Here is a 121,896-nt window from a genome sequence, read left to right on the forward strand (position 1 = left end):
GGAAAATCGAAAAAACTGTAGATTTTTTAATCCGATTTTTCCTCTTTTCCGGCAAACTGGGGGTAAGGGATCAGAAAAAAACACATGTTTGGAATAAGCTGGACCAAGTGCATGTACCAAAACATTAAACAAAATTTTTTTTTTTGGAAAATTTGGAAAAAATTTTCCAAGGGGGTACCCTTGGATTTTTATCAAATTTAGTTAATCGGCTATATTGGCGTCAATTTTGGTCCGAGAGTCAAGCGAAAACACATTTCCTACATAAAATTGGCCGCTCGTTCTTCTGTCATACTCAGAATTTTCCTACATCGAACGGTTTGTGAGAAACATTTCCACTTGGATGTATGTATTCGCTGAAAATTTCGAAAAAATTAAAAGTGTATATTTTATTTGAAATTTGAATTATTTCGATTAAGGGTGACTTGCTGATTAAAAAAATCCATACATGTGGCTAAAAATTATGCACCGTTTTGCCGGAAAATCGAAAAAACTGTAGATTTTTTAATCCGATTTTTCCTCTTTTCCGGCAAACTGGGGGTAAGGGATCAGAAAAAAACACATGTTTGGAATAAGCTGGACCAAGTGCATGTACCAAAACATTAAACAAAATTTTTTTTTTTGGAAAATTTGGAAAAAATTTTCCAAGGGGGTACCCTTGGATTTTTATCAAATTTAGTTAATCGGCTATATTGGCGTCAATTTTGGTCCGAGAGTCAAGCGAAAACACATTTCCTACATAAAATTGGCCGCTCGTTCTTCTGCCATACTCAGAATTTTCCTACATCTAACGGTTTGTGAGAAACATTTCCACTTGGATGTCTGTATTTGCTGAAAATTTCGTGAAAATTCAAAGTAAATATTTTTTTTGAAATTTGAATTATTTTGATTAAGGGTGACTTGCTGTTTAAAAATATATTAACATGTGGCTAGAAATTATGAACCGTTTTGCAGAAAAATCGAAAAAACTGTAGATTTTTTAATCCGATTTTTCCTCTTTTCCGGCAAACTGGGGGTAAGGGATCAGAAAAAACCACATGTTTGGAATAAGCTGGACCAAGTGCATGTACCAAAACATTAAACAAAATTTTTTTTTTTGAAAAATTTGGAAAAAATTTTCCAAGGGGGTACCCTTGGATTTTTATCAAATTTAGTTAATCGGCTATATTGGCGTCAATTTTTGTCCGAGAGTCAAGCGAAAACACATTTCCTACATAAAATTGGCCGCTCGTTCTTCTACCATACTCAGAATTTTCCTATATCTAACGGTTCGTGAGAAAAATTTCCACTTGGATGTATGTATTCGCTGAAAATTTCGAAAAAATTAAAAGTGTATATTTTGTTTAAAATTTGAATTATGTCGATTAAGGGTGACTTGCTGATTAAAAAAATCCATACAAGTGGCAAAAAATTATGCACCGTTTTGCCGGAAAATCGAAAAAACTGTAGACCATTGGATTTTTATCAAATTTCGTTAATCGGCTATATTGGCGTCAATTTTGGTCCGAGAGTCAAGCGAAAACACATTTCCTACATAAAATTGGCCGCTCGTTCTTCTGCCATACTCAGAATTTTCCTACATCTAACGGTTTGTGAGAAACATTTCCACTTGGATGTATGTATTCGCTGAAAATTTCGAAAAAATTAAAAGTGTATATTTTATTTGAAATTTGAATTATTTCGATTAAGGGTGACTTGCTGATTAAAAAAATCCATACATGTGGCTAAAAATTATGCACCGTTTTGCCGGAAAATCGAAAAAACTGTAGATTTTTTAATCCGATTTTTCCTCTTTTCCGGCAAACTGGGGGTAAGGGATCAGAAAAAAACACATGTTTGGAATAAGCTGGACCAAGCGCATGTACCAAAACATTAAACAAAATTTTTTTTTTTGGAAAATTTGGAAAAATTTTTCCAAGGGGGTACCCTTGGATTTTTATCAAATTTAGTTAATCGGCTATATTGGCGTCAATTTTGGTCCGAGAGTCAAGCGAAAACACATTTCCTACATAAAATTGGCCGCTCGTTCTTCTGCCATACTCAGAATTTTCCTACATCTAACGGTTCGTGAGAAAAATTTCCACTTGGATGTATGTATTCGCTGAAAATTTCGAAAAAATTAAAAGTGTATATTTTGTTTAAAATTTGAATTATTTCGATTAAGGGTGACTTGCTGATTAAAAAAATCCATACAAGTGGCAAAAAATTATGCACCGTTTTGCCGGAAAATCGAAAAAACTGTAGACCATTGGATTTTTATCAAATTTCGTTAATCGGCTATATTGGCGTCAATTTTGGTCCGAGAGTCAAGCGAAAACACATTTCCTACATAAAATTGGCCGCTCGTTCTTCTGCCATACTCAGAATTTTCCTACATCTAACGGTTTGTGAGAAACATTTCCACTTGGATGTATGTATTCGCTGAAAATTTCGAAAAAATTAAAAATGTATATTTTATTTGAAATTTGAATTATTTCGATTAAGGGTGACTTGCTGATTAAAAAAATCCATACATGTGGCTAAAAATTATGCACCGTTTTGCCGAAAAATCGAAAAAACTGTAGATTTTTTAATCCGATTTTTCCTCTTTTCCGGCAAACTGGGGGTAAGGGATCAGAAAAAACCACATGTTTGGAATAAGCTGGACCAAGTGCATGTACCAAAACATTAAACAAAATTTTTTTTTTGAAAAATTTGGAAAAAATTTTCCAAGGGGTACCCTTGGATTTTTATCAAATTTAGTTAATCGGCTATATTGGCGTCAATTTTGGTCCGAGAGTCAAGCGAAAACACATTTCCTACATAAAATTGGCCGCTCGTTCTTCTGCCGTACTCAATATTTTCCTACATCTAACGGTTCGTGAGAAAAATTTCCACTTGGATGTATGTATTCGCTGAAAATTTCGAAAAAATTAAAAGTGTATATTTTGTTTGAAATTTGAGTTATTTCGATTAAGGGTGACTTGCTGATTTAAAAAATCCATACATGTGGCTAAAAATTATGCACCGTTTTGCCGGAAAATCGAAAAAACTGTAGACCATTGGATTTTTATCAAATTTCGTTAATCGGCTATATTGGCGTCAATTTTGGTCCGAGAGTCAAGCGAAAACACATTTCCTACATAAAATTGGCCGCTCGTTCTTCTGCCATACTCAGAATTTTCCTACATCTAACGGTTTGTGAGAAACATTTCCACTTGGATGTATGTATTCGCTGAAAATTTCGAAAAAATTAAAAGTGTATATTTTGTTTGAAATTTGAATTATTTCGATTAAGGGTGACTTGCTGATTAAAAAAATCCATACATGTGGCTAAAAATTATGCACCGTTTTGCCGGAAAATCGAAAAAACTGTAGACCATTGGATTTTTATCAAATTTCGTTAATCGGCTATATTGGCGTCAATTTTGGTCCGAGAGTCAAGCGAAAACACATTTCCTACATAAAATTGGCCGCTCGTTCTTCTGCCATACTCAGAATTTTCCTACATCTAACGGTTTGTGAGAAACATTTCCACTTGGATGTATGTATTCGCTGAAAATTTCGAAAAAATTAAAAGTGTATATTTTGTTTGAAATTTGAATTATTTCGATTAAGGGTGACTTGCTGATTAAAAAAATCCATACATGTGGCTAAAAATTATGCACCGTTTTGCCGGAAAATCGAAAAAACTGTAGACCATTGGATTTTTATCAAATTTCGTTAATCGGCTATATTGGCGTCAATTTTGGTCCGAGAGTCAAGCGAAAACACATTTCCTACATAAAATTGGCCGCTCGTTCTTCTGCCATACTCAGAATTTTCCTACATCTAACGGTTTGTGAGAAACATTTCCACTTGGATGTATGTATTCGCTGAAAATTTCGAAAAAATTAAAAGTGTATATTTTATTTGAAATTTGAATTATTTCGATTAAGGGTGACTTGCTGATTAAAAAAATCCATACATGTGGCTAAAAATTATGCACCGTTTTGCCGGAAAATCGAAAAAACTGTAGATTTTTTAATCCGAGTTTTCCTCTTTTCCGGCAAACTGGGGGTAAGGGATCAGAAAAAAACACATGTTTGGAATAAGCTGGACCAAGTGAATGTATCAAAACATTAAACAAATTTTTTTTTTTTGGAAAATTTGGAAAAATTTTTCCAAGGGGGTACCCTTGGATTTTTATCAAATTTAGTTAATCGGCTATATTGGCGTCAATTTTGGTCCGAGAGTCAAGCGAAAACACATTTCCTACATAAAATTGGCCGCTCGTTCTTCTGTCATACTCAGAATTTTCCTACATCTAACGGTTTGTGAGAAACATTTCCACTTGGATGTATGTATTCGCTGAAAATTTCGAAAAAATTAAAAGTGTATATTTTATTTGAAATTTGAATTATTTCGATTAAGGGTGACTTGCTGATTAAAAAAATCCATACATGTGGCTAAAAATTATGCACCGTTTTGCCGGAAAATCGAAAAAACTGTAGATTTTTTAATCCGATTTTTCCTCTTTTCCGGCAAACTGGGGGTAAGGGATCAGAAAAAAACACATGTTTGGAATAAGCTGGACCAAGTGCATGTACCAAAACATTAAACAAAATTTTTTTTTTTGGAAAATTTGGAAAAAATTTTCCAAGGGGGTAGGATTAATATACGCCATATGACAAGCTCGAAACTAGCAAGAAGCGTTGAAAACTCCTATGGCTGGATATAATATTGGTACCTACATGGTAATCAAAACACAGCGCAACACGCGTTGCATATATATACAGGAGAAGATTTGTTAAAAACTGAAATATATAAATCTGGGGAATTCTGTTCAAAATCTGGCAATTTTTAAAACACAATTTTTTGGACCTGGCAACGCTGCCTGGGATATTACCCAATAAGTAAGAAGAAGAATAATTATGAGGTTATGCTACTGTCAATTTATTTACTTTTTTCTAGATTTGAAGAAATCTTGGAGATCTTTTTTTAACTGAGAGTCTACAATGAATTTAGATTCTATACCAAGAGACCTGAGAGGTCTGAGAGCTTGTTTAGTATGCTCTCTTATAAAAGTAAGCTTTGGATCGTCTGTTTTTTATTTTTATTAAATCTCATTTTTGTGTTTGTAGAATTTTGACCAATTCGAGAAGGAAGGATGCGACAATTGTGAAGAATTCTTGAGAATGAAAAACAGCCACGATAATGTTTATGATTGTACTAGCAATAATTTTGATGGGTAAGTTGATCAGACAATTTTTTTTATGAAGATAATTGGCGATTAACCAAAAAGTGCTATACTTCTAAAAAGTATGATAAAAATGTTGTAATTAATATTATTGCTGTTATGAGTTAAAGTAGATACCATATAACATGGTTAACAAACTTGGTGCATAGTTAATTATCCTTTGTTTTTAGAATGATCTCTGTGATGTGCCCAGATGATAGCTGGGTGGCTAAATGGCAAAGAATTAGTGAGTATTTCAACACTACAATTTTAAATTTACACTAATCTTTTTAATTAATTATAAATGGTTTGTAGGTCTTTTAAGCAGAGGTGTCTATGCCATTTCTGTATCTGGTACCTTACCGAAGAGTATAATAAAGGATTTGAAAAGCAGAGGCATTACTTATAAGAGTAGAGATACAAGTCAAAGATAAGGGACACAATTACTTTAGAATGCAGTTTCAGCAAATACAAAATTAAAAAATATATGATTTTATTGACTGTATTTACAAATTATTTAGTTTTATTTTTAAAACTTGTGATAATTGTCATTTTATATTTCATTTCATTCAAATGGTGTAATTTATTTTTAATACATAATATCCAGTATTTCATTTAAATTGTATTTTGAATTGATAATTTATAAGCAGATAAAATAAAACAGGTTTTATTTTATCTGCTTATAAACACTTTGAAACACTTCAGAAAACCGAATTCGATAATGAATGCAACCAGAAAAATTCTTATGCACCAAAGTAAAACCACAGTGAAGACTTACCAGATAAATAAAAGAGAGAACCGCTTATGAAACTAAAATATATAGAGAGAAAAAAATCAGAAGATTCTATAAGCTAATACCAATCTAAAGAACAATAATTATCAACAGAAAATAAAGAAGTATTTAAGCAATGGCTAGAGCCCAGTGATCCAGGACCCAGATACAAGATACTTTTATAACATCAATAAAGACATGAGCTTTGTTTATAAATTTCACGGATAGGATCCATGTGTTATGGTAAAGTAAGAAAAGTGATTAAACAAAAACCCAAGCATGTTTCTTGACAGGAAAAATCATAGAGAGAAGATATATGGGTAATAATTCTTCGTTGAACTTAAAATGTAGGTAAAAATTTCTCTAATATTTAGATATTAAATCTAAAGTAATTGCAAAGTATATAGAGAATTTCCTAAACAAAAATTGTATATAATAATTATTTATTCTCAATATTTAAATGTCACCAAACCAAAAAATTTAAAATATTTAAATAAAAGTCACCAAAATATTTAAATTTCTTTTTATGTGTTAGTTTTTATCAATTGTCTAATATAATGTCCACAGCAAGTCCATCATACTTACCTTCCCGGTTGATTAAGTTCATCTAAGATACAGCTAAGAAAGACAGAATGATAAGAACATTCAGAGAGACGAAAAGTCACATATAAAGGATTGCCGTAGAAATAGAAGACTGCATTTTTGCTAAGTAATAGTAACAGAATATGTTGGCATTGGCAAAAAACAATAATTATCACTCAACAACACTCAGTTGAGTGGAAGTAAAATATCCATGCTTGTTTGTTAGTGGCCTAATGTCGCTGTTTAACTCAATTTTGTTGTACTTATAGGCAAATGTTAACATTTATGGTTAGGGACAAAATCAAAAGTTTTTCAAATTTGGTTATTTTGTGTGATTTAGCTTATTAAAGCCAAATGCAAATAATATTTTATTCTAATATTTATGAAATATAATTCATAAATGAGATATCCTGATATACAACCTGGTAGAAAACCAGATATATCAAAGAGGATTTCATTAATTGAAGACGTTAATACAGACAGCAATACTTATATGTACCGGAATTTGCTTTATTCTGAGTTGCTTCTAACCAGTTTTTTATATTTTGAAGACAACTTGACGAATAATATTTATTATCTTATATTTTAAACTGGCTGAGATAAAGAATTTTTTGATAACTAGAGAAAGAGCGGGCAAGATGGCATACCTACTTAGTTTATTTTCCATGCATCTGAAACATAGAGATAAATCATTCCTTTTGATTTATAATGATGAATTATTAATCAATACTTTATTGAATTGTATGCTTGTCTTCCCTTTCACGGCATTGTGGAGGCAAATATTTAACAACACAATTGAAGAGCAAGTGTGGATTTTACTGCATTACTAATAAGCTGATAATTTAAAAATCACTGTGTGGTCCACAGAATTTTTTCGATCTCAAAGAATGTATGAAATTCTATACTTGCTACTCATATAAAAAACAATAAGTGGGTACATTTATTTTCCAGGGTAAAAAAGATGCTACATGAAGACAAAAACGACAAAAATAAAAGTTTTATAATAGAGATATATCCATTGAGATATTGTAAAAATATTTTTTAAGGCTTCGGCCATTAGTCATTCAGCCAGGCAGTTATCTTCATCTTTAAGTGCCATCATCATACCTACTCTATTTTTCGAATGTTTTTTAAGAGTGGTTCATCTAGCAGTAATCATACCATTTTCTTAGATAGGGGAGACGGAGGTTAGTTGTTACACGGGGCAGGTTGTTATATTTAATTTTAATCAACTTAACGAGATGGCAGCACCTTTAACTCGACGTAGCCACTACATCTTAACGAACTTTAGTTAGCGTGCTTGAAGGTTGATCTGCACCCGCCAAAAGAGAAACTCTAAATTCAAAAAATTTGAGAAAGTATATGTGATGACTAGAAGTATTCTGACAACTTTTAAGTTGTCAAAAAAACTACTTTTTTACAAGTATAAAGCGGGAAAACCAAACATAGGATTTTGTTAATTTTTTTACGACATCAAGATATAATTATAAGAAACACATGAATTTTTTGAAAATTTTTGAATTTGCAGTTTTGTCCCAATAGGAAAAAATAATATATTTCGGCTTACAATAACAACATATCGATCGTTCGGAAGAAAAGGGTTACAACTCGGAAAAACTACTTTTGCAGAAGAGTTTTAAGATTTTTTTCGGAGTTTTTTTTTATTACCTGATCATTAATTAATAAAACTTTGTGATTTTTATTTAAATAAGTAGGCTAAGTTGGGTTTAATTAAATGACATAATTGTGATTTTTCTAACTGTTTATTTATTGTTATAAAAAAATAATAAAGAAAACCTAAACCACCACCAATATTTGTTTACGGTGTAAGCGACTTCCCAGAAATGAGGAAAAAATTTGCAGAAATAGCTGAAGCTGAACAATACGAAACCAGGACTATGGCAAATAATACAGTCAAAATAATTTGTAGCGATCCAGAAATATACAGAAAACATTGTTTAAATAGGACTAGTTAGCCAACGCAATGTATAAATTTGTTTGATTCTAATTGAGACAGTCACTAGATGTCACCACTCTTTCTGTCAATAGATTTTAATATACCATTGTTTGTTTGATATACATTATACTAGATGGTGCTATGTGAAAAAGTTAAGGACTAAACTAAACGTCCATTTTTGATCCACTGAATTAAATTCACCAGCGTTGCAATATTTCACTGACATAGTAGCAACAGGTTTACTTACAAATGTTACAAAAAACAGACCTTGAATCACTTAAGATATTCATTTAAAATAGAGTTATTACTATCAACTAGTAAATATCGTGTCAACTAAAATTGTACATAAACGTACTGTGGCTTCTAAATCTTCCTATATCTAAATAAGTTTAAAGAATTTAAATATTTTATTTTATTTGGAAGTGTATTACAAAAATTTGGTCCGAGGTAAGTAAAACATTTTAATTATATGTGTTTAAAACATAAAAAAACATTGTATGAGAAAACAAATTAGGTATTTAGAAATAAATTTTACCGGATACTACATACATTCGATAATATTTGAAAAAAGTGATTTTAAATTAAAATAATGTTACTTCCATAATATATAAATGGTTTTTTACAGATGGCCGGAAATATTCGTTGTTATTACAAATGTGGTTTATCACCATACAATATTCATGGATTAAGAATGTTCAGATTTCCGACAAAAATCTTTCGGCTTGTCAAAGATGGATATTACACTCTGGTAAGTAAATAGAAACTTTTTTTATATTCTTTTATTTTACACCGTTTCCGTTACGTAATTAACTTGAAAAAATGTTTAATTTTTTTTTTCATTCATCATTTTTTATTATCGCCAGGGTGCACGCGTCATATTCGAGATGCATTAATTTGAATTTTACGTTTTCGTTGGTATTATATGATATAATAAACTTCGGAAAAACAAATTAGTGAATAAATATCAAGTTAATAAACATAAACAAAGTATTAGGTATTTAAATATGTATTTCTTTGGCTATTTTTAGTTATTGTATTGAAAAGTAGAAATAAGTTCATCTTTATCGGAGAACTAATTTATACAAAGGTCCATCTGGGAAAAAATTATTGGTTTCACGTAAAAATTTTATACAGATATTTGAAGGTTCTAAAAGATATATGAGGGTTAGTTAATAATAAATCTGTGAAGACATACAGGTGATTTTGGCTATAAATGTTTTTTATCCAGTTAGAGAAAAATAGTTAAAATAAAAATTGTAGATTCAAAAAGTTCTTCCATTTGTGAGTTTCTAAATTAAAATATATAAAGAATTCACCAAAATAGTTGCAAAAAACCCTTGATTTTGCAGAAATTTATAAATTTTAATAACTTTGTTTTTGCATAATGGTATGTAATGTAACTAATAAAAATAGTAAGGATTTGTTTATCGTAGAAAGCGATTATGTAAACAACTTTTTGTTGACCTATCCCAGTTTAAAAAAAAATTATGTTTTACGTGCCACAGAAGCCAAGATATTGCAAATTCATTTTGCAAATTGCATATTGCATATTGCAAATCGCGCTTCATTTTGAAAAAGTTCAAATCTAAAAAAAAAACCGAGCTCAAATGGTTCTCCATTCTACTTTTCCGAAGCGGAATTTTACGAATACCATCATTTTAACGGGTTATAAATTTTTACTTCTTTACCGCATATACCATTATGTAAGTTGGAACGCACAATTCAGATCTTCATTTAGGGTCCCTTCAATTTTCAGCTCTTACTGTTAATAGACAATGGAAGTATGATTTTAAGAATAAAATTCTTTGGTTTTAAATATAAAATGCTCTCTTGCCTAGTAATGGTCATAGAAGATTCTGGTTTTTTTAGAAAGTGTGTTTTTCACCAGTTTTTCATAAGCCTCTAAATAAGTTTGTGGCATAAACGATATCAACGTTATTATAAATGTTTATAAACAGATTAAATAACCTATAAACTATTTGCTCTGATTGATATTTAGCGCACTTTAATAACTTATTAATTTCCATAATTTCAAGGAGCTATGTTACATGTCCTTGCCCAAAAAAGAGTTATTATAATTTATAAATAACTGCAAAAATAAGGTTTTTTTTGCAACTATTTCGGTTAATAGTTTCATGTATTTTAATTTGGATACTCTCAAAAATTACAAAGCTTTTTATGATCTACAACTCTAAAAAAGCTGAAAAAATCTTAAACAGGTATTTAAAGTCTCTAAAAGGTATATGAGGGGTAGCTGATGACAATTATGTGAAGACTTCAGCTAATTTTGCTTTGCTTTTTTATTAAACAATCATAAAAAGTGAAAAAAGTTTATGCGCATAAAACGTTTCTTATTCATGTTAGAGATATATGGTTAAAATAAAAGTTATAGATCATAAAATGTTCTCTAATACTGATATTTTTATAATTAAAATACATAAAGAATTGACCGAGATAATTTAAAAACCCTTATTTTTAAAGTAAAATTTATAAATGTTAATATAAATATAAATAATATAAATATAAATAACTTTCTTTTCTGCATAACGATATGTAATAACTATTTAAAATTATGGCAGTTAATGAGTTTTTAAAGTGTGCTAAATATCATACAGAACGACCATACAGTTTATGAGTTATTCAATTTGTTTATCCAGGAGACCGATTATTTAAACAACTGTACTTGTCCAAACAGTCACTCTAGGGTTATTTTGTAAATAGATATCGATTTTTATGGCTTCGTTTTAAATTATTAAAAAAAAACATCAAGATTATATTAAATTTGTTTTTAAAAATCAGTTTGAAGAATAACAAATTTTTAGCATATAAAAATTTCTAATAACTTTGACTTTTTTATGTCATACACTTGTATGTAGGCTCAATATAAAGCTAATAAAAAAAAACATTTAAAAAAAAACCAAAACCTTCTATGGCCCAGAGGAAATCAAATAGCATTTTTTTTCTTATTTAAGAAATTGCCAATATTTTCATTGTTTATTAACATTAAGAGCTGAAAATTGAACACATTGTAAAATAATATCTAAAATTTTATAATTCGATTTATAAATGGCATACACAGTGAAGAAGTAAATTAGTTTTGAAACATTAAAATAATGGTACTCGTAAAATATCGCAACAGAAAAATGCAAGGGAGATCTGTCCGCTGCAATTTCTCAGCTTGTTTCTTGTTATTGGTTATGGAAATTTCTTAAAGTTCGTTTTTTTTTTTAAAAGTGCTTTTACACCAGCTTTTCATTGAGCCTACGTACAGCCGTATGACATGAAAAATATCAAAAGTAGTATAAATGTTTAGAAGCTAAAAAGCACTTTTTCAAACTGTTTTTTTTTTTAATAAAATGTTGAAGTTTATAAATAAAGCTTCAAATAATCGATTCAAAAAACGTCAAATAACTGTCAAATAACACCCTTTTTAAAGTTCCTCACGGATTTTAAAGATTTAAACAGTGTTAAACAGATAAAGTAATATTGTTCTGAAGCTATTTTCTTGTGGCATTTTAAATTAATTACTATTTAACTGGGAATAAGCCACAATTAAAGGTTAAAATACGGTTATTGACGTTTCAATTTCCACTTCGGAAATCGTTCTCAAAATATTTTGAGAACGATTTCCGAAGTGGAAATTGAAACGTCAATAAACGTATTTTAACCTTTAATTGTGGCTTATTCCCAGTTAAATAGTAATTAAGATAAAGTAATTCATCGACGAGTTAACAATACGAAGCGAAGTTCTTTAATCACAATGTGATAAGAAAACAAGTATCAAATTTGGTTTTATATTTCAATAGTCGAATTTAATTGCGGCTATATTGGTGTAATTAAAGAAAACCAGTGAAAATCCCAAGAAATAGGTGAGATCCTTTTTTTCTTTCTTTCCAGTTTGGAAGAGGGTCCATTAGGTACTCACATTTAGGTATTGAGTTACGGTCTGGGTAACCAGGACTACACATCATGAACAGCAATTAAATATTTACATTTACACAAAACAACTTCAACTCCAACCCAAAATCATATGTCGTTGACGCAGTCTCTAGACCTCTTTCCCGTTCGTTTTCTAAAAGGGAACAAGTTATTGTCATGCACTCCATTTTGAATACTGTTTTATTTAAATATATTAAAGAAATTGGTAAAATAGTTTATCCAAAAAATATTACTTTTACATCTCGCATTTCGAATAATCGAATCTGCATTTTCCTCACTTCTACCGACATCGTTGATCAACTAATACACCGAACGTCATAATTAATTCCACCGTCATCTTTATCTGCAGGCTTCTTTCTGCGACCAAAAGAATCCTTATTTCAAATGTATCTCCTTTCATCCCGCATTCCTAATCGAGCAGTCCCTAAAAAATACGGAACATCAGATGATCAATAGGCATATATCATGAGTTTTCCTAGGGTAACATTTGAAATAGCTGACAAGGTGAACTTCGAAGTGCAATCTTCTCTGTTAATTAACCATGAAAATACATCCTTTAAAATATTTTTATTCTCTGACAGACTATAGTGTTTTCTTTGTAAGCTTACGGGTCGTACCGTGGAGTCTGATTGCAAAGTCTCCAGTTGACCAGATCAGACACTCATTGCAGCTAATGCTCCTCCCTCTTCTTCATTTTCAGCTGACTCTAAGGAGTCCTTAATCCTGAATCCTTAACTTCATCAAAAGAATTTCTATCTTCGGAAATTGAGTCCATCTCCGTTAACTGCATACCCATCCTGGCTGCCATTATGGATTTATCCATCTCTCGTCGTACTAATTCAAAGCCCATGTTGGCAGTAGGACAAAAAAGGGGACACTTCAATGACAGTTCTCATGATACTCCTACCATCTATCTTCATCCGGTATTCTTGCTCTATTAAGTTCTTTTCCTCCTTCGACATTTTCAATGCCACCGAAACCAGCCAAAAAATGTCCAAATCTAATCTTTGATTGGATTACTCGATGAAACCTTATTATATTTCCGCTATAGAAATGATTTACAAAGATACTCCGACTAATTTTACACTCAATTCCATGCAACTTATTACATTTCTTGAGAACTCTTTTGTATGTATCACCCCACTACAAGAAGCTTAAAAATCCTCCAACATAGATGGTATTCAAAAGGACTTATTGCAGCTCTACATAGGTACAAGGAAAAGATCACTAAAAAACCGTATCACTAGAATCTTAAAAAAGTTAAAAGAACAGCATATCTCCGACTTACAAGAGTATATATAAGTGCATCCTCTGATAAATCTTCTGATGTCAAATCTAATCACAGCATACATGATGAATAGAATTTCTCTCTTTCTCTCGCATTTATTCATTTTTTCTGCTCTCTGTATATTTTTACTTCATCTTTTGCCAAATTTAGACACGATATTTAATTAAGTAAGAAAACTTTATGTACATCAAATACTAGCCCAAGTCCAGTTTGGAAAAAAAATTGTTAACAAAAAATAACCTTAAAATATCCAATCTCTTTTTTAATCGAAAGGTTATCCTTGACAATTAAGAGACAGCCAAGATTCTGGCAGAAAATTTAAAATAAAAGTTTTGCAACAAATCTGGACCTAACTATATATACTCTTTTCTTCCTTCGCCCTTTCATTATTCATCCTCAGTTTCACAACAAGATACCAATCATCCGAACTCTCTTATAAACTATTTCGAACTAAAAGCTGCACTCAAATCCTATAAAAACACAAAAATTAGGGTTTTCTAGAATTATCTTGAAAAATTTCTCGAAAATTCCTTAGGCACCAACGAACCTCTAAATGAAGCCAGTAAATTTACCACTGACATACCGCTGACAATCGTTAATGAAAGATCTTGCCCTAATCTATACTAAGATAAAAGAAAAATCATTACAAAAAAAAATTTTGTTAAAATCCTTTATAAAAGGTACATAAATTAAAAAACCCAAACGGGCTATGTCATGAAGACAAATTGTTTTCGGAATCCATATTCCATCATCAGTGTCTAGGTGTACATTTTTTGAGCCACTAAATATCTGGATAAAAACCCGATAAAAGTTATATGTTACAATTTAGTTTACATTATTTAGTTTTATATATTAGGATGTTAAAGTTACCAGTGGATATGATAACTCCACTCTCATTTATAAAAAAAACTGTTTCACAAATCCAAGGCAATAAAACTAACCTTCATCCTATGAATTTAGTCATCCTTTATTCCTATATCCTAACTGTTTCTCCTATCATCTTCTTCAACAACACAGTTATCTCTGACAGTCAATTCATTTCTGACACACTCGCTAATGGGATTGAAGACAGATTCAATAAAAGTAATATAGCTTTTACTCCCAGTTCTTTACGCGCTCAATCTTTCTCCACCATCTCGTCAACTCCACACGATGTCAAGTTTATGAACGGCTTGTTTACCCTAAATAAACTAAAATTTACCTTGTTTTCATTTACAAAATCTGCTGATGATCCCGATGATATCCCTTATATATTTTTAAAAAATCTCTCTAATACATCTCTCTCCAAACTTCTCGAAATTTATAACCTTATCTAGAACACACAAAAATTCCCAGATGTTTTACGCAATTCTATAATCATTCCAATTAAAAAACCTGACCAGCCCTCTATAACTCCAATATCTTTCGTCTGATTTCTCTTACTTGTATTACCTGCAAACTTCTTGAAACAATGATCAATGAAATACTCACGTGGTTCGTTAAACAGTATAATATTATTCCCGATGCTCAATCCGGCTTCCGACGTAATCGGTCTACTATTGATAACTTTTTTATTTTTCAAACACACATTTCTTAAGCAATCTATAATCAACAAGATGTCGTAGCAACTATATTTAACGTTGAAGGGGCATTTTATTCAATCTCCAGAAAAGCAATCATTGACAAAAACTCCCACTATAATTTAAATGGTAATATTTTCTCATTTGTAAAAAAATATCTAATTGAAAGAATCTTTAAAGGGTAAACTTTTTCGATCTCTTCCTCAAAATTAAGGTGTCCCTTTAGAATCTGCATTAAGTTTAACTTTATTCATTCTTGCCATCAACGAAATTTGCCTCCCATCAAATATGTTCAATACGCTGATGACCTAATCATTTACTGCCATCTTAAATATGTCCCATCCTCATATAAACTTATACAAAGTGTAGTAAATCTACTTCAAGATAGATTTAACAAACTAGGATTATCACTCTCTGAGAGCAAAACCAAATTAATAAAATTTTCCATAGGGATTTTCACTCCCTTACCCCAAATTTTATTTAACAATTCTCTACTTTCTGGTGTTAATTATTGTAAAATTCTCGGTTTTATGTTTGACTCCAGATTAAATTGAAAAAATCGAATATCAATTGTTTTAAAAGGTTGAACATTTTTAAACCCTCAGTCATCTTCAATGGGGTGCCAATAAAACTACTTCTAGGTCTGAGCGCTTTTCGCTTTAGTCCTATTGAGAGTGTATACCGTGAATCTAATGAACTTTCTCCTACCCTAAGACGATAATCACTTCTACTTTCGTATGCAAATCGTATCTGCAAATCCATGTAATCTTGTTTATTCCCTAATTGCCACAATGCCGTCTTCTTCCACTAACAATAACCAACACCTTATCATAAAACCTATACCTCAATTAATTTGTCCACTACTTAAAAATATTGACCTTTTTCTGACTAGTTTATTTCCTCTACCTTTACTTCCCCTCTGGGCTAAAGATATCCCTTCAATATATACCTCACTCACTATTTTTAACAAACTTGAATCTTCTAACCTTCTTATAAAGAAAGCATTTTTAGAATTTAATTCTCTATACAGATGCTTCTAAAACTACCACTGGTATTGGTTGTGCAGTAACCACTAAACATGAACTTGTAAGATCATCTCGGTTACCCTTAATATGCAACGTTTGCACAGGTGAACTATATAGTATTGTGTTGGCTTTTAAATGCATCTCACATCAAAACAGACATATTGCCATTTGTTCAGATTATCTTTCATATATCCATTTAGTCAATACAATTTTCACTGAGCACCTATTAGTTCAAAACATTCATGACATATACCAAAATCTCTCTGCTTACGATGTAACAGTCTCTCTCATATGGCTGCCTTCTCACACCGGAATTACTGGTAATAAAACAGCAGATCATTTTGCCAGGAGAAGAAGCTACCAACCATGGGGTGACTGAAGTCACTCCAATTCAACTAGCTAACGAATCTCGAAATTCGTTTTTAAAAAGTCGGTAGAGGATACTTGACAAAACTTAGAGCAAAAGAGCAAAACAACTTTTCATAAACTTCAATATTTTATTGGTCATCTCTCCCTAGACTTCATAACTAGAAGAGAAGCATCGACTATTACAACTACGAATCAACCATACCAAACTTACCAACTGCAAACAATTCACCAACCTGTATAAAGCACTGGATTTGAAACCTACTCTAAGGAACTAGAGAATTGTCTACCTCTTCCTCAACTGTAAATTGTATATGTTGATTATGATACTTGAAAATGTTGACTATTTCAATAATTTTGTGTTTAGGAAGTGCCAAAACTAAATCATCTACATATCTTTAAAAAAAGGAATGAAAAAAGTGCAATTGTTGATACAATCACTGATAACATCATCCTTGATATAGCTACTTAGAATGGGTGAAAGACTAGATCCCATACCCATACCCATACTACCAAAAAAATTAAAAATATGTTGGCATAACTGCCAAGTTATTTATATTTTGAATACAGAACTTAAATTGTTTTTTCACTTTATTGTGCAGAAAATTGCCTTTTTTTTCAGTTGTGTTAATAATAATATTGTTGTAGGTAATGCTGCATTGGAAAGTCTGGAGCTACCCGATTTAAAAAAAAAAATTTCTATGCAGTAAGCATTTTGACCAAAACTATCTAAATGCAAACCAAAAAAATATAGTGAGGTAGAAGAGGAAGGTTTGTTAACGACACCACGCGTTTTTCATACGTTTTCGATAGCAAAACAACCATCCACGGTGCCAATAGTGTTTCGCACTACATACATTGCTTATTTTAGTTCATGAAAACAATGTTACAATCAATTTTTATCACTAATTGTATCTCTATCACTTTGTAATTTAAAATTATTTCATTAATAAACAGCTCATTCATTTAAACTTCTCATTCATATAAACAGAAATACAAAACTGGTGTTTATATTATAAAATACATAAATAAATAAAATAAAGGATACTATTTATTAAAGTGTTGTTAATTATTATTCCTTTTATCCCAACACATAGATTAATTTGTCCCTAAATATGTGTTGCCTCTTGTTGTGGCATATCGATGTGTTTTTTTTATATTTACTATATTTTCAAACGTCATTTTAAAGATTAAAAGATTGAAAATTTAATTTTCTCAAAACATACATAAAACCATTGTTTAAAAAGATTTTATTTTTTAAACAATGATAAAACTTAAATCTTGACTAAAAAATAAACCTCCGCATGAGTGTTCTAAGACGATAGCAATCGAGTGTATTTCAATTAAATATTTAATCCTTTTCTAGCAAATCATATAACCAAAATAAATATCTGATAAACTAATAAAAATTAAAAAAAGTCAGCATTTACCTACTTTATTTAAATAGATTACTAACCGATTTAGATTTAGCAAGTCTCAAAGTATAAAAACAATTTGAAATATTCTCTCGAAATAGTCAAGTTATCTTTCACTAGACGCATACAACGATAATAACAATAAGCATTTTATTAAAGTCTTATATTTTCTTCACAATCTGGCATCCGTGTACAGGTTTGCCTTAGTCATGAGACAGGTAAAAATATACTCGAATAGAATCCTGCCGAGAATTAAGTTTCTGTTAATAGTTTTTTAAATTTATGACTAGAGGCCGCCATATGACGGCAGAGTAAAAGTCAAACGTTTGTTCCATAAGGATTGTCTAACTAGTCCTATTTAAACAATGCAGAAAATTATCAAGATATATGAGAGAGAACAACATTATTCATCACACATATCAACCAAAGGAAGAAAGGGCCTATAGAGTCTATCAAAGAAGAACTGACAAAACTGGGTCACAAGGTAAGAAACATCATTAATGCTAAACATAAGATTACAAAAGAGCCGGTAAATATGTTCTTTGTTGACCTTGAACCATCTGACAATAACCAAGATATTTATAAAATTCAGAAATTACAACACCGCAATATACAAATAAAAAACTGGAGAAAAAAAGCACGAAACAGATCGGAATGGAGAAGAATCCTAGAACAGGCCAAGACCCAAAAAGGGTTGTCGAGCCAGTGATGATGATGATGATGAATATACAAATTGAACCACCCATAAAAAACAAAAATATCATCCAATGTATGAGATGTCAATTATATGGCCATTCAAAAACATATTGCAATAGACCATATGTCTGTGTGAAATGTGGAGGACAGCACAGTACAAACAGCTGTAAAAAGAACAAGAACATACCAGCTACATGTGCTTTATGTGGAGGAGATCACCCAGCTAACTATAAAGCATGCGAATATTATCGTAATTTAAATAGAAATAAAAATATAGCACAAACTACATATTATAATCATCACCAAAATATGTCGCAAGCACGTAACAGAAACTTTATACCCAATACAGTAAGACCAAATGTAAGCTATGCTAATGCAGCGAGTAATAGACAACCTCCTGCTGCTCCTTCAGATAACCAAGATTCAAATACTATTCTTATGAAGTTTTTAGAAGAATTCAAAGCCATGTTTAATCAAATCGTGCAACAAAACAGCATGGTAATAAACATGCTAAGTAAACTCGTATGCAAATAAAATTCTTTCTACGAATAGCTGAATGGAACGCCAATGGCCTGCTGAATCATAAGGACGAGGTGATAATATTTCTACAACAAAATTTTATAGATACGAGGCGTGTTTTTTAAGTAAGTACCGTTTGGGAATTAAAAAAAGACGTGCAAAGATATGGCAATAATTTTATTTTTACATGAAAGCCTGTACCTTAATCTACTTTTCTACATAATTTCCGTGAATATTGAGGGACTTGTCATAACGTGGCACCAGATAAAATTCTGCCGCCTGACTTGTTAACCACTGCATCACAAATGTTTTGACTTCGTTATCGTCTTGAAGACGCTGACCGCCCAGGTGTTTCTTCAAGTGCTGGAACAAATGGTAGTCAGGGCTGTATGGAGGATGATCTAGAGTTTCCCATTTAAATGATTTGATGAGATCTTTGGTCTGATTAGCCACATGTGGACGAGCATTGTCATGCAGCAAAACGATACCCTTACTCAACTTGCCACGTCTTTTGTTCTGGATTGCACGACGCAGATTTTTCAATGTCTCACAATAAGACGCTGCATTGATTGTCTCATTACGAGGCAGAAACTCCACTAGCAATACTTCTTTTCTGTCCCAAAAAACTGTGCACATGATTTTTCGGGCAGAAATTGTTTGCTTAAACTTCACTCTTTTGGGTGATGATGAATGTCGCCATTCCATGGATTGTTGTTTCGATTCTGGTGTGACGTAGGCCACCCACGTTTCGTCACCAGTAACAATTTGGTCTAAAAAATCTTCACCTTCACTGCGGTACCGCTCAAGGAAAGTCAATGCACTGCCTAAACGTTAAGTTTTGTACAAATCCGTCAACATTTTTGGAACCCAACGTGAACACAATTTCCGGTAATTCAAGTTCTCGGTAACAATGCGATACAAAACACTACGAGAATAATGAGGAAAGCTGTCGGACAATGATGAAATTGTAAAGCGTCTGTTTTCTCTCACCTTTTCGTCCACTTTCTGCACCAAATTTTCATTAACGACCGAAGGACGCCCATTCCGTTCTTCATCATGCACATTTGTGCGGCCATCTTTAAATGCTCTCACCCATTTCCTTACCATTCCATCACTCATAATGTTTTGTCCGTAAACTTCAACGATCTCACGATGAATATCGATTGGTTTTACGCCTTTAGCACTAAGAAATAGTATAACAGCCCGTACTTCACAATCAGCGTGACTCACGATTGTTGGAGGCATCTTAAACACTGGAGTAAACAAGTAGGTATACAATGAAGAATCAGCTGTAATGGCGTCAGTGCGTAGACAAGAGATGTAGGTAACCAGCGCTCATGCGCGGAACGCCGACCGTAGCGCTGCGGCGGCGGAATCGCAAAACGGTACTTACTTAAAAAACATGCCTCGTATATTATTAATAAGTGAAACACATTTTACAGACAAATCGTATTTTAAAATACCTCATTATCTAACGTACCATACTAACCACCTAGACAAGACAGCCCATGGAGGTACAGCAATCTTGATCAAACAATCAATTAAACATTTCATGATGAAAAGTTATACAACAGACTGTATCTAAGCTACAGTAATTGTGCTCATTACCTTACGAAATAACAATAGCAGCAGTATATTGCCCTCCAAAGCACAATATTAAAAAAAAACGATTTCGGATCCTTCTTCAATACTCTAGGTCCAAAATTTATCGCAGCTGGTGACTTTAATCGTAAACACACTTACTGGGGATCAAGATTAATAACAACAAAGGGGAGAAAGCTCTATAGCTTAATGCAAGAAAATAAATATATATCAACAGGAACAACAACGTACTGGCCAACGGACCCCAAAAAAAGACCAGACCTCTTAGATTTTTGCATCATAAAAGGAATATCTAACACCTTTATGGACATAGTTCCAAGTTAGGATCTATCTTCAGATCATTCACCAATTATTGCAACAATTAGCACATGCGTTATTAACAAACAACCTACTCCAAAACTGCATGGACCTAGAACAGATTGGAACCTTTACCGAAAAATACTAGATGAACACATTAAACTAAATGTAAGACTAAGAAGCCCTTCAGAAATAGAAGCAGCTACAAACAACCTTATAACTTTATTGCAAAACGCTGTAAAAGAAGCGACACCGAACGATGCAGATAAAAATAAAATCGAGAATAGAATAAATATTCCACTAGAAATTAAAAAGCTCATTGCTGAAAAAAGTAGAGCAAGAGCTAAATGGCAACAAAGTCGGAACCCAGCTGATAAAACGTTTTACAATCGCTTTACCAATAAATTAAAAACACAACTAAAAATTGCAAGAGAAGAGTCAGTCAAAAAATATGTAACACAACTTAATAGATACGACCATTCAATATGGAAATCAATCAAATCGTCCTTAAAACCTCAAGCAATATCCCCACCAGTAAGAAAAACCACAGACACACAGAACCAATGGGCAAGAAGCGATAAAGAAAAATCAGAATTATTTGCTGAACATTTAGCAACAGTATTTCAACCACACAACAATGAAAAAGATCAAGAAATTATTAATTATTTAAACTCAGAACAACCATCAGTAAATCCAATAAAATTAACAACACCCAAAGAACTTAAAGAAGAAATCTTAAGACTAAATATCAAAAAGTCACCAGGAATTGACCTAATAACACCAAAAATGCTAAAAGAATTACCAAAAAAGGGTTTAGTAATCCTTACATATATATTTAACGCAATATTAAGATGTAATTATTGGCCTAACAATCTAAAAATTGCAGAAATACTTTTATTCCCAAAATCAGGAAAGGATCCAAGTGAAGTCTCATCCTATCGACCTATCAGTCTGTTATCAACAATCTCCAAATTACTAGAAAAACTTTTAATAAAAAGAATAGATCCAGACTTTACAGGCGCAGATTGGATACCAAATTATCAGTTTGGATTTCGACGAGAACACTCAACTATCCAGCAATGCCACCGAATAACCCATAAAATAAATTCCGCATTAGAAGAAAAGGAATATTGCCCAATGGTATCACTAGATGTACGTCAAGCTTTTGATAAGGTTTGGCATAAAGGACTTCTTTATAAAATTAAACAAATATTACCACCATTCTTTCGAATACTTACATCATACTTGGAAAACCGACAGTTTAGAACAAAAGTAAATGGAGAAGTATCCAAAACGCATATCCACAGGACGCGTATCCACAGGGCAGCGTCCTGGGACCTTTATTATATATATATTATATATGCCTGATCTACCAACATCACATAACGTAACAATTGGCACATTTGCAGATGACACAGTAGCACTTACAAGTCACAAACACATTAACATAGCTACACAACAACTCCAAGACTATTTGTATGAGCTTGAAAACTGGCTAAAACAATGGAAAATAAAAATAAATGAAAACAAGTCAACCCACGTAACTTTTACTTTACGACGAGAAACACCACCACCAATATATATCAACAATGAGGAAATAGCCAGGACTAAAACAACCAAATACCTAGGGCTACACCTGGACTAAACCCTGTGTTGGAAAGAACACATCACCAAAAAAAGGAAACAAATACAACTAAGACAAAAAGAAATCAATTGGTTAATTGGAAACAACTCCAAGCTGTCAATAAATAATAAAATTCTAATTTATAAAACAGTTATCAAACCAATATGGACATATTGCATAGGGCTATGGGGCTGTAGTAGTAAATCTAATATTGCTATTATGGAAAGATGCCAATCAAAAATCTTAAGAGCAATTGTTGATGCACCCTGGTACGTAACCAACCAAAGAATCTATGAGGATCTCAATATCTCAACAGTGAAAGAAGTATAGCAGCAAAAGAAATTATAATACATTCAAAAAGTGAACACACACTCCAATCCATTAATTTCCGCAATACCTCAACATCGAGTTATCAGAAGACTAAAGCGACGTTGGCCAACAGACCAGTAACATGAACCCGTGATTCTCTCAATGGAGGGGACCACATCACGCCAGAACCAAGGGACAGGACCTAAACTCATCACATTAACTTATAGAATACATTGTTTTATTCTGATTGTTAATTTATTAGTTATAATAAAAAAAAATAAAACATATTTTCTATTGATCGTCTGGTTCTTATAGAGTGGCCAATATGTTCAATCACAAATTAGTCAATTAATTTGTAATCTCACATTAATCTTAAATACATTCGAAGTCGTCCAATCTGAATACACATATTCAAGTAAAAAATTTTGAATAGAAGTAGAAAATAAGTGGTCCATGTCCCTTCTCTCTATGTTAAGCACTCTTGGGCCGAATGGTGGATTATGTCATTTAGTATACAGAAAACCGATTTGTGAAAATCATTTACACGCTTTATCGCACCGCCCTCTATCCCAAAACAATTATCATTACCTAACTCCATACATCATGCCATTTATATTTTTGAACCAGACAACCTTAAAGACTATTTCCATCGTCCAGAGACCATTTCTTCTAATTGTTACTCTAAATAAAAAAACTAGGTGTTGTGTCAAGTGTTCATTTTACAAGGACCGATTCAATCCGTGACCGACTCTGAAAACGATCGAATCATTTCAATCGTTCGTTCGTTTGAATACTTTTCGTTGTCGTTTAAAACAAATAACAAGTAACCGATTAATTGAGCTGAATCGACTGAAAACCTGTAGTATTGCTTACTGTATTTCATACGTGTAGTCACCTTCATTGTCCTTCATACGTTTATGTTTATGCGAGTAGGGCTTAGATAGTGAATAATTGTTAGTGTTTTGATTGTTATTGTAACTTGTGTATTTAATTTTGGTGTTAGTATATATTTGGTTTTATCAGGTACATATGTATGTTTTATTTTTAAATCATAATCTTTAATATGTCTATTAGTCCATTTGATGATATAATCTTGTTATTTTCTATTTTAACTTTTTGTTTTTCTTCCTTGAGTATTGGTATTTATTTATATAAATTATTGGATATCATGTTAATTTTTATCACCCAAATATATATTTCTTAACATTTAAGTTGTACAGATACTTAACAAATATTCGAAAAGCTAGATTTGTTTTTAGGTTCTTAGTGTAACTCAGAAATAATTATAAATTTATATGGAAATATGTGCTGCATCCAAATATAAATATTTATTGACATTTTGCACAATTTAATTTTGCGATATTTTATGATTTTAACTAAGTAATAACTATTAACATACAAGCGAAAGCAATATTTTCCCGATAAAATATTTTCCAACTACAATACTCCCGGTCTGCAGCTAAGTCGCTGCCTTGCACGCAATTCGATATTGTAGTATTTTAATTTTTTAATCATTCAAACGAACGCAATCATTCAGCCGCCTGGCATATATCGGTCTTCGTCGCAAGTGAGGAACGAAAGTAATGGAAGTATTCTCTGTGGGATTTTGTTTTGGTTCAATCTCGATCGGCGCCGTCGGCGGTCGATCAATAGATTTTTGTCACCGTACGATTAGATCGTTATGAACTAGCGGGATTCGGTCGTTCAATATTTTGAAGTGATTGAATCAAAACGAACGAATCAATCGCGATTGATATCGTCCAAAAAAGTCTAAAGATGATTAGTTAACATAATAAATATGCTAATGGGAAAGTAAACCTATTTGGAAGAAAGCATTTAGTGTTTCAGTTATGATTTTTGGAACTCTTGCGATATCTTAATAAAACATTCATAAGGCTCTAAGCAGGCGACTTAAATTCTAACAGCTACATATTTTTAGTAACCTACATTTAATTGCAGTAAATTTGTTTTAAATTATCTAGGCAACTTCTTTCTCGGCTCCTCTGGGAGCCTTATAGCTATAGCCTTATCGTTGGTGAGTAGAGTAGAGTATTTATTAAACTACATAACAGATACAAATATTGTTTGTAGCAAGTCAAAAAAAAATATGTAGTATATAAAAAAGGAATATACAACGCAACTTAAATATATACAAACAAGAACACATATTAAACAGAAAAACATTTATGGCAAAGTTACGGTAAGCAGTTGAGTGGATGTTCTGCAATGAGTAATATATTCTTCTGAACAGTAAAAACAATGTGTTAGAAGATAATTTTTTATAACTTTATCGAAACTATTACAGCTTAGCTGTTTTATACTTTTTGGTAAAATATTGTAATAGTTACAATTAAGACTATTATTTTCTGAAAGACTTAATCTACAGCGATTTGTTCGTAGGTCGTGACAGTTTCGCGTATTGTGAACATGGACATCAGACTGCTTTATTAAATTGGCACGTTTTCTGTGAATTCCAGTTAGAACTTGAAATATCAACAGAGTAGGTAGCGGCATAATTTTGAATTTGATAAAGAAAGGTATGCAGTGTTTTAGATAACTAACCCCTGTTAAAATCCTGACAGCTTTCTTTTGCATTCTAAAAATTTGAAGTGCATTTGTTGAATTGCCCTATATAATTAAACCATAGTTTAGATGAGAGTGGAATAAGGAACAATATGTCATTTTTAATGTTTCAAAGTTGACAACCCTAGCTAGTCGGCGAATAACAAATAATGAACTTTATAGCTTTTTCTTAAGTTGTGAGATATGAGCCGACCAGTTGAGTCGATTATCTATGGTTATTCCCAATAATTTAACAGTCTGTTAACTAGATCATTGTGTAAATTACTTGCAGATATAACAAAATTTTGCGTTTTATCAGAGTTAAGTTTTAGTTTTGTTTGCAGCAAACATGCAAACGTAAGGGCGCTCAAGAGAGCCCCGACTCATCAGCCGAAAGGCTGGAGGTGAGACTCTTGACCCTACTGCTAAACATTAAGTTACCGTGGCGAGGACATGAAAGATACTGGGTATAACAGTATCACAAACAGTGACTTTGGGTAACAGGGCGAAAGCCTATTGTATATAGCTTTACCCTATTGTATACGTAAATGTACACAAAACAACAAAAAAGAAACCAAGAGAAAAAAGGACTAGGGAACACTCGACTCAGACTCTATCAATAGAGAGGAGGGAAGAACCAGTAACTACTGTCTCAGACTCATCGGCTTCAACGCTCAAGGAGATGAAACTAATTGACTCGGGCATTAGCAAAATTGACCTTAAGATAAAAATGCTTTCGGGGGTTCAGAGGAGGAAGCTGACCAAGAAGAGACTTAGAAGGATGAAAATCCTCACAAGAAGGCCAATACTGTCACAAAGTGACAAGAAAGAAGCCAAGGAGCGTAAACTAATCTCGAAAGGGGTGAACTACAGCGAAGGGCATCAGAATTGCGGTAGTGCACAAACACCCCAATCCTATATTGAGCCAAGAACAGACAGATTTGGTAAAGCAAACTGCTGGAAGTACTTTATGTTGACCCTTCGGGTAGCGCCAGCGTTCTTCAATTTGAAAGATCATCATTTAAAGCATTAGTGCTATCATTGACCTGCGCAAATGAGGTCATAAACCAAGCAGGAAAATCCCTATGGACTTTGTAGTAGGGCCTAAGGGTAGTTCAGAATAACCTCCCAACACAGCAAGGCAGTCCTTGTAACGCTTGAGAAGACGTTTGGCAATTGATCTAATGAACTCCCTCGAACCTGCGTGATTCCACCAGAAAGGGGATAGAAATACTGCCGCTAATTAATTAATTTGTGGGCTCGATATATCTTTCTTCGAACGATCCAGCAGCGATACCGACCAATGAAGTGGAGCAGCTGATGAGCCACTGAAGGAAAACAGGAATGCATCTGCTCATCGGCTGCGACGCCAGCGTATAACGAATACAAACGAACAAACAAAAGGGGCGAATCAATAATGCAATTTATGATGACCAAATAGTTTGGACATATTAAATGTAGACAAAAATTCGACTTTTATAACTAAAAATAGAAAGGGAGTAATATACATTACAATATCCTCAAATTTCCTGAGCAATTTTATATCACAATGTTATGTGTCTGAGGAGAAGAGCTGCTCAGACCATAGACACATAAGATACATCTTAGAGGGGACAAAAGTCACTTATTGGAACCCACGTTCAACTAACTGGGACGCTTATAAAGAATTCTAGACCAGCAACTGTAGAGGGCAAGGAGAACGATAAATGACGCCACCAATGTAGAAATGGCAATGATCTAAATGACGCTGTCATTACAGCATTCTAAGAAACCGGCCCCCTAACGAAGAGGAGTTCAATCAGGGATACGCCATGGTAGAGTCAAGTAACCGGGGAATGGGGAAAATACAATTCGCTATTGAAAACAAAGTATTTGACCTCTGGCGGAATAAATTTAAACTACTAAAAGTGGTATAAACAAACTAGACAGCTGTTGATTTGAATAGAATTATATTTTTTTATTAAATTTCAGCATTATGACTACGTTAAAGTATTTTAAATCAAATCGATATTGTTCTGTTCTTCAATGTAATTCAAGATCGACAAAAGATATTTCCCTATTTCTCTTTCCTAAACTGGAAAACTTGAAAAAAAAAATGGTCTAATGCTTTAAAGATCGGAAAGAAGGTAACACCTTAAATTATGTACGTTTGCAGTCTACATTTTTTTAGCAGTGACTTAATTTTGCCAGGTTAGTAATTACATAATAACATATTTTTATTGATAATCTCCCAAAATACATGTTTATAAAACAAACAAATACTTTGATTAATTTGATTCTAATGTCAAACATCTTGCAGATGTAGATTAGATTATGTGAGGTCGTTAAGGCCATGCGGCCTCACCGCACTTCGACCTATAGAGATCTTTTGTGCATACCTTAATCTAGTCAAACTCTAGAATGCCAATACTTCTGATGAAGTTGATTAGCTTCCTAGGTGACTTGTTTCCTATGTCAGAGGACGCCAGACTGACCTCTCCTAGGAATTTTAGTCGTTTGTAGAACAGTGCTACGCAGTTGCATAGTATATGTTCTGCCGTTTCTTTTTCATTGTGACAGAAACGACAGTTCTCACTATCTGATTTGCCTATCTTCTTGAGATGATATCTCAGAGGGCAGTGACCAGTGAGAAGGCCAGTGACCATTTTGATATCTTTTTTACCCTTTTCGAGAAGGCGGTTTGTTGCAGTAGGCGACACTTTTATGAGTCTTTTTGCTTGCCTTTGTCCTGGTGTGTTAGACCAATATGATCTTAGTGGATTGAGTTCCCAGGTAAGGAGTTCCTCTCTGATGTGGCTTTTCGATAGTCCACAGAAGGGTTCCGGACCCTGGAATGGGGTATTAGCACCTTCTTTTACGAGGCTGTCAGCTTCCTTATTTCCTGCAATTCCCTTGTGATCTGGCACCCACATCACAGTTACATTGTTGCGTTCCGCCAGCTTCTTGAGAGATTGTTTACAGTCCCAAACCAACTTTGACTCACATGTAAATGACTTTAGAGCCTTTAAGGAGGCTTGGCTGTCTGATAAAATAAAGACTTGCCCTACGGGTGTCTCGGTTGAGACATTCTTGGGCACTTATGTCTATAGCATGTATTTCTGCCTGGAAGATAGTTGGGGCGTTTCCAAGAGATTTAGATAGCCTGAAATTATGTTTCCAGTAACTCCCACTCCTGCCCTTTCATCTATCTTAGATCTATCCGTATACCATACGAGTGAACCTTCTTCCACTTTTGGTTCAATTTCTTCACCCATTTGGTGGTTTTTTATGACAACTTCAAAGGGTGTTTCAAAGTCGAATTTGACTGGCATAGAATCTGTCGGCATGTCCTTAGAATCCAATGGAATTTTTTCTAAGATTTTCAGGTGGCCAACTAGAACACCAGGTTTCATTATTTGTGTCCGTCGCAGTTTTAAGGCGGTAGTTACTGCCTCTCTCCTTATGCAGAACTGCAAGGAGAAGAGCAATAACCCTGCTATGACACAAATTAGGATGGACAGAATCCAAATAAAAAATATACAGAGGTATGTACTTACATCACAATATTTTAAACTGTATTGTAACATTTTTTACATTGTTGTAGGAAGAAAATGTTGGAAAATTCTAGTAGAAATATGATGGTTGTTGTTGCTGCAATCGTAAATTTAACAAACCTAATTTTAAATGAAGATAAATTCATTCATTCTTGTCAAATATTTTTTATTGTTTACTTTAATTTTTGTTAATGTATTAAACTTTCAAGAAATAAACATGTTTATACAGGAATATATTTAAAAATAAGTAACTAAATCTCAACTTTGTATTTTGATAGTAAATTATTGTACCTGAATTCCAGTATATATTTTTGTCCAGATTTATCTGAAATTAAACCATTTGGTTGTCTGGTTAAATGATTGTATTGGTCACTATATTTTGTAAATAAAAGATTTATTTTGCTTTAATAATCTATTTTTTATTAATAAAACTAAACCTAACAATGAACAAGAACAAAGAATTGTATTAATAAAATACCTTGTAAATGCGATTTAGATAAAACATGAAGATCATTAAATGTTAGAATAAGTGAACATCAAACTTATAATTTTAAAAATAGAGAATTTGATAGATCTCAAATAAGCAAACACGCTTGGAACAATGAACATAGAGTTCAATGGAAAGATTCAAGTATAGTCATGAAAGAAGCAGATAGTAAAAAAGAAAAATCAAGGAAGCCGCTCTAATTATGCTTAATGAGACCAATTCTGTTGCAAATTCATCCGCAGAGTGTAGTAGGAAGTGGTTACAATATTAAAAGAGGAAATCAATAAAAAGAAAATACCACTATCATTAAATCAATAACATATTGAGAATACATAATTTATTTTCTTAAATAACAGAAATACAAATATCATGTTGGGATAGTATCATCAGGTTTTTTCCTCATGATTTATTATGAAATCTTTTAAAGACAAATCATGTGCTATGATCTTTTCTGACAGGTGATCTCAAGTTAAGGTTGATTTCATGTAATCAAATGAACTATCTTACAATAAAGTCAAGTTCAAGTTACTTATTTATGTTAATATACAATAAAGTACTTACATGTCAAAAAATAGTATAAAATAAAAATTAACTTATTAAAAACATAAGGCATAATATAAAATAATGCATATATTAGTTAAGACAAACATTACACAGAACATTGTACTCTGGGTTCCCAGGTATACACAAAATAGGATTAATCAATACACAAGCCAGTTCCAAACATTAAAGTTAAAATTTAAGAATTCATCACTTGAAAACTGCTTCCCCTTCAACCAATGGTCTCTTTGCTTCACGCAAACTCTATACTCAAAGATATCATTAGGCTAATTTCCATTTTTAAATGATAAAAATAACTCGTCTTAAACAAAACTAAACATGCAAAAGCAGTAAACATTAGACTGTTATGTTTGTTTATACCATTTATATCGGCCATGACACTGCAATTGACCTGCCCTCTACATTCAGTTTCAATCGCGAATACAGCTACAAGAGAGACACATGTACGTAGCACTGTGAGGAAATTAAAAGCACTCATGCTTGTGCTGAACTTCAAAAGGTGTTCTCAAAGGAAGAAAACACAACCAATTAACTCGCTCCTAAATTATAAGAGCGAGTATATTAATACAGGAAGAGACACGGCTGAAGAGCTCTTTAGAGTGCACTGCCCTGAATCACAAATAGTTCATTCACATATTTACTGGGAATCAGCAGGCAAGGAGGCTTTGCAGAGGTCATCCAGAACTAACTAAAAGATTGTAAACTATGAAAATGTAGCAAGGGCAATAAACTCATGCGAGCCTATATCACCAGTAATGGGTAGTATATATATCCAGTGTTATTACAAAAATGACCGGAATTTCTGTACAGCAGAATATGCAATGTACTAAGAAGTTGTAGTGTAGCCTTCGGGTACATTCTTCAAGCATGGAGAGAGATTAGATTAACTTGCATTCCTAAATCGGGGTCAAAAGGACGGGAAAAGTCAAAGTCTCTAAGACCTATAAGTCTTATGTCATTCCCACAGAAGACAGTACATATGTCTTCATATTTACGTTTTAATGCTCGACACATATATTAGGGATGAAACATTGGTATACACTTCAATACATCAAGAACAAAATTCCTATAAAGCAGGGAATTCAACCGATACAGCAGTCCACAAACTCCACTAGAAAAAGTGGACAACACAATTGAAAATAAAGAGGTGATTCTGGGAGCTTTTTTGGATATAAAGGGGGCTTTCGACAACATTTGGATAATATCCATAACTAATGCCCTGAGACGTAAAGGAGTCAAAAATATTTGTTTGAACTGGATAAAATCTATGCTCAGGAATAGAATGGTAAATACCATTATCCTTGGAGAGACCGTGTTGTCCCGGGTCGACAGAGGATGTCCACAGGGGGATTTCTGTCCCCACTGTTGTGGAATTTGGTGATGGATGAATTAATAGAAAGTTTAAAGGCAAATGGTCGTAAAACAATTGAATATGCGGATGGTTTGGTAATCATCTCGCGCAAAGAAAGTACGATATGGTAGTCAGAGATCGCATGAACAAGGTCCTAGAACTAGTGCGACAATGGATTTATCGAGAGGGACCCTTCTACAGAGTAAAAAAATTCTAGACTGGGTGTAGGAAACAAAATTGGACAGCAAACACAATAAGCTTCAGCTTCAGCTAGGGGAGATCTTTTGGATCAAACGGGCCCAGGAAAAAACATGGATAGGGATATTAAACATAATACGTAATATTTACTTAATACATTATATTACAGGAAAAATTAAAAAATAGTAAGTTAAAGTGAATCCTGTTGCCAAACAATCAGCTCAGCAAGTAAAATCAATATGTAAAAAACTTTTAATCATCTAAACCTAGCTGATTTAATATTAACCTTACATTAATAAAAAAAGATAAAATTACATTTAGAAATTAATACTTTCTAATGCCTGAATTAAAACGAGAATCAGGATAGCTGTTGATTGTTGGTGGAGGGGGGCACACAGGTCCTCCCATATTTCCAAATGGTCTCGATGGAGCGATTTGAGAAGACCACCTAAAATAGATCACATTTTGTTATAATTTCGTGAAAAGTAATTTAACTTTGAGATAAATAGTTTAAAGAAAATACACGTATTTAGGCAATTACAAATATAAAACAACTAGTAAATAAATTGTTAAAATTTCAAGCTTATATCTGTGGTTGGAGAAAAAGGGTCAATGTAATTTTTTTGCTGTTTTGAGTACACCAGTGCATTAGACTTCGTTCGATGCACACTTTCATATGCTAAAATGGCCAATATAAAATTCAACCAAAAAGCCGTGATATTAATGTAATGGTGGCCAATGTCATAATAAAATAATTCACATAATTTTCGGTTAGAAGGGCTAAACTTGACATTGGCCCTTTTATCGATTACTGGCATTATTATTTAGTGGGCCAATGTATACATTGGCCCTTCTAGCTTCAACTGACACAGATGTGACATCAGCAACATTGGCGGTAATTTTAAGCAATGAGATTGCATTGCCGATTTTCAGGTTGTTTTATGACATGCCTGTAATGAGTGTAATGTGACTGATGTTAATTTTTCGCGATAAGATTAAAATTAAACAATTGTTTCTAACCTTGTATCGTTTTCTTATAGAATCAGTATCAGTGCGAAATATTACTGACAGAAAATACAGATTCTAGGAATCTAGAACCGTTCGAAGATAGTGATGATGAATATGTAGACATATGACGAGTACGAAGTCGATCAGTTTGAAGGTAGTGACAACATAACTGTGGTAGATAGTACTCCACAATTGAAGGATCCTGCTAAAAGTCAATTAAATATATGATACAGACGAAGAACAAAACAAGACAAAGACGAAGTTAACAGGAAACGAAAGCACGATCCTCCCAGTTCGAGACGGAACGTAAGAAAATCGATAAAATCAGGTATAAATCGGTTTTCGGAAATAAAACAATCCCAGCTAAGCAAGTAAAGATACGCGATAAGCGCGACAAATTCTTTTCACATAGTTTTATTAGTCATCTAGCTCTGGACAACACGAGTTGATAGCAAATTCTATAGAAGAGGGAAAGAAGTTTACGATTGAGACATAATGAAGGCAACCAAAGCAGACGAAATTTTACTAGAAAGTTTGTGGTCAGAAAGTTAAAGTATGTCAAATCATGTTTTCTTAATACATTTGATATAAGTTTGTAAAAAAACGAGAGTAATTGTTAAGCAGAAACGATATAGCTGAGGCCACGTATGTCCGGATGATAGGCTAGGAAAGCATGGAAATCAGCATAAACTTCCATAAAATGGTAAACTCTCGATATGAGTGCACAGGAATATATTTCCGGCTAACCAAAGTCACTACTCCCGCTACCATGCGCAAAAAAAGCACTTGACGTCTGATCTATCGATAGCTAAAATGTACCGCCTTTATGTGAATAATTATTGTAGAAATATTCAACCAAATTTTTTCTACAGAAAAATATTAACCTATCCTTCCATATAATGATATCACTCAAATAAAAAGAAAAAGAACATTTACATTTAGCTGAGTGTACCTACGAGTCGAAACGAAGAGATAAAAAAGAATGACAGAATAATCCAGGTTATCCTTCGACTTGCAAAAATACTTGCCCACCACAGAAGTGAATTGAGTTTTTATAAACGTCAACTGTGATAGTTTAACCTTACCGTTTACCAAACCATAGGCAAAATCATCTTCTTTACCTATGCTATCCACACCACCTTATAGAAGAAAACACCAAAATACATACAGTGATTCTTGTGGAAGACAAAACCGCAATATATTTTGTTTACAATGTTGCTGCAAACTGTTTTCGAATTAAATTCCAAAGATAACAAATTTACTATAAACCACAAATTTCTTGAAGCTGGTCATACGCATATGGGAGAAGACAGTAGCAGATGAAACAATATTAAAAAAAAACAGACTACTACTGCTGAGTTGCCTCGTGATTGGACACGTTTGGTATCTAGAAAACCGGCTATAAAAAAGTACAGAATTGGAACAAAAGAAATTTTTAAACTTTAAATCATATTGTAATACTTATTATGTTCATCGTAAAAAGAACACTTTAAATGAACCAGTTCATTGGTTGCAAATTAAATGGATGCAGTATTCAACAGAGACTCAAACTATTTTATACAAATATTCATTTGAGGGTCAGTTTAGTTTGATATATCTAAAAGTCACACGAAAAGACGACAGTATAATTTTCCCTCGCTTCTAGCACAACGAATTAATTCCTTTGAGTAAAGAAAAACTAACAGACTTACAGGCACTTTATCAGTAATACATATCGCACATACTACAACCATTTCCTTGAACAGATAACTGCAAATGACAATATGCGGGAACTGTACGGTGTCCGAAAGTCGTTATAACGTACATGAATGTCGTGTTAATGTTAGGTGCTTCACAGGATGGTTCTCAGTGCTGCAGAAAATTTTTTTATCGTGGGGTATTATTTTCGGTAATACGGAGAAGATCGAGAAAACTGTTTCAAGCTTAAAATCAGTTGCCGCATGTAGGCTTAGGTTTATGAAACAGCCTTCTAGTAACAAGCGTTATGATAGCAGTTGTTGACAATTTTCGTAGAACGGGAAATGTGCTTTACCAATATAAAGGTCACGTGGATCGCCCAGTGACAGTCACAACAAATACGAATCACGGGCGTGTTCTAGTTAAGTGCTGAAGTCGTTGAAACGAATCCTCAGAAGAATATCATTAAAACTGAATGTCAGTGATCGATCGCTCCGTCGAATGTTCAAGAATATTGGTGGATATACATACAAAATACAGACCGGACAGCGTCTGAGTGTAGCTGATAAGCGTGTAAGAGTCGAATACTGCGCACGTGACTTGGCTATGGATTATGAGAACGCGTCGTTCTTATCGATTATTTGGTTTTCTGAAGAAAGCCATACTTATTTAAACGGATCCATTAACAACCAGTGTTTACGCCTCTATCTAATTCAAGTTTATTTTATGCATTTTTACAATCCGGCAACATAGTAGCGTAGGAAGATATATTATGCCATATGTGAAGATAAGGTGAGTCTCTAAAAGCACCCCAAGACGACAGCACTCAAATACGAGATTTCAAGGCCGGCGGACCACAGCCAGCGGAACAATACTTATTAGCGTTTATATTCATGTTTTGTTAATTCAAATAAAGTCAGTTTTTCAAACGGGGTTTGATTATTTACCAGCGGCACACGTGAAGTGCATATCAAGTCAATCCAACCAGACACCACAATTTCTTGGATTCGAACGCTCCGACATAATAGTCGAGCACCTCCTTCACAGTAACCATGTTACCATTTGGTTTCCTGTATAGGCACATGGCAGGGACCGCATTTATTGAAGCAAATAATGGAACGCCATTAACTGTTAATCAGGAGCGCTACAGAGAGCATATTATCACGCCATTTCTACATGATCTTCAGCGATTTTGTGGTGTCAGGAACCTACCACTTAATCAACAATGGTTTCAGCAGGACGGGGAAACCTATTGCACAGCCAGTGAGTCGCTGCGAATGCTGCGCAATCATTTTGGGGATCGATTGATTTCGCGTGGCAGTGATTTTCCATACCAATCTCACTCACCAGACCTAATGCCACTTGATGCGTACATATTAGGAATGCTGAAGGAGGCTGTTTTTCAGTCTCGTTTGCCTTTTGAGGCCTCGTTCACAGACAGGATTGAGAACCTTCGTGAACGCTACGAAAAATGTTTGAAATTGGGGCACCTTGAACATCTGTTTTATCGGAAACGTCGTCGTGAATAATGTTTGCAAGGCTATATAATGTAATCCAAATATATAAATATTCAGTAGATTATTTTGTCGCATACTGTACTTTCCAGACAAAGCTCTGGCGGGAAAAAGTGATTTTTCAGAATAACGGAAGTTACTTGAAAGAGAGAACCCTTATTTAATAATAATAATCTTAGTATTTATGTACCTTTTAGAACCATTTTATCTTCCTATTATTAATTTTAATTTCTGTTAGCTTTGTCTACAATTAACTATGTGCCTAATTATTATAGTTCGATATCAAATTAAAGCCACTATGTTTATTATTGTTATAGTTTTAACGGCCAATGTCATAAAAACAAATACAAATAAAAAATGTATGCAACGGGCCAATGTCATTTTTTCAAAATTTTTAAATGCAGAAAAAAAAATAAAACAAAAATGATTTATTCTGTTCAAATGTATTATCCTCTGGTCCAAATTTGGTAAGTTACGCCTGCACTGCATTGAAACTGTACCTACAAGTATTTGTAGCAAAAACTTCAACTGCAGTTTTATCAAATGTAAAGATTTTGACATTAGCCTTTCAGCACCAAGCCACAGATATATAAGCAATTTAGAACACCTACCTTGGAAAATCATTTGGTCTCCAAGGTTCTTTCTCGAAGAATTTTGGTATAGTGTTTGATCCAATAGGTTTGTGAGGATTATTTGCCCAAGGTACAGGTCCAGCTCGGCCTTCAATGTTTCTTTGGCCCACATCTAAAAATCATGTAACTTATATAACATCTAAATTTAGGCACCCTAAAGTAAAAAATAAAAGCAAACTAAAGATGGAATTCTATTAATTCAAGTTAAAACAGCAAATTTCTTAAAAAAATAGGATAAAAGGAGTGCTTTTGTTACCATCAGAAACGTAAGGTGGATTAAAAACAAATAATAAAATAGCCAGGCGGTATATGACTCATACCATATAAATATATCTCAGTACTACGTAATCATGTAAATCTATGTAAAAGATAACACACTGATTTCAGCAATTAGAGTAATAACTACATAGTTATTTTGCTCACATTAATAGGCCGTTAAAACATATGATTAACACTGTTTTAAAATGTAGAGTGAGCCTGGATAAAAAGGGTAAAACAAGGGATAATTTATATCGGTTCAAGTTGCACTGGCGGAATATACAATGAGATCAAGGAGTAAAAAAAAAACAAAAACACTAAATACAAAAAATATTCTTGCTCACCTCTAGATGGTCCAGATGGCATATCTAATTTTATGTTACCTGGTCTTCTCTCCTCTCTTCCAGATCTGAAATGTGGGCTACGCTCCCTGCCTGTATCTCTGTTGGGGACTTCAAACCGCGCCTCTTTTGATCTGGGATGCCCAACAGCTCTAGCATCTCTGCTTTCATATGAATCAGCAACCTGTCTACCCATTATAGTAGAACGTCCAATATCATACTCCCGACGTTTTTCAGGATAAAGTGAATCTCGTTTTGGCACAGAGTATTTTACACTTTTTGGATAAAGTTCCTTTGAACGACTACCGAAGTTTTGTGGACTGGTTTCTCTGGGTTTTAGGCTGCAAGAAAAACATTGTGATAAATTACCAAATATAAAAGAATTTAGATTCAGACAAAAGTTTGATTAAAAATAGTCTATTGGAGTGGCAGGGATGTGTATTAGGAGCAAAGTTGCCTGTAGCGCAAGATGTCTCATCAAATTTGCAAATATCAAATTGTGCGGAAAACTCAATCATATTACATTTCCCTTTTAAAAAATCTGTTTTTTGTTCTCCTCGAACGTAAATGTAATCGGAATTCAGGCAGCAGTCGAATAACGTCGGGTCGGCATATACGTCATCTCGTTTAGAAGTTTAAAAATCCACAATGACATAGCGTGGACGTACAACAAATGAATTTTTCTTTACACTCCATATCTCACGTCGAGATCCCGCCATCAAAGAAGGTAGTACATTAAGCTCCCATTTAGGGAAAGGTATAGTTATCGGTTAGTTCGGTTATTCGGTTAGTTAGAAATCTCCTTGGACGAAATTTACAAGGCTCTAAAAAAGATGAAGAATAACAAAGCTCCGGGGGAGGACGGTGTCGTCACGGAAGCGATAAAGATAGGAGGCTCAGTACTGATAACCAAAATTCAAAAGCTCTTTAATCTATGTCTATGGAATCAAAATATCCCAACAAAGTGGAATAATTCAATAACTGTACTCTTACACAAGAAGGGAGATATAGCAGACCTGGAAAGATACAGACCAATCAGTCTCCTTAACCATCTTTATAAATTATACACCCGAATAATAACGAACAGATTAGAGACAAAGCTGGATTTTTACCAACCTCGGGAACAAGCCGGTTTCCGCCCTAATTACGGCACAAATGATCACCTGCAGTGCCTAAAAACCCTGATAGAAAAAACTAACGAATATAACCGTCCCTTGGCACTGATATTTGTAGACTTTAAAAAGGCGTTTGATACAGTGGAATTACCGTCCATCTTAAGAGCACTACAAGATTGCAGGGTCGACCACAGATATTGTAATATAGTTAAAAATATATATGAAAATGCCACAACAACCATAAGTCTACATTCAGCAACTAATAAGATAAAGATAAAAAGGGGAGTCAGGCAAGGTGATACCATGTCACCAAAGCTGTTCATTACCGTTCTTGAGTATGCATTTAAAAGACTAACATGGCAACAGAAAGGAATATCCATCGATGGAGAAAGATTAAACCATCTACGTTTTGCGGACGATATCGTGCTTCTGTCAGATAATCTGGGAGAGATCAAAGACATGCTCCAAGAACTGAATTACATACTACAAGAAACTGGGCTGGAGATAAATTTCGAGAAAACCAAAATGATGACCAATATGGTTCCCAGCGAAGAGATACAGATCAATAACAACAAGGTAGAATTAATCGATAAATACACATACTTGGGTCATGAAATCAGAATAACCAGAGACAACCAAACCTGCGAGCTAAATAGACGAATCACGTTGGGATGGGCGGCATATGGAAGGATGAGAGACATTTTTAAAACAAATACTCCAATTCACCTGAAAACGAAGGCATTTAACCAATGCATCCTACCAGTCTTGACCTACGGAGCAGAGACCCTAACTTTAACGAAAGCTACTGCCGAAAAACTGAGGGTAACACAAAGGCGAATGGAGAGATCAATGCTGGGTCTGACCTTGAAAGATCGCGTGAGAAATGAGGAGATACGCCGACGAACTGGCGTTGACGATATTATACTGCGAATCAATAAACAAAAGTGGAGGTGGGCTGGACATGTTGCTAGAATGGAAGACGGAAGATGGACGAAGAGATTATTGGAGTGGAGACCAAGAGCCGACAAGCGAAGTCGAGGCAGACCACCCACCCGATGGACCGACGACCTAAGGAGAATAAAAACAAACTGGATTGCAGCAACTAGAGATAGAGAGAACTGGAGACGTTTGGAGGAGGCCTATATCCAACAATGGATGTGAAAACGGGGCTGGATGGTGATGATGATAGTTATCGGTGTATTATTCTTAACCAGAGTCATTAATTAAATTTTCACATAATCATTCACATGGCAACAGATGATACTGTTGTTGTAGCATTCGGTAATCCCACTGAAATACAGTCTATGATTACGTGCTCGAACAAATCGAAACACTTGACGGCCATAGGTTAATTTATTGTAATCGTTGAAAATGTTAAAAATATGCTTTATCGGAATCAGTAAACTAAAGCTGTCTCCCGATAAATTATTTTGATAGTTTTATCCTGCAGTATTAAGAAGATTGGAATCTTCAGGAGTATAACAGAACAAACTGCGAAGAATGCTAACTACGCCCTATTTCCATGTCGTGTCAACTTTGAATATAATTATGTAGATGCATCAAACAAGAAGGCTCTAGCATTCGGTGCAAGACAAACGATTTCATTATCCACTTTCTTTATGCTTCCTTTAATTTCCAACAGTGCTTCGTGTATCACAAAAAATGCATCTGACCGACTTATAAACTCGACAACGTCGCTATTACTAAATGACTTGAAATAAGGTTTATATATTCAGCTAAACTGAAATGGAAATGGGCTGGACATAACGAACATCTTACGGATGGATGGCCGATGGAATAAAGAAATCGGGAATTGGCGGCCATATGAAGCCAAAAAACCACGAGGAAAACCGCAAATGCGATGGAGCGACGATATTAAAAGAGGGCCAATGTGGAAACGTCTTACAAACAACAGAGATGAATGGCGAGAATTAGGAGAGGCTTATATTAGAAATTCGGAAATTTCTAATATAGAAATATAGAATAGAGAAAAGGGCTTAAAAAAATACCGTTGTGAAGTAAAGCTAAAAACATTTCATTTGCTAAGCTTGGAAATGAAGAATGAGAAACGTGTGAGGGTTTTAAACTAAACAGGCATTCCGAAGAACTTTCAGGAAGATTGCAAAAACTGTACATGGAAAACATGTAAATGCTGCAGATGAGTCTAGGCAACTTTACCAAAATCAAAGCTCGAACCCTGAAAAAAACCAGTATACGTTTCTGCAGACTTGCATAAGATAGTTAATAATAATGTTGCCACGTTTGGAAACCTTAAAAAAGTCTTGTTTACGCAGAGGTTAACAACATACGATGAAAGTTGTGTTTCATTAAGAAGTCAAAGTACGTCATAACCGTTTCCTGTTGTATGACATGAGGAGGAGGATCTTGTTAGTACTTCTTATGCTTTCTTAAAATTTCATACAGATGCTAAGAAAATAGTTATCTGGTTTGACAGTTTTTTCAGTCAAAATAAAAACTGATGTTTGTATAGTTTTCTGTAAGGAGATTTCAAAAAAGAAACGTGACAACTTATTGAAGCAACTTAATACAGTTATTTTAGAAAACAGAAAAAGCTTTTGGATTAATTTACATCTGCGTGATGAGTGAGAAACGAAAGATAAAAAATATATAACAAAAACAACTTGTTTAAAACTACTTTGCCGTTTAAAAAAATATTTGTGTATTTACACAATTTTATACAATATTTACAATTGAAAAATGCATGTAAATAAAATAAACTTGCTATATTGATACGAAAACAATCTTGATAAAAGTTTGAAATCTGTAGGAAGTGAAAATATTAATTATCGTCTACAAACATCCACTCTATACTACATATTATACAGTGTTTAAAATATCCCCACTAATGAAAGAAAATAGTTTGACATCGTTAGGAACTGAATACATTAATTATTATCGTCTACGAACATCCACTCTATACTGCATATTATACAGTGTTTAACATAACCCCACTAATAAAAGAAACTAGCTTACTGGATTAATTAATTGTATTATTATTACACTTAAATACTATTCATGGTTTAATTACATACCTTGGAGGTGGAGGCGGCTCATTGAAATGTCTATCATATGCTGGTCTCTTTCTTTCGAATTCTTCCCTACGAAAAGGTGCAGATCTTTTACTAACTCTTCTGTCCATATCCTTTTCGAACATATTTGTCATTTCATACTCCATTTTTTTTTGCTTCTCCCAATGTAAGCTTTCGCGTTCAATCTTTGCCAATGCTACCTTTTCACGCGCAATTCGCTCCTTTTCAATTTCCAGTTTTTTCTTTTCTCTGTCGAGTCTACGAGCTTCTATTTGTTGTCTTCTTTCAACTTCTCTATTACGCGAAGCCTCTTCTCGCCGACGTCTAATTTCGTCACGAAGTATTCTTTCTTTTTCGCGTAATCTTTGTCTGTCACGTTCTTCCTAAAATTACAAACGCGTTTAAAATTAAATAGAATCCTAAAGCGCAAGAAGAATGGGGTCAATTTAAGGATTTCTCTTAATTATTATTGACTACTAAAAAAAACGAAATACGCCGTTAAAAATATTGAGAAATAAAGAAAAGGAGTTTTATTTCCAAATAACAGACCGCATACCTGATATTTCACTACAGTGCTTTTTTATATAGGGTATATAAGGTACTCAATACTTGCGTTTAAACATGTTTCATAGCACAGTAATATCTTTTATAGCACACCAAATATCTGTTATCTGTCTAACATTAACATGCTGAGTTTTATGTGATCAATTCAAACCTGGTATGAAAATCCTTAGAAATTCTATACAAGCTAGCATGTAGATTTTGTAAAGCGAATCAAATACCGTTTAACAGCCCTAAGAATATATCGTACCTCACACTAAATATCTTATGCTTCCTGAAATGTGTCAGGAGAGTAGCAAGCAAAGAATACAATAGATCTAAGAAGTAACTGGCTTTACATTTATCACTAAAAATAACGTCAAATGCCAAAAGGGGATATTGAAAATGAAAAAATTATCAATTCATAGTATAAATACTTAATAATTTTCTTATAAAGTCAAAATCGTAATTCATAATATATTTTTTAATTTCAGAACCACATAATCATACTTACACGAATTTTATCGAAAGTTAAAACATCCCGCTCGTGGCGAACTCTGGAATGCGAACGAATTGTAGGCTTATCCCTCGAATTTTTTCTGCCTCTGGATCTCTATGAAATAAACGATAATACACTTGAAATAATTATTGTCTTAAAATATAAATATACTCAGTGACTCATTATAAGTGTTATATCCAGAAGTCTTTATTTCTTGAACTTAATTTTTTGGCAATATGGTACATTTAGATCAAGAATGAAACGATAACGTTGGCAATAATTTTTATTAACATGTAATAAAAAAAAATTGTTTGGCGACCCCGTCGCTGAATAAACTCCTGTACACGTCTAGGCATTGACAAAATGAGATGATCGATGTCTGCTTGTGGCACCTCTTTCGAAGCAAATTAATCTTCATGGATTCCAGAGTCTGTTGAGAGTGATGCAAAGTGGACAGTCTCCTTTCTATCATATCCCACACATGTTCGATAGAATTTAAAACCGGTGAACGGGGTGGCCACGGCAAAACATTAACGCCAGCTTCTTCGAGAAAGTTAGTTCGACAAGCAATAGGGGGGGGGGGCGTATTGCTGGAAAAAGGACATCGAATAAACACAAAGTGTTCATCGACTACCATAGGCAAATAGGCAATAGGGATATGGCAAATCATTACTCCAACTGTCCTGAATACATGCCTCTTAACAGCAAACCCGATATCTGATCGCTCTCCACGGCAGCGCCTTACCATCCTACGACCAATATGAATTCCTAAACAAAATAACTATTCATCGCTGAATGCTAGAGGTAATGGATTTTAAGAAGAGCTGTGAGTCATACCGACGCAGTACACAAGTTTACGTGTTTCAAACGTTCTACTAACTATCCTAATAATTACGGCTCTTCAAGTACATTCTTAGATTGTCCTCCGTTCAGATAGCCTCGACTCTGAAATTTTTAATAGGGCAGTAAATTGTGTTTCCTTTTAAGTAGTTTTATCATAGTTTGTAGTTATTGATCATATGTAATTTTTAATTTAGTTTAGTGCAGACTTTTAAAGATTTACACACTACTTACATTTACTACACTAAATGATTTTGTGTTATTACTGTACCAAAAGCACAAGGGATTAAACAAAAATCTTTCAATCGCGTTTTTCTCAAAACTCGCTATAGTGGAGATACGGGGTTCTTTCTTAATAGGGCTTTCTTAATATATATATATATATATATATATATATATATATATATATATATATATATATATATATATATATATATATATATATATATATGTTATATTTTAATAATCATCTAATTTGTAACCAGTTTTCACTTCTGTCGGCACTCCCCCAGTGCCAATTTTTTTTTCACCGTATTATTTATTATTTTTTTCAATCAAAATAATAAAACACCTATATTTCAACAAATTCGAAATAGTTCAATAGAAACTCTATTAATCTAATCTATTAAAATAACTTTTTATTGCCAATTATAAATTAATTGTGGCCTGATTGCTAACGTTCTTACTGGGAATATTTAAAAACACTCTCATTGTAACGTAATGCGCGAACTCGTCTAAGTTTTGCGCTGAGGAATAATAACTAAAAATTTCTTTACCAGCCGGTCTTCATAAATCGGTCACAAATAATTTAAAGATAAAACTTTATTTTTACAAAAAGTAACATGATATTGTTATCAAGCATGCTGTAATAGTCATTCTGTTGCCAAAAAATTATTCCTTCTGGGTGTAACACTTTAGTGTCACTGACCTAATTTAAAACCTTGATTTTTATTTAATTTTCTGTTATATTAAATGATCTTAAATACTTACCGCTCTAACTGCTTCATTTCTACCAAGAGGTGTTTCAGAATCGACCTTTTTACCTTCACCTTTTTTTTCAGCTTTATCATCTTTTTTAGGATCCTTTAATTTTGGCTGGGTGTCTTTTGAACTAGTTTGTGATTTCTCATTCTTCTTCAACTGAACCGCTCTTACTAAATCATACTAAAAACAGAAACTAATTTTTATGTTGTTCATACAACATAATTTAAATTTTGAATTTTTTATTCATTTGAATATTTTATTAAACTTACTTTCTCAATCTTGATCATTTGACCTTTTAACTCTGTATTGTTTAATTTTTCAATGACATTTTCAACGTCTTCTACAGAACCCATAGTTACGTAACCAAAGCAACAGGACCCTGGAAATCTTGCGTTGACGACAATTTTAGCTCCTGTTACTCTACCACAAGCAGATAGAGCTTGTTTTAAATCACTGGCTCGAGTGTTTTCAGCAAGATTGCTGATCCAAACGACAGTAGGATTACTTTTTGACCCAAGCTTCTTCTCAATTTTGCTATAAATGAAAATTGTTTTAAAAATATAAATTAAATTTTAGATACTCAGATAATCCATTGTAAGCTACCCGTAAAGAATATGGTAAATGTGATATTTTGATTTTCTTCACAATCCTTTATACTATTATAACTTCCTATCCATCATCATTCTTTTATATATATATATTTATACCAAAAAGAAACAAATAAAAATATTATCTCATACATGTACTGTAAATCACGCATTTCTTTTATTGGATTATCAGAGCTCTTCTAATTTCTATTCATTTAAATAAAAACATTTCTAGATCATGCATATATTTGATATCTTCTGGTTAAACTTGAATCCCTATCGGAACCATCACAATTCTTATAATATATATATACACTTAACCATTCACGCATTCCCCAGGTTTCAGTCTTCTAGCAATCTTGTGTATTTTGAAAATAGAGCAACGACGGGGTCTTGTGTGATGTCTACTTTGAGTTTCACCTAACATTGTAGTATTCACCTAACTGCATTTCTTCAAAACGTAAACTAACAAAAGCACATATTTTTCTGTTGCATCCTTAACTTCTTATTGATTTTCATCTCCCATATTACCGCATTTGTCCTAAAGGCTACCCAAGGAACTAACACTTATCTTCAAAAAACTTCTCCAAAGCATCTGGGGTCCTCTTTAAGTGTCAAACACTGTGAATAAAGACTTATTTTGTGGTATTTTCAAATGTTTTTAATGTAGCCATCACTTGTTCTACCTCTTCTATGTACCTCTAGTATTAGTTATTATGGACTTTAACTTCACAAATTGGCTTATATACCATTTCTCCCGTTTTACCATATTTATTTTGCGAACTGCTTTAATGCAGACGTTTTCAATATATCTCTTACCCGGCTTAATTAAACTTGTATGTGTGAAGGGTATCTACCATTATGGATTGTTCTTCCATCAATATATATATATATATATATATATATATATATATATATATATATATATATATATATATATATATATATATATATATGTATGCACCATTCCATTAATGAGTGATATTTCGTAAATTAATATATCTGTTGGGATATACTCTTCATGTCTAACACATTTTACCATAGAAGTAGAAACTTCATAAAACTACAGATTTTTTTTATTTAGATTAAACATATATTAAAAATTGTATTGAAAACAATTGAGTTAAGTACTGTATTAGTATTGATTTTACAAATAAAATCCTGAATATCTTCTTAAATATAAACTGTTAATTTTAACAATGGATTCCACTGCAGAGAAAATATTCGAATTGTATATGAGACTGTTTAAAGGCACAATACAACAGGCAGACATTTTTGACATATTAATTTAAACTCATACTCAAAGGAGCTCTTTACAGGTTCACACTACATAAAAGTAATATATGACCATTAAGACAATGAGAAACAGTAGAGTAACTAACTATGAAATGGTGAGACACAAATTATTGTTACTTATGAAATAGCCGCAGAAAAATCAGACTAGACCGTCTTAAGAAAACAAAAAATTAATTTAAAAAAAGGATCAGATTTTTGTTAAGCTTTCTTGAAGCCACTATTCCTTACATTGATAAGACAACTACATATTCTTGGCATTGAATTGAGCACATTTCTATAGACTTTTGTTGTAACATACACATCTGACTTTAGTTTATAGGCACTTTTCTTTTATTAGTAAAGCCGAAATATTTGAAACAAAAGTTAAAAATATGTTATTTTTAGACTGTCAATACAAATATTATCTGAACATAACAACAGTGATAGTTTTAGAATATATTTATGAAATAATTCTTATAAAAATTGATAAATCTAAATTATAATCAAACCTAATACTAATTTGGTAACTTTGGGATACTAATTTGGTTTGATAACTGGTTTTTAATGTGAACTATAACTTCAATATTTAAAAGAATATTCTTATAGTGATTTACAACTTGATTCATAGACTCTCTAGGCATGTCAAAAAAATTTGGGTTTATAATAAATAAGGAAAAGGCAAAATACATGATAATGGGACAAACATACAAAGAAAAAGAAGAAAATTTCTCATTGGAAGTAAAAAATACATGTATTGGAAGAAAAAATACATGCATGTTAAAAGAGTTTTCACAATTTATTTACCTATGTGTAAAATTAGATAAAAGACACGAGGAACGGAGATAAAGACAAGTATACCAAAAGGAAACAAAAAGTAGGAGCATTGCTATCACTAATGAAATCCAAATGTCACAAGCAAAACAAAAATTAGAATTTCAAAAAACAGTTATCAGGTCTACAGCTACATACGCATGCTAAACATGGGGTCTTAAGAAATCAAAAATAGACCTCTTTAGAAAGATGGGAGAGCAAAATACAAAGAGCAATATATGAAGGTGTGAAAATAGATGGTCAATGCAGATATGGAATAATGAAAACTTTATTAAAAATTATATAATTAACCAAAAATAACGAAAGTAATCAAAGCACAGAGAATACGTTCAGGACAAAAAAGTAAAGTTGTCTTAAATAGTGGTGTATTTTTATTAATTAGTTATAAACTGTGTCTCGAAGACGTTCAGATATTGACCAAATGCAACAGATTTTGAGGCGGATCAACGAAGGGTTAACGCAACGTGAAGTGGCTCAGCGTTTTGCGTTTTCACCAAGTGTTATAAATAGATCTTGGAATCATTATGTCACAAATGGTGTAGACTCATATACTCATGATGGAGGGAGCAACGGAGTACAACCCTTTTGATGACCGATATACGCGAATTATTGCTAGACGGAATCCCAAATATACTGCTTCTTGCATCAACAGAACATTGCGTAACGCCACTGGAAGAATAATTTCAAAACTAAACGGTTAGAAGAAGGTTGCGTATAGCTGGCTTAAGAGTAAAAATAAGTTTATCTTATTTAATACTAACCATAGAACATCGCGAACTGAGAAGACTATGGACTGAAGAATACCGCAATATATATATATATATATATATATATATATATATATATATATATATATATATATATATATATATATATATATATATATATATTAAACCTAGATCTAAGATTAATACTATGTTGAGTTTAATTAATAATACAATATCGATGGTAAACACAGCTACCCATAGTGTAATGTATTTGACATTCACCAACTTTGGCTGATGCTGGAGAATCAGATGCTTTATTATTACATTCAAATGGCCCCCCAGGAGATATCTCTCAGAGTTCTCCCACTACATCGAACATTTATTGCTCTTTACCTTTTTTTCCACAATTTACATACAACAGTTCGAGGCTTCTCCGGATTGTCAAGATTGGGATGTCAGGTAACACTAAGACTCCCTTATCTAAACACAATCAAACCAATGTAGTCTATAAGGTCCCTTGTCTGGATTGTGAATTGTCCTATATTAGACAAACTGGTCGTTCCTTAAAAGGATGTCTTATTTCTCATCGAAGTGATATCGATTGTTCTAAACACAGGTGTGCCTTATTCACTCACGTTGTGTCAACAAACCACCAGGCTGATTTTGAGAGTCGAGATTTTAGCCACTGAAAATAATTGCTCTAAAGAAATCGGAATGAACAGGATGAACAACAATCTATGTCAATATGTAGAACTACAACTCCACTGTCAGGTATAAAGCTTTTAAGTACAATTCGATCATTTTAGTGTTTATGTTGTAGATCCATTTAGTGACGATTCCGTCAAAGATCCGACGTAAAATAGGGATTCATCTCTGTCTTCACCGAGCAGCTATAAAAACGCTAAGAGTCCAATAAATAAATTCAAAAGGTGGAAAGAAAGCAATCCTGAAACTCGGAAATGTAATGTTACCAGGAAAAGACGAAGTCAGGGTTTAGATTATGAAATTAAGAAAAAAAAAACGAACAGCTGAAAGACCCCAACCAGTTGACTGTCAAAATTGTCGCTTTAAATGCCACGAGCACTTCACAGAAGAAGACAGAAAAGTGACGTGTTTGGCATACTGGAAGCTTGATATTGTCAGACAGAAAGATTTTGTTTCAAGTAATATTACCGTAAAAAGTCGAGAAAGAAGACGAGGCAAAACTGATGACTCAGTTATTCGTCAACATTCTAAACAATACCATTTTCAGATAAAGCCAAACATCGCATATGCCAGTCTTTCTTCTTAAAAACACTTAAAATTAGTAACTGCGTTGTTCTAAATGCCTTTAAACATGAAGGTCCACCTGGAAATTTTGTTAGTAATGACAAAAAGGGGATATCGTCCCTACATAATTTTACAAAGTACTTATTTCTTCATTAAAAAAATTAATTATCGTTGCAAGACAAACACATGAAATTTTTCACAGAGTGAGCAACACGAAAGTTTTTACACACAATACAGTAATGCCGGGATTTTCGGTCTTTTTTTCTCTGGTATAAATAACACCGACCTTGTCCCGAAGCTATATTAGCTCCAGGTGGAACATCAGAAACGTCCGTCCACTTCAGGATATGCAATTTTCATCATTTTACGTAGCAGAGCGCACATTATTTGTGTTTTGATATCTATAAATAACATTTTCTTTCACCAATTCCCGTCCTAAGTCTAACAAAAAACTTCGTCTTGTATCCAAATGTTTCCCATCGTAATTTGGATTTTTTATTTTCCAAATTGTGAAAGCGTTTATGGCCGAAATATCTTACGAGGTGATAAAATATTACCATGGGCCATCTGCGTGTTTGGCGCTGTGTTGTGTATTGTTGTGCCAATTTGTCCACTACGACAACAGCTCTTTTTCTTTTTCTTCGCCATTTTTATCATCAAAATGTTCTGCCAACAAATCGTGGGGTACTGCCCACAGTCACTTTATCAAAAATCACGTAACCACAATCAGTTTTAAATGCTTTCATGGGTGAGATGCGTTTAGAATTAAATTGACAAAAATCAAAAAAATGTATTAAATAAGATAGGTGCGAAAAGAAAATCTGCTTAAGCAGGTTAAGAGGGTTATAAGAACCTGTCAATTCCTTCTAAGAGAACGTTACTCAACAGATATGGACTGATGCTGTTTTGTAAATACAAAAATAAAAGTTTCCGCTAATATATGGAATAGTTTATTAGAGAAACATTTAGCTTGTTTCTTTTCTCCTCTTATCTAACTGAGATCTTCAAGAGTTACAGTGTGAAAGGGATTCCATCCCATTCCATTATTTTTCACTGCTTATTGGTTTTGACAGTCGTTGCTCCTTATATTTTATATTATAATTTTATATTTATATATATATATATATATATATATATATATATATATATACACTTCATACAAAATGCAAACGTCTCAGGTCTAGACCTTCAATGCTTCTTGAGCTTTTATAATTAAATACCCCACGCATACCTATGTGGTAAATACTATCTGCATACCTATCAACGACAAAAAATTTAATTTTTTGAGATTCTATTTGCAGAATGATTTGAGAGAGAGATTTGAATATTTTTTTATTGGAAATAGTATAGATGTATGTTTTATGAAGTTTCAGTTTACAATGTATTATCTATGCCAGTAAAAATACTAACAAAGTTGAATAACTGACATAACTACAGCTTAAAATAGCCTTAAAATTCCATGAAGAATTAGTTCATGGTATTATTACCTTACCGAAATATTTCATATTATTTTTCTTTTGATATTTTATTAAGTAGAGACTCATCATCATGCTGCCTTTTAAAAACGTCTATGTATTTTGTTAAAGCTATTGTAATTGGCTTACAATGTTTTTTTGCATTTACTGATGTCTTCTACAATTGCTGCTGATATCCAATGATTCTTTTACAACTATGTCTGGAACTGCTGTGTAGGTGAATCGCTAAGCTCAAAAACCAACATCTTTATACAACTAATTTCAAACCTGGAAGTTGAAAAAACCCTCTGATGCTGGATAGATTATTTCCAAGCTGTGTATCAAAACCATGGGGAAGGCGCAATTCTCGGATGTCCTCTCCTTGTAGATGGTCTTCAGCAAGCAATAGTTAGGGTTTTATATTCTGCTTCTAATCAGGCAGCATTTGATGAGTTCCTTAAAAAAAGTTGAAAACCAACCTATCCCGAGCTCTATTTTCACTATTCTCTCCATTGGTTGTTCCTGAAGACGCTTGTCCCGATGATGACTGGTTACTATCTTCTCTTTTCTTCTTATCTACAGAAGAAATGAAAAGTCGTTGATATTTATTAAGAACAATGCTCACAAATATTTAACCAATTCGATTTCTAGCAGTTGTATACAGTTGTATTTGAAAAAATAATTGCATTAAACAATAAGCAATCCTCTGTTATCACTGCCCTTAAACCTAAACAAACACTATATTTTATCAAAATCTAAACTCAACATTTTGTTTAAAAAAAACCAACTGCATATACAATATAGATGTCTTTACAATACATATTACGATCAGTTTTAAATCAACCCAAAATAAGATCGTGCTTTTCAAAATAACGGTTTCTTAATTTTAAAGCATATTTCTTCATCTTGAAAAAAATTGATGTTTTTATGTCTGGTATGTATTGTAAAGCCATTAAGATATTGAAAATCTTGAGATTTATACACATATATGCACTAGTTTTTACCCGTTTCGAACGATCAAAAAACGTTATTGTCAAAAGTATACATACCCGAATTACTTGCTCCCTAAAACAAAACAAAAAATTCAATTTTAAATCGAAAAGTAAAAACATGCATACTAATTTATTTCATTTAAAGAATTTATATTCTCTAACATACATGCAGGATGTGACTAATTTAAAGCATACCATTTGACAAAAAATATGTATGAAGAAGAATGTTCATTATATCATAATTTATAATAAATATCATTATCATATTGAGTGTTTGTCTTGTTCTTAATCTTGACCAAGCAGACCTATTTGGCTGAGTAGCCCGTTTTAACGAGGCTCTGCGTTTTATTTCTCACCTATACCAAAAATCCTCGAACTGCGAGAATTCGTCAACGAAGAAAACTTTCATCTATTGTCCGATCAATCAAAGACAATATTCCAAATGAACAGCACAGAGTTTATGAAATTCCTATGAATATATATATATATATATATATATATATATATATATATATATATATATATCGCACCCTCAGTGCAAGACTGCAGTAACTCAAAATTTTATGAAAATGAAGTAATCATGGAATTCGATTGTAAACATGCATATCTATCCCCTGTAAAACTTTAGTAACTTTCAAATGCTTAACCGGCTAAATATTACAACAACAACAGTTTAACTATTTTGCGTTTTTGTACATAAGTTGAGTGCAAAACTGTTGTAACTCTAATGTAACAGAGTTACAACAGTTTTGCACGGAACATTGCAATGGTTTCAATAACAAGCAATGAAAAGCACGAAAAAAGTGAGATATTTGTCATATTTGTTATTTTAATATGTATATCTGTGGTGTTTAATATTAATATACAGTGTGTCTACGTAATCCATTAACGGTCGAGACAATAAACAAAGATTAACGAGACCAATCTATTCATGTAAGTTTTATGTCCTTTGTGTGTCATTATATTTTCCATAAAATGTTTGCGATGTCGTTTGACCATTTATTTATTAGATTGGATTAAAAACACATAAATTAAGACTAATTATTTACAGCCAAAAAGTATTTTTTTTTTATGAAAGGAAAAACAGTTATCTTAAAACTTGTGTATTAACAATACTGACAGGTTAAAAATATCTATTCTCAGAAAACTTGTTCTATAAAAACTAAATCCCAAACTATATTAAATCTTCACGTAACCTTCCGGGGCGATTGTCATCATATTATTGTCCCCACGTAATTCCCAACTTTTACTAAGGTAGTGAATTCCAATCCTTTTGTTAATCACTTTACTCATAGTAGCCTGATTTGCATATTTTTATTATAGTCCTTTTGTTTTGAATTTAAATAAAAATATTCAAAGTTTTACAAATAATGTTTCTACCTTGTTATGGCATTTTCATTACAAAGCGAAGGATTTGTGGCTATCAGAAATATGTGCAGAAATAAAAATATTAAATTGCCGCTAACAATAAGCCGTTTTATTAGGTATAATACCTATTTATTCTAGGTAGCTATCTGATTTCTTGGACTCTATTAAATGTAAAGTTTATTACCATACTAAACCACGATTGCTGTTGGGGATTATTTTTTCTTTACTTACCCGATGATTTATTGGAATTTATTAAACGTATATACTAAACCCCGGGAATTACTTTCCCTTTATCTACCAGGTGATTTCTGTGAATACATTAAATGTAATGTTTAGTACTATTCCTATCGTTGTTGGAGATTACTTTCTCTTTACTTACCCTATTAACTCATTAGAAACGAGTTCTCAGCTAAGAAGTACGAGTAGGTACATTTTAGTAGTGTAGTTTTTAATATAATCTGTTATTAGCCCTTGCAAGTGATAGATGCAGAATTAACGATTTCGAAAATGTCAAAATTTAATAGTTCCAGAACATTGAGGATTTTATCCCTGTGTGCGCAGACAAGTGAGGATAGCAACGACATGCAGAGTAAGTTGAATGTAAATTAATCGTTGTATTATAATCTATTTATCTACTCTCGTTTTCAAATTCAATGGTGAGATTTTCTATGACTAGTGTAAACTGAACGAAATAGGGGTGTTCAAAAAAATACTTCTGATTTAAGCGAAATGATTAAAAGTACATAGACACAATGTATTAGAGAAACAATAATACTAAAGTTTATCTATCAAAATAATTTTATATTCGAAACCGCACGATAACAATATTACTACTTATTTACAGAGATTATTTCAACTTCTTCTTTTTCTTCTTCTTTCGGTGTAGTCATGTCTACCTGTTTTTTCAATGCGTGGTCATTATATTCTATTCTTCTGTTTCTTACTCAATTATTGTTTGTTTTAACTTTAAAATCATTATTATTTTCAGATGCTATCAATGGTACTTCATTAACTGCTATCGGTGATCAAGTTCAAATTTTAACGAACGTTGAAATACCGAGAGAGGACTTAGAGAGAGATCTCCCAGAACCAATTCCAACTTATGACGCTACATTAATGGAAACAAAAAACGAAGCTACTGAAGATATGGAAGAGGACATTTTGATCAGTGAAATAGGGATTCAATAGAGATACAATGGTGCTGACAACGTTGTAGACGGGGAACAGGTTGATGCAGAAAACGACTTTTCCAATGATGATTCTATGCAAGATCTCCCATATCTCCCAGAACAAATTCCAACCTATGACGCTGCATTAATGGAAATACCAATCGAAGCTACTGAAGATAGTGACCGTGAAAGTGACAGTTACAGTGTATCTTGTGCGAGAAAACGAAGTGCAAATCCTGAAGAATGGAGACGAAATAAGGTCAAGAAACTTCGCAACTCTGGTAAGTCCTACAAGTCAAATAAAGGTACAATCATGCACGCTCGACAGATGAAAGAAACTTGTTCTCAAACTTGTCGTTTAAAATCGTTTGAAAATTCTGTGGATATAAGAACGCATATTCATCGAAAATGTTGGGACCTGGGTAACATAAATTTACAAAGAGACTTTATATCACGACACACCAATGAAGTTAGACCTAAGTATCAAAATAAAACACCTGGAAGCAATCGCAAACATAACTTGCAATATAAATTTAGGATTAATGACAAGGACACTCAAGCATGCAAGACGTTTTTTCTCAATACTTTGGGAGTGAGTGATCGATATATTTACACCACATGGAAGAAAACTGATGATGCTGGTATCCTCGAAGATGATCGAAGAGGGAAGCATGTGGCTCATAAAAGATCTGATAAAGTTGCCTTGGAAAAAATACGTCAGCACATAAAGATGTTCCCTACCATCGAAAGTCACTATTTAAGGGCTCAAACTAGTAGAGTTTTTATTGATGGTAGCTTAACCATATCCGAAATGTATAGACTATACAAAGATAAGTGTATTTCAGACGGCGATATTTGTCTTAAGAAACATCACTATGAACGCATATTTAATTATGAATTTAACATTGGATTCTTTTCTCCTAAAAAAGATCAATGTTAAGAGTGTGAAGTGTATAAAAACTCTAATGAAGAGCAGAGAAAAATCATTGCAGGACAACTACGACTTGCATATTAAAAACAAAAATCAAGCACGCGAATCAAAGAAACAAGATCTAGAATTAGCTAATGATGTAAATCAATATTCCGTTTGCGATTACGATCTTCAAGCTGTATTACAGACGCCATGCGGAGATGTATCAATGTTTTATTATAAGCGACGTTTAAATGTGTATAGTTTCACATTATTTGATAACGTATCCAAACAAGGATACTGCTTTATGTGGAATGAGTCTGTAGCGAAACGAGGAAGTAATGAAATTGCAAGTTGTGTCTATTATTACATGACAAATCATGCAATAAGCAAAAATTTAATTTTTTTTAGCGACAACTGTGCCGGGCAGAACAAAAATAAATTTATCGCCTCTATGTATTTGTATGTTGTTACTAATGTGAGTCATATAGAATCGATTACCCACAAGTTTTTAATAACAGGTCACACACAAAACGCTGGTGACAACATGCACTCATTAATAGAGCGACAAAAGAAAAGAGTGCTGAAGAGCGGTCCAATTTATGTTCCTACTGAAACGGCAACTGTAGTGAAATGTAGCAAAAAAGTGGTTCACCCTACATAGTTCGAGAAATGGAAACAAAGGACTTCATTGATTTTAAACATGTTTCCTTTCTGTTGGGAAACAATTATAAAATTGATCAAAATAAAAAAAATGTGAAGTGGACAGATATAAAAATTCTGCAATGTAGAAAAGATAGTCCGCACATAATTTTCTTTAAGTACAACTATGATGAAGAACTATGGAATTCTTTTAATCTAAAAAAATCATCACGGACTACACATAATATACGAGAAGTGCTACTTAAACCTGCCTACAAAGAACAGCCAAAAATTCAAATGGCCAAAAAGAAAGATTTGGTATACTTATGCCATTCGAGTATGATACCAGAAGCTTACCATAGTTTTTATGAAAATATTTTGGCCCAAGATGATCAAGAAGAGGACAACAACTAACAGAAAGTGTGTCTACACTTTTTACAATTTTTTCCGTGCAAAAGTGTTGTAGCTTTAAAATTCCAATACTAAATGTGTAGTGATTAACAATTTTCTCCGTGCAAAAGTGTTGTAACTTTGAAATTCCTAATTTTTTTAGCATTAATATTTTTTTATTTAAATTTTTATTTTTCGTTAATGTAATATAGGCTAAAAAGCATGCAAAATAATAATTAAATGTTAATTTTTCTTTAAACTTGTTTCTTATTTCACCGATATTAGCACGAAAATAAACAAAATCGTCTTTATCTCGAAACTTACTTATTGTGACTTACTGCAGTCTTGCACTGAGGGTGCGATATATATATATATATATATATATATATATATATATATATATATATATATATATATATATATATATATATATATATATACGGACAATATCCCATATGTTTAGGAATATTATAACAAGTTTAAATCTTATGTTTTAAATGCAACCTAAATTCTCTGAATGAGTGAATCCTAAAATTTTAATTTTATTTAATTTTTTTATGTATAACTTGTTAAACGAAAGTGAAATAAAATGTCAAATGTCTGTACTATTATTCACATATTTTTAATAAACAGCATACCTCATCTTCCTCTAAACTAAGTAAAATTGGAGAATCATGTCCATCAGTAACTGTCTTGGATCCGTCATTTGTTTGGTTCTTACCATCTTCCTCAGTGTCTTCAGATGTTTCATCTGAGGAAACAATAGTGTTATTAAACTATAAATAATTAAAACTACTAAATAAAATTGGCTTACTAAATATTAATAATCCATACCTGTTGAGACTACAAGGCTCAGGGAGTATATAGAACAATAAGACAGGTGTGAATAAAATATAACACATAAATACTTGTGGATCAACTGAGAATATAACATATGGAGCTGCAGCTGTCATTAACTGTAAATACACAGACACGACACAGTCATACACAGACACGACACAGACACACACACACACGCGCGCGCACGAAACACACACACACACACGCACGAAACACACACACACACACACATGCACTAAACACACATACACACACGCACGAAACACACACGCACGAAACACACATACACACACGAACACACGCACGAAACACACACACACACACACACATGCACTAAACACACATACACACACGCACGAAACACACACGCACGAAACACACATACACACACGAAACACACACACACACACACACACACACGCATGAAACACACACACACACACACACACACGCACGAAACACACACACACGCACGAAACACACACACACGCGCACGAAACAAACACACACACGCACGAAACACACACATACGACACAAACGAGAAATTGGGAGGGTCTATATATTAATTTAATGGGAATATTTTTCAGTTATATCAAAATTGTTACTCAAAAAAATTTAGAGGAAACTTAGGTGCATCATCATTCAACATGACTTTATTTATATAGATAAGAAAAGATGGAGGAACCAAATAAAAGTAATTATTTTAATAATAGTTCCTTTTAATGTTTAATATGTAACAGGCAATAGAAAAATTTATAATAACTTTACTATAACTTACTTTGTGAAAATTTCTTGAAGATGTATGTGGCTGGATCAAAACCTTGATCAGACAAATACTGAAATAAAAATTTATTATATTTAATCATAAATAGAAACTACACTGGCAACATAAATAAACACATAAAAAATGTCTAAAGTTTTTTTTCAGATATACATCAATTTTGATTATATTTAAAAAAAGTGACATATCTTTATAATGTCTGATAAATCAGCAATGAATTCATGTTAGTTCAGTGTAATATGATTTCTCTATGACAAAATAATCAAACACAAGTTAAGAAGTGCACTAATTTAATGGAAATTTTTAACAAAAGTCAATATAAAACATAAAAATCTAACAACAAATGTGTTAAATAATCTTTGTTTCCTCCAGCACCATTAATTACAATTTTTCACCGCCTTGACATTCTTTGAAGATCTAGTCTAGAATGAACATGGTGCAGATGAGGAACAATCAATCTCTAAGTATCCCATACATGTAGCCCAGTCTGGTTATGCAAAACAAAATTTTTCGCTTTTAAGATATAGGTGGGGGTTACTAGATGACGAATAGATGAAAAAGAACTCGTATTTTTACCTTGCGTTTTTTTTTAAACAATAATTTATGGTCACAATTAGATTTTTTGTATTTTTTTATATCAAGAATATCTTTATTTTCCCGTTTTTTAAATTAAAATTGATAGATAATTTACGGAGATATTTACAAAAAAGCAGTTTTTTTGCACTAATTTATGTTTTATTAATTTTTTCATTAACAAAATAAAATGTTATTAATACATTTGGACATCAAGGAATTACAGTCTTTTAAATTTGTGCAAAATTTCCCCTCGATCTGTCAAATAAGTTAAAATTTATTTATCCCTGAGGCTAAATATTTATACTATTGAACTTGCTCTATTAATGATGCTAGACACATTTAGCAAATTTCATGTTTCTTTAAGACTTAAACTATCTCAGAAGTTAAATGCATATTGCATTTTCATCGAAATTATTTACAAAATAAACATTTGAAAAAGGGGTATGTTTTATACTGGTAAAAAACCTATTTAAAAAAACCTTCTATGACCAATAGGAATGAAGTTAGGAACTATTTTTTTTTTAATTTATAAACATTAAGATGTAAAATTTGCACAAATTTTGAATAAAAATCTGAACTTTATATTAAAGCTTATAGCTATAAAATTCATCCCATTTTTCGAAACTTACAGCCCTTCGAAGGCAAGGTACATTCGAAAGATCGACATATGAAAGTGAAGGGGATAACTGTTTCAGTTCAGTTTTTTTTTTTCGAGATCAGAACTTCACATTGAAACACGTAGGAAAAATTTACATTATCTCGGCTTCCATTGCAGCTAGAAGCCTCTTTTTTTTAATCTGGGGTTGCTCATCGAAATATGAATAACTACATAGTTTTCACTGGCTGGGAAATATGCGAAACCTCAGAAAAATTAATTGTGCATGTAGCGTTTGATTCAATTCTTGTAAGGTCATTAATATATATATTAGAAATAGTATGGGTCCAAGGACGGAGCCTTGAAGAACACCAATATTAACAGCACGCTCCCCTGACACCTCAGACACTCTCACCGATTGTACTCTGTTCTCGAGGTATGATTGGATCAACTTGACGCTCTGTGGACAAAAGTTGTACCTCTGTATTTTTTTCAGGAGTATCCCATGGTCCATACAATCAAATGCCTTACTTAGTCACAAAACACAACAGTGTTGAATTGCATTCTATGAAAAGATTCCTAGATGTGCCACACTAGGTCAAGAATGCCAAGAGTTGTGCTCCTTTCCTTCCTGAAACCGAACTGTGATCCTGAAATATAATTGTTACTTTCGAAAAAGCTTGTGATTTGCAAAGCCATGGCCTTTTCTACTATTTTAGAGATGACTGGGAGTAATGCGACAGGCCTATAGTTCTCGAGGCCTTCAGCCCTAAAGTATTGTGTAATTATTACACAATAGATAAACTCAGTGAGAAACACTAGTTGTTTACAAGCCAAATAATGCAAGACTGGCCAAAAATCTGGGTTAGAAGTTAGAACATTAACATTACATATTTTGTATCATAGAAAACAAAGTGTAAATTGTTTAAAATGCCTTTTATCTTTGGAAAGACCATCTTCGAAGTGGATAATGTAGTAGGCGTAATATTATTTTAAACAGATAAAATGTAGGTACAAGTGTAGTAAGACGGAACATTGTCTGCAGATATGAAATTTACATCAATGAATTCTACCATATGAAATTACTAACACGGCTTTAAAGCTCTAATACCTGAAAGCTAATTATTTGCTAAAAACAAACTTGTTAGGTATATTATATGACACATAACATATTTTGGATGATTTTCACATTTGGTCCCATTGAAGATAGCTATAATTGAGCTGTCAATTAAATTCACAAAACAAATTTTTGACTTTTGACTGTGTTGTCATGTCTTTATAATGTATATGTTGTAGGCTTCAATTACAAATAGAGAAACTTTCAAAAATACATTTTTATTATATTATTATATGAATTATGCAAGTTTTTTATTTTTTTATATACACCACAAACGAATAAAGACTCGTTTCTCCTCATATTAATTGCAGTTAATTATTACAACATTTTTTGGCATTTGCCTTTGATAATAAGCTAATAGATTTGGCAATCTTCAAACCACCAGTTGCCAGATTGTTTCAGATGGTCACCAGATGTCTGTGGAAAGTACCTGAATACTATTCTTATTATTTTTTGAAAGAATTTCTTTTTTACTAGTAGTTTGTTAACGTTCTATTGGATTTTTATTAATTATAAATCACATGCTCTTTCCCGATTTATTAAAAAACATGGCAACACAGTCAAGCGCCAACATTTCCTTCTATGAACTTTAATTGACAGCTCAATTATAGCTATCTTCAATGGGACCAAATGTGAAAATCGTCATATATATATATATATATATATATATATATATATATATATATATATATATATATATATATATATATATATATATATATATATATATATATATATTTATATTTATATATATATATATATATATATATATATATATATATATATATATATATATATTTATATATATTTATATATATTTATATATATTTATATATATTTATATATATTTATATATATTTATATATATTTATATATATTTATATATATTTATATATATTTATATATATTTATATATATTTATATATATTTATATATATTTATATATATTTATATATATTTATATATATTTATATATATTTATATATATTTATATATATTTATATATATTTATATATATTTATATATATTTATATATATTTATATATGTATATATATATATATATATATTTATATATAAAAAAATGTACACTCGTAAGTGAATGGGATGTTTTCGGTCAATTTGGAGATAAAAAAGACAAGAGTTGTGCTACTTTATCTATTTATTGAAGACGTTTCGCCCATTGTTCAATAAGCATCATCAGTTCATCTAAAAGAGTGTTATTAGCGATACATCTAATATGAAAAAACAATTAAGTAAATGATCTTACGTTTAAAAGATCTGTAGCATTAAAATGTTATTATTGCAAAGAAACATCAAAAATTAATATACTAAATATATCAGCAAAAACACAGAAACACAGAACGCCAGAAGATTCCCAATTTAACTAATTTGTTTTAAATTTCACTTTTGAAAACATTGATTGATTAAATCTATCAAAAAATATAATTGTCAATTTTGAATTGTTATATTAACAACGGCACGGCTAGGGTTCTTGACTGTTATGATCATATCTTGAAAATGAAGTATTTGAAAGCTCCACTGTCAGAAATGACAATCAGCTGGTGAATTTCTGACAGTCGAGCTTTCAAATACTTCATTTTCATGATATGATCATAACAGTCAAGAACCCTAGCCATGCCGATGTTAATATAACAATTCAAAATTGACAATTATATTTTTTGATAGATTTAATCAATCAATGTTTTCAAAAGTGAAATTTAAAACAAATTAGTTAAATTGGGAATCTTCCGGCGTTCTGTGTTTTTGCTGATATATTTAGTATATTAATTTTTGATGTTTCTTTGCAATAATAACATTTTAATGCTACAGATCTTTTAAAGGTAAGATCATTTACTTAATTGTTTTTTCATATTAGATGTATCGCTAATAACACTCTTTTAGATGAACTGATGATGCTTATTGAACAATGGGTGAAACGTCTTCAATAAATAGATAAAGTAGCACAACTCTTGTCTTTTTTATCTCCAAATTGACCGAAAACATCCCATTCACTTACGAGTGCACATTAAATTAAAGGGTCATATACCTTAAAGATATATATATATATATATATATATATATATATATATATATATATATATATATATATATATATATATATATCTGCATTCATTTATTAGTATCAGGAACTGTTGGATTAAGCACTTTAAAAAAAAACTTATATTGCCCTACACCCCTATGTGGTATATTGAATATATATAAAACTTATGGTAAGGTAAATCGGAAATAGAAATTTCGAGTCACATGGTATGTTCTTGTTATTAAAGGAATTCGCTAAAGTTTCCATTTGATTAAGTGCATCTAAAGAGTACAGTACACCTATAATGAACAAAATACATACCTTTGTCAATCTTTCCAGTAGAGCTTGTTTCACGCCATTTTTGTCCAGTCCTCTTCTTTCCAACTCCAATCTTAAATCTATTACGCGTAAATCTGCTAGCTTTCTACTCTCACTTTCAGACATGATAATTTATATGTAAAGCCAATATGTTGTAACCAAAAACTGAAATTAATTTAAAAAATATCAAATTGTACGCCCAAGTACTTACTAAAACTTCACTAATACAAGTAGTTAAAAGAAAATGGTGTCGTCACAACCAGAAGCCACTGCTAAGCTAAATCTGATGTTAAACAGAAACAGAATGTTAAATGTCGATTTTTATTCCCATCCCACTCAGATTGACGTTTGACTTATGATTTGAATGGACCGTGGAAGTGTGACGTCACAACTGTCAATTACTTTCCAAACAAAAGTTGAAATGTCCAATCTCAAGACTTTTTAATTTCTATAAAGTTAACATTTTGCTTCCTCTGCTGCTTTTTCTTTTAAGTATAGTGTTTTTAAGATAATACCATCATAATTCAGTGTTCTATTTCTATGAAATATAGTTTAAAAGTTTAAATTAAAGACATTCTAACCTTACTTTATTGATACATGCATTTTATTCTATTTTTATAAAACAACATGCTTTATTGTTTACACAACCTTGTAAAATTGTTGTAGTAACTATTAGAATACTTAGATATTGCAAAAAGCGGAAAGATTCTGTAAAAAAAATGAAAAAATAACGAAAAATACAAATTATCCACACTAAACAAGGTTTGTTTGGAAAGTGAAACTGATATATGTCAATAAAATCTACGTCATCACTTCCACGGTCCATTTGGGCTTTTGATAAGATAAATCAAAATCAAAGAGTTTTGTGGATTGCTCTGCGAAATAGAAAGACGGAATATATTCCATAAATTGATTTATTAAAAGGTTTTAAAAAAATCAGAATAGTTCACGGTGTTTAGAAATTTTCGCAATCAGTAATTTTTTGGTTGGCCATATTCGAAGATAGTAATAGTAAATGTTGTTTAAAATTTTAGCCACAGTGTATTTACACAGTAACAAAAATAAAAGAAAAATAAAACATGACATTAATATAAAGTGTCTTTTATATAAATGTTGTTTTTCGATTAGTTGTTCATGCTGTTTTTTCCGTAGCTAAAGAGGATTAATCAATACCCATTGAAATAAAATTGCCTTTATTTGCTTGTTAATACAATTTATTATGTGGAGGATTGACAAAGACATAGGAGGATAGATAAATTCATAGGGTAATCTTTTCGCGTCAAATTTTGTTGCGGTTACTTAACTGTCAGATAAACGTAAAGTTTATTTCGTAATGCAATACCAAAATTTTATTTCATTGTCAAAGAAAAAAACCAGTAAGGTCCCGTCTTTTCACGTTCTGATAAATATGGTTCTATCTTTATCTGACAGATAGTTATCTGGAGGATAGATATTGGTACGTTTATCAGAATAATCCGCTTTCAATCTGATTGCACATCGTTTTACGTTTAGAACAAAAAACAACAAGAGCTGCTCCACAACTGTTGAGTAAAAGTCTGCAAAATCAAACCGCTACCGATACGCTACTTCCGGAGCGGCCTGTCAAATTTGGTAGCGTAAAAATGTATCGCTACCCAAGGTTAGTAGATGTTAAGTAGGTTGTCTCGTAACTATGTGGGCGAAGCGAGGGGAAGGCAGAATGCTTACGTCACTCATACGACAAAGTCAAATTTGACAGTCTGAGTTTAAGTTCACGTTTGTTGTTGTCTCTATAGTATCATTAGTTCGTATTTGTTTAGTTATTGTTTAGTTTTTATTTTTAAGTATAGGTTAAGGACAATATTATTTATAGAGACTTATTATTTAGTTATTTGTGTACATAAACACTTGTGAAGTGTGTTTTCGTAGCCGTGATATCAAGGTTTGTCTAACAATTATATGTAGTTTTGTACGTTATAATAATGATATATTTTTTGGATGAGATAAGTATATATAGCTTGAAGATTTGTGCTTGAAGGATTAATCATGTTTTGTATTTTAATATAATAATAAATTATTTATATTACCTATTTGTTTTTTTTTGCCTACCAGTAGATATGATAAGAATGCTGCAAATTCCAGGAAAAACATAATAAGTAAGTTCCTACATATTTAGTATTTTTGCTTTTGAACTTTTTCTACTTTTTTTTTTGGGTTTTTGTGCGAAATAAACTGTTATCTCCATTTAAAACACACGATATTATCACTATAATCAATTCTATTTTTTGTCATCAGACTATTGATTTTAGAAAAAAAACTTGATATAATTACTAATATAAGAACCACTTAACATCCCTATACCCAAGAAAATCCCAAAATATATTGCAAAACCTAAGTTTTTGATCCTTTTATTAGCATTGAAGCTTATGGCAATTTTAAAAGTGTCGTATGGGTGACGTATTCCCGCCTTTTAAAAGCGAGCATTTGATTGGTCTATAGTTACGAGACAACTTACTTAATATCTACTAACCTTGTACCTGGGTCTCTCATACAGTGACGCCACTCAAGGTTAGTAGATATTTAAGTAGGTTGTTTCGTAACTATAGACCAATCAAATGCTCGCTTTTTAAAGGCGGGAATACGTCACCCATACGACACTTTTAAAATTGCCATAAGCTTCAATGCTAATATAAGGTTCAAAAACTTAGCTTTTGCAATATATTTTGGGATTTTCTTGGGTATAGGGATGTTAAGTGGTTCTTATATTAGTAATTACATCAATTTTTTTTTTTCTAAAGTCAATAGTCTGATGACAAAAAATAGAATTGATTATAGTGATAATATTGTGTGTTTTAAATGGAGATAACAGTTTATTTCGCACAAAAACCCAAAAAACAGTAGAAAAACTTCAAAAGCAAAAATACTAAATATGTAGGAACTTACTTATTATGTTTTTCCTGGAATTTGCAGCATTTTTATCATATCTAGTGGTAGGCAAAAAAAAAACAATAGGTAATATAAATAATTTATTATTAGATTAAAATACAAAAAATGATTAGTCCTTCAAGCACAAATCTTCAAGCTATATATACTTATCTAAAAATATATCATTATTATAACGTACAAAACTACATATAATTGTTATGATAAACCTTGATATCACGGCTACGAAAACACACTTCACAAGTGTTTATGTACACAAATAACTAAATAATAAGTCTCTATAAATAATATTGTCCCTATACCTATACTTAAAAATAAAAACTAAACAAATAAACGAACTAATGATACTATAGAATAGAGACAACAACAAACGTGAACTTAAACTCAGACGTGCAGACAACTGTCAAATTTGACTTTGTCGTATGAGTGACGTAAGCATTCTGCCTTCCCCTCGCTTCGCCCACATAGTTACGAGACAACCTACTTAACATCTACTAACCTTGGACGCCACTAACCTAAGGTTAACTGCAAGTAATCCCCAAAGAAACAAATATTTACTTGTTCTTGTTTTATATAAATTAAAAATTGCAGAATTCATAAAATAATATAATCAAAATGTACTTTTTAAACGCTTTCTCTCTTTATATTTAAAGCATAGAACGTATGACGTATACATTATAAAAATATCCCAACACTCCAAACCTATATATTTTGTTCCATGGTTGACATTTGCGGCTATATTCAGCTTGTACTTTCGTTAAAGTTAATCAAAATCAGAGATATGTAAGAGACATCTCTCTTACATATCTCTGATCAAAATGAAACCCAAACCAAACCAAACACACCCACCAACCAATCATAGCAAACGTACAATCAAAGAATTAGACGCTTAGCGTCTTATAAGCGTCTATATTCTTTGGTACTATCTCTGGTACAATCGTACAAACGTAGGCAGTTCTTTTTACTGTAGTCTGTCGTCTGTCCCTGTAGAATAGAAGTAGAAGACAGAACGGTAAAAATCTGTGGTTAGAAGATATTAAAACAGCGAACAGCTCAGAACTCAAAGCATGTGACTAACAAGATAGGATCTTCCCGTAGCCCAAAATCGGTCGTGTTAGCGCATGCCGTCATTGGAGACTAGAATTTGAATTCTTGTTAAAGTTAAATGCTCCCCCAAACCAACGCGGAAAATTCGCATTACCTGCGGAATTCCGTACCGCATACGATTCGCATTGAATTGTTTCCACTGTGGTAAGTATACAAGTTCAGACAAGTACGATTTTCGTCCTTCGGGCATGCGTTTTGTCTGCGTATTTATTCGTCCGGAATCTTAGTTCGCACTCGACAGCGTTTTTATCAGTTTCGCAGTGGTTTCGCATGTGAAAAAATTGAAAATGGAGAGAATTATTGAGTTGGTTCGAAAGTATCCTATTCTCTATGACCTTTCTCATGAAGATTATAAAAATGTAAGGAAAAAGGACAAGATTTGGACTAGAATAGGAGAAGAAATAGGCGAAAATGGTGAGTAGTTTTACGATTTGTATTGGTTTATTTTTCTACATCTAAGACTAAAGAAAAGCAGAGGCCTAAACAATACTATATTTACTGCAAGAAGAGTCCATTATTTTCATCGTGAACAATCTATTCATAGTCCTGAATTAAAATACGTGGCAAATTTTTCTCGAACAGAAAATGCCAGTCTTGCAGGTCTCCTTGGGTCATTGTCCAAATTTTGAAATGCTCCAAATTCAGGCTCTGGTGGATCTAAAAGTTCTATGAATCTATCATCACATTTTTTTGTCCTTAGAAAATTATGCAAAATACATGCAGTTTTCACAATGAGAATACTAGTATCAATTTTTGTTTCCATTGGTCTGTAGAATATACGCCATTTTTGTGCCAATATTCCGAAATCGTTTTCTACTACTCTTCTCGCTTTACAGAGCCTCACATTATAATTTTCCTTGAAAATATCTGTTCTGCTTTGACTGTATGGAAAGGGCCTCAACAAGTATGGTTTTAGTGCAAAGGCTTCGTCTCCAATTAAGACATGGGGGGAAAGTTCATTCTGGCCTGGGAGATTTTTCGGCTCAGGTACACCCATCTGATTTGTTTCAAATCTTCTTCCCATGTTGGAAGCTTCGAATATTCCACCGTCGCTGTTTTTAAAAAAACCGCCAATATCAACTGAAATGAATCTATAATCTGGGCCAACAATAGCCATTAATACTGTAGAAAACTTATTCAAATAACACTAATAATTAGATCCTGTTTTGTCTGGACACTTGATAGTAACATGCTTGTCATCGATTCTACCAATACAATTTGGGAATCGCCAGGTATTTCTAAAACCTTCTTCAGATTTTTTCCATATTTCTGTAGTTGGTTCGGGCAAGTAAATATGTTGCAAATTTCTACATAAAGCTTCACAAACTTCTACAACTATGGCACTTACAGTCGAAAACCCGACTCTAAAACTATGGCCTATTGTATAAAATGTATCTCCGGTAGCCAGATACCTAAAAAAGAGTATTTTGTTTCAGGGGATGAGATTAAAAAAAAAAATGGAGGAATCTGCGCGATACGTACGCTAAGTACATAAGAACTAATAAAACTAGAACTGGACAAGCGGCAAGCGATAAAAAAATGGATATGGGCAGATCATATGGAATCGTTCAAACCGTTCCTAAATTTTGCTAAGACTGCATCCAATGTCACAGATGTTGATACACAAGAATCTGAAGCATTCCCAAATATAGAATCACCCGAAAATATATTAACGGATGAAAATTCCGCAGTACAGAAACCAACGTGTAGTAAAAATCTACTAACAACTCAGACAGATGATTCCCAGAATAAGATTCAACCCTCCTCATCGAAACCTACTCGAAATGAAGCTCCTAGGGTTACTCTTTCAAATGAAACTCCTTCTACAGGCAGAACAAACAGAAAACGCAATTCTGAGCCATCCACATCTGTGAAAGATATGATCAGTTATTTTGAGAGCAAAAAGAGAGTAGTGCATGATGCTACCGATCAACTGTTTTTGGCTCATGCTTCTACGGTAAAATCTTTCTCTCCTAGAAGGCAAATTGAAACAAAAATGAAGATTGCGCAAGTTATCATGGAGCAGGAGTTGCTTCAATTGGAGAAAAGTTCTTTGAATAGCCATCAATCTAGAGCTGAAAGTACAGACACCTATCAAAACCCCTCTTCCGTCGGAAGTATTTCGGTTGTATCCCTACCTTCACCAAATGACACTGCATTACCTAAACAATCGAATACTTCTGGGTTCTATGAAGTGAATTGTGAAAATAATTATGTTACACTACACAACTTGGCGCAGAGTTGCAACCAAGCAGCTTCTCATAATCCATCAGTTTCCAACTATGTCAATTCCTTTGACCCTTACAATACATAAAGTATATTTTAGAGTTATTTTGATCCTTATTCTCTTTTACTGTAGTAAATTAATGATATAAATATTGCCTGCAGTTTTTTTTCATTTTCTTACCTTAATGTTATGGCCAACCGTTCTTCGGGAGAAATAGCTTCTCGGTAATTCGTGTTTGATTTTCTAATATCATTTTCTACAAGGTGCAACAGTTCATCGAAACAATCTATTGTCATTCTAAAATAAATGTAGCATCTTTTATCGTCTTTTCGTAATTGAGGCATCAGCGTGTGATATTCCCCACATTTCAGTCTTTCTAGATTGATATCATGAACCCATTTTCTTCTTTTCCTAAGATTAAATTCATAATATAGTCCATATTGTTGTTTTAGGATAACTATAGATAATAATTTTACCTTGAATTGTCGTCCTCCATTGCTAACATTACAAGAGCTTCTTCTTCATCTGATGATGTATACATTTTTGTGAAGAATTGAGATCACTGAGTAGTATTCTTTATTTTTCGTTGTCACCAACTCTTCTCAATACTAGACACATACGAGTATGAAGCGAATATATTCGCTTCAATATGAAGTTCTTTACGAATTCCGTCAGGAATTCGACTGCGAACTTTCCGTCACGAATCCGCTACGAATAATTCGCGTTGGTTTGGGGGAGCCTTAAATGGGATTTTTATGCATTCTGTGATGAAATTATTCAATTAGCAAAATAATAATATTAAATAAAGGTTTAATAATTACAATAATCGTACACAAAAGGATATCTCCAAACTTTATATATCTCCATATTATATATCTCCAAATTTATTGACACATACAAAAAACTGACATTACGAACGTGCAACTCTCCAATTACGTCACGACTTATGCGCAATATCTTATATTCTTAATCATAGATCATAGTATCATGACTCGAAGTACAAAAACAAAATTCATTTATAAACATCTTGTGCTGTGGTGTTTTTGGTTGATTGTTTAGACCTAGTGAAGGATGATTATTTGATTATATACATTAATTGAAAATAATAATTTGAGAAACACATCCAGTTAAAGTCAGTGTATAAACATTATAAATCGGAAGTTTGTACTGAAGGTTGTTGAGGTCAATTGTATTAAATATATATATTATATTAAATAATTATTCATTACTTTCTCAGGTAAGCCTTTTACTATTAGTTTCTTAGTTTTAATTTTCATTGTTTTTCTTTATATATTAATTCGGTTATAACTTAGCCTCTAAGTTTTAAATTGCGTGTGTGATAGTCAATTTGATGACTTCTGGCACATGTAATATACCTAGTTAGTAAATGCTGGGGCGTTAATTGAAAACATCAAAATTTTGTCTTCATATTATTTTAAGCTGCAGGCGTCCATTAATTTTTTGTACTATTGTTTTGAACAAATATATTTTATCTTGACTGCTTTTTTGTTTCCTATAATATACCTACTCATTTATAACTCTCAAATATTGACATTTTGCTTATTGCCAATTGACATGCCCTATTAGATATTTAAAGTTACAGTAATGAAATTAAACAACAGTTTTATTTCATTAATGTTTTGGTTAGCTTGGGTTTAATACTAAAGTCCTAAACTATGTAATTATTCATGTAGTCCACATACAAAGCACTAAGTAGTTTAGAGGTCATACTTATTTGTTCTCTATGAGGTTTCCATTCTAAATAAAGAACTTTATTTTAAGATCCTTGTAAAAAATGTAAACAAAGTAACTGTACAAAACAATTATTGTGCTCTTTTTAAGATTACATACAATAACTTTGTTTCTCTTTTTTAAACCTTGTCTAAAATTCTTGCTTTAAAATTGTTCAAGTAGGTATATTTAAGCCAATATAGAATTAAAAGAAATACTATGAAGATTTCTTTGATTAAAAATGTATTAAAATAAAAAAAGTTAATTATGTATTTTAGTTGTGCAAGAAAACTCACTGTAAAAGTTAGATTGTGAGTATATTTTTTTTGTTTTATCTGATTTTCATACTGTGTTCATATTAGGTATTAGTGGATTATTTTTATTTGGTTTATATTTTCAGTATTTTAATAATATCAAAACTGCACCATTGTGAAAATAATGAAACCTAAATTTACAAATATTTAAGATATTAATTTATCAGATATTTGTTAGAATGGTGTGCAGGTTTAGAATTCGTGGATATATTTTTGTACTGAAAGCTTTTTATTTTTGCCTGTGTTGCTTCTTAAATTTTTAGATTTGTAATATTTTTGAAATTTTGTTAGATTAGATTAGTCTTGATTAGTTGTACAGTTTTTGATACATCTTAATTCCAGTGTTTTTATGGCAACTTCAATTCACAACATGCTTCATAGCAGTGGAGTTGAAAACATTGGATATCCAATTTTTATTATTAGTTAAAGCTAAACTGTTCTAGATGGTTAGTAATTGATAAAACTGTTGAGAACAAAATCTTTCATGGAGCTGTTTATCTTTATGACTAAAAAAACTTTCTTTTTAATATTAATTAGTATGTGTATACTAGCTTAAAAAAGTTTTTATGCCAGCTGTAATGCAAGTCCTTTCATTATTGTACTCATTTATGTACGAAGTTGAAAAATATTTAAATTTTATTCCTTTTTGCTTGCGAGTGATTTTATCCTGTAAAAGACTAAAGATATTCATTTTCTCACAGTTTAAGTTATAATATAATATTCCGTGGAAACCTCTATATCAAATTGCCATAATGTGTGTTTAAACAAATGTTTTTTGAATGTTGTAATAGTTTTTGATTTTATTTTTTAGATCTGGGCATATATTGAATGGCTACTAAACATGTGTTGAAGATATCCAATATCACTGAATTTTTCAGTAATGACAACAAAACTACTATTAACTATTTAAACTATGAGAAAACGAAAATACTTAGTCTTTTAGGGATAAACTCATTAGCACTTAAAAAAGAATAAAACATTAATTTAAATATTTTTTTAACTTTGTAAATAAATTCAATGATTTATTGATAAATTTTGAAATAATCCCAATAAAAACAACAACAAAATAACTTGAAATACAGTACAAATAATTAAAGTTTTAATCAAACAACAACATAACCTTAAAATATGAACATGAACAACTAATACCAATCGCACAGAATGAATGTTCATAACCAAAAGTCCTTATTTATTCTATAAACAATTAAAAAAACCAATATTTCCAACTTCTTATGGGACAAATACACACAAATTAGAAATATTTGGAAAGGTTTTTAAAATGCCTGCTCATACTGACGTCAAACTTAGGTAGTCCATTCTAATGATGACAGATTGAATGAAAAAAGTAATTTTTAGAAATCCTCCACCACTATTCACTCCAAATTTTAAATATACATCATCTAAATAAAACTATCTAACCTAAATTTCTTTCACTTCATCAATAAGTCTTTTGACACTTACAAAATACAAAATATTCATTGAAATCTAATTCTTCATTTTTCAATTGTGGAAATAAATATTTTGACACATCAAAATGATTGTCAAGTAGATGGTTCATTGACTGTAATTTATTTCTTAAATTGTGTTCAAATATTTTTCTTTTATTTGCAGCTACTCCAAACGATTTGGTAATACCCAAAGTTGTTCTGGTTGATAACCCAGAAGTAGTACTTACTTTTGCTACATTGTCAGAATTGTCAGATGTACTTGATGAGCCTGCTGAAGCTTTTAAGTCAATAAGAATTTTTTAAAGACTTTCGTTGCACTCTTGATAATGACACTGATCCATTTTCATTACTTTGGTATTTTTTTTTATTATATTTGAAGCTACTTATTCCTTTTTTGTCTTCTACTGAATTTTCGAAATGTTTAAAAAATATTTTGTGATTACACTGATGTGTTCTTCCTTTTTCAATGATAGATAAACATGTATTACATTTAACCCTCCGGCTGGCGCACTATCGGTCCTGTGTGCCGTTTTTTTACTAATTTGAAGATTCCATAAAGTATTATTAGTTACATTCATTTGTTCTTCCCGCTATTCTCAAATGACTATATAACGCAACGTAGGAAGCCCATATTGCATCGATTTATGATTTATTGAGTTGTCAGTGGAACACTGAAGTAAGAGGTGTTGAATTGACGGCTGTGAGGCGTCCTACGGTGTAAGTAAAATTAAATGTGAATTTTATCTGGCTTTATTACTTTTTATTTAGTATAAATGTTTTTTGTGATAAGAGTTAGTCCTCCTCTAAGATAAGACCTTAGAGGTAGTTGTAGTAAAGGATTAGTTCTAAGAAATTGTTAGTTTGTTATATAGTAACATTTTTTCATTTTAGGTATGTAAATTCTAAAAAATATTTGACGGCCACACAGTTACAAGAGTTAGCTGATAATTTATCAGATATCAAGTATAAAGTGGACTTTAGCAATGAAGATGAAGGTGAGGTTGAAGAAATTAATCTAGAAGACCACAACAGCAACTCCAGAGACAAAGATTTTCAAAATCCAAATTCTATGGAAATACTGGAGTCTGATTATTCATTCTGCATTGCCAAAGATGATGAGGAAGAGTACTCCAGCAGCATCAGGTAAAATCAAATAAAAAAATATAATAAAAGTTCTTCCTGGATCCAAAGGATCAGCAAAAAATATCTTGAGTTCTTACATTTATAACCACCGATATGATTGAGTGTATAGTTTCCTGTACCAACATATATATTAAAAATATTAAATCTAAATTTCCATACCAAAGACAAAGAGATTAATGTTAACAAATATTAACGTCCCTTGGTGAAATTCAGGCTTTATTTGGAGCTCTTTTCTTAATTGCAGTCAAAAAAGGAAATTGTGTAAATGTTTTGGAATTATGGTCTAAAGATGGAACTGGAATGTTAATACTGAAAGCACTTTTCAGTTATAAGAGATTTCTCTTTTTTCTTTGTAGTCTTTGCCTTTATAGTATTGTGACCAGAAAAGATAGTGAAAATACAGACAAATTAGCTGCTATCAGATATATTTACATGCATTTTGTTACGAATTGCAAAGATAATTATAGTTTAGAAGAATTTGTTACTATAGATGAAATGTTACACCCATTTTGAGGTCGACGCGGCTTTGTTTAACAGTTTGATGGCCCTTACAAGACATCTCATAAACCATTTGATATTGTACAGAGATTGGTAGATCCTATAAGAAACTCACATAGAAATATAACAATGGATAACTATTATACAAGCTATCCATTAGCTGAATATCTCCTCCAAATCAGATTAATATTAATTGGTACCTTGAAAAAAAAAAAAAGAGAAATACCACCCGATTTTTACCAAATAATTCACCCCAAGTAGAAACAACCTTATTCGGATTTCAAGATAATATGACTCTAACCTCATATGCGAGTCATAAGAATAAGGCTATAATTCTATTATCAAGCATGCGTATTGTAGGTGAAATTGAGGAGACCACAAAAAAAAACAGATATCATTTTGGAATACAATAAAACAAAATCTGGTGTTGGTACTTTGAACCAGAAATGTGCATCAACGCAACACAAAGAATCGCTAGAAGATATCCACTTACTATTTTTTTTTTTAGAATGCTTAATATTGCCGGAATTAATTTTGAAATTGTTTACAATAATAGCAAGCCTTTAGCGGATCCTCCTAGAAGGCATTTTTTTTCTAAACCATTTAGTTTTTGAGTTATTTGAAGACTATCTTAAAGACCTAGCTAAAATACCTAACCACAACCTAAGAACCACAGTAACTTTCAATATATGCACACATTTTGTTTGCAAGGGACATAGCACCAGGAGTGCCACCTGTCAAGGTTATATGCTTACTCAAGTGGAGGAAGAGGAAGATTAGGAAAAAACATTACTTTTTTAGGAATAAGATTTATTATATTATTATGTTGTAAAATAATATTTTATGTTTGTACTTTTTTTTAATAAAAGACTTAATAATATTTGTTAGTTATTTTGACTAAAACACAATACATTTAATGTGTGCATAAAAAGGTAAAACAAGCAGCTGGTCTTCAAAAATCCAACACAGCTAGCAAACTGAAAGACTTGATTTAATTATATCAAATTTACGATTATTTAAAACTTTATATTAAGGATACATATAGACCTTTTGCATTTAATCTATACGTTTTTCTGCTTACGGCATGAAGTGCCGTCACGCTCTCACTTGTGTGATTTTAAAAAACGTGTCCGCCCGAGTTTTAAGTTACCATAATCTAAAAAATCAGGAGAAGAAATGGTACATAATTCAGGAGATTTTTCGTTAGCATATATCCTTTTTTGCACACTCAACAGAATGCCCTTGGCAATCGTTGTTGTGACAAAAAAGTGTAATTTCAAAGACACTTTTTTGCTGATACAATATACACATTTTTAAACAATTTTCATCATGAGATAGCTCGCGATCTTTTTCTAATGATACAACTTTCATCTTAAAGAACTATTTCAATATCATGTATAAAACTGTATCTGCTTTGAAGGATTATTAAATACTCAATTATAACGATATTAAAAAGTATATACTGAAAAAACGTAAACAACTGCCAATGAAAACATAACTTGTTGAAATGAAGTTGTTCATACAACTGCCTATAAAATACACAAGTAGGTGTATAAAACTTTTATAAGCTAGTAAGTATAAGATGTTTTCAAGAAAAAAACTTGATTAATGTTAAAAAAGTTTTTTTAGTCATAAAAAACGGCTCCGTGAATGATTTTGCCCTCAACGGCTTTATCAATTATCAACCATCTCAAATATTTTAGCTTTGACAAAAATTGAGAGCAGAACGTTTGATCCCGTCTTTGTTTACACTGACTGGTTCGCACAGACTGGATCAATCAGTCCGTGCGAAGCGTCTTAGGTTTTAGTTTAGATCCACAATGTGGTAAACATTACATATGATAACACTGATTTTGTAGAAAGTGACAGTGCCGGTGTGAATGCAATTCCTGAAAAAAAGTATCCCGTAAAGAAGATTCGAATGCATTTAAATGCTGAAATACAGCAGTATGTTTCAATGTGTACAAAAATCTAGAAGAAATTCAGCTTTGATGAAAACCTTTTGGCACAAGCAACTTTTGATTTAACAGAAATTTCACTTTCAAATGTATACAAAATAAACTCATCATCACAAGAATCGATGTGAGTAAAAGTTGTCACCAACTATAAACTTGAAATGCCATCCACTGCAAAAATGTTTTACAGTCACATAGGTCGTTTTATCTCTGCGATATTTTACTTCCATTCATTTAAATAAATACTCTACTAAAACTAAATAACAGTTACCGTCAAAATAGGACTGGAAAAGCGCTGTAGTATCATGTGACATGAGAGGCTTTTACATTTGACAGTCTGAATTTTTCACACGCCTTACATGATTCAATCAACTCTTCTATGTAACTTGACATGCTAATCCAATAAAATAAACTTCTAGCCCTTTCATTACATTTAGTAATTCCTATATGATCTGCATGCAAGAGATTAAGTATTTCTTGTCTCAAGGATTTTATTATTAAATTAATTTAATCATTTTTGACATGTAGTTCATCTTTTACTTTATAAAATTCTTTAAGTTCAGAAAGAACAATATTCTTATTTTTAGGCCATCCCTTATATCAACTAACAACCTTTTAAAATAGAAGAGCTTAATCTTTTATTGAATGTGACTTTAATTGTCTCAATCGAGACTCCGAAACAACAACTAAATGAACCATATCAGCTAATGCGAGTTGATCCTTAACATTTGTTACGCAGTTCCTGGACAGACACTAAGCCCCATTCATCCTACGCCCAAGTACAAATCTTATATCTAAGTCATATTTTAATGACTTAGATACCACTTTTTAATGACCATTCTCTGCAATTTAGTAATGATTTTACTTATATATTTTCTTAATATTACGATAAATGGTTTATGGTCCGTTTCCATAACTACTTTCCTTCCATAAATAAACTGATGAAACTTCTCCACTGCTGCATTATATTTTAAACAGCTCTTTTACAATTAGATCTAATTTGGCTCCCTTTATAACTTCGCGAATAAAATGAGATGGGCTTCACATGTTGTAACAAACAAGAGGCTAACCCAACATTTGAACTGTAAGTTTGCAACACTATTTCATTATTCTTGTACAAAACGCAAAGTGTGCAAAACTTTTTTCTTTAATATCCTAAACTTCTCTCCAATGCCAATCTATGTATTTTTTAAGCAGCTGATGTAACCGATGTGAGTATTCTGAAAATATAAGTATATACTTACTCAGATAATTTACCATTCCCAAAAACTTTTGAAGAGATTAAACTGTTTGTTCGGGCTGTTAGGCCGTTGTCTTCTGAGATTAGTTGTCTAGTTAGTTTCGAAAGGACAGTGGTCAACCTTTCAGATAAAGTTTTAACTGCAGCCGAAACATCATTGCTAGCCAAAGGGGGAAATTTTGCGATTACACCTAAAGTTATACCCAAAGAAGATATCATCGCTAATATAGAGTGTGCGATTCGCAACTTACCAATTGAAAAAGCTGAAGAAATAAAGACAGAATCAGCGAGAATTCTGCATAAAGCTAAGACACCGAAAAATAACCTGAGCCACCAAGAAATCCGTGCCATAAAATCGTTAAACGCAGACAAAGATGTTTTAATTTTACCAGCAGACAAGGGAAACGCCACCGTCGTAATGAAGGCAACCGACTACAAAACGAAAATACAAAATCTTCTAGATCCTGCGGTATATAAGAAACTTAAAAAAGATCCCACAGCAGTCACCCTACGGAAAATCAATAGACTTGTAAAATCTTCGTCCATACCAGAGGATATAAAGCCAAGAATATGCAACAGCGAAGCAGTCCCACCACACTTGTATGGCTTGCCAAAAATCCACAAAGACGATGTACCTCTACGCCCTATTGTGAGCTCCATAGAATCTCCGTCTTACAGCCTTGCTAAACATCTAGCCGATATTTTACAACCACATATAGGAAAAAACGATGCCTTTGTAAAAGACTCCGCCCATTTCATTGAGAAGATCAAAGGAATAACTTTACAGGAATCTGACATTCTTGTTAGCTTTGATGTTGTTTCCCTATTTACAAGAGTTCCAATAGAAGATGTCCTGAATTTAATTAAGGGACTAGTTTCCCAGGATATGGTGGAATTATACCATATTTGAATTTTGATCAGATAAAAGGCATATATCGAGCACAGTTTAATTAAATCTTGCCCAAGTACTTTCGATCCCTAGATCATCTTCAGGGGCATTTCGTCAATTGTGGCCTATCCGACAAGAACAAAATGTCATAAATGTCAAATGTCATCTTGTCGGATAGGCCACAATTGACGAAATGCCCCTGAAGATGATCTAGGGATCGAAAGTACTTGGGCAAGATTTAATTAAACTGTGCTCGATATATGCCTTTTATCTGATCAAAGTTCATTTATTCGAGCATTCAACCTTATATTTATTTATACCATATTTGCCTCGCTACTACCTACTTTTCATGGGAAGACCAGATTTATGAACACGTAGATCGAGTAGCAATGGGAAGCCCACTAAGCCCGGTCGTAGCCAACCTGTTCATGGAACATTTAGAGAGGAGGGTAATGGACTCAGCATACAAGCCAAGGGTATGGTTTAGATACGTCGATGACACTTTTGTGATTTGGGGTCACGGAGTAGAAAAACTTAACGATTTCCTGTCTTATATAAACACATTACATCCAAATATTCAATTTACGATGGAAACAGAAAAAGATCAACAATTAGCGTTCCTAGATGTATTAGTAAATCGAAAGGAAGGTTACTTAGGACATAAAGTGTATCGAAAACCTACACACACGGACAGATACCTAAACAGGAACTCAAATCATCATCCAAGCCAAAAACAAGGTATCATCAAGACTCTGGCGGAGAGGGCGAAGAGAATTTGTGAACCACAGCATCTCCAAAGTGAACTTCTTCATATTGAAAAAGCGCTCACCTCTAATGGTTATACTAGAAGAGAAATACGTAAAGCGATGAACAACATCTCTAGAAGAAAGGACGAAGAAACAGAATGTAAAGGCAAAGCGTTCTTGCCCTATATATCGGGGGTAACGGACAGAATTGGACGAATACTTAAGAAAGTCAACGTAAAGACCATTTTCAAGCCTACAAAGAAAATCAAAGACTGCTTAAGATCGGTAAAAGACAAACGCGACCCATTAGCGACGGCTGGAGTATACCGAATACCACGCACATATGGAATGGTATATGTGGGAACCACGAAAAGACACACTAACACAAGGATAAATGAACATTAAAGCCATTGTAGTTTAGGACATATCGACAAATCTGCCGTGGCCGAACACACTTTGGGAAGTGGAGAACATCGAATACTGTTTGAAGAAACGCAGATGCTGGACAAAACTTCACAGTACGGTTGTATCGGGAAGCGGTGGAAATATATAAGCGCCCAAATAATTTTAATCGAATAGAAGAAGGACTGAAAATTAAAAAGACGTGGATACCAATATTAAAATCCACAAACACCCTTCCCTCCAAACACGAAGAAAGAAAAGCTGCTACGAACGACGACACGCCCCCTCAAGCCGAAACCAGTGGAGGGGAGGCGAGTGGGAAATATAAATATTGCCTCCGTAGTACAAAGAATTGGTCATGGCACAAAGCTTATGAACACAATTAAAATAAGAAAAACATCGTATCTGGGCCACATACTTCGAAACGATAAATACTCTCTTTTACACGTCATCATGCAAGGAAGAGTAGAGGGAACAAAAGGCTTGGGAAGAAAGAAGTAATCTTGGTTGAGAAATATCCATATGAGATTTGACTAAACTCAGTGTTAAACAGATATTTCACGTTGCAAAAGATAGGGAACGTTTAAAGAAGTGATCGTCAACCTTCGTTAGAATATGGCACAATAAGAAAATTAGAGTGCCCGTCGGCAAAAAAGGTTATGATAATACTCTCGCCAAATTTTAGGCATAACTTCATTAGTCCGAGTCTGACACGGTTTCCCTCTTCGACTTTTTTTTGGTTCTGAGGCGTGTTTCCTCTAATTTTCCCGAAACATTTAACTCGTTCGACAGGAAAATCTGAAGGCAATATATTATTTTAATTAAATAGCTTAAAAATTATAAGAAAAACACGAAAATACAATTGTTTGATGGTAAATATAGGTCATTCAAGCGTCTGACGATTCAAACATGTAGGAGCAACTATAATTAAATTCATAGATAACCAACTAATATTTTCAGGATACTTTGACTAGAAGCAGCAAAAACAACTTTTCATAGTCATAGTCATCATAGTCATCTTTATTGATCCTTTAAGACATTCAAAGTAAATGTATAGGATACGTCACTACAGAATTTGGTATAAAAAACATTAATGTGTATAATACAATATTCACAGTAAAGAAAAAATTGACAAAACATAAAATATATAAAATAACATTTTTATAAGTAAAATATGAAGCTATTGCAGTTTGTCCTCAAGATATTCATTTATAGAATAATATGCTTTTCTTAAGAGTAAATCTTTAACATTTTTTTTAAATTCAGAGATAAGTGGTATTTCTTTCACAGTTTTTGGCAAATGATTGTATAAGGTCAGTCCCATATATCTGAAGCAATTTTGAAATTTGGATGTTCTGTGTTTAGGAACTCGTAAAGAATCAGCACTTCTTGTATTGTAGTAGTGATTGTCTGAATTTACTGGAAATGTATTGATTTCCTCTTTGACATAAAGTAAACATTTATAGATATATAGGCAGTAGAAAGTTAAAATTTGATGTTTAATAAAAACTGGTTTACAAGACTGTTGATAATCCAAATTAAAAATTTTACGGATAATTTTTTTTTGGTTAATGAACACTTTGTTACTATCTACTGAGTTCCCCCACAAAATTAAATTGTAGCACATGTGGCTGTAAGCAAGGCTATAATAAACGTTCATTAATGCCGAGATGGGTAGTGTTGGGATGGGATGTTTTTAATTCTAGATATAGCATAAAAAGCTTTATTCAATTTTATGTTCACTGAATTCACTTGCTCTGACCATTTGAGATTACAATCAATGAATACACCCAAAAACTTTGTAGAGTGTGTGGAAGATAACATATTGTTTCTATCGTGGATGGTTAAGATATAGTCATATTTAGATGAGTTATATGAATGAAAATAAATAATTTGCGTCTTGTCAATGTTTAATATTAGTCTGTTGATATTACACCAGCGTATAAAGCAGTCAACAACAGTCTTCATTGTCATTTTTAATTCCTCTAGTGTACGTGCAGAGACTATTAACGAGGTATCATCAGCAAACATTGATATTATGAGTGCCCTTATGTGATCTGGTAGGTCATTAATAAAAATTAGGAATAATAATGGTCCCAGCACGGATCCCTGTGGTACTCCTTTATTTGTCGTGTATGGTTCTGAGCTTGATTCTTTCATCTCAACAACACTCTTCCTGTCACTTAAAAAATGTATTATCCATTCTAGAAATATCCCTCTAAAACCAACGTTATATAATTTATTGCGAATAAATGTTATGTCTAAGCAGTCAAAAGCACGTGATAGATCAAAAAATTGTCCTGCCACGTGGTTTCTACTATCTAATTCATCATAAATACGCTCAAACAAGCTGCATGTAGCCGTGAGTGTTGACTTTTTTGATCTAAAGCCGTGTTGGGTTGGAGTTAATAAATTGTATTCTTCTATAAAATTTAACATTCTGTTGTATACAACCTTCTCTATTACTTTTGAAATTATGCTAAGGACAGATACTGGTCTATAATTTGAAATATCATGAGGGTCATTCTTTTTGGAGATTGGAATAACTTTTGCCATTTTAAATATGGATGGAAATTGGCTGGTTGTTATTGAGAGATTAACTAAATGGGTTAAAGGAATCGATATATGATCACTTATGAGTTTTATTATTTTTACAGATATGTTATCAATACCAGTACTAGGCTTATTTTTTAGTTGATCGATTATATTTTTTATTTCAATTGGAGTTACGGGTAAAAAGAAAAATGTTTTGTTACACATTTGTGAAGTAGTACAAGAAGAAGGTAACGATGTGCCAAAATGAGTTTGAAGATTGTATTCTGTAATTGTAGCAAAATATAAGGCAAATGAATTAGCAATATCACAAGACTTGGTAATAATTTTATTATCATAATGTAGAATAATTTCAGACCTGTTCTTTTGCCTACCAGTTTCACTGTTTACTAAATTCCAAATTGTTTTTGGTATATTGTAAGATTGATTAATTAAGTCACTATGAAAGTTTTTTTTAGTATTTATTAATAGAGAATTATTTTCTTTTTTTTATAATATTAATTATATTATCTAATGGGTGAAATAATTTGGGAAAATTAGAAGAAAAACGCCACAGAACCAAAAAAGTCGCGGAGGGAAACCGTGTCAGACTCGGCCTAATGAAGCGATACTCAAAGTTTGGAGAGAGTATCTATCATAAACTTTTTTTGCCGACGGACACTACTATATACTTCCCAATCCTGAAAAAAACCTGAATATTTGTATTAAGATTTTTTCTTTCATGTAACTATTTTCACTTACGAGTATGACTTATGACATCTACTTTAATATGTTTAACTAAATAATTAAACTTTATACAATCCTGTAATCCTAACCTGGGTGCTGGTTGCTATATTTACTACGAGAAACTTCATATTTGCCTCAACAGGGCCTATTTTACTAACTAATGTTACTGGTCCCATCGGCTTAAGTTTACTTTCATTATACACAACCGACATTGTTCTACTATCTTTAATACCATATTATTAGTTCTTTTCATCTCTAGCAAATACTTTTCTGGTTTAGTTTACTGCATTCAGCACTCGTATCTAACTTAAATTTTATATTTAAACCACCTACCATGATGTTATGATATCATTGTTGATTTTGTTTTTGAACACTATCTATTCTATTGGTTTCTGTACTTCTGTAAAAATACTATCTAAATAGAAACTGTCTTCTCCCTCTTGAGTACGCTCGAATACCTTCTTCCTTTTAGTGTTTCTACCTGAGTTTATTTGAACTAGTTTGCATCGTTTACACACTGACGCAAAATGATTCATACCATTTCCATTACCAAAATGATTCATACGATGGCTCCCCACTGTGTAGTGGGGAGGAGAGACTTACTATAATGTTTGTATTATTAAACATATAACATTATTTTGAAGATTCTTAGCATAATGTTGTTTTACCCACCAGTTTTTAAAAATTTTTAAAATGATTTGTTTAGCTTAATCTGGAAGATTGTGTAAAATTTGATATGCAAATTCATTCAAACCAGGAGCCCTGCTTCTGGTTTGTTTTAATCCCAAAAATTAACTTGAGTTGGTAAAATCTTTAGACATGGTGTCTGAAGTAGAATAAAAAAAATATTTAGATTGTCTACATGGACATTAGAGACCGGAGGCGGAGCCAGCTGATTCAGAGCATCCTAAATTAAATCTTCGTGCGATGGAGGTTTCTTTTGTTGATACTATTGTGATTTTCGTCTCTCCCTATTGGAACTCGACGATTTTTTAATTCACCATTATTCACTAATAAAAACACAGCTACTACTCTTTGCACTTTAACCTTTGGAGTACGGAGATTATTTTACTTACTTAGATTACGATGATGGGTCAAGCGTGACCGATTCTCATTTTATTTATAAGGGTGTTTTAAATAGTCAGTATTATTAAACAGTATCTTTAATTCAACAAAAAACAAAGAAACTTAAAAATTTTAATCCTAAATTATTGTATTTAAATTTTTTAAGATGGTTCATCCTGGTTTTTTTGGCAGTAGTTGCATTTAATTTTGACAATATGGACTTCTTCACGTTTTGAATGAGTATTACAAACAAATCTTTTACACATGCCACACCTTTTTGAATATTTATTGTCACTACCCCTACAATAATAAAAACGACCTCGTTTTGTTGCAGATTGCGGCACTTCTATTTGCTTTTTTACACTAACACCGGTGGTCTCTATTGCAACGATTACACGGATTGATGGTACCCGGTGGGTTCTTCTTGTATTGCTTCAGCTCTTCGTTTTATATTAAGTGAGGTTAATTGTTTTCCAAGCTCCTCCAGAAATAGTTTTCAGCGATGTTTTATATTTACTTGGGTGTTCCATTCCGGATTTTTCATATTCCATAGAACGAAAGCATTGTAGCATGCAATATCCAAAAAGTTAAAAAATATACATAAGGACCATCTTCTTGTTGCTCTTTTACATGTGTACTCTCGGATCAATTTATCTAAAATATCCACTTTTGTTTTTGTAAAAATAATCTTTGGTTTAAACTTTTGGTATTTACAATAATACAACAAACTTGTTAGGCTTGGTTACATATGAAACTAAAGTAATGTTTCTAGTAAACGAAAACTTTAAAGAATACAGTGAGCGATCTGCCATTTCAAGCAATGATTTGGGTAAACTTTTCCTATTTTTTCTGATAGTACCCAAAAGAGTTAAATTTTTGGATAAGTGTTCTTCAGATAAAGCAATGTCGGTAAAGATTATCAGTTGTAATATTTCGACCAGACATATACCAATGTTCTGCAAGAGTTTTGACAACCCTTGGGGCTTGGCTATGTTAAGATGGATCACCAATCTTTCCAGTATATATCTCAAAGTTACAGAAATAAAAATTTTCATTTAAATGGGAATAAGCCACAATTAAAGGTTAAAATACGTTTATTGACGTTTCAATTTCCACTTCGGAAATCGTTGGCTTTATCTTCCTTAAGTCTTCTTCATCTTTTTTAACCATCGTCATTGTTTCTCCTGCATATAATAATATTGGCCTTATTATGGTGTTATATATGTTCTTAGTCAGTGTTTTGCTTTTAAGTAATCTTTTGTTTGCAAAATAAGCTTTATTCGCTGCTAATATTTTTTCTTTTATTTCGGACTTTCTTTCTCCGGCTTTGCTTATTGTAACTCCGAGGTATTTGAAGCATTCTACTTCTTCAAACTCAGAACTTCATATTTTGATTTTTTCTTTCATTGGCTTTTTCCCTAATCTTAATATTTTTGTCTTTTCTTGATTTAATCTCAGTCCCATTACCTCCCCTTTCTCTCTTATTTCTTCTAGCATTTCTTTCATTATTTTCCTGTTCTTTACAATAATAGCAATATCGTCTGCATATGCAATTATTTGACTACCTCTTGTTCTGAGATTTCCTTTATCTATATTTCGTAGTATTCTAATGCTAGATTAAATAGCGTTGTTGATAAGGCATCTCCTTGTTTCATCCCTTTATTTATACTGAATTCCTCTGTCTCTCCTCTTTGTGTCTTTAAGCTTATTTTTCTAGTTCTCATAGTCATTTCTATAAATTTTCTGAGTTTATGTGGAATTTTTTATTTTTTAAGTGCTATCATTAATGAGTTTCCTTTAATTGAATCGAATGCCTGTTTGAAGTCTATGAATAACATTTTCAATTCTAATTTATATTCGTTTGCTTTTTCCATTATTTGTTTGATTGTGTGTACTGAATCTTTTGTAGATCTTCCTTCTGTGAATCCACTTTGGTACTGTCCTACTGTCTTCTTTGTGATCTTTGATAACCTCCTTTTTATTATTGATGTCAATATTGTATTTATGTTGTATTTAGTAACGTTATTCCTCTATAATTTTCACAAATTTGTTGGTCTCCCTTTTTATGTATTGTTATGATCTGCCCTATCTCCCAGTCCCCTGACATTTTCTCTTTCCATATATTTTTCAATAGTGCCAGTATTTTTCCTCTCAGTTCCCTTCCTCCGTATTTTATTAGTTCCATATTAATTCCATCTTTACCAGAGGCTGTTCCATTTTTGCTTCTCTATATTACTTCATCCAATTCCTCTAATGTTGGTTCTTTTGAAATTTCGATATCTACTTCGTCTGCTTCTTCTTCGTGCACCATTTCTTCCTCGTTATGCATTTCTTCTCCTATTGCTTCCTCCGTCAAGAGCTCTCTGTAGTAATCCCTCCATACTTGCTTGTATTCTTGATCCTCTATTATCACTGTTCCCTCTCTATTTTTTATTTCGTTTGTTTTGCCTTTGTATTTTTTGTTCTGTTTTTAATCTTTTTGTTAAAATTTTTCGTATTTCTGTTTGTTCTTTCCTGCTCTATTTCCTGCAGTTTTTCGTCTATCCATCTTCTTTTATTTTGCCTTATGCCTTCTTAGCATTCTTTTTTAATTTTTCATATTATTCTCTGTCTTCCTCTTTTTCTGTTCTTAGCCGTTTAATTCTGGCTTTCACTTTTTTCTGTTATTTCTCTACATTCTTGGTGGTACTATCCATTTTTTGTTTTATCCTGACTTTTACCTACCTGCATATTTGCACTACCTGCTTTATATTTCTCTTTTATTTGCACTGTTACTGCCTCTTTATATTTTTTTCTTACTTCTTCATTACTCGTTTTATTGACATTCCACTTTTTATGTTGGTTTTTCTGTTTTGTTTAAATTTTAACTTTTTGTCTTATAGTGGCTGTTACCATGTAGTGGTCTGAATCTGCACACGCACCTCTAAATGTTCTTACATCTTTTATTGACGATTGTTTTCGTGTATTAATCATTATGAATCAATTTGACTATAAGTTTTCTAATCTGGTGACCTCCATGTTACCTTGTGTACTTAAAAATACAAACAAAAATAAAGAATATAAACAAAATATAAACATCAAACTAGAAAACAGACTAAAACATGAAAACATAAATGAAGAGTGTGAAGGGTCAGAAACATCATGAAAGAAGCAGCTAAAGAATCACTAGGCATGAAAGGTAAACAATGAAGAACAAGAACGAATGACTGTTTTGACGAAGAATAGCAGATTATAATAGAGAGAAAAAACAAACTGAACAAAAGCAAAAGGAATTCAAGCCAAAGAAGTAAAGAGATAACGAGGATAATGTATTGACAGAGCAACAAGAAAGACTAAGAAGATAGAATTCCTGAATGCGACCGAAAATATTTTAGGTTATATTGATATATTAGATGTTCGTTCGTAATACTCTATTTAACGTTTTTTATAAAAAATATTACTTTTAATTATGTGTTTTTAATATACCATACAGTAAATAAAAAATAAATTCTCCGTTACTGATACGCTTCTTGGTAAAACTCATAAGGACAGCTAAATTATACAATAACTTACGATATCACGCGTATGACTCATTTTATTATTTCTTTGCTGGAGTATAGTAATATTCATCATCATCATCATTTTGGCTTTACAACCCTGTGTGGGTCCTAGCCTCCCCAAGAATTTTTCTCCAGTCGTCCCTATCCATCGCCTTCCTCCGCCAAGCACGTATTTCCATATTTCTGATGTCTTCATCGATGTTATCTAGGAATGGCCTACATGGCCTACCCACCTCAGACGTCCTATCTTTATGTGTTTTACGATATCTGGTTCCTGGTATATCCTATAGAGTTCGAAGTTGTATCGTCTTCTCCAGACACCATTTTCATTTACCGCTCCATAGATGCGCCTTAGTATTTTTCTTTCGAAACATCCTAACATGCTTTCATTGCTTTTTGTTAAAGTCCAGGTTTCTGAGCCATATGTTAGGACTGGGCGTATTATTGTTTTGTAGAGTTTTACTTTTGTATTTCTTGATATAACTGTAGATTTAAAAAGGAGATTAAGCCCAAAATAGCATCTATTAGCCGTGCAAATTCTGCGGTTTATCTCTGCAGTAGTGTCATTTTCAGTATTGACGAGCGTTCCCAGGTATACAAATTCGTTAACTGCTTCGATGACGTCATTTTCTATAACAAGTGGCCGTAGTGTTTGTGGTTGCGTACCTATTTTCATGTATTTTGTTTTATTGGTGTTTATTATTAAACCCATTTTTGTAGCCGCTTCCTTTAATGCTACGTACGCCTCTCTTGCTGCGTTTTCCGTTCTCCCAACAATATTGATATCATCACCATATGCTAAAATTTGCACAGATTTGTTATATATTGAACCGGTAGTTGTGATTTGTGACATACGTATTACTTTTTCCAGAGCTAGATTGAATAGTATACAGGAGAGTGGGTCTCCCTGACGTAGCCCCTTATTTGTTTTAAAAGGTTCAAAGAGTTCCCCCTGGATTCGTACTTTGCATTCAACTTTTTCAAGGGTTAGTTTGGTTAAACTTACCAACTGATTTGGTACTCCTAGGTCTATCATTGCTCTAAACAATTCTCTTCTATTTACAGAGTCGTAGGCTGCCTTGTAGTCTATAAATATGTGGTGCGTGTCTACACCGTATTCCAGTGTTTTCTCTAGAATTTGTCTTAGGGTTGAAATCTGATGAATTGTTGATTTACCACCTCTGAAACCAGCCTGGTATTGTCCTATTATTCGCTCTGCATATGGTGCCATACGATGGCATAGTATATTGGAGAATATTTTATACGCTGCATTTAGGAGCGTAATTCCTCGATGGTTAGAGCATTCAAAGATATCTCCCTTTTTGTGTATGGTGCAAAGTATTCCAATATTCCAATCATTGGGAAGGGACTTCTGTATCCATATTTCTTTTATAAGCTGCTGTAGCGCTATTATGATATCGTGGCCACCTTCTTTATATAATTCCGCTGGGAGATTATCTATTCCGGGTGATTTGTTTCTGGCTAGTTTGTTTACAGCGTCTTTAACTTCCAGGATCGTTGGTGGATCCTCCTCCCTCTCGTCTGCTCCGCTTACCTCGCAGCTTTCGTCTTCCGGGTTTTCTTCTTCCTCTATATTAAGTATCTGGTTAAAATATTCCGTCTATCGGTTTAGTACGTCTGTTCTTGTTGTTAAGAGATCGCCATTTAAACTTCTACATTGATTTGTGTTTGCCTTAAATTCTTTTCTGTTGATGTTAACTTTCTTATAGAATGTTCTGAATTCTTTCTCTCTGTTGAGGTTTTCTATATATTGAAGTATAGTATAGTAATATTAGTCTCCGCTATTTCTTCATTTCATCCTTAGTTACAAAGGCAGATGCTGTCTTAGATATATCGGTGAATAACAGAAGGATGAAAATGAGAAATTTAGAGATATTTCGAATTAATTAAATGACGATTGGCTTCTTTCTTATTTTTTGACAATAGATCCAAATTTATATGAGAAGATATTAGCCAAGGAGAAGGGGGAGTATCTTGCTAGGAAAGATTTAGGGACTTCAAGGCTTAATTCATTTATGATTCGTCTGCATCTTTCACAAAAAGGGAATGTGGGTTTTTGCGTGCTGAATATTTCGAGGAGCGAATGATTTGGCGAAATATAATCGATACATATTCATGTGTCTGACCCCAAGTTTTAAAGTAGTATTTATAGGTAACTGCGAGTGTTAGATGAAGCAAATTGAAAACCGCTCCTTTCAGACCATGCTATAAATTTATCGAGTTGATTTTGTAGTCATTTTTCCATGCTCTGTAGGTATATTTTTTCCCTTTAAGGACATTATAAGATCATTCGCATACAATCTTGCTGGAACGGGTTTATTCATTGATTTGATTATATAGCTAATAGCTATAATCGCGTCGGGCTAATTTTATCGATGAGGCCTGACATTTTTTGATATCTCACATTAGATAGAAGACCGTTTACTTTTACCTTGAAATTTCTATTTAGGAGAAAATTTTTAATAAAAACAAGTATATTATCTTGATAGCCCCATAGTTCCAGTATAGATATTATCTTGTGATATCAAACCATATCAAATTCTTTATCCAAATCAAAATAAATTGCAATGCATTTTTGGTTGTTGCAGAAGGCATTATTAATATGCGTTTCTATCTGTCGTTGGCCGATTTTAAGGGACGAAATCTAGATTGTTCATTAGTTAGTTGGTTATTTTCTTCCAGACACCACAATAAATGTTTATTTATATTTATTTTTTTCTAAAAGACACATAACGATAATAATCTTGAAATATTTTTCTTGTTTGTGGTTACACGGACTTTACTAATCTAATCAACGATCAAATCGTTGAGCTTAATTAGGAATTATTTATACTACGAAAAATAAATGGATATAGATATTGGTGTAGTGCCCAATACATGCTTTGTTGATTGATATGTTTTTAAAATCAAGGACTTGATAACATTTTTCTACTTAAAAAAACAGCTGATAAAGATATATCAGTTTACAAACATTTGAAGTACATTGTTTAGATTTTTAAGTCAGTGTGTACTTAACCATTTATGTTTGTGTATAAATATCTATTAGTTTGGTCGTAATCTTAAGCATACTGTAAACGCATTTATATATTTTTAAATCCTTATAACTGTTTATAATATTATATTTTATTGTTATAGAGAAGAGAGACAACATGAACAAACTTTGCCGCCAAGTTTCTATCGAATCACCCGGGCCAGTAATCAAAGATTGTGTCTTTAATTTTGAAATTCCGGTTCCCAATGTTCCTCCAAATGGAGCTAGAATTCGTGTAGTATGCGCTGGTGCGTGCTACAGAATGAGAAACAGATCTTCGTCTACATCCAGCGTATCTTCTATTACCAGTGTACAATCTACAGAAGATACAGGTTATAGTCCAGCACATCATGGTGTAAGAGATGGCGCCTTATTTCCTGGATATGAAGTAGCTGGAGTTATCGATGAGTTGGATTCTGCCGTATCGTCAAATGACTTCAAAGCGGGAACACGTGTGATACTATATCCGTATGAAGGAATTCCACATGGATATGCAGAGTACATTGTTGTCCCTGATTTGGAGTATCTGGTAAAAGTTCCAGATTCCTTGCCAATGAGTGTAGCTGCAATGTTGCCCACAGGAGCTCTTTTGGCTAAAAATGCAGTCGTCACAGCCCATCAGCATGTCACTGAACTATTAAAAGATAGAGCAGTTGATCATATCGTAAGAATCCTCATTGTTGGTACCGGAGGATTAGCTTTGTGGGCTCTTAGAATAGCTGAATATCACTTTAAGACTCCAGAGTATAAAGACAGAGTAAAAATTACTGTTGCTACATTAAAAGATGAAGGTCTAATGATGGCTGCTGCCGAACTTAAATGGTAAGTATTTTTAATAGATATAATGTTTACGCTTTTATTGTTTCTACTTATTATATTGTAGCATCCGTTTTTTTTTATTTAAAAGACATTTATGGTCTTAAATTTATAGTTTCACTAGTTTAGCACCAGTTTTGTTATATCATTAATCGTCTGCTAATAAATATAATTGGAATTCATTAGCGATATTAATGAGAGTCATAAATCAGCGAATTTATGCTTTGTGCTTTGCCCATTGCAAATTCTGCGAAAATTAATGAAGAACTTCTTCAAGTTCTTCATTAATTCCACACAGTTTCCTAAGAAATCTTCCTGTTAGTAATTGTATTAAAAGAACTACCAAGAATTCGCGATGAAAATGACAAATACATATTAAAATAAAGCAAAAATAAGAAATAATAACATATTCATATATCCATTACAAACGTTTAAGATTTGAGTGAGACAATTATTTTTGCAGCATATGACTATTACATAATGCTTTTACTACTGTAAAAGTGTTTCAATTTTGTTAATAAAACATGGTTACTGATTTTTACCCACGATTTGAAAGTAAATTGGTAAAATATATTTTTTATTTATTTAAACATACATGTTATTTAATATCAATCTTGATCATTATTTGAACACCCCCCGAAGTTTCTTCATAATATTTTGCAGGGAGTTTAAATAGTTTAGAACACCTTGAAATTGGGTAAAAACTACTTTGTCGCTATCACCAGAGGCGTATGGTGAGGACACAGAAAGATTTATTTATTTCTGTATGTTATAGTAATTAATTATGTAATTTCATTGAACGTTTCATTGATGTAATGCATGCCATCGTATGAGAAGAATAATTGATATATTGAAATAAATAAATACATAGTAGAGAAAATAACTGTAGAGGTGTATGTTTGTTTAACTTTAAATGTCATAAAAATAATGACTTCATGTACCTCATAGTGGAGCAATATTGTATCTAATTGCTCTGGCTTAAATCATATTTTGACATCACAATATAATTGTGACATGTTTTCCTCTCATATTTTCTTCTTGCCTTATATTATATATAACATCCTTTATATGTTTTTTATTAATCTTTTTAGATTGTGGGTACATTGTTGTAAAGGGACATGATGGCTATATAATTGAATAAAATTTTGTACTCCAGAGATACAATCAAATATTAAAATATTAAGATATCTTAATATTTGATGGCTTATAAAGAAAATATCGCACGAACAAAGTTTTTGTATATATATATATATATATATATATATATATATATATATATATATATATATATATATAAGAAATACAGGATATTCGTGACTGTCGATATAAACAAAACCATCAGTTTATTAGGGCTGCAGTCAGAAGGTTGAAGCACAAAGCTTTAATAAATTTTACTGTCTTCCCCTTCGGTTATATTTCTTATTTCATGATTCATTAGTCTTCTATATTTTCCTTGTTCTCTCTTTTTTGGGCCGTGTATTCTTCTCATAATTTGTCTTTCAATTATTCTTAGTTTTTCTTCATCTGTTTTCGTAAGACACATTACTTCCGCTCCATAATTGCTGCTCTATATATTTTTGTCTTTGTTTTTTTGTTTAGGTTTTTGTTTTTAAGTAGTCTGTGATATTTCTAATACACCCCGTTCCCCACTTTAATTATTTCGCTTATTTCTGCCCTTCTTCCATTTTCACCATCCACTAACACCCTCAAGTATTTAAAGTATTTGACCCTCTGGAATTTATTTTCACCTATTATTATTTCTGTTGGTCTGTTTAGATAGTCTCTTGTACTTATTAAGTATTTTATTTTATTCTGATTGATTATTAGCCCTCTGTTCTTTGCTTCTTTTATCAACGTTAGGACTGTTTCTGCTAGTTTTTTTTTGTCACGCGCTATTAATGCTAGATCGTCCGCGTATCCTATGTGAACGCGTATCATTTGTATTGAACTTTAAATAATTGTCCTTTTTTGCAGCTATGTTTCTCTGATGACTATCTTCTAGTATGTTATTAAATATGTGTAGCTATGTCATGTTTGTAGCTTTTTCGATGGTTTGCGTTAGTATGTGTATTGCATCTATTGTTGATCTTCCTTTTCTAAATCCCTGTTGATATCCCTATATTTTTTTATGTACCAATTTAGTCGGTTTCTTATGATTGTGGTTAGAATCTTACACGTTGTGTTTAGTAACATAATAGCTATATAATTGTTCCACTTGGTTGGATCTCTCTGCTTAAAAATTGGTGTGATTTGTCCGTTTTCTATTCTGCAGGCATGTTTTCGTCCTTCCAAATTTTGACCATTAATTTGACCGTTTATACATCAGTTTTAGTAGCTCCTCTCCTCCGTGTATGATAAGTTCGTTGTTAATTTTATCTGGCCCCGGAGTTTTGTTTAGTATAAGTTGCTTTACGACATCTATGAATTCCAGATAGGTAGGTGCATCATCCTCTGCATCTCTATTATCTCTTATTTCTTCATCTTGTGCAAATGTCTTTTGCCTGATTTTGTATAGATCCGTAAAATGGTTTTACCAATCTTTTTGTTTATTTTAACGGTTAGGTTTTGGTACTATATTGTTTTATATATTCTTGTCATTATTTATTTCTAACTGTTGCGTTTGTTCAGAGATTTATGTTTCTTTCTTTATTTTGTAGAGTTTCGTGGCTTCTTGCTTTTCTGTTCGGTATTGTTCTAGTTGTTCCTGCCTTCCATTCATTTCTCGCAAGGTTTTTAATTTCACTTTTTTGTCACATTCTTCAGCAAACCATGCATTTGTTCTGCAGTTTTGTTATGCTGATTTTATGTTTTTCCATGTATTTTCTATATCCTTATTGTTTTATCTTCTTAGTTTCTGTTATATTTCTTCTCTATACTGTTTTGTTTCTTGTATTTTTATTTTATGCATGTTCTATTTTTTCCTTTTTCTTTCCTTGTTAATATTTGTTTTAATTATTTTCATCTTTAATTTTGCTATTAGTAATTAGTAGTCAGTATCCGCATTTGCTCCTCTATAAGATCTCACATCTTGTACTATTTGTCTCCACGTTTATGTTTTGTGCTGACTACATATGTGTTTGTTGCAGATGCTAGGTTGCACATTTCCCCCATTATCGTTTCTTTGCCCGCGAAATTTAGGTTATAATCATCCCTCCCCACCTTTGCATTAAAGTCGCCCATTATTATTAAGATGTCATTTCTGGGGATATTTTCACAGGTTTCTTCTAGGATGTCATAAAATGCTCTTTTATCTTCTTGGGTTGCTTCTTCTGTAGGGACGTAACAGTTGAGTATCTATATGTTTGCTTGTTTGTTCTCTATTCTGATATAGGATATCCTTACCTTAACTGCTTTGAATTGGAATACTTTTTCTTTCAGCCTTATAGTTACCATAAATGCTGTCCCATTTTCCATTTTTTTTTTCTCCCGAATAGTTCATAGTAAATTTTTTTTTTTCGATTTTTCCTTGATTTTTCCATCTTATTTCATGTAGAGTTAAAATTTCTATTTTATAATTTTTTAATAGGCTTTACTCGTTTCCTCCTATTGCTTTAGAATATTGTGATAGAATCTATTGTGATACTACATATTAACAAGACCTCACAGGCACTTCGTCTCAGGACTAGCGACCTTCAGTGGAGTCTTACGTTGCCATTGTTATCTATTTCTATTGTAACGTAAACATCATAATTTCTAAAGTTAAAAAATGTAGCTCAAAGTTAATTTAACAACATTTAAAGGGTCTTTACCCATATATTTAGTGGCTTTAAACATGTATATCCAGATAGCACTGATGATGGAATATTAATTCCTAAAACGTTCTGTGATATAGCCCGATAGGGTTTTTAATATCATACCTTTTATAAAGGAATTTTTAAATAATTTTTTTTTTTTAATTAGTATAGGTCATTTAGTAAAGCGAATTAAATTTGGCTGAGTAGTTTTCAATTGTCAGGATAGGAAAGGAGCGATATTTATAGTTGGTTTGTTTTATATGTGTATGTTTCAAGTTATTTTATCAATATATTTTAATTATATCGAACATTTTGGCATCTCTTTTATTTACTTCCATTTCTGTTGTATGTATTGAACACTATTAAAAGGCAAAGGTATTTCTAAACTAGCAAAAGAACCCTGAAATTAAATTGTGTACATCTGATTTACAATTTGGTGTAAGATCATTGAGATATTTATTGAATACAAACTGATTAATATATTTTTGTTGTTTGTTTTGTCAATTTTATTGAACAGAGTAAATTTCAATATCATATATATATATATATATATATATATATATATATATATATATATATCCACTTATTTGCATAAATAAAGCAACAAATAAATAACACAAATAAAACTGACCTAAGTTGTACGTAATTAAGGTCATCTGATAATGTATAAAAATATAGGAAAACGTAAACAAATATGTCAACAAACAAGATAATAACAGCAATCAGAGGTCACTTGATTATGCCCTTTTAATACTCATTTCTGTAAGATTACGATAGCTTATATTTCGGATACATTAATTGTAAAGCTTAATAGTAAGCAATTGATTTTAAATGCCCAGAGATGCATATCCTTAAGACTTGTTTTATATAATCAAACACTTGTTTTAACAATTCGTTAAAAAAAATGTATAATAGTGTCTTCAACTTCTGTGACTATGTCCAATATAATAGTCTAACATCCGAATCTAAATCGACCTTCACCCATCTGTTTACCGAATGAAATATTTTTTTATCAAATTTCATACATAGACAAATACATGTATTGCCTATCCAAATTTATGTTGATAGCTACCCTTAATAAAAAAAAAATACTAATTTTTTTTTAACAAGTGTCACTCATTTTTTTACCAATCAAATTTAATTGAAGCTAATTGCGCGAGAGAGAAATCCTAGCGTCATATTTAGTATCATAAAGAATGACGGAGCATAGCAGCTGCGCTTTTCCGATGGCACCAATGTCTCCTGATCTCTTTTCGTATGCTGGTACAATTTATAAACCAGAGAAGTCAATTTTAGCAAAACCGTTGAAATCACTTATTAAACTTTGTTCAACAAGTGCATTAGTTTTTGACCAGTATTTATTACCATCAATAAAAGATTCTGTACGCCAAAACCGTCAAGAGTTTGATATTGCCTATAATGTTTCTGGACTTAAACAAACTAGGTCAAAAGATATATATATATATATATATATATATATATATATATATATATATATATATACAACAACAACAACAACAGTGTTCATTCTCGGAGGATAGGGTAAGGATTCTTTATTCATGAGGAGAGAATGTTCGAAGTGCCCGTTTAAGGTCGGTTGACCCTCTTCAGGCTTGAGTTTGAATGTTTGTTGAATAATGGTGTACACACAGCTAAAACAGCCCGAAAAATCGCCGGTGATTTTGCGTTCTTCTTTCTTCGTCACTTTTCAGGCAGCCAGCGAGCCAGGGGCGAGAGGGTTTGACTGGAATCGATGTTCTTTCCAGTGAATGTGTTGGTTTTTGAGCTAGACACGACAAGCCCTGTCTCTAGTGACCATTGGTCCTGTGCAGTCTCGAACTTAACTCGGCCCCAAAACCAGTGTATTGCACTGTAATTTTGTGGACGAGTGTGCTCGCGAGTGGAGGTGCCTCGGCTTTCGAGAGTTGACTTGTCGCATTTCGCTCAGTGTGAATGTGTGTGTAAATCAAACAGTGACGGCCGCTGCCATTTCGATGTTACAGACTCCGTCGAATCACTTAGATTTTCTCCGGCCGCCCCCAGACTCCGTATAAAGTAACGGAGGCTGCAGACGGTCGGAGGTCCCGGTGATGAGGATGATTCGGTAGCAGAAAGAGTGCCCCTTTCACTGTTTGATTTGTGTGTGTGTGTGTGTGTGTGTGTGTGTGTGTGTGTGTGTGTGTGTGTGTGTGTGTGTGTGTGTGTGTGTGTGAATGTGCGCTTAGTGTGCATGTGTGCGAATCTGAATCGACAGAAACTAGAACCGTGTTCTCTAGTGACCATTGTTCCTGCAGCCGTTTATGCGTTTGCAACCGACTTCAGAACTAGTGTATTGCACTAAAATTCTGTTATCGGTCGCTTACGCTAACGGCCAGGCCTCGTCGGAGTTCGATAGACGGTTCCAGCAATTGCCGATTCAGTTGAGAAAATAGTTGCGGCTATTTTCTCGGGGACGGACAGGTATCATTGAGTAGTGAGATTGGGAAACCGCAAAAAACCAATCTCCCCCTGTCCGGGGTAGGGAATAGGATGTGTATTGTTAAGAGGTTCTGTAGGCTAGTGGGGTGGCCTCGAGGATATCCACATATTCGTCAGGAAGTTCGTCTATGCATGACTGCAATAGAATTGATGGTAGGTGAGGATGTTTGATTTTGGGTATTCGGGTGGATACGTGACCTAGGAAGGAACAGGAACTTTTTAGGGTGTTTTGTGTAATTGAGAGGGGGCCGTTAATTGTTTTGAGGGTGAAGTTCCTGTTGAGAGATTTTATTCTCTCGATAATGGGAGTGGTATTTGCTGTTTGGTGGATTTCACGAGACGGGAAGTGCCAACGTTTTCTGCACGTTCTACGCAAGATTCCACGCTCCGCAGCAGACAGTCTGTTCCTTTGATAACCCTTAAGAAGGCAATATAAGCTAGACTTATACTCAATAACGGGTCGAATGAATGTTTTATAAGTGTGTGTGAGAGTTTTGTTATTGGTTTTACCAAACGTCCCTGATAATGGAACAAGGAGTCGGGCTCGGTTTCTAACCCTATCTAAAGTTGCCTTTAGATCAGGTTCCCAATTAAGTGTTTTAGTAAATAAAACACCCAAGTAGGAAGCTGTCGGGCTGATAACGAGTCTTTCTCCCATCAAAAACAGGGGCGTTTGGTCGGCGCGATTGCCTATAATACCAGATGATGAATATGGGCTACGAAACACGATAGTTTGTGTTTTCGCAGCGTTTAGTGTGACTCTCCACTTATTACACCATTCTTCGACACCGTTTAAAAGAGTTATATATATATATATATATATATATATATATATATATATATATATATATATATATATATATATATATATATATATATATATAAGGTAATAAAAGGTAAAGTTAGACCTTCAAACTATTTTCAAAAAATGAGAGGTACCAAATTTTGCATCAATACTTGATGAAGCTGATGTTTTTATTAATGGAAAAATGGACGCTTTTCAGGAATTGGCAACTTATCTTTATGACATCAAGCACCATACCAGTGTCAATGATGCAAGAATTAGCATTTTTCTGAAAACTGCAAAAGAAGACAATGGTCTTCTCTTACTCAGAAAATTTTGCGTGCTTGTTACATCAATTTTATGTCACTTCATGCAACAGAATCAAATTATGCTAAATTGAACCCGGAAGTTACGGCTGGTGTTTAGAATATAATTATTTGAAACCAGAAGGAATTATTGGTGATCAGACGCCTTTAAAGATAAACGACCTTCTGGAAGTGACGGCAAATGAAAAAAAAATCTAATAGTTATTCAAGTCCGAAGATCATGATATAACTTGGGATGATTCAGATGTAGAATAATATTTATAAATTTAACAATTATTGAATAAATAAGAAGTAAAAGTAAAAAGATGTTGGCCTATTTCACCCGGTGACCCAAAATAGTCCCCCTTTTTCTAACAGGAAAAAGTATGTTCCCTTTAGGTGTAATATCATAACATCGACCTTGTGTCATCAACTTAATAAATATAACTATGATTTTCATCTAATTTAAAGATTTTTAAACCTATTTCAGTAGCTAGTTTCAACTACTTTTTAAAATGTTTTACTAGTAATGGTCCGACTGGACCGAAACGGTTTTGAAATAATTGTAGTCCTTTTGGATAAATTTTAATTATTTTTAATAAAATAATATACCATCATACACCACAAGTTTTTTAAACTATGATATACAGCCACTTACTAGGATTTCACCTTTTACTTTGTGCAAAAAAAATATTACCCATAAATATTTTGATATTTCTTTTATTTGTTTAATTTTTATGTATGTAATGCTAAAGAAAACGTTTTTTTTATATTTGTATATATAATTATATATATATATATATATATATATATATATATATATATATATATATATATAATTATATATATATATATATAATTATATATATATATATATATATATATATATATATATAATTATATATATATATATATATATATATATATATATATATCGTCGCTTGGATGCAGAAGTAGCCTAAGTCACAAAATGTTAATTTTACAGGAGAGCATTTTTTTTGTTTTTTTCTCAAAATATTATAAAATTCTTTTATCAGAAAATTGTATAACAATGTTTAAAAAGCTACTTTCCCTACAGTTCATTGCTTTAACGATAAAGGCCACGTTCTAAAAAAAGCTGGACATAGACTAGTAAAGTCTCAACTGATGTAGCCTATGTCCAAATTTGGACATAGAATATACTTACATGGAAGTACTTAGGCTAGTTCTGATCAATCCATAATATCAATAATCTAATCATGTAGTAGGTATAGGTATAAATTATTTTAACACAAACAGTGTACTTACTTATAAATCGTATATTGTCGGCTTTCAGGTTTAACAAATAAGTTTCTGAAATTATTAACAACTGGGCCGTGTTAAAAAAAGACAGAAAATATTACTACTTAAAAAATCAAACAGATGGAACAAAATAGAAAATAAAACAAATAATTTTAACTCAAAATTAGAAACTAAAATTAAACAATTATGAATATTTAAACATCAATATCTGAATCTTCCCCTGTTCGTTTTTCATCATAAGGTAGGTTTATAAAAAAATCATGATATTGACATGAAATAACTTTCTTCTGGCAAAGAAATTGCAAATGGTCGTATTTATTTTTCGTTAATGGAATTTGCCTCGTATAGTTTGGCTTTAGTTCAATATCTTCTATATTAATTTGAAGTGTCTTTCTACCCTTTTCGACCAGATTCATTTTTTTAAATGCAATGTCTTCAAAATTGTATTTAAAAAAACACATATTTGGATAGTCTGGCCGGGTTTGTAGAATTCGTAATTTGTTCCAGTAAACTTTCTCATTAGATTCATCCTTATCCCAATTAATAGATGTTTTTGCTAGAAGTTCTTTTAGATCAAATATATTTTCTTGGTCTAATTCAACGACGTTATACGGGTTGTTTCTCTTTGCAGTTCTGACAATTGTGTACCATTGATGAGGAGAATAGACTGGAATATTACGTGATGCTCTTTCAATCACACAATGAATACTGTCTCCCTCATTTTGTGTGTGCCCTCGTTCCAGAAAGCTATGACAAATTTTTACTTTATTTAATTGAGAAATGTAATTGTATAATGAAAATAAGTATTTATTTCTATTTTGTCCGGCACAATTGTCAGAAAAAAATGAAAACTTATTTCTACCGTGTTCAATATTACGCTTTATAAAATTCAAAAGGCAACTACCTATTTCACAAGAGCCTCTCTTGCCTATGGTTTCATACCACATATAACAGTTGCATTCTTTATTACCCATATTGAAAATAGTAAAGGTATAAGTTGACAGTTTTGCTCAGGTCTTTTTTTTTCTGCATCCTTAAATTCTCTGGCTAAATTCTTTTTTTTCAAGTGCAGTTGATACATTTCTTCAGCTGCTAATTTCTCTTCAGTAGACGATTGTTCGAATCCATGGCAAATATCGCACAAGTCTTTCTTTGGCTGAAAGAATGACATATTAAAATCTGAATTAAAGACAGCCCTGTATATACTTTCCGTTGCTACTTCAGTAATGTTCATATCGGAACAGTATTCCTTGTATAAAGAATACATTCTGGATATATTAAGAGATGCAGGTGTTGTACAGAACAAACGTGTTGTGTTTTTTCTGCAATAGTGACTTTCAATTGTCTGAAAGGAATTTATATGTTCTCGAACGGATTCTTTGACAGATTCGTTGAGTAAGGAGTTTTTGCAGGCCTTTCCTCTTCTGTCTTCGGAAATCGTACCAATGGAACAAGTTTTATTAAGTACAGTTTTAACAACCTGGGCACTTATACAAAGAGTATTTAAAAAGAAAATCTTACACACAGGTACTTTAATGTTGTCCTTTATAAAATAATAATCAAACGTGAATGTTCTTCTACTATGTTGGTTTGGAGAAGGCGATTCTTCATTTTTCTCTGCAGCAATATTTATCTTCTTTTGGCTAATTCTTGTTCTTTCTTTATTTTTTCTTTGCACTAATTTTGAAATGAAATCTCGTTGTCTGTTGATGTCTACAAGATTCCAGTAACGACCAAATATAGATTGCCTTTCTTCTTCAGGAATCTTTTCGCTACATTTCATTCTACAATGACATGGATCTTTCATTTTCCGGGATGGTTGAAGTTTATTTTTCCAAGAGTTGTATTCCTTTCCGCTAATTCGAGATGTCTTTATTATATTTCTTCTCCAGGAAATCGGGTTTCTTTTTCTTTTGCGTGACTTTCTTATTGATACTTCTTCTTGATCAGGTTCCTGATCCAACAAAACAAATTCGGGATCATTTTCATCGTTATCGGAAGCATAAAGATCAGACTCAGAGGATGACATGTCCAAATAATTTTCCAACACATTCGTGTTAACCAATTTGACAGATCTGCTAGGTTTGGAATCACAAGATTGGTTGAACAGTTTTTTTGGCGATGCTTTGTGATGCTCACTGGGTCTGAAACTATTAGCTTCTTCAGTGTGGTTTGGTTCGTTAAAAAATATTTCTCGGAATGGTTTTGTCGGTGTCTGATTAAATTAATTGGAATTAAAGTATGTTGAAGTTTCCCAAAACTGTTGTAGAACAGGCAATGGTTCTAAATTTACAGAATCCATTAACTTAATGACATATTTTGGAATGGAAACGTCATCGTTGGACTCTGAAGTTAACATTTTATCTGAAACAACAATAATTTGTTTATTGCCATAATAGTTACTATTATCTAAAACATTTTTATTGAGAAACAAACTTTAGGCCTACTCACTATAGGGTAATTAATAATAATAAATAAAATAGCATTTTTTAAATAATTTCTCATTTTTATCAGTAATATAATTTTATTAGATAAAAAATGATAATTTTTGGCGTAGTCTCAGGTTCATGCATATAATCTAATCAAAAAATAATTTATTCAAAAAGGCCATTTAAATAAAATATTATAGCCAAATCCAATATGACATTTGTCTAGGGTAGTATATAATAATGAGTGACTTTACCCTAATATTTGGTTGATATTAACAGTGCCACTGAATAAACAGCTACTATTTGACATAATAAAATAAAAATAGGAAATAGAAAATCACATGAACAATAAATTTTTGTCTTACCTGCATACTGGTTCTTCTTCACTTCAAGCAACTGAAGTATTTTTGTACTTCGTGAGTTCAGCTCCAATGATTTTTGATTAAACATAATTTAAATTCTTATTGAGCTATCTTAAATCGCGAATAAGTTTATGTCCTCAATATATATATACGTAAATTTGTGCAGAACTAGTCTATGTCCGGCTAAGCGACGGAGATACGATCGGTTTGCTGCGGCGCTCTTACATAGACTGATTCTGCATGAAAACTGACAACGGTACGGAACATAGGCTAGTTCAAGTTTTGATCGATATGAGCGTTAGTTGTAAAGATGGACATACAATACTTCTGCATCCAATGTAATGATGCTTTTACTTTCAAATGGACCTAAAATATTAAATTAGGCAAAAATGGACATAGGCTACTTCTGCATCCAAGCGACGATATATATATCATTCTCAGCATATTCTAAGTATTATGGTGCAGCCTCCCTTACATAGTCATTCTTCATTTCTGCCCACGATTGTCTAAAATTCGCTTTTCTGTGCCATGTTGTACCGGCTTATAAGTTCATTTTTAAGCCAAATTCATTGCTAGCTGCATTTAGGTCGCTTATAAATTCTTGTAGTTCTGCAGGATTATTTGCAATCAGAACGATGTCGTCTGCAAATCTTAGATGGCTAAGGTATTCTCCATCAATGGATATTCCTTTGTTCTGCCAGTTCATTTTGCTGAATATATTTTCTAGAATTGCCGTGAAGAGCTTTGGTGATATTGCGTCTCCTTGTCGGAAGCCTCTGGTAGTGGAAAATTCTGGAGTGTTTTCATAAATTTTTACCTTAGCGTTTGCTTGTCTGTATATATTTGCTAAGTTTCTATGTATAGTTTGCCAATGCCTTGGTTGGTCAAAACTTCTATTACTGCCTTGGGATAGATAGAATCGGAAGCCTTCTCGAAATCTATGAAGGTTAATGCTAGCGGTATTTTATATTCTTTAGCTCTACTCATTAGTTCTCGAAATGTATGAATATAATCCATGGTACGGAATCCACTTCTGAAGCCAGCTTGCTCTCTCGTCTGTGCAGCATCTAATGCGTTTGTTAATTTGTTGTTGATGATCTTTGTGAATATTTTGTATATGATTGGTAGTAGACTTATAGGTCTAGTTTTTTGATATCCTCTTTGCTTCCTTTCTTATGAGTAAAACTTATGTTTGCTGTATTCCAGTGGTCTGGTATGCATCTCGATCTTAGGCAGTTCGTAAATATGCCTGCTAAGATTTTCCAGGTTTTATTGCCAGCGTATTTAAGCAGTTCCACTGTTATATCATCTACTCCAGCTGCTTTACCGCTTTTCATTTTTGTAATTGTCGATTCTACTTCTTCCGGAAGGACTTACATCTTCTTTGTTACTGATTACTTCTTTAAGTGTGTATTTGTGCTTTGTATAGTTCGCTGTAGAATTTAGTCATGTATAGTTTTTCCTGTTTTCGATTGCATTTTCTACCAGCCTTTCATTGTATCTTCTTATGCCTTTCTTAATACTGTTCCGTATTGTATCTCTATCAGTCTCCCGAGCCCCCAGACACTACTACACTGATCACTAATCACTTCACTTCACTGAATTGATCACTATTCACTTCACTGAACTGAAGTGAGTATTGATCAGTGTAGTAGTACCTGGGGCTCGGGAGACTGAGACCTCGGAAGCCCTGAAGAAGACATCAGAGAGGGTGTCGAAAGCTCGGCGCAATGGAAATCAACGCGGTTCAACCTGGAAAACTGGTGAGTTTAATATTAATTTTTATAATACACTCACCGGCACGAAAAACGGAGCACTTGTATTGTTAAAATAAAATTTTAATTTTCTTTAAACTTTTATTATTATAATAACGTAAAAATAAACGAAACAAACTGTTGTAAGTAATTTCTAATAAAAATTTAACTTTCGAACAAAGAATTGTTTCAGTAGATAACAATTTAAAAATTAAGGAAAAAACGTAAGTAAATGTTGTAACAAAATAACGCTCAAATAATGAAAACTTAAATCATGTGTCCGGATAAATGGATTTTAATTTTAAATGTTTTCTCCACGTGCTCAAATTATTGCCTGAATTCTCCTTGGCATGCCTAAAATCAAATGAGAAATGTCCTGTTAAGGAATAAAATTCCATTCCTCTAAAAGGGCTGCTTGTTACTGATTTAAGGTTAAAGGGGCAGGAACACGGCTTCGTATCACAGGAATGTTTACTTTATTTCAAAACTGTTGAGTGTTTCTCGCACTGTGAGACTCGGCATTATCGTGCATCAGAACAAAGTCATTTCCAACAAAACCAGCATAAGGCACAACAAAATCTTGTAGAATTTCCTCAATGTACGTGGCAGTATTTATTTAGCCTCTTGGAACGATGTAAAATTCTGTACGTGTCTCTAAATAAATTCCAGCCCACACCTTGATAGCCTAACCTAGGACTGAAGGTACATTCTGCAAAACGCTCATGTAGTCTTAAATAATAAAAAAAAATTCTCAATAAAACGTGCCTTTTTTATATACAGTAAAATGAGCATAGTTTCTGGCAATTGTTGTTCGTTTACTAGCGTTAGTATTCCGGACGTACTGAAGGTGATTTCGGATTTGTACAGCCGTGACACGACGATCTCTTAGACTTTGTAAGAGGATAAAGCGATCATCATGGGTACTATTTCTTCGTTGGTGACCGCTTCCAGGTCGTCTAGTGTAAGCTTCGGTTGCCAAGAAACGTGTAAAAATACGGTACACAGTACTATTGGATGTTTGATACTTTTGAGCAACAATTTCGCTCACTTCCTTCGTCTTGAAGCAACGCAACAATAACAGCCACTGTTTCGGGATTTACAACCATAATTCTTAAGATTAAATCAACGCAATTCAACTTCAGATTGTATTGACACTTGGTTCAACTTGACAGTTTACTCACATTAACAATATCAAAAGAATAACAGTAGGTTACCAACAGCTACCTTTGCACTTTTAAAAGTGAAGAATAATGTATTCTTTATTTCTGATTTTTTATGCATTTTGTTTTTCGGATAAGCACTTAAGTTTTATTAGAAATTACTAAAAACAGTTTGTTTAATTTGTGTTTACGTTATTATAATAATAAAAGTTTAAAGAAATTTAAAATTTTAAGTTTTTATTTTAAAAATACAAGTGCTCCGTTTTTCGTACCGGTGTATTGCATTATAGAGTATTAAGTGTTACTGGATTTTGGCGTGAAGAGGAGACATCCAACGATGTCTCACCTTATTCTATTTTGGGTTAGTTTTGAAGTAGGTCTTGGGACCAGGTTGTTTCCAGTTTTCTTGTGGCTGGACCATTGTTGAATAATTCCCGAACTAGCTCATTTTCATGGTGAAAGGTACGTTAATTTTGTGATTCTATGGCTCGATGGACTTCTTCTCTGATGAAAGCAATCTTTAAGTAGTAGTGAAGTGTTTGATTACTTACGTACCATGGTGCATCCACTATCGATCTTAGCACTTAGCACTATGTTATATGCGTTGATTTTGTTTTGTTCGCTTTTGTACTCCATTTTGTATACCAATCACTGATTATGTTCAGATGTTTTTGCAGATTTTGTGAGGCTTGTGTGGGATCTTCATTTACATTTAGTATTGCTACGTCGTCAGCAATGGAAGCGGTTGTACTATTATTAGTTTCTGGTATATTGGCTGTGTAGAGTGAGAAAAGCAGCAGCTCTAGAACACTACCCTGCGAGACACCGGAGTTAATAGGGCAGAGGTTGGATTGTTGGTCATTGAATTTTACAGAGAAATATCTATTTGATACGTAGGATTTGAGTAGGAGGAAATAGTTACTGGATAGTGCTATTTTTACTTTGTAAAGCAGGCCTCTGTGCCAGATTTTGTCAAACGCTTATGAGATGTCTAGAAATATAGCGTTGCAGTATTTCGTTTCTTCAAGACTTTTTGATATTTCAGTTATCATTCAATGGACTTGTTAGGTAGTGGAGCGAGTTTCCCGAAAACCAAACTGATGTTTTGGTAGTCATGTTAATAATTCATAATCTGTTTAAATCCTTTGTTGCAGTAATCTTTCGTAGTAGGTTGATGGATTGATAAGATGTTTTTATTGGGCTCGTTTCCTGGCTTGAGGATCATAATGATTTTAGCAAATTTCCATATTTTTGGAAAGTATGATAAGCTTAGCATACGATTAAATATAACTGTTAGCAAAGTAATGGTTTTGCGAGGAAGTTGTTTTAGTACTTGTGCCGAGATTGAGTCATAACCTGGAGCCTTTCGTGAATTGAGTTTGTGTATTTCTTTCTTGTCTTTTATAGCTACTTTGATGACAACTCCAAGTTGCCTACGTAATCTATTGAATATATGTAGCTCTATATAGTTTTTAGATCTTTGCCAAGTTCTCGTCGCACGATGTTTTTCAGCAATGAGTTGGCGAATGTGCAGGGGAACATTTGTGGTATGTGTTGGTTTGCTTTCATGTCGTGGTTTAGATTGCCATGCCGCTTTTTACACAAGTTTGGTGAAGTATTGAGCTGCTGTATCTATGTCATGTGTAGATTTGATACGCAGATTATATTTGTGGTAGTCAGGCTCATAATAACCGGTGTATGATCCGATGAGAGATCATAGCTGTATTCTATTAGACAGTTGTTTCTAGACACTCATTTGCTTATTTAATAGTCCAGTAGATCTAGAAGTTTTCTGGGATCACTCGGCCAGTACGTAGGGATTCCGTTGGTGTGGTAATCATAGTTGTCGGTCATTGCTTTTAGAAGATTACTACCTTTTGTTGTTGTGAGTCTTGAGCACCACTATGTGTGTTTCACATTCCAGTTTCTCCCGGCTACGAATACTGCCAAGTAAATTGAAAAAGGCTTTGTATTCATCTGTGGAGGTTGTATGACTTTGGTGGGCTGTACATTGCAGATATGTTAAAGTGCCATGGCCTTGCATTCACTTGAACGATTGCTGCTTGCATTTTTTCTGTTGCATTTTTCGGCAATTCATGATGTGATATGCAGCTGCGGATGATTACCGCCAAGCCACCATGAGCTGTAAAATCGGGGTGAGGTGTGCTGTATGTAGTATAAAGCGTACTAAAGAGGGTAAAGAGGGTTTCTGAAATAAGCAGAACATCTATTTTATTCAGGTTTAAGAAGATAATTACTTCCTGCTTATGATTTAGTAGGCTGTTAGCGTTCCATGCGCAACTCATAAGTATGTTTAAGAATTTCTTTTGTTAATGACTTGTGCTAGTAAGTTTAATATCATACTATTTTGACTCATGAGTTGCGAGAACATGTTTTTGAACTCGTTTAGGAATGTTAGTTGTTGTTCTATATTAGTTTTAGGTTCTGATTCGTGGTTGGTTTGATGTGCTGCTTGATGTGTTTGATGTGGTAAAATATACAGCCCTTATAGTTAGCAGGGTGATCTTGTTTGTATAGTACACAGTTAGCTGGAATGTTTCTAGGTTTTTTACAATCTTTTGTATCATATTATCCTCCACATTTGACGCAGTAGTGCGGTTTAGTGCAATATGTTTTACTATGGCCGTATGCTTGACATCGCATGCATTGGATGATTGAGTTTGTCTTATTTAGTTACTTGACTGCTATTTTGGTGTGACATAAGAATTCTAGGTTATAGGTTAAATATGGTTAAAGACATATTCTAGGTTAAATATGTCTTTTTTGTTACTGTTGGGTTAAAGGTCTATGAAAAATAAAGATAAGGGTTCCTTTGTTTGTGTCGAATGTTAGTTATGTTGCGAACGTTATGGCCGACCTTTTTCTAGAACGTTATATCTATTGTGGGTATAGAGCACATTCTTCCTTTATTTGGTAAATGTGGTGAACGATTTCTTCTTCTCGTAAATGTCTTATCAGTTTACGATAGGTATCTATTGTTTATGTTGTAATCTTGGCAGTTTCGTTTCGCAGAGTTCTGGTATAGTAGGTTTCTTCCTTCACAATATGTGCAAAGTTATCGACCATATCTTTAAAGTTTTTGACACCATATACGAATATTGGGGGTGGTTTCGGTATTTTCTGTGTAATTTTTTTGTAGAATGTTTAGTATAGGAGTATTGTTGGGAAGTTGGGTACATGTTCCTGGATGTTTGTTATTAGTGGACCTACTGCTTACCTGCAATGTTTGCTGATACTACAATAGACACCATTTGCTTTTGTTTCGTGTGGGTGAACTGGTTATTGTAGAAACCAGAATTTGGTAAGCCATTGCGACTTTACGGTTTATTTTAATAACTAGATTTTTACTCGTTCTTATTGGTGCTCACTTTTTGCTGTCTCACTCGTCGGAATACGTCCTTACTTTATGATATTCAAGTGAACACTAGAATCTTTTATTGATGGTATTAAATACTGGTCAAAAGCTAAATGTATATCTGCTGCATTTGTTGAACAAAGTTTAATAAGTTAAGCTATGCAATTTTTTCGAAAGTCTGAGACATTGAGGATCCTATCAAGTGTAAATAATAAAAATCATCAATAATTTAAACATCTGCGCTGGCTGTTCTTTTTTTAATTTGTAATTACAACGATTTTGCTAACGTTGACTTCTCTGTTTTATACATGGTACCAGCATATGAAAAAAGAGCAGGAGTCATTGGTGCCAGCGAAAAGAGCAGCTGCTATGCTCCGTCATTCTTTAGTACACTAAATAACTTCCTGGCAATACCTCAACTTTTAGTTTCAATAAAATTTTATTGGTAAACAAATGGCTGAAATTTGCTAAAAAAAGGTTTTTAATTTTTTTTTAATTAAGGATAGCTAGGAACATATTTTGATTGGCAACACATGCAAGACATATTTGTCTATATACGAAATTAAAAAAATATATATTTCATTCGGTAAACAGATGGATTGAACAAATCCCCTTCGTTGGCTCAGTGAAGATGTTCGTTCAGTTGTAATGGAAACACCAAATAATAGTAGCAGAGTTTATTGTAGAGACGTACACTATGGGTGTTGACCCGGGATTACTTTGAGTAGAGACTGATGAAGTTGATCGTTGAAGACTATCAAGTTCGTTGAGTGAATATTGATTGAATGCCTCTCTAGGCAAGAGATATTAGTTTTATATAAACTTTAATTGGGTCAATATTTTCGCGGACCTCGCGTGACATGTGTATTTAATTTATGTAAATTGTTTAACTTTGTCAGCACTTTTGACTGATGTCCAAATTATATTATTGATAATTGACCAAATGTGTATGTAACCTAATTAACTACGTGTGTGTATTTAATAACAAATAGATTCATTCGGTCTACTGGGTGATAAAATTATACTGTCCAATTTCGGATATGAATTCTAAAGATTTGATATTGGACATGGATGAAGGTTGACCTTGGTGATTATCGAATAGATATATGAAAAAAGTTGTTAATAAATAATTGAAATCTTATAACTTTTGTAACATGTGTAAAGTGCTATTAAAATTAATATCTTTTGGAGATTTTTATTGTGTCTATTGTTGGGTTTTTCTAAATTTTGTGCAAGAAAATTTTAAGAATAAAAAATATTTTTTGAAATCTATGGTTCAATTTGCTTTTGCAGCTTAATTAAAATTTTCAAAAACCATATACAGGGTAAAATTTTTTAAATGAACAAAACCAACTAATTTTTTAAGACTGGTTCTGATTTTTTTTTAGTTTTAATAAATCATTTTCATTAAATTTTTTTAGTTAATAAGGTGGTGGTAATGTAACATTTTACCAAAGTATGTGACAAATCGAAATTATTGTTCAACGTTATAGAATAGAATAGAAATATGCTTTATTGTCATTGAAAATTGTACAATTTTAGAGACAAAGCTTACAAAAAGTCGGACAATAACAATAACAATAATTAAAATTTACTGTAAATACATAAATCGTCAATATCACAAAATAAAAGATAATTAAACTTTACGAACTAATAAGTTAAAGATGCTGCATGTGATAACCACATATATGTATATATATGATATATATATATATATATATATATATATATATATATATATATATATATATATATATTAGATTAAAATCCTTTATAAAACTTATATAATTATATACCTTTTATAAAGGATTTTAAATAAATTTTTGTGATACATGGTATACAGCCAGCTACAGGAACTTAATTTCCTTGTAGATTGTAATTATAGTTATTCGTTAAGAAACTCTTCTACTGATGTATGACGTTATGACCAAAAGAAATATCGGAAAAATTTAGAAGTCGCTTGGTATATTATTAAACTATGGGAGCAGACATTTTTAATGGGCATTTGACATTTTCCATTTAAATTAAATACTGCATATATTTTTTAACCACTAAAAGTGTGTTGCGCCTTCAAAATCTAAAGTAAATATGTATTATATGCAAATCGAGATTATAACTCCATTAATAAAGGTTTCAACTAACAACTAATTCAAATTACTTTCTAATTTACTATGAATTACTATTATCACTGTTATCACTCGTGTTTTCTACATTTATAATTATTTTATTTAATATTGGCCAATATTGAATGAATTAATTTATTTATTGTTAGCAAATATTTAATTTAATATTTAATTCATGTTTCACCCCGATCATATATGACATATTACATTTTTCCAGCTTGTATTTTTTACTTCTGTTCTGATTAACTGGGGAGTAACTGACGAAAATTTAGGAGCCACGTTCGTATATTTCCTTTTAGTTGATTCATATTAACTCAATCGGTTTAATATAAAAAAAAATAAGGATGTAGTATAAGCATCGTATGCCCACTATGGCAATCTTTAATGACTTCTTTTCAGTATACGATACTTAAAAACACAAAATCTTCTTCAAATAGAAATTTTTAGATTTGTGATTTGTTTTAAATTGTAAAATTTTCTGAATAATCTCGAATTATACTAAGCGTTGCCATGAGTGTCGTACTAGGTCTCATCTAATTATATTAACGAAATTACTCTACACTACATCGAAATACGTGCAAAATACGTTTGAAATAAATAATTTACAGGTGTTATAGTTTTTAAATGAGTCTGGTGAAAAGGTTGTACCATTGTGAAATGGCTATATTAACTATATTATTGGATCAGGAAAATCAAACGATTTTAAATAAAAGGAAAAGAATTGAGAGTATATGACATGTTAAATAAAAAGAAAATAATATGAGTATATGGACCATGGAGGTAAGAAACCACTGAAGGGAGCGCTAAGTAAGTTTATGGAGAATCGGGGTTGGCAAATTTGCGGTAAGTGGAATGAAAGCGCTCTCTCTTTCCAATAGCTTGTTGTCTCTTTCTGTAATAGGTTACACGGCTAGCCAAAGTTACCCGAAGTATCGTACAGTACCGTATCTACAAAATTTAGAATTAATGTTATTGTTTATATAGCAGCATAAGGTGAGGTTAGGTTGGGATGTGATTCTCGAGAAATAAGGGTTTGGCAGTAATATTTTCGCAAGTTTAAATAACCACACAAAAAATCAAGAGCTTTTGGAAAATCATGGCATGCATAAAATCAACGGAATTAATGTCTACAATCTCAGATACGCAGACGACACTGTACTCGTGGCATCCAATAAAAAAGAGTTACAACGACTTATAAACAGGGTGACCCAAGTATGTATTGAATATGGGCTAAAGCTTAATATTTTTATGACAAACTTATTGTCAGCAAAACAGAGTTACAACCAACGAACATCAAAGCTTATGAAATAGATTTAGAAAGAATCCACAATATCATTTATTAGGGCGCCAATGTTAAAGATAACTGGGATATAGAAAATAAGAAGCAAATAAATAAGAAAAAATAGCAAAGAAATAAGAATAGGCATCGAAAAAGTCAGAGCCGTCTTCTATAAACCAAAGAAAATTCCCATTAATAGAGATATTACATTAAACCTTAAAATCAGATTAATACGCTTCTACATATTCTCTGCATTGCTGTATGGCTTGGAGAGCTCGAATTTTACAGTAGCACTAATGAAAAAACTTTGCCTTTAAGATGTGGATTTACCGACGAATATTACGGATAAGTTGGGTTGATCGAATAACAAATAAAACAGTTTTACTCCGAAGAGGAAAGAAATGACAAAAACAATAAAAATTCGAAAGTTAAAATATTTCGGCCATGTAGAGAGAAGTATCCAATCCAGAGGGGTATAACCTTCTAAAGTTCTACACCTCATAATCAAGACAAAATCGTCAGAGGAAGTGGCCCAGGCCGAAGAAGAACATCTTGACTCCGAAATCTCCGGGACTGGTATCAAGAGACATCCGCTAATCTGTTTCGAATTGCCGTAAACAAAGTTATTATTTCCAATATGATCGCCAACGTTCGATAATCGGACAGAGTACTAAAAGAAGAAGAATTTTTCTTTCAATAATTGACTCTGATTGGTCGATTTAGTAAAGTTTATGGACAGAGAGAAATAAAAATCGAGGCAATAAACAATATAATTTAAAAAAGTTTAATACTATAGAATATTCACAATATGAGTATTTATATTACATTAGAATTATTCAATTAGAAACAACTTAGATTTATCATCATCATCATCATCATTCTGGGTTTATAACCCTTCGTGGGTCCTAGCCTCCTTAAGAAGTTTTCTCCAGTCGTCCCTATCCATCGCCTTCCTCCGCCAAGCAGGTATTCCCATATTTCTCATGTCTTCATCGATGTTATCAAGGAACTTTGTTCTGGTTTTCTCTCTTCTTCTCTTTTTTCTGGTTGGGTCATTTTGTTCCATCCGTATTACATGCTCTATCCACCTCAGACGTCCTATCTTAATATGTTTTACGATATTAGGTTCCTGGTATATTCTATAAAGTTGGAAGTTGTATCGTCTTGTCCACACTTCATTGTCATTCGTAGATTACGTTTCATTGATTGATTTCATTCCCTTTGTTTTCATTGGTTTCTTACCTCCATGATATGGACATGTTAAATAAAAGGAAAAGAATATGAATATATGACATGTTACATAAAAGGAAAAGCATATGAGTATATGACATAAGGCGATCAGATAAGATTCGACACGAAAAAATTTCTCAAAAAAGACAATCCGTCGTGTCATTGCTGAGGATTTTTTAATCTTGTGTCATATCCTACCTTTGTCATTTTTGCATAATACAAATCCGTTTTTATAGGCATACGCAAGACGAGATGTGCAATATATATCTGCTTGTATATCGATGGTTGAGACACAACCTTTTCTAGTAATGCATTATAAATGAATCAATTAGAAACAATTCTAATACTATGACATACTATTATGGTGTACTAACTACTAAGATTGTGTGTCAGCCATCCATGTTATGAAGCTCTTTTTAAATGAATGTAGTTCCCTTAGCATTTGATAAGATAATTTAGGCCAAGATGAGTCTGAAGAAGACACGCCATACTTAAAAATAGGAGACAATTTATACCCATTTTAAAAAATGAACAAATATATAAAATGTACATGTAGAACATGTAACCATAACAGTGTTCAAGCTAATATTCGATATGTAGCATGAATTGGTCATTTAAAAACTGTGATGAACGCTTACTTCATTTTAACAATTTTCACTTTTTTTGTGATATGATGATCGCCTTTCCAATATTGCAGTATATAATATTTCTAGGGTTAACATTGTCCAATGGAATGAAGACCTATATGAAAAACAGCTAATAGAAAGAACCAAAGACGCTTGCAGTGGCTTAGTTGATATAGTTATTGATTTCGGCACCACTTCAAGATCTCTACACAGGTCCTTACAATGCCTTAACTCGGTAAGTCTGCATATATCTACTCAGTTCAGTATATATTTTTTTATATTTTGAGTTAGATTATTCGAGTTGAATCCAGCTATTTCTATCCTGTCAAAAATACCTTTTCTAATCGCTCTTGTGGGTTAAGTTTTTGAGTATTTACCGTTTAGTTTATTAGCGAGAACAAAAAAGTTTCTATATCTATTGTTTCTTAATAAAAATAAATTAGGCAATGAAAAAAAGTGGGGCCATAATTTGTTAAGAACTGTTAAAAACAATCCAATGTTGTACGTAATTGCCATTCGAAATGAATTCCAATAAATATAGTACCCAATTGGCTTGGAATAAGCTTAAGAAATAGAATAAGAAACGAGGAAGTTCGTAGACGAACCGGAGTGGAAGACATTATCGAACATATTACAAGGCAAAAATGGAGATGGGCAGGACATGTTGCAAGAATGAAAGACGACAGTTGGACAAAAAAATTGCTTGAGTGGAGACCACGGGCTGACAAGCGAAGCCGAGGAAGACCCCCAACGCGATGGACCGACGACCTCAAAAGAATCGTGACCAATTGGATAGCAGAGGCGCAGAACAGAAGCAGATGGAAAAGTCTAGAGGAGGCCTATGTTCAACAATGGACAACTCAGGGCTGATTGATGATGATGATAATACCCAATTGTATAATCAATAACAAACAATGCACAAATTAATAAAGTGCATCCACCACACTAGTCAGTATTAATCCTCTATATCATCTCCAGTATCTCCATTCTATGGTTTTCCAAAACAGTATATTCCCACTACATAATTTCCAAGCAATGCACAATATATTAATCGAAATTAATGTGTACCATTGTATCAATCAAACTCCAGCGAAGATAACCCAGGGGGAAGCTCAGGAAGCCTAAGAAAATGTTCATCATTGGCAAACCGCGAAGAACGTGATTATAAAAAGCAAGATACATTCAAATATGGATATGACACTATACCGCGTTTGAACCATTGAGCAATCTGCTTACTAATAAAAAAATCAACAACAATACAAAGTCCACCTATTCTCATAATATGGTGTATAGTGTAACAAAACTTATGCAAATTTATTAACAACTGCTAAGAAGAAGTTTATTATCTGAGGGCCTTGTGAAATATTACAATAAAAATAAATTTTAAACCGTAGAAACATATAGAGCACATATAAAACATTTCCTATAAAATTATCAAAATTAGTTATACTTCACAAAACATCGTTAACGATATTGTAAACTAGACCTAAAAAACAAAAACATTTATAAATTAGAGTATATTAACATTTTAAAAATTATCATGCAACATACAATAAAAAGATAAATATTATACAGTGCCAACGCTCTCGGCTCTATGGTCATTCCAAAACATATTTGAAGTTACCATATATTTATTTTATTAAACGAAGCATTTCATTTACAATAAAAAAAATTGATGAAATCAACTCCATGCCATCTGTTCTGTTACTTGCTGAAAGTAATGAAATGCCATTAGAAAACCGCAGAAATTTATTGGCAACCAAATATGTATTAAAATTAAGGGCCAGAACAGTGACTTACTGAGTATACTGTATGAATTATCCTTACAAAATCTAGTAAACAATTATTGGAAAATTAAAAATTATTCACCATTACTGTATCCAGAAATTTAGTGTCTCATTATAAAAGTTATTTTAATAACAGCTGTAAAACTGAATAATCCCTTGTAAATACTCTATTGTTGTATAATTATCACAGCTACCAAAGCTGCCAGGACCGGCATAATAGCCAAGCATAGCACGACTGTATATAAGTATATATAATCAGATCAAATATTATCATTCAAGCATAATGTCAAAAAACTCTTTTTATAAACATACAAATTTCCCATAATTATTGTTATTAATCATTATTTTAAGTCTCAACGAAGAAAATGTTTTGTGTGTGTTTTGTGTTTTATTGGCACTAGTTTTCACACTGGCCAGTCAATTTCATAATGATTTTTTTAGACTATAACTTATCACTAACTCAGGGGAGTACTGTGTAGTGTCTGTGTTAAGTAAATGTCTTGTTACTTTAGTAAAGTCGACTTCATTGACTTTACAAAGAGACGCTAATTGTATCTGAACGTCTGAGGTCCCTTCGACTTCATTGTCTTTACAAAGAGACGCTAATAATTGTATCTGAACGTCTGAGGTCCCTTCGGTGAGTACCGATTTACTCGTTTTAAAAGGTTCATATTTATTCATGTTGACTTGTTATGTTTAAGTATTCCGTTTCATGTCTGAAAAAGTTGGCAAAAAATGGGAAATATTCTTTATTAATAATTTTACGAAAAAAAATTATTCTTCATTAAAGGTTATGCATCACATAGAAATCATTAACAGATAATCTTATAAAATATTAAGTGGTAGATAGGAAAAATCAAAATTATTAATTAATACTGAAGAGGAAAGTGATTTTAAATTTAGATATGCAAGAAAATGTAATTTTAAAATGTTTGTAGCTATTAAAAATTATGTCCAAGTTTAGATTCATGGCCTTCTAATAATTAAATAATACATTTAAAGTAAAAAGTAAATAAAAAAATACTTTTGCATTTGTTGATTTTGTATATTCCATCCATCCAATGGCGCTACAGCCCAAATCGGGCCTTGGCCTCCTTCAACAGGCTTCTCCAACCATCTCTATTTACCGCTGTTCTTTTCCATGAACGCGTTCCCAGGCAGTTCCTGGCATCCTCATCGACTTCATCTTCCCATCTCTTTTTAGGTCTTCCAACAGGTCTTTTTCCCTGCATTCTTGCATTTAATAATTTTCTGGGGATTCTATTCTCATGCATGCGGACCACGTGCCCTGCCCATCGTAATCTCTGCAGTTTAGTATGTTGTGCTAGAGTTGGTTCGCTATATTGCTCGTATATTTCTCTATTTTGTATATTGAATAAGGTAAATTAGAAATAAAATTAAAAATTAATGCACCTACTGATACATCATTAAAAGGCCATGAATCTAAATTTAAAAATAATTTTTAAATCCTACAACCAAATTAAAATAACATTTTATGCTGCACCTAAATTTAAAAGCACTTCGCTTTTAAGCATAAATCAATATTTTTGATTTTCGGTGTATACCACTTAAACTTTTATAAATTTGATTATTGATTATTGATTTCTATGAAATGCAGAAATGTTTATGAAGAATAGTTTTTTTCATGAAATTAATAATAAAGAAATTTCCCATTTGTTGCCAACTTTTTCAGACATACTTTGTACCTTATTAACAATTAAAACACTTCTTTCCTTACATGAAGTATAAAATATAATCATATTTAGCTATATGTATATATCTACAATAATTCATTTTAATTTTCACTTCACCATTTTATTATTTCACTTGCAATTTTTTTAACAAAACAAAAATTGTTTATGACTTTCAAAACTTGGATATATTTAATAAAGAATCGAGACAGAAAATATAATAATTAATTAATTCTAATACTCCATCAGTTTATGTATTTTTTCCCTTAATTATCTAGATATTTATTTAAATTAAATATGTAATGTAAATGACAAATAAAATATAAAATTCGTTAAGCCGGCCCTTTTTATTATTTACCTGAAGAGGCAAATCCCTTTATGGCTTCGACTTTATCAGCGGGATACTTTTAAATTCTGCATAAGTCAGTTCTTATAATTGTGAATGAAGATACCGGTTACATTAGCAACAAATTTTGTTATACCACTCTGTAAATGAGAATTTAATACGATCTTCAAAAAAACCAAATATTTCCGAAAAATCCAGATTCGCTTAAAATAAATAACACGTCAATGAACTTCATATTGAGTGAATACACTAATAAAATTATAATTTACACATGTGGCTCTAAACTGAACGATGGGAAAAGGTAGGGTCTGCAATGTACATTTCTTCTAATAACAAATCATTTAAAACAAAAATTTCTTCACATATTGCTCTATTTACACTGCAGAATCAGTAGCTATTAGGAAAGCTCTGTATTGGCTAATGTTTAATGTTGGATAATACTAATTTTTTTTTTTTTTTTTTTTTTTTGTGGCTTTAGCACTTAGCTATTTAGCCAATTAAAAGAAAAATTACTAATATCAATATTCTGATATAATTAATACTAAAGAAAAAAAAAGTGTATGCATATACACATAAGTGCATACATAAGTGTACATTATACAGTGTATACATACATAAGTGTATAATCTATACTATTAATTGCTAGTGCAAAAAGTGTATCTATTCGAGTCAAAAAACCTCATAAAATCCCTATAACTGAATCAAACAAAAAGAGAAAATTATATCAAGAAAAAACAAATATAAGGAACAACAGGGATACTCACTTCTCGTCCAGGGACCCATCAGGACATTTGTTTAAGACATTACTAGCAATAGGTCACGGAAAGAAAGGTAAATAAACAATTGGGTTAGAACAAAGGTTAACGAGCTTAGCTGAGATTGACTACAGACACACATTTGCACTATGTATAAATTTAATCAAACAATCATAAACTTTTTTATTATTAGTAGCCAACAGGTTATTTATTTGATATGGAGGAAATATTTTCAGAGTTTGCAAGTTGTTTAACGGAGTTCCTGAATGCTGAAGATATTTGGAACACTTAAAAAAGATGTGGTTAAGATCTCCTTGTTCTTGACAAGTTTCGCATAAGTCTGAATTATATATTTTGATTTGAGCAAGATGAACAGGATAACAAGCGTGGCCAAAATTTTACTAAATGTTAATGTTGCTATTAATTTTCCATGACACACTTATGCTAAATCACACATTATATCCCATTGATTCAGATTAGAATCACACATTCTTTATATCTACTTATTTTTAGGTATAGAATCTTCTTTTTTCAATTAAGATACAATTCTTACGTTTACTATTGGTATGTTAAGTACCATACGATATGTTATAATAAGCAAATGTATTATTATGTATTTGTATTAAATGTATTATTTTATTTTCAAATTTAATACCTTTTAGTGTTAAAACAAGTGAACTTAGACCTATTTTTGTTTCTATGGAAACCGTCTGTTGTAAACTGACATTCACTCATTATACCCATTCCAGAGTTCAGGAATCCTGTATCAGCTTGTATATAATGCCTAGCAGTCATGCAACATATATTAGATTAGACCTACTGTTGTAAAATTAAATTATTATTTTTGGCTTCTAAATGTTAAATTAAAATTTATCGCATTTTATGACACATGTAACGGTGAAAAAACATTTTTGAAATATCATTCTGATTGAAGAACATGTTTTCGAAAATAGAAATAAATCTTTGACATTAATAGAAAAATGTTTGCCCCTGTTTTGCAAAGAATGTACAACATTCGTTCTGCCGTCTTATTACATATTTATAAAGCATGGAAGTTTTCGTTATCCTAATTATCTCCAAATCTTCAGTAATATCTCTAAAATTCGTGAAGGATATGCTGTTGCATTCTACTGTAAATACACCACTCAAACTATATCCATACCTACAAAATGCTGCATCCTCACAGGTGAGACCTTGGCCATTTTGGAAGCCTTCATTTTCTTCAAAACGCGTAGTGAGGATAAATGTATCATCATCACAAACGCATTAAATTCCCTATTAGTAAAATAGATATACAATACAAATCCAATTTTTCGGGCAATAAAAAATGAATGAAATAGAATTCAATCATCTCGAAAAGAAATAGCATTTATCTGGGTATCGATGCATGTAGGAATAGCTGGAAATGAGAAAGTGGACAACCTAGCAAACACAAGTCGAATAAACGCTCAATATACAACAAATTTAAGAAATTACGCCAAGACTACTGGAAAGATGCAGGAACCACTAAATGAAATCTCTTCTCTTGTGAAGACCATCTTGAATAATGCATTAAATAAAAGAGACTAAGTAATAATTAATCGACTAAGAATTGCACGTTGCACTAACCCATAAATTCTTAATAAAAAAAGAATCACACTTTTAATCAACTAACATTTGACGTTTCGATTTCCACTCCGGAACTCGTTCTTAAAAAAGGTTTTTTGTACAAATTCTGAAAAAAATGTATAACCAAAGATTTTGTTATTGGTTATGTCATTTCAAAGTTGACATGCTTGACCTAGATCTTGTAGACCAACAGCCCATAGTGGCTACAACACATTTTGAGGGTGGTGTTTTTACCCTAGGAATATCAAATTCTGAATATTTTTTGTGTGTTCTCTGTTATATGTTTGTGTGAAAAAAAAATTGTATCATAGTTGTGGTTGTGTAACGTAAATTGAGCAAAAATTGATTTATTTTTGTGTGTTGTTTATGTGTTGTGTGTTAGATTGTAGATGATGTTTTTGACCCCTATTACTTGGCTATTGTTGGTATATTCTTGTTGTTGACTTCTTCTTTTAGTTAGCTTATGATATTATACTTATAATATATTAGTTATTAAATACAAGAACATAAAGTTTTTGAAAAGGTTAACATGAACTAGTGTTGAAGATAAGTCGTTTGTTAAAAAGCATACTAATAAAAAAATGGTCTACCATCACACTAACATATCGTTTTGAGTCTAAAAATAATGTACCACCATATTGTGAAATGAACGTATTCTCGTAAGATTTTAATAATTTGAACCATATTTTGATTGTTACTATTTAATTAAACAAAATCTGGCATTTTTATATAATTCTTAAAATATATTTCCTTTATTTGTAGGGAGGTGTAGTTCTGGTTAGTGAGGAAGTGGCTGAACGCCTTCTACCAAAGTTTTCACGCTTGATTCAGCAAAGAAATCAGAAAATTGAAGCAGTCGCTCAAGGGTCAATTGAACAACTGAAACAATTAGTCCAATATGTCGCACAGGGTGATATTAAACCACCACCATATACCGAATTTTCTGCCGAAGAAGCGTCATCAGTAGTTCAAAAACTATGCATGTCCGAAATACCTGGTAGGGCTATTTTACGTTTTTATGATGTGCAGTAGAACTTAGCAAGTTGTATTTGGAAGAGCGACTAGTTAATAACTAAATGTTACTCCTAAATGTTCATAATAATCTTATTTTTCATATTTGATTTTTGCGATGTAACATTGAATCGTTTAGATAGTAAAATGCTATCCAAGCTAGAAATAGAAAGAGATGTATTGTTGTTGCGAGAGAAATTACCATTTTTGAAGAAAGTAATTGCATCCAACATTTGTATTTCTATGTTTAGAACTGATAGTTAATTTTTCGCTTTCCATTACTTTTACTTTTATTTGACGAAATGATCTTGTTTTCACCAAATATACTTTGTGATTAGTATTATTAAATGTAGAAGTAAGTATTATATATTTAATCCGTATCAATAGTGTTTCTAGATGAAAACGTACTCCGTAAAAATATGTGATATGTTTATATTTTTTATTAACATATATTTTATATTTATTCTAAAACACAGCATTTTTATTTTGAATTATTTTGCATTTTAAATATAATAACAGATACATTTAATAAACGATTTATAGATGTTAGTGGCATTTTTAATTGTACCTTTATGCATTTATATTAGTAATAATTAATTACAATTAATAAATTTAGCAACACATTTGGTATTGTTAAGTGGATTATAAAAACGCATACAAAAAATCTTCAGCAAAAAGTAAGGACACTTCTCACGAAGGCACATAAAAATCCTCCTAGTATAGTAATAGATCTAATTTAAGATCTTACTTTCAGAAGCAGACTGAGTACATCACTCAATTTTCGTAGTAGATGAGACTAACACCATCTATCCAAAGAAAAAAATGCGCATGAAGATGGGTAAACCTTTGGATGGGCGACATCCAAATGAAGCCATCCAAGACTAGAATATACGGAACGGTGTGATTCAGTAGACAAGTTGTGATATATAAAATATATAACAGGAATATTGAGATCAAAATAACGATTTAAGAATACTTTATTAAATTAAAATAGTTTATCAAATCTTATTAGGGCAATTAAAAATCTAGAGTCCACGTTAAATAACAAATGCGTCTCTGTTATAAAACCACATTCGTTGCAGCAAAAGGAACTTCTGCAAGCTAAAAAAAATGTCAACAATTGCCCAAGTAACGGGCGATTCGTCACATATTGATATGATTATAAAAGTATGAATCAAGGCCAATAATATTATTATTAGATTAGATCGATAGATTAACAGTCAATCGTTAATTTGTAATTAAACAT

At 32.4% G+C, this 121,896-nt stretch overlaps 4 protein-coding genes across 7 annotated transcripts; 2 read left to right on the top strand and 2 right to left on the bottom strand.

Moving 5' to 3' along the window:
* The first annotated feature begins 4,888 nt into the window (after window positions 1–4,888).
* Window positions 4,889–5,814, top strand: LOC140452170 (transcription elongation factor SPT4-like). The gene is made up of 4 exons (XM_072546268.1): window positions 4,889–5,042; window positions 5,100–5,206; window positions 5,386–5,441; window positions 5,510–5,814. Exons 1-4 carry the CDS (start codon window positions 4,974–4,976, stop codon window positions 5,626–5,628), a joined length of 351 nt encoding a protein of 116 aa, XP_072402369.1. The 5' UTR covers window positions 4,889–4,973; the 3' UTR covers window positions 5,629–5,814.
* A 26,167-nt stretch (window positions 5,815–31,981) lies between these two features.
* LOC140452461 (uncharacterized) lies at window positions 31,982–62,461 on the bottom strand. Its single transcript, XM_072546728.1, has 12 exons — window positions 62,162–62,461; window positions 57,508–57,565; window positions 56,527–56,639; window positions 51,467–51,482; window positions 50,897–50,993; window positions 44,564–44,828; window positions 44,301–44,474; window positions 42,486–42,584; window positions 41,435–41,814; window positions 37,270–37,607; window positions 36,647–36,779; window positions 31,982–32,284 (listed from the first exon to the last, which is right to left on the bottom strand). The coding sequence occupies exons 1-12, from the start codon at window positions 62,282–62,284 to the stop codon at window positions 32,161–32,163; spliced, it is 1,920 nt and encodes a 639-aa protein (XP_072402829.1). The 5' UTR covers window positions 62,285–62,461; the 3' UTR covers window positions 31,982–32,160.
* A 4,264-nt stretch (window positions 62,462–66,725) lies between these two features.
* LOC140451686 (uncharacterized) lies at window positions 66,726–67,304 on the bottom strand. The gene has a single exon (XM_072545530.1). It carries the CDS (start codon window positions 67,302–67,304, stop codon window positions 66,726–66,728), a length of 579 nt encoding a protein of 192 aa, XP_072401631.1.
* A 2,080-nt stretch (window positions 67,305–69,384) lies between these two features.
* Window positions 69,385–121,195, top strand: Drat (Death resistor Adh domain containing target). Of its 4 annotated transcripts, none has more exons than XM_072545969.1 (5): window positions 69,385–69,651; window positions 70,424–70,456; window positions 89,820–90,537; window positions 113,540–113,687; window positions 120,402–121,195. In XM_072545969.1, the coding sequence occupies exons 3-5, from the start codon at window positions 89,834–89,836 to the stop codon at window positions 120,669–120,671; spliced, it is 1,122 nt and encodes a 373-aa protein (XP_072402070.1). In that variant the 5' UTR covers window positions 69,385–69,651; window positions 70,424–70,456; window positions 89,820–89,833; the 3' UTR covers window positions 120,672–121,195. The 4 variants fall into 4 exon arrangements, with proteins under 4 accessions (XP_072402070.1, XP_072402067.1, XP_072402069.1 ...); XM_072545966.1 differs by lacking the exon at window positions 70,424–70,456 and adding an exon at window positions 72,799–73,050; XM_072545967.1 differs by lacking the exons at window positions 69,385–69,651; window positions 70,424–70,456 and adding exons at window positions 72,610–72,624; window positions 72,799–73,050.
* Window positions 121,196–121,896: the final 701 nt, after the last annotated feature.

Source organism: Diabrotica undecimpunctata, chromosome 10 (genome assembly GCF_040954645.1).
Source record: "Diabrotica undecimpunctata isolate CICGRU chromosome 10, icDiaUnde3, whole genome shotgun sequence".
Taxonomy (NCBI): Eukaryota; Metazoa; Arthropoda; class Insecta; order Coleoptera; family Chrysomelidae; genus Diabrotica; species Diabrotica undecimpunctata.

What these genes read in the sequence shown, in the direction of transcription:
- LOC140451686 (XM_072545530.1), bottom strand. Translation starts at nt 67,304, where the DNA reads ATGGCTATTGTTGGCCCAGATTATAGATTCATTTCAGTTGATATTGGC.
- Drat (XM_072545966.1), top strand. Translation starts at nt 73,020, where the DNA reads ATGATGAGGAAGAGTACTCCAGCAGCATCAG. An exon ending in GAGTACTCCAGCAGCATCAG is followed by an intron (nt 73,051 to 89,819) that starts GTAAAATCAAAT and finishes TTATTGTTATAG; the next exon opens with AGAAGAGAGACAACATGAAC. An exon ending in CCTTACAATGCCTTAACTCG is followed by an intron (nt 113,688 to 120,401) that starts GTAAGTCTGCAT and finishes CTTTATTTGTAG; the next exon opens with GGAGGTGTAGTTCTGGTTAG.
- LOC140452461 (XM_072546728.1), bottom strand. Translation starts at nt 62,284, where the DNA reads ATGTCTGAAAGTGAGAGTAGAAAGCTAGCAGATTTACGCGTAATAGAT. An exon ending in TAACTTTCGATAAAATTCGT is followed by an intron (nt 41,815 to 42,485) that starts GTAAGTATGATT and finishes TTGTAATTTTAG; the next exon opens with GAAGAACGTGACAGACAAAG. An exon ending in AGACCAAATGATTTTCCAAG is followed by an intron (nt 32,285 to 36,646) that starts GTAGGTGTTCTA and finishes GATCTATTTTAG; the next exon opens with GTGGTCTTCTCAAATCGCTC.
- LOC140452170 (XM_072546268.1), top strand. Translation starts at nt 4,974, where the DNA reads ATGAATTTAGATTCTATACCAAGAGACCTGAGAGGTCTGAGAGCTTGT. An exon ending in TAGTATGCTCTCTTATAAAA is followed by an intron (nt 5,043 to 5,099) that starts GTAAGCTTTGGA and finishes TTGTGTTTGTAG; the next exon opens with AATTTTGACCAATTCGAGAA. An exon ending in ACTAGCAATAATTTTGATGG is followed by an intron (nt 5,207 to 5,385) that starts GTAAGTTGATCA and finishes CTTTGTTTTTAG; the next exon opens with AATGATCTCTGTGATGTGCC.